The sequence below is a fragment of the Trachinotus anak genome, unplaced genomic scaffold (genome assembly GCF_046630095.1).
Source record: "Trachinotus anak isolate AG129_WGS33_773 ecotype Australia unplaced genomic scaffold, CSIRO_AGI_Tana_v1 ptg000049l, whole genome shotgun sequence".
In the NCBI taxonomy this organism is placed as follows: Eukaryota; Metazoa; Chordata; class Actinopteri; order Carangiformes; family Carangidae; genus Trachinotus; species Trachinotus anak.
In genome coordinates this window covers 515,855-647,589 of record NW_027273900.1, presented here as the reverse complement: position 1 = coordinate 647,589, position 131,735 = coordinate 515,855, and the positions used below count along the sequence as shown (strand labels likewise).

The 131,735-nt window shown below is 40.6% G+C and overlaps 9 protein-coding genes and 1 long non-coding RNA gene across 24 annotated transcripts in view; 3 read left to right on the top strand and 7 right to left on the bottom strand.

The window, feature by feature from the left end:
* Window positions 1-23,125: 23,125 nt before the first annotated feature.
* Window positions 23,126-24,883, bottom strand: LOC139615415 (retinal cone rhodopsin-sensitive cGMP 3',5'-cyclic phosphodiesterase subunit gamma-like). The gene is made up of 3 exons (XM_071473344.1): window positions 24,725-24,883; window positions 23,964-24,085; window positions 23,126-23,801 (listed from the first exon to the last, which is right to left on the bottom strand). The coding sequence occupies exons 2-3, from the start codon at window positions 24,071-24,073 to the stop codon at window positions 23,684-23,686; spliced, it is 228 nt and encodes a 75-aa protein (XP_071329445.1). The 5' UTR covers window positions 24,074-24,085; window positions 24,725-24,883; the 3' UTR covers window positions 23,126-23,683.
* A 1,504-nt stretch (window positions 24,884-26,387) lies between these two features.
* LOC139615414 (retinal cone rhodopsin-sensitive cGMP 3',5'-cyclic phosphodiesterase subunit gamma-like) lies at window positions 26,388-29,461 on the top strand. The gene is made up of 3 exons (XM_071473343.1): window positions 26,388-26,540; window positions 28,433-28,552; window positions 28,752-29,461. The coding sequence occupies exons 2-3, from the start codon at window positions 28,443-28,445 to the stop codon at window positions 28,867-28,869; spliced, it is 228 nt and encodes a 75-aa protein (XP_071329444.1). The 5' UTR covers window positions 26,388-26,540; window positions 28,433-28,442; the 3' UTR covers window positions 28,870-29,461.
* Window positions 29,462-29,894: 433 nt separating this feature from the next.
* LOC139615413 (RNA binding protein fox-1 homolog 2-like) lies at window positions 29,895-65,729 on the bottom strand. Of its 9 annotated transcripts, none has more exons than XM_071473337.1 (14): window positions 64,061-65,723; window positions 57,505-57,555; window positions 44,592-44,798; window positions 43,242-43,280; window positions 42,821-42,991; window positions 42,250-42,303; window positions 42,012-42,104; window positions 38,114-38,201; window positions 37,744-37,800; window positions 37,456-37,603; window positions 36,368-36,404; window positions 34,226-34,314; window positions 33,910-33,982; window positions 29,895-32,911 (listed from the first exon to the last, which is right to left on the bottom strand). In XM_071473337.1, the coding sequence occupies exons 1-14, from the start codon at window positions 64,310-64,312 to the stop codon at window positions 32,867-32,869; spliced, it is 1,404 nt and encodes a 467-aa protein (XP_071329438.1). In that variant the 5' UTR covers window positions 64,313-65,723; the 3' UTR covers window positions 29,895-32,866. The 9 variants fall into 9 exon arrangements, 8 of the variants coding, with proteins under 8 accessions (XP_071329438.1, XP_071329437.1, XP_071329435.1 ...); XM_071473336.1 differs by lacking the exon at window positions 36,368-36,404 and adding an exon at window positions 36,818-36,863 and having other exon boundaries at window positions 44,592-44,789; window positions 64,061-65,722; XM_071473334.1 differs by lacking the exon at window positions 36,368-36,404 and adding an exon at window positions 36,818-36,863 and having other exon boundaries at window positions 64,061-65,388.
* Window positions 65,730-67,195: 1,466 nt separating this feature from the next.
* LOC139615412 (uncharacterized) lies at window positions 67,196-77,472 on the bottom strand. 3 transcript variants are annotated; one of them, XR_011687368.1, is made up of 19 exons: window positions 76,975-77,472; window positions 76,662-76,820; window positions 76,130-76,248; window positions 75,863-76,046; window positions 74,813-74,925; window positions 73,435-74,734; window positions 72,537-72,661; window positions 71,630-71,873; window positions 71,290-71,417; window positions 71,093-71,189; window positions 70,851-70,973; window positions 70,392-70,564; window positions 69,874-69,971; window positions 69,456-69,583; window positions 69,033-69,213; window positions 68,465-68,609; window positions 67,610-67,686; window positions 67,338-67,398; window positions 67,196-67,244 (listed from the first exon to the last, which is right to left on the bottom strand). XR_011687368.1 is itself a non-coding variant. In XM_071473332.1 (19 exons), the coding sequence occupies exons 1-17, from the start codon at window positions 77,408-77,410 to the stop codon at window positions 67,612-67,614; spliced, it is 3,828 nt and encodes a 1,275-aa protein (XP_071329433.1). In that variant the 5' UTR covers window positions 77,411-77,472; the 3' UTR covers window positions 67,196-67,244; window positions 67,361-67,398; window positions 67,610-67,611. The 3 variants fall into 3 exon arrangements, 2 of the variants coding, with proteins under 2 accessions (XP_071329433.1, XP_071329434.1); XM_071473332.1 differs by having other exon boundaries at window positions 67,361-67,398; XM_071473333.1 differs by lacking the exon at window positions 67,338-67,398.
* Window positions 77,473-80,394: 2,922 nt separating this feature from the next.
* Window positions 80,395-81,687, bottom strand: LOC139615387 (uncharacterized). Its single transcript, XR_011687362.1, has 3 exons — window positions 81,553-81,687; window positions 81,354-81,463; window positions 80,395-80,515 (listed from the first exon to the last, which is right to left on the bottom strand). It is a non-coding gene; the product is annotated as an uncharacterized lncRNA (long non-coding RNA).
* Window positions 81,688-82,105: 418 nt separating this feature from the next.
* On the top strand, window positions 82,106-86,953 carry emp1 (epithelial membrane protein 1). Of its 2 annotated transcripts, none has more exons than XM_071473288.1 (5): window positions 82,106-82,230; window positions 83,085-83,168; window positions 83,712-83,811; window positions 84,142-84,282; window positions 85,224-86,953. In XM_071473288.1, exons 2-5 carry the CDS (start codon window positions 83,094-83,096, stop codon window positions 85,382-85,384), a joined length of 477 nt encoding a protein of 158 aa, XP_071329389.1. In that variant the 5' UTR covers window positions 82,106-82,230; window positions 83,085-83,093; the 3' UTR covers window positions 85,385-86,953. The 2 variants fall into 2 exon arrangements, with proteins under 2 accessions (XP_071329389.1, XP_071329390.1); XM_071473289.1 differs by having other exon boundaries at window positions 82,107-82,230; window positions 83,078-83,168.
* On the bottom strand, window positions 86,820-92,140 carry f8a (coagulation factor VIII associated). The gene is made up of 12 exons (XM_071473283.1): window positions 92,021-92,140; window positions 91,538-91,584; window positions 91,316-91,388; window positions 90,049-90,208; window positions 89,724-89,792; window positions 89,480-89,600; window positions 89,258-89,350; window positions 88,875-88,939; window positions 88,181-88,262; window positions 87,990-88,036; window positions 87,492-87,547; window positions 86,820-87,376 (listed from the first exon to the last, which is right to left on the bottom strand). The coding sequence occupies exons 1-12, from the start codon at window positions 92,077-92,079 to the stop codon at window positions 87,295-87,297; spliced, it is 954 nt and encodes a 317-aa protein (XP_071329384.1). The 5' UTR covers window positions 92,080-92,140; the 3' UTR covers window positions 86,820-87,294.
* Window positions 92,141-92,260: 120 nt separating this feature from the next.
* nfam1 (NFAT activating protein with ITAM motif 1) lies at window positions 92,261-96,380 on the bottom strand. Of its 4 annotated transcripts, none has more exons than XM_071473285.1 (6): window positions 96,140-96,314; window positions 95,403-95,672; window positions 94,173-94,285; window positions 93,045-93,173; window positions 92,814-92,924; window positions 92,261-92,717 (listed from the first exon to the last, which is right to left on the bottom strand). In XM_071473285.1, the coding sequence occupies exons 1-6, from the start codon at window positions 96,264-96,266 to the stop codon at window positions 92,655-92,657; spliced, it is 813 nt and encodes a 270-aa protein (XP_071329386.1). In that variant the 5' UTR covers window positions 96,267-96,314; the 3' UTR covers window positions 92,261-92,654. The 4 variants fall into 4 exon arrangements, with proteins under 4 accessions (XP_071329386.1, XP_071329387.1, XP_071329388.1 ...); XM_071473286.1 differs by having other exon boundaries at window positions 92,522-92,717; window positions 95,634-95,672; window positions 96,116-96,380; XM_071473287.1 differs by having other exon boundaries at window positions 92,522-92,717; window positions 95,634-95,672; window positions 96,140-96,379.
* A 2,431-nt stretch (window positions 96,381-98,811) lies between these two features.
* LOC139615410 (uncharacterized) lies at window positions 98,812-103,149 on the top strand. Its single transcript, XM_071473329.1, has 4 exons — window positions 98,812-99,114; window positions 100,474-100,609; window positions 100,887-101,016; window positions 102,659-103,149. Exons 2-4 carry the CDS (start codon window positions 100,495-100,497, stop codon window positions 102,966-102,968), a joined length of 555 nt encoding a protein of 184 aa, XP_071329430.1. The 5' UTR covers window positions 98,812-99,114; window positions 100,474-100,494; the 3' UTR covers window positions 102,969-103,149.
* Window positions 103,150-107,063: 3,914 nt separating this feature from the next.
* grin2bb (glutamate receptor, ionotropic, N-methyl D-aspartate 2B, genome duplicate b) overlaps window positions 107,064-131,735 on the bottom strand; it is a 95,313-nt gene continuing 70,641 nt past the window's right edge. Inside the window, exons 9-16 of the mRNA XM_071473265.1 lie at window positions 131,449-131,620; window positions 128,946-129,099; window positions 127,183-127,308; window positions 125,644-125,873; window positions 123,557-123,717; window positions 121,248-121,435; window positions 116,369-116,607; window positions 107,064-113,616 (exon numbers count right to left, since the gene is read on the bottom strand). Coding sequence (XP_071329366.1) covers window positions 111,220-113,616; window positions 116,369-116,607; window positions 121,248-121,435; window positions 123,557-123,717; window positions 125,644-125,873; window positions 127,183-127,308; window positions 128,946-129,099; window positions 131,449-131,620 — 3,667 coding nt within the window. The 3' untranslated portion in view covers window positions 107,064-111,219. The remainder of the gene's footprint in view (window positions 113,617-116,368; window positions 116,608-121,247; window positions 121,436-123,556; window positions 123,718-125,643; window positions 125,874-127,182; window positions 127,309-128,945; window positions 129,100-131,448; window positions 131,621-131,735) is intronic.

The following is a 131,735-nucleotide window of genomic DNA, read 5'->3' as shown; positions in this document are numbered from 1 at the left end:
CTTTAACTTTACTTTACCCCCCCTCTTCTTCTTCCCCTATACCCTACCTAACCCTAACCCTACCCTAACCCTAACCCTAACCCCTAACCCTAACCCTACACCCTAACCCTAACCCTAACCCTAACCCTAAACCCTAACCCTAACCCCAACCCTAACCCTAACCCTAACCCTAACCCTAACCCTAACCCTAACCCTAACCCTAACCCTAACCCTAACCCTAACCCTAACCCTAACCCTAACCCTAACCCTAACCCTAACCCTAACCCTAACCCTAACCCTAACCCTAACCCTAACCCTAACCCTAACCCTAACCCTAACCCTAACCCTAACCCTAACCCTAACCCTAACCCTAACCCTAACCCTAACCCTAACCCTAACCCTAACCCTAACCCTAACCCTAACCCTAACCCTAACCCTAACCCTAACCCTAACCCTAACCCTAACCCTAACCCTAACCCTAACCCTAACCCTAACCCTAACCCTAACCCTAACCCTAACCCTAACCCTAACCCTAACCCTAACCCTAACCCTAACCCTAACCCTAACCCTAACCCTAACCCTAACCCTAACCCTAACCCTAACCCTAACCCTAACCCTAACCCTAACCCTAACCCTAACCCTAACCCTAACCCTAACCCTAACCCTAACCCTAACCCTAACCCTAACCCTAACCCTAACCCTAACCCTAACCCTAACCCTAACCCTAACCCTAACCCTAACCCTAACCCTAACCCTAACCCTAACCCTAACCCTAACCCTAACCCTAACCCTAACCCTAACCCTAACCCTAACCCTAACCCTAACCCTAACCCTAACCCTAACCCTAACCCTAACCCTAACCCTAACCCTAACCCTAACCCTAACCCTAACCCTAACCCTAACCCTAACCCTAACCCTAACCCTAACCCTAACCCTAACCCTAACCCTAACCCTAACCCTAACCCTAACCCTAACCCTAACCCTAACCCTAACCCTAACCCTAACCCTAACCCTAACCCTAACCCTAACCCTAACCCTAACCCTAACCCTAACCCTAACCCTAACCCTAACCCTAACCCTAACCCTAACCCTAACCCTAACCCTAACCCTAACCCTAACCCTAACCCTAACCCTAACCCTAACCCTAACCCTAACCCTAACCCTAACCCTAACCCTAACCCTAACCCTAACCCTAACCCTAACCCTAACCCTAACCCTAACCCTAACCCTAACCCTAACCCTAACCCTAACCCTAACCCTAACCCTAACCCTAACCCTAACCCTAACCCTAACCCTAACCCTAACCCTAACCCTAACCCTAACCCTAACCCTAACCCTAACCCTAACCCTAACCCTAACCCTAACCCTAACCCTAACCCTAACCCTAACCCTAACCCTAACCCTAACCCTAACCCTAACCCTAACCCTAACCCTAACCCTAACCCTAACCCTAACCCTAACCCTAACCCTAACCCTAACCCTAACCCTAACCCTAACCCTAACCCTAACCCTAACCCTAACCCTAACCCTAACCCTAACCCTAACCCTAACCCTAACCCTAACCCTAACCCTAACCCTAACCCTAACCCTAACCCTAACCCTAACCCTAACCCTAACCCTAACCCTAACCCTAACCCTAACCCTAACCCTAACCCTAACCCTAACCCTAACCCTAACCCTAACCCTAACCCTAACCCTAACCCTAACCCTAACCCTAACCCTAACCCTAACCCTAACCCTAACCCTAACCCTAACCCTAACCCTAACCCTAACCCTAACCCTAACCCTAACCCTAAATGTGGTCACATTTCCCTGCATTCAGGACCCCATTCCTCCACACACCTCACTACACAACAGAAAGACTGCCATCCAGGAGCTAACCCTAACCTCAACCATGTGGAAACTATGCCTAAACCTAAACATTCGGAATACACGCCTAACCTCAACCATTCTCAGAAGACTCAAATTATGGACAATACTTACCTGTTATCAAGTGAACTGGACTTGAATTCCTGGCACACGCTTCCGGACGAAACCTAACTCGACCGATTCATCATACACCGACCCTAGATCAACTCCCAAACACTCGATTCATACATCCAACCCAAACACATGTGCTTCAGTCTCTCCCCCTCCTCGCTCCTCCCTTTTGGGGAACCGGGTTTGGAGGGTGAGAGATGAGGTCTTCCCTAGTCAGGCAGAATGCAGGTTGAAAATGTGGTCACATTTCCCTGCATTCATGACCTCATTCCTCCACACACGCCACCACACGATTGAAAGACTGCCATCCCAGATCTAACCCTAACCTCAACCATGTGGAAACCATGCCTAAACCCAAAACACTCGGAATACACGCCTAACCTCAACCATTCTCGGGAGACTCAAATTATGGACAACACTCACCTGGTATCAAGTGAACTGGACTTGAATTCCTGGAACACGCTTCCAGACGAAACCTAACTCGACCGATTAATCATACACCGACCCTAGATCAACTCTCAAACACTCAATTCATACATCCAACCCAAACACATGTGCTTTAGTCTCTCCCCCTCCTTGCTCCTCCCTGTTTGGGGGACCAGGTTTGGAGGGTGAGAGATGAGGTCTTGCCTAGTCAGGCAGAATGCGGGTTGAAAGTGTGGTCACATTTCCCTGCATTCATGACCTCATTCCTCCACACACGTCACTACACAATTGAAAGACTGCCACCCCAGATCTAACCCTAACCTCAACCATGTGGAAACCATGCCTAAACCTAAACACTCGAAATACACGCCTAACCTCAACCACTCTCAGGAGATGCAAATTATGGACTGGATCTAACCCTAACCTCAACCATGTGGAAACTATGCTTAAACCTAAAACACTCGGAATACACGCCTAACCTCAACCATTCTCAGGAGACTCAAATTAGGGACAATACTCACCTGTTATCAAGTGAACTGGACTTGAATTCCTGGAACACGCTCTCCGGACAAAACCTAACTCAACCGATTCATCATACACCGACCCTAGATCAGCTCCCAAACACTCAATTCATACATCCAACCCAAACACATGTGCTTCAGTCGCTCCCCCGCCTCGCTCCTCCCTTCTGGGAGCCAGGTGGGGAGGTTGAGAGACGAGGTCTGAATGCCTAGTCAGGCAAGAATACAGATTGAAAATGTGGTCACATTTCCCTGCATTCAGGACCCCATTCCTCCACACACCTCACTACACAACAGAAAGACTGCCATCCAGGATCTAACCCTAACCTCAACCATGTGGAAACTATGCCTAAACCTAAACACTCGGAATACACGCCTAACCTCAACCATTCTCAGAAGACTCAAATTATGGACAATACTTACCTGTTATCAAGTGAACTGGACTTGAATTCCTGGCACACGCTTCCGGACGAAACCTAACTCGACCGATTCATCATACACCGACCCTAGATCAACTCCCAAACACTCGATTCATACATCCAACCCAAACACATGTGCTTCAGTCTCTCCCCCTCCTCGCTCCTCCCTTTTGGGGAGCCGGGTTTGGAGGGTGAGAGATGGGGTCTTCCCTAGTCAGGCAGAATGCAGGTTGAAAATGTGGTCGCATTTCCCTGCATTCATGACCTCATTCCTCCACACACGCCACCACACGATTGAAAGACTGCCATCCCAGATCTAACCCTAACCTCAACCATGTGGAAACCATGCCTAAACCCAAAACACTCGGAATACACGCCTAACCTCAACCATTCTCAGGAGACTCAAATTAGGGACAATACTTACCTGTTATCAAGTGAACTGGACTTGAATTCCTGGAACACGCTCTCCGGACAAAACCTAACTCAACCGATTCATCATACACCGACCCTAGATCAACTCCCAAACACTCAATTCATACATCCAACCCAAACACATGTGCTTCAGTCTCTCCCCCGCCTCGCTCCTCCCTTCTGGGGGCCAGGTGGGGAGGTTGAGAGACGAGGTCTGAATGCCTAGTCAGGCAAGAATACAGATTGAAAATGTGGTCACATTTCCCTGCATTCAGGACCCCATTCCTCCACACACCTCACTACACAACAGAAAGACTGCCATCCAGGATCTAACCCTAACCTCAACCATGTGGAAACTATGCCTAAACCTAAACACTCGGAATACACGCCTAACCTCAACCATTCTCAGAAGACTCAAATTATGGACAATACTTACCTGTTATCAAGTGAACTGGACTTGAATTCCTGGAACACGCTTCCGGACGAAACCTAACTCGACCGATTCATCATACACCGACCCTAGATCAACTCCCAAACACTCGATTCATACATCCAACCCAAACACATGTGCTTCAGTCTCTCCCCCTCCTCGCTCCTCCCTTTTGGGGAGCCGGGTTTGGAGAGTGAGAGATGAGGTCTTCCCTAGTCAGGCAGAATACAGGTTGAAAATGTGGTCACATTTCCCTGCATTCAGGACCTCATTCCTCCACACACGTCACTACACAATTGAAAGACTGCCATCCCAGATCTAACCCTAACCTCAACCATGTGGAAACCATGCCTAAACCTAAACACTCGAAATACACGCCTAACCTCAACCACTCTCAGGAGATGCAAATTATGAACTGGATCTAACCCTAACCTCAACCATGGGGAAACTATGCCTAAACATAAAACACTCGGAATACACGCCTAACCTCAACCATTCTCAGGGGACTCAAATTATGGACAATACTTACCTGTTATCAAGTGAACTGGACTTGAATTCCTGGAACACGCTTCCGGACGAAACCTAACTCGACCGATTCATCATACACCGACCCTAGATCAACTCCCAAACACTCATTTCATACATCCAACCCAAACACATGTGCTTCAGTCTCTCCCCCTCCTCGCTCCTCCCTTCTGGGGGCCAGGTGGGGAGGTTGAGAGACGAGGTCTGAATGCCTAGTCAGGCAAGAATACAGATTTAAAATGTAGTCGCATTTCCCTGCATTCAGGACCCCATTCCTCCACACACCTCACTACACAACGGAAAGACTGCCATCCCAGATCTAACCCTAACCTCAACCATGTGGAAATCATTGCTTAACCTAAAACACTTGGAATACACGCCTAACCTCAACCACTCTTGGGAGACTCGAATTATGGACAATACTCACCTGGTATCAAGTGAACTGGACTTGAATTCCTGGAACACGCTTCCGGACGAAACCTAACTCGACCGAATAATCATACACCGACCCTAGATCAACTCCCAAACACTCAATACATACATCCAACCCAAACACATGTGTTTCAGTCTCTCCCCCTCCTCGCTCCTCCCTTTTTGGGGAGCCGGGTTTGGAGGGTGAGAGATGAGGTCTTGCCTAGTCAGGCAGAATGCAGGTTGAAAATGTAGTCACATTTCCCTGCATTCATGACCTCATTCCTCCACACACGTCACTACACAATTGAAAGACTGCCATCCCAGATCTAACCCTAACCTCAACCATGTGGAAACCATGCCTAAACCTAAAATACTGGAAGTACACGCCTAACCTCAACCACTTTCAGGAGATTCAAATTATGGACAATACTTACCTGTTGTCAGGTGAACTGGACTCAAACCCCTGGAACACACTCTACGGATCAAAAGATTACTCAATCAATTCATCACACACCGACCTTAGATCAACTACCTACTGTAGCCAGGATTACTGGCATATAATCATCTGCAAAGTGACAATGGGGATAATCACAGGCTCCACCCCCTACCAATTAGATTTCGATACAGACTGTCCAGGGTTGACGGTCCCCTCTGGAAGCCGACCACACCCGGGACATCCAGATGATTGATTTTTATTCCTTAAAAGGAGTTTAACTCACATAAGCCCCGCCCCCCCAACCAATAAGATCTCAATTTGGGTTCCCCTGGAGAACCATCATCACCCCCCAGAATCCCATTGGACCTTTAAAGGGCCTGCATAGACCAGGTTTTTACAGATACAACACAGATTATCCCCTAACCAATCAGATTTGGACAAGTCATATTAAGTATAACCAGGAGGATCAATCAGACTTAATCCTGTACAGTTTGAAAAAAACCCCCCCCAAAGAAGAAACACAACAAATGGTATTTTATTTCATCAAACAAATCTCAAAAAAAAGCCTCAATATAATTCCCTTTACAGGCTCCGCCTCTAGCCAATCAGAAGGGAATAGAGATCTTTGACTCTCGTGGATGAATGAAATCCAACCAATAAGCTGACCGGGGCGTGGAAACGAAATAATAAACAATTTTTCAATGGCTCCGCCCCCGGCCAATCAGGAGAGGTTGTGGTCCAAACAGACCCACCTCTGACTGATCAAAGACTTGGAGCCTCCCATAAGAGGACCAAACCCAAGTATATGGTTTCTTCACTACAAAAAAATAAAAAAATAAAAAAATATACACATTTCCTTAAACAGCTCCGCCCCCAACCAATCAGAAAGAGGCGGGATCCCATTGGGACCCTCCCTCGTCCAACCAGCCAGAGGCCTGGATTCTCTTTTGAGAATCAGATCCAATCAAGGACCAAGCAGGATTCATGAATTAAATCCAACAGCATATGCTGCTTGATATAGCTGTGTTTCAATGAAGGCATTATATCCCAGGGCCAGTCTCCTCACTCGCGGGACACAGATGAAAATATGAGTTTTTCATGAATTTTATTATCTAAAACTGGATCAAAAACCACATATGACACACCGTTGCGTTCATTGGATCCTCTAGTTTATAAATATCCACTTTGTTTACGACAAATCACATTCCTGGACATCTAAACAACAAAAATATACAAAATACCATGATGCATTGCAAACTGCTTTCTGTAAACAGACCATGATGCATTGCACACTGGTTTTTTGATCACAGAGACTATATTTCTCTATTATTCACTCAATTTTCATCGTACTGCCACAAATAATATATCAAAACGTTCGGTGCATCGCCACCTTCTCCAATATGTAATCCGATTTTGCATCGGACCACACTGGTGAATTTTATTACAGCATAAAGGGACTTTTCACCATTCTGAACCCGCGAGGGACATTTAAAGCGCCCGGTATATAATGTAGGGGCTGGGCCATAGGTTTTTATCTTGAGGACAGACAGTCTACACTTCTGTTTGAGGTAAGACTATGTCAGAATTCTTTCAGAATTCTTTTTAGCAGCATTTCCTGGGGTCGTGCGGTGTATGGGGCACAGGAAATTGCTTTCTTTTTGCCTTTCCTGGGGTCGTGCGGTGTATGGGGCACAGGAAAAGGCCTTTTTTTCAGCATGTCCTGGGGTTGTGCGGTGTATGGAACACAGGACCATGCCTTTTTTTAGACTAAACTTTTTTTTTTTTTTTTTTTTTTTTTTTTTTTTTTTTTTTTTTTTTTTTTTTTTTTTTTTTTTTTTTTTTTTTTTTTAAATTAGTTTATCTTAACTTAGGTTAACTTAGCATAGCAGCATTTCCTGGGGCCGTGCGGTGTATGGGGCACAGGAAATTGCTTTCTGGGTGAGCATGGGAGTCTTGGGGGTTCCAAGAGGCCATGTTCCCGTGGCTGGCTTGGTTCCTTCCTGCTCCTGGGGTGACTGGGAAGGCAACGCTCTGACGGGGCTGGTCCTGGTCATTCCCGGGGGGGACTCTCTTTAGTAGAGCCGGTCTTGGATACCTTAGGGGACTTGGGGAGGCAGCGCTATGTCGTGGCTGGCTCTGGGTCCTCTTTAACCCTTGGGTTGACTGGGAAGGCAACGCTCTGACGGGGCTGGTCCTGGTTCTCCCTGTGGGGGGTATTCTTGACTTAGTATGGGGGTCTTGGGGGTTCCAGACAGGCGGCGCCCCGGCGCAGGCTTACACTGGTTCCCTTTCTCCTCGGACGACCGGGGAGGCACCGCTCCGGCGGGGCTGGTGCTGGCCGTCCCTGGGGGGGACACCCGGGTTAGACTTGAATAGCTTAATAGGGTGGCTCCAGCTTACTCCGGGATGAGGAGAGAAGGGCACCTTTTTGCCCCCCTCTTCCTCTAGATCAGGGCTAGCGAGTGTAGAACCACGATACTGGGAAGATCCACAACTCTTCAGCCCTAATTGGCTGGACCAGGGTAACCTTGCGGTGTTAACAAATGGTCCATGCTGGTTAGGGGGTAAGTATGCGGCCCCCCTGGGTTCCGACTCTAGGAACAGCACGCAGGGTGTGGTGGTCTGGAGCGGCAGGACCTTAATCGTGGCTCAGTCTTCTATGAGGGTTAGCCTTGCTCATGCAACAGCACATACTGCACCACACACGTCTAATCTGGCTCCTAAAACTTTGAATTGGACTTTTTCTCTATTCTTACCCCTAAATTTCATCCCCTAGTCCAGTTTAGGTGACTAGGCCGTGGATGCACCGGGACCTAGGCCCTTTCTCTTCCCCATCCCCAATCCTTCATCCCCTAGCCCAGCTTAGGTGGCTAGGCCGTGGATGCACCGGGACCTAGGCTATACATCCCTTAGCCCAGTTTAGGCGGCTAGGCCGTGGATGCACCGGAACCTAGCCTAAATACAAAAACTTAAACCTTAAAACTTAACCTGAATTGAACTTAACAGCTACCTTTAGAACTTACCATTTAATAACAGATAATGAAATATTACTCACCTTAAATGCGTTCACATTAATTTAGTTAAGAGAATAGATAGGAGGCAAGGTAATGCTAAATACTTACCCAAACATTTACTTCAATAAATACAAACCTGTAAACGTGTTACTTACCTCAATAAATACAAACCTGTAAACGTGTTACTTACCTCAATAAATACAAACCTGTAAACGTGTTACTTACCTCAATAAATACAAACCTGTAAATGTGTTACTTACCCAATAAATACAAAACTTAAACCTTAAAACTTTACCTTAAGTGAACTCAATACTTGCCTGTAGAACTTACCGGTCATAAAGGATTACTTACCTTAAATGCATTCCCATTATTTTAGGTAAGAAAGTAGATAGGAGTTAGATGTTGCTAAATACTTACCCTAATACCTACCTTAAAGAATACAAACCTGCAAACGTGTTATCTACCTTAATAAATACAAAACTTAAACCGCTAAACTTAACCTTAATTGAACTTAATACTTACCGTTAGAACTTACCGTTTAATAACAGATCAGAAAGTATCACTTACCTTAGATATGTTTCCCATTTATTTTAATGCTAAATACTTACCCGAATACTTACCTGTATATAAGCGACGTACCTCAATAAATACAAACCTGTAAACGAGTTACTTACCTCAATATACTCACCTCCGCTTCCGATCCCCAACTCACGCCGTTCTCGACCTAAAACTTGACCAAAGACTTCGTGACGTTCCGCTCCTCAACCGACTTCAAATATGGATGACCCTAATTGGACGAGTGACACACAGCGGGACATGATCAATCCCGTCTGGACCTCCCTCGGGTGAGGGTGTCTGGTGGTAATGGTCGAAACACCCGTAGACCCCGAGGTCCACCACTGATGATGTGTCTCAAATTTAGTCTCTACACCACCTGACTAGGTTTTCAAGGGGCTACTTTAATTGATTGACTCAGAGGACTTCCAGACACCGAACTGACAATTAACTTAACACCATCCCAACCGACACCCAAAACCTAACAGTCAATTTAGAACTCTCCAATCCTAACTTGGTACTTCAATTTAAACCTAAAATACTCCGTTCGGTTCCGCATTGAGGCAACAAATAATCAATTTGACCCAAAGAGTAATGCATAGCGGGAGGAGGTCGTCCGAGTGACATGCGCCGGCCCGTGCCTTACCTTTAGTTCTCTACACCAAACCGTGAGTATCGTTGGATGCCACGGGGGGAACTATCGAGATAGATTATCTAAACCTAACCCTAACCCTAACCCTAACCCTAACCCTAACCCTAACCCTAACCCTAACCATGTGGAAACTATGCCTAAACCTAAAACACTCGGAAGACACGCCTAACCTCAACCATTCTCAGAGGACTCAAATTATGGACAATACTTACCGGTTATCGAGTGAATTGGACTTGAATTCCTGGAACACGCTCGCCGGATCAAACATAACTTGACCGATTCATCATACACCGACCCTAGATCAACTCCCAAACACTCAATTCATACATCCAACCCAAACACATGTGCTTCGGTCTCTCCCCCTCCTCGCTCCTCACTTCTGGGGGCCAGGTGGGGAGGTGGAGAGACGAGGTCTGAATGCCTAGTCAGGCAAGAATACAGATTGAAAATGTAGTCACATTTCCCTGCATTCAGGACCCCATTCCTCCACACACCTCACTACACAACGGAAAGACTGCCATATAAGCTTCTTTAAGACAACCAAAAGTATTGTAAAACCTAACTGTTGATCACACTTAATTTTATTTAATTTATTCATGAGATTGTCCACCCCTTTTTTTTATTCATTTTACTGAGGTTTTCCATTATTATATTTATTTTTGAACGAGTGCTTTTCACAATAAAAGCACCCGCTCACTTGTACAACATTTTAAGAAATTATAGCTGTGTCACTTTGCCGATTACTAGCAGCCATTTTGTAAAGCAGGGCCAATATTTTAGTGTTTTAACCTTCTGTTTTAACATTTTTATGTTGGCTCAGCTATTTTAAGTGACATTATTATTGTATTCACACGTATTCCTCAGTCGGACATCTATGTTTATTCATTTATTTATTTATTTATCTATTTATTTATTTACATGTTGATATAATTTTATAATCACAGTTTTTTACAGTCGCTTACAATTGCAAAAGTAATTTACCTTTTAAGAGTCCTTTTAAAGGAGTTTTTTATTTTTTCTTAACTCCACCAATGATTTAATCTTATTTTATACAAATTGTGTTTGTCTTTTCTATTTGTTTGTTAAAAAATACTTTAAAAATTAACAATATAATTTTTTAATTTGCATTTTTTCTAGATTTTTTTTCAACCACCCTTCTTTTTATTTTTCCCTTATATTCTTGATAGAGTGCTCTTTAATTTGAGCCTCTCCTGTAGACGGTGCTCTTTTCAGAATTTTTTTTTAGATTTTTTTTATTATTTATTTTGTATCCAAACACTTACCTGCAGCCATCCACTCCATCGGATAGATTGCACTCGGCAGAGCATTGCGGTTCCATTGCGCTCACCTTAACCAACCGCTTCAGTGTCTTAGCAGCACAGCCAGACTCGAGTGAATCTCCCTCTTGCAATTGGACTCCAAACCGATCCAGAAATAACAACACAATTAGTCAACAAAACATTATAAACAGACAGAATGCCACCAACCAACCCCACAATACAAAAAGATATTTTAAAATCTTGCAAGCTGTCCACCACGCAGAAATTATCAATGAAATGATCAGCAGAGATACACTCCCACAGGGCATGCTAAAACTAGCAAACAGAATCAGCTCCTCGATTAAACCATCCTCACCTAATACAGCTGTGATAGACAGAATGAGAGCCAACACCATTCAATGGATGCTGACAAATATGCACATCCTGAAGGAGCATTATGACGCTGTACTAGCCACGGAGTTAGACCAAATAGGACCCTGGGACCAAACCAGCTTCAACAAAATCTTGATTTGGGCGGAAAACAGATACAGGCGAAAACTGACACCATCATCAGTGGAAACCTGCAGAAATTTGATTAAAACATCAAACACATCACCTGTAACCGTTCCTCAGCCTGTTTTTAACACCACAGATTTCCCTCCTTTTCCTGCAGCAGCACAACCGGAAAACCTAGGACTCCCTGATCCACCTGAGCCAAACCAGGCCGAACCAGACACGAGAGGGAGCCCTACCACCACGGTCGACAAGCCGCACACCATACTAGCTCCTGTGCCCCCTCCTGTCCAGGAGCTGATGGTGACGCACCAGGCGCACAGGCAGACAACGGCCCAAGTGTACCCGTGCCACACTGATATACCGTTACTCGCTTCACAGTCTGTAATGGAGAGATCACCCCCACCAAACAAAACCACAGAACAATGTTCTAGTAATATGCACCAAAACAATATCCCCAAGGTAAATTTTGAGCTGGTTTGTGAGGAAGACACTGTAAATAACTTACCAATTGATCCCCAATATTCAAACGTGGCTGTCTCCGTGACCAAGGCGATCTCCCTGACCCCTGCAGCAGACAGCACACTGAATGACGTCACTCAAGGTGTGCTCGCTGAGTCTGAACCGGTGCAAGTGGCAAACACGGTGATGGCGGGGGCACAAGATGGAGAGAAAAATATGATGACAGAGGGCACAGCGGAAAGTCTCCATTTCAGTGCCTAAACCCCAACGTACCACCTCTTGCACATGAACCAGACTTGAGCGCACAGAGCCGACAGTCCACCAGCACACCACCTATATAAATCAGGACTGGCGACTGACGGTCAGGAAAACAATTTTAATAATTGGTGATTCCAATTTGGCCAGAATCCCAGTTTTCACTAATGAGCGGGTCCAAGTGGACAGCTATCCCAGTGCCACCTGTTCACACATAACACACCTGCTTAAAAAACTGAGTATTCAACCACAGGTTGAGCGTGTTATTCTGTCGGTCAGACTTAATAACTGTCTGAGGGAACAGACCACACCCACCTTGTGCAAACAACTGCAACTAACTGGTTGCCGTGACAACAACAGCTTTCCCGATTTCAATTCAATTTCAATTTTTTTTTATTTGTATAGCGCCAAATCATAATATACATTATCTCAAGGCACTTTACAGGGTAAGGTCAAGACCTTACTTTGTTACAGAGAAAAACCCAACAGTTCCCACAACGAGCAAGCGCTTGGCGACAGGGGGGAGGAAAAACTCCCTTTTAACAGGAAGAAACCTCCAACAGAACCGGGCTCAGGGTGGGCGGCCGTCTGCCTCGACCGGTTGGGTTTAGGAGAAGATAGAAAGAGGGGGAGGGGGAGGAGAGGGGAGAGAAGAGAGAGAGAGAGAGAGAGAGAGAGACCAGGAACAGCTGTGTAGGTAATGGTGTTATCAATAATAATGATGACAGGTAACAGTGGTTAATAGTAAAGATGAGTAGTGGTGGATCTGGATCCTGTTGCTCGCGAGGCAGAGATACCTGCAGAATGAGGACAGAGAGAGGGAGAGAGAGGAGAAGCACAAACTACGGGAGAGAAAAGGAAACAAAGTTAATGGCATGAGGTCATCGAGAGAGAGAGGGGGAGAGAGACAGAAATAGGGAGAGAGCGTCCAGTGAATCATGGGAATCCCCCAGCAGTCTAGCTCTATAGCAGCATAGCTAAGGGATGGGTCAGGACATACCCGAGCCAGCCCTAACTATAAGCTTTACTAAACAAGACAGTTTTAAGCCTGATCTTAAAAGTAGAGAGGGTGTCTGCCTCCCGAACCCACACTGGGAGCTGGTTCCACAGGAGAGGAGCCTGATAGCTGAAGGCTCTGCCCCCCATTCTACTCTTACAAACTCTGGGAACCACAAGTTGACCTGCATTTAGAGAGCGAAGTGTCCTATTGGGAAAATAGGGAACTATAAGCTCTCCAAGGTACGATGGTGCCTGACCATTAATGGCTTTGTAGGTGAGGAGGAGGATTTTAAATTCGATTCTGGAATTTACAGGGAGCCAATGCAGAGAGGCTAACACAGGAGAGATGTGATCTCGTTTCCTAGCTCCTGTCAGTACTCGTGCTGCCGCATGGCCGATGGCCATCATCCACGTCCCCATCATCCACTACTTGAACAAGATCCCAGAAAATCAACAGGTATTAATCTCTGAAACGAACAAAAGAATCAGGCTGAAATATAACTTTCTAATTCGTATTGATAGATGAGATTTTGTGGTTAACTCCAACAATCCAATCCAGTGGACAAAGGACACAGCAGACAAGATTCTTAAACACTGGCTGTTGAAGTTAAACATGTAAGAGGGGAAAATGCTGTGAACGCACTCCCCTCATCATCAAATATAGTTAACTGCCAGTCTTTCTCCTTGAACAGGGCAGAAGTTGAAATCCTTGAAAAAGGATTGACTTTCATACCCATGCCCAAACCACCAACTCTGCTAGAAATACGCAAAGACCTCCACCTGTATCACCGTTGTTTAAAATTATTAGACTACTTTGATTACAATAAACAACAGGAAGCCATACCTTTTATTACACCATCACATTGGGAACCGAAATTGGAAGCAGTATCCTCTCCAATTCAAACCCGGACATCATCATTAAAGGTGCGGACAAAGGAGGCCAAATCTGTATACAAGACAAAATTTATTATTTACAAGAAGCCAACAGGGAACTTAGTGACACCCATTATTATAAACCGTTACAATATTTACTCCAGCCTGAAACCCAAACCATCATCAGAGAGAGAGTAGAACAGTTGTATAAAGACAAATTCATGAACAACAAACAAAAAACTTACCTCACGGGCCTGGATAATCCTCGTCTGCTGCCTAAAATCCACAAATTTTCTGCGTCGTGGCCAGTTCTGCATGTCATCCCCAGTGGCAGACCCATTGTCAGCGACTGTGGGTCGGAGACATACAACATCGGGGAGTACATCAATTTCTTCTTGAATCCACTGTCACAGCAACATCCAAGTTATGTTAAAGATACGTATCATTTTGTAAATATCCTATAATCCTTGGGGAATTCTTATAACTCCAATTTAACAAAAAAAAAAGACAGGAAAAAATAACATTATTTAGGACAATTAGGGTTGGGCACTCCTGTGAGGTTGGATTTAGAAAAGAGGCTTTGTGAGTGTTTAGAACTAGAAAATGATTTTAAAAAAATTGGTTGTGGTTACGCACTTTCTCCTATGAGGTTAAGGTTAGGAGAGAAACCATGTATAGGTTAGAATAAAAAAATATATAAAAATAAAAAATAGGTTGAGGTTAGGCACTCTCACCTCAGTGATTATGATTAGGAAAGAGGTTCTTAAAAAATAAAAAGTAAATAAAAACAAAGGGTGGTTATGATTAGGTACTCTGTCCTCCTGGTTGGGATTAGGAATAAGCCCTAAATCAGCAAATGAATTGGATAAATTTGACTCCCAAGTTCTTTTATAGATTTTAATTTGTCTTAGATTCAACCATCTTTTACTATATAATTCATGCAAAACAAATAAGTAAAATAGTGAAAAATCTATATATCTGTATAAAAGAGTCAGTTAAACTTAGTAAAATCACTCATTTTTTTATTTCTTAGGATTTTTTTAAGCAATTGGTTGTAGTTTTTAAAAAAGGAAATCTCCAATTTTTTAAATAAAATGTAATAAAAACTTTAATTGTTTTTCATTGAGTCCTAGTGGATCAATCTTATGTAACCTAGCCCTAATCATCTTAAAATCTCCCAACTCTTGGATCTGGTTCTGTGCTTCCTGGAAATGAGCTTTCAATATGGAATTCAATTGTGACAATTTCGGTTAATAAGTGACTACAAAAGGGACAACAGGCATGTCATTCTTCCTACTAGTGTATTCCCCGGATGCTTCAAATAGTCTCTTCACCTGACTCTTAATGGCTCTGAGAAACCTGGCTGAATAGCCTCTAGGTCTCAGGGTCATGAATAGAGTGGTGGTGGCAGTTTCTACATCCTGTTTATGGGTGCAGATTCTGTGAAATCTGATGAGTTGTGATTTTAGGAGACCTTTATATGTATGACAGGGATGAAAACTAGTTTTGTGGAGCAAGTGTAGTGTAATATTATAAGATAAGTTCTGTCTATTTTCTAAATATACTGTGTCTACAATAATTATTGCTATGATTATTATACTCATCACAAACATGATTGAAGTGTGAAGAACAATGTCACAATATATGTAAACTGTATGTATTACTGATTATGTGCATGTGTTGACCTCAAGCAAATATATTATTTTTTAAAAATGCAGTATGAAAAAGTTAGAACATAATGGTGTGTTCCTGGATGGGAAAATGTTTTTTAAAAAATGTAAAAGAAGAGAATTAAAATATAATGGTGTCCACTGGAGGAGGCTTTGGATAAATGATGATAGATGTTGTGTGAACAATGCACAGGTTAGAGTTAGGGTTAGGGTTTGCCTATCTCAGGCTTCATCAGAGACTGGGTTAGGGTTAGGTAAAAACGTTTTATGTTAGGGTTAGTTAGTTAGGGATATTAGTTATTCTCGGTTGACAGCCTCACACCGGTAGAACACCATGAGTGTGGTTTTAGGATAAATAAATCAGCTATAGCAATGAACCTTGGGGTTGTGAACAAGTTTCACTCCTCCAAGTCTTCATCTATGGCACCTGCTGACTTCTCTCTGTGATTCCCTCTGAGGAAGCATATATGCTTCAAGATGTAAGAGAAACAAACTGAATTTAGCCCAACCTTGAGCCTCTTTTTTTAACCAAATTTAGTTTCCTTTTAGGCAGATTTTATTTATTCTGCTTTGGAATGAGTTTGGATTTTAAAATTGAATTGAATAAAGTTTTTCAGTTTGAGGCCTTGCACAGGCAGATCAACCACCTACCACCACCAACAGCCAAACAAAGAAGTGTGTTTTGCTGTAAAAAGACTATTTCTTTGTGCTTTTAAAGGACTAATACAGAAAGACACAGCAACCCACTAACTCTCTTCACACAAGTCTCCAGGATTCACCATACAGCTCCACACAGCACCAGGAGCCCCCCAGCAGCAGCTGCAGCAACAACAGCAAACTGTTGGGCCCACAGGTGAATGGGACTTCAACTGGCTAGGCCTGTAAACCAGGTTGAGGTAGGCCTCAACTCTGACTGGTTTTTTCCCCACAGGTTCAAGGAGGCCTAGTCCAGCCTAACAGCGGAGAGTGCAACAGATCCACCTTTCAGGAATCAGAACAGAAATGATAGCTCATCTATCATGATAACACCATTACCTATACAGCTGTTCCTGGTCTCTCTCTCTCTTTTCTCCTCTCTCCTCCCCCCACCCCACCTTTTTTTCTCCTCCTAAACCCAATCGGTCGAGGCAGACGGCCGCCCACCCTGAGCCCGATTCTGTTGGAGGTTTCTTCCTGTTAAGAGGGAGTTTTTCCTCCCCCCTGTTGCCAAGCACTTGCTTTTCGTGGGAACTGTTGGGTTTTTCTCTGTAACAGAATAAGGTCTTGACCTTACCCTGTAAAGTGCCATGAGATAATGTATATTGTGATTTGACGCTATACAAATAAAATTGAATAGAATTAAAAAACAAATTATCAGGTTTTACAGAATTGCATCTCAAACCAAGGACCTCCACAACTCCATCTCCATCCTATTTCGCAGCCTCACAAAGAGAGGCTATTCTAAGTTGTTCCTCCAATCAATTAAGACCAGCACTTTGCTAGCTCTCTCTTTGACTAACACAATTAAGGTTCCCTTAATTGGAACAGCCAAGCAGCAACAGCAGGGACATGACGAGGCAGGAGGCCCAGGGAGGCTCTTGCCCCTGGTCACCATCTATTCCATCTCTTATCTGCCTTTGCAGAGCCAAATTAAAAGCAATTTTGAGAGAATTCTGGCCAGCCACAAAAACTTTTGTGTTTATAGAGTCATATCAGCTTTCAAAAAGAATAAAAAATACAAAGATATGCTGGTTAGAGCCACATGTCAGACAACAACAGGTGGTGACACAGAGTGCTGGCCACTTGGCCTTCAAACAAAAGCAGTATCTGTTTAACCCACATGGGGGAGCTGGGGTCTTAATTATGGAGAAAGCGTGTGGATAGAAAGGCTGAGCACAAGAGTCTCTTTTGGTTTGAATCTTGCTTAATGGTCACTGTGTTTGTTTTTGTTTGTTTGTTTTTATTTTATTTTTTAATTTTAAAAAAAAATTTTTTTTTTTTTTTAAACAGAGCTGTGACCTGATGTGGATTCACAACAAGACTAAACATAACTAGATATCTATGAACAGAAATGTTTATTATGAATGACATTTTAGAGCAAAAGGCAACCTTAATCCTCTTGAAACCTTATGGTTTTTTAGGTTTCCCTCTCATTTTTCCCCCTTACTTTTGGGGTCTAAATTCTTTTGTAGACATTTTTTCCCTTTTCAGTACAATTCTCCCACAAAAAAAACAAAAACAAAAAAATTACCTGTAACAGACTCATCTGTTGCTGGTCTGGAAACCAGAGTTCTGCACAAACTCCACTCCTAAATCCACTCAGATGACCTCTTGCTCTGAACCTCATCCAGGATCCACCAGCACTTATAAATAAATTTTCATGTGAGAGAATAAGCACTGTTTCAGTTTTTGTCTCTCTTCTCCTACTATGCGTTGTCTGGTCCTATATTAATGTTTCATCTAGCATTTAAAATCAGGCCTCTTGTGGACTCTTGCCTCTCTTCACCTTTATTCTCCCTCTTTTCTCCCAATCATGCACTTCATCTACATCTCACTCACATTCAGGCTGCTGTCATACACGTAAAGCTCAAGGGTCCCTCCCTTTGTTCTCATTGTTGACGCCATTCACACTCTGTGGTGGGCCGCCATCTTGGCTCTAGCGAGTACGTCATGCTGCTGCCATCTTGGTCTCTCTCTCTCTCTCTCTCGTCTGTGATAACAGCTGGATTCAGGACAGTCAGTGCTCGAGTTTACCCTTCAGTTAACCTTCTAAGACTGTATTTTGAGCCATCAATTTGGTCATTGGTCCCTGGTGACAGGGTGGTGCCCCGAGGTTACTACTTGTGGTAAACACATCTATATATATATATATATATATATATACACACATTAGTGATTATCACTGATAATCATTAATATTATACACCAATAACCAAATTGCCCCTACCTGTGACCAACAAAACTTAAACTGATGAATCAAAAATTAAAAAAATATGTTAAAAAAACTGAATAAAAGTATACCAGCAGTTGAAGTTCAAAGAGCAGGAAGTTTGAGGATTCTCTCCTTTAATTTTAATAAAAAAGAAGATCCGATTGAACTGCAAATTTTGGCATTTAAATGGAGTTCCTATGACAAACATTGGGTTAGGGTTAGGGAGTGACTCAAACTTAGGTTATTTCATTTATGACACCAGTCAGAATAGTCAATATACTTGCGCAGCATATATGACAGAAAATAACGCCCCAAATGTAGTTAGTCATACATGTTTAACCTAACTATGTCATAGGATCTACAAAAAACTATTACTGTAAAACTTTTATACTGAAGAAATCATAAAAACCTGAATTAGCAGAATATAAACCTGAAAAAACTAAATGTAGAGGAGATTGTCACATTCTGTTGAGTTGAGGAACCAAATGCAAACAGTCAGAGAAGGTCTGGGGAATGCTAGGGCAAAACAGACGCAAGAGACACTGGAGCAGGATACTGGGAAACAGAACAGCCAAACAGACAAAGACAAAGGGGAAGATAGAGACTTAAATACACAAGGAAGGCAAGGCCAATTGTAAACAGGTATAACACATTAAGTTGGGGCAAACAATCAACAAGGAGGGAAAACAGGACAAAGACAGGAAGTAAAATGACATGAGACACACAAGTTAGTAACTTCAAAATAAAACAGGAAATAAACCAAAGCCTAAACCAAGAGTTCAGACATATGGTGTTCTTCAGGGCAAATCCTGACAGAGATAAAGAGAATTAGGACACAAAATAAGCACACTGCAGTTTAGTCAAGATGATTACTGTACATGTGCTGTCTGTGACTTTGCCAACTCTAATCCTACTGCCAGAGAATAAAAATAGACAGTAAAGGATCATTTCATTCCAGGTAACTGTAAACACACAGGAGCTGCTGAGCTTAAGAATAGAAAAAACTAAATGTTAAAAATAATCATTAAAATCACTTCTCATTGAAACATAATCTGGTGATGTGCTGTTGTTCTATATACCTAACCACATTTGCAGGAGTGACTATGATGACACCCAACATCTCACACCTATCCCAGTGAACTCACTCCTCTTTTTCTCTGAGTAACCAGCAAATGCAGCTGTTGCAGCTCTGCTGACAACTAACAACCATATTACAAGAGAACCACCTGCAACTGATTGCACTGTCTGGCTAACAACTTGGTGGGTACACTGACAAACTATAACACAATTAACACAGCAAAGAATTAATCTTCTTAAGCAGTTTACAAGTGTCTTGTGCATGGATGTCGTTTTGTTTCCTGTAAACTGTGTCAATAATTTATTAATTAAATATCCCAGACCTTTCATGTATGATTATTTTCTCCAGTGACTATGATTTTCAACCTGTGAAAAATCATTTTGCCCAAAGCTCTTCTCAGTAATCTTTTCAGACTTTCATTTTTTCATGTGACTAACTGGATGATTTACTTGAACAGGACTTTGCAAATTATTCACCAGCCAAAAAAGTTGGGAACCACTCTACAGAAAGTTGTTGTATAGCTTTATATGTTAAAGACTTGGTTCACCCAAATTACAAAAATGTACACATAACACATTTCCTTACTTATAGTGATTTATGCCATAAACTTATTTTCATCTGTGGAGGTCTTTTCTACAAGATTTGTAGCTAAAAATCACCTACAGGTATGAATTCATTCATTCACTCATTGTGGTGTTGCCTCTCTCTGCAAAGGGCAGATGATGGTGTGGGCACTGGAAACTTTTACAAAGATGTTGCAAAAAGCATTGTCAGCAGGCTGAAGTGCATGCTCAAAAAAGTGATATTTTATTAACAAAATACTATAAAACAGAAGACAAAATAAATCCCAGGCAATTCAAAAAGAAAAAGAATCTAAGCCATAACCAACAAATTCTAAAACTGCAGCCTCACAGCAAGCTGCCACCTGCTCTACATCTCTCTCCCTTTTGACCAATGAATGGCTTGAATTTAATCTTTACCTACGTGGAGCATACCATCATCTCAGGTAAGTATGGGGGTGAGCTAAAATGCTAGCCATCCCAAGCACCCCAACCCCACACTACCACTACCCACACTAAATTCTCCTAAAAGGACCTGATAGCACACACCTGTTTCCTCTCTCCCTGGCTGAGCAGCTAATCAACCCCACTCAGACAGACAAATGAAAATATGCAAAGTGGGCTGACCCTTCCAACAGAAACCACACAAAACATCTCCAAACATATATATAAAACAATCAAACCATGAAAAATTAATAGAAATATTTACTCAAAATACCAATACCCCAACAATGATAAATAACGACACAATGATAATATGGGGGATCAGGGCACAGTGAAAAGGGAATGGAGCAACCTTTTCACACTCATCTATCACTATTCACACTCATATCCTGCTAATGATGGGATAAATTTTGACCAGTCACACTTGAAGATGATTCTGGTGAAACATCTGATACTTTACTTTCTTTCTCCATTTCAAACACACATTTGTTATCATTTCCCCTCATTTCCTCCTCTGTGTTCATCCACTGCCACACTTATCCCCTTCACATGCCCATGAATGAAGTGACCAAAGGTTTTGGAAATGGTGTTTGTTATGTTTGTGCCACACTGCATGAGGCACTTTACCCTTTTGTCAGCTCACTGATTAAAAGCTTGTGCAGCTAATTGGTACAGTGACATGAATGCACATTGATATCTGGAGGCCACAGTTAAACAGGGACACTAGCAAACAACACCAACAAAAATGAGACCAGAGGAACTGCTAAATATTTCATTTTAGGATTGCTTTGAGTGCATTACATATGATCACTTTATCAATAATGGAGTGTATATAACTATTGGAGTCACTTGAGTACTATACTGAAGTTTGAAAATGGTCGAGTATATTAAAGCCAATTTATGCTACTTTACACTCAAGCAACTATTGTACCTTTTACTGAATTACTATTATTTCACAGTTAGATTTGTTGGATGTGGCTTTATTGTCACTGTAACAGTACAAGTACAATTGCCGCGAAATTACAACAATCACCCCGTCAACACAGAACATAACAGGATGACTGTAGCGAAAAGGGGGGGGGGGGGGGGAGAAACATGTGGACAGGAGAGGAGAAAAAAAAGAAATAAACCCAAACTATACTCCTGGGGGGGGGGGGGGGGGGGATTTGGTAAAAAACCCTCGGCAACATAAGCATATATAAGCACATTTTACAACATATTGACGCAAACAACTTGCTCCAGGGGAGGGGGGAAAGGGGGGAGGAGGTGGTTCCAGTGCAGACAGGCAGCCAGCCTTAGCCGCTGCCATTAAGGCGCCGCCATCGGACCCCGCCCGCCGCACTGGATGGGAGGAAGCGGCGAAGGCGTGGGATGGGGTTGGGGGTTGGGGTGAGTTGCATATGTACATGTGAGGAGTGCCGTGAATGTGTGTGTGTGCATAGGCCTGGAGAGTCGCTTCGTCTAGTTCACAATCAGTACCTCAGTTCGCAGGGTGTCATCGCGATAACACAGCAAGTTGCCATGGAGACATCCTTGATCGGGTCCTGGACGGAGTCAACAATCAACAGGTGTCCGTGGAGGAGGGGGGGGGGGTAGGATTAGAAGCGTCTCACTGCAGCGATCTCGTGAGGGAGTTGTTCCAGCACCAGCCTTGGTCAAGCCTTGGTCAAGGCTGGTGCTGCGGGGGCCGGAACGCAGATTAGATTATGATTGTTTGGGTTAGGGCGAGCAGTCGTATTTCAATAGACACGGCTTACTCTGTTTGTCCATTCTGGTCATCTTCATCCATTCTCCTTTGCAAAGCTGAAAGCTTCTCCAAGATGTTGCCCATATTGCGATTTATGACCACAGTCTGAGCGTTAACAGATTTACTAGTTACTGTGCAGGTTTACATACAAAACCAATGATGACCTAATGAAATGTGATGTCTTGTTGCTTATTCAAGTACTCCAAATATATTAGTTGAAATGAGATTTATGGTTGAAATTAAAATTGTCCATATTCTCTGTCAAAATCTCCTCTGTGGAGAAAAAAGTGAAGAAAAGCAGTTTTGGTTGGCATGGCAACAACAGCTTCAGTTATTGTTCCTGCATTCTGTTTTCCCTTGCCCTCTGTCCTTGAAGACAGATTTACTTTAACAGTTTTACTGAATAATATTACATTTTTATAATATGCAAGTGTGGCAACTAAAAGAATGGTACCCACACTTGTCAATAATAAGTGCATTATTATGCACATATTCATGTGAAGCCAGAAAACAGTGGAAGACATAACAACAAGTAGATGTTTTCTGGTTATTGTATTTTTCTGTGTTTCATAATAGAAAGGACACAAAGACATAATGTTCTAAGGACAATATAAATATTTATTATGTTCTTGGAATTGTTCATGTCTTTTGATAAAATAGAGAGGGTTGAGCTTGGTTACTGAAGAAAAAAAAATTGGATTTAGCTGACACACAAAATATAAATTTGTGCATGTTGAATCAGTGGCTTTGAGGAGAAGAGGTGGAAATATAAAAAGAGCAGCACAGCCCTGAGATATCAGGATAACAGATACCAAAACCTCTTTTATATTTACAAAATATATAATATATTCCATTCGATTTTTTTTCTCTCTCTGTGTGGAAAATACAAACTCATACCATTCATTATGAAAGGAAGAACTGGAAAAAAGAGATCTACAGAAAACGAGAAGGCAGGTATGAAAAAAAATAGCAAAGAACAATGGACAATTGGTGGAAAGGCAGGGGGAAATACAGTGCAATAGACAAGAAGTGATTTTTTTTTTTCCATGTCAATCCTCTTAATCATCTAGGGCTGCCTGGTCTCTACAGCATACAGGTAGCAGATATTAAACTGCTAATAGCAATAGGGGTGAAGGCAGAGGAAAGTGGGCTAAACAATTCCATATTTTGCTAGGTCACTGAGCTCCATGTCACCAAAGGCTTCCCATGGGCAAACCACTGTGATGTCTGTGCCAAGACCCTCCATGCCAGGTATGTCGTCTCCGAATCTGAATGGAAGAGACAAAAACAGATCTGATGAGTATAGACTGATACAAAGAAGAGATTTTGCTGCAACAACAGTGATGGGGTAGTCTTTTAATAGTGAAACTGACAGCAGGGAAGAAAACGTGTGTGTGTGTGTGTGTGTGTGTGAGAGATCTTCATCTCACCCCTTCTGGCCTGGTTTGGGTGCCTTGCTCTTGAAGGTGCGAGCGGCCCTCTGCTTGAATTTCGGAGGTGCCTTCTTGTCAGCAGGTGCTGCAACAGCCACATCTGCCATTTTGATTAGTTACTAAAAAAAGGAAAAAAAGAGAGGAACAATATCTATGAGTTCCTTGCAGATCTCAGATTTGTCTACTGCTATGTGTTAAATTCTTTTTATATTACCTAGGTTCATTTTCATCTCGTTCCAATGCCTTTTTATGTCTTATGCAAAGCATTTTGAAATTAGTTATTCAGATAAACTTCTTGTCTTTGCAGGGTAAAGGTTATTCCTCTGATATCATCAACCAAAAATCATGATAATAATTACTCTCTAAATTGTATTTATCATCTTCTTCAGCAAGCTGGTCAACAACCAGACCAGTCACCAAAGTACTCAAGCATTCAATGTTCCTGAGGGTACCTGAATCATCAGATAAAAAAGACCTGAGGTCATTCTAAAAAAATAGCAATTGGCCCTTGAACAGTAACAAGAAGAGGGCCAGCACAAAGAACTACTCACTGCAAATCAAAGATCTCATTTCAGCTCAATTTCAGCCATGGTATTCAGGAAAAAAACCTCTAAAAACATTCCCCTCCCTCTCTCTCTCTCTTCTGTAAGGAAATTGTTGCAAAAAGCAGAGAAGAATCCAAGGCGATACATGTTATCAAAGCACAAAGAGTATTAACTCCTCGTACCAGAGCTGAGAAAATTGATGTTTCATCTTACCTTTTGTTGGAGACCCAAACAGTTTTTCTGATGCTGTCTGATGAGAGTGTCAGTTCCTGACTTGTGGCATTCCTCTCTCTGCTGGACTGTCCCTTTTTAAAGTCCTCTGAGCTGCCACTAATCCCCTCAGATGTTCAGGCTGTCATTCTTTTACGTGCCAGCTCTGCTTGTTCCTCGTGCCAGTTTAGCCTCAAATAGGCGAGATAAAGGATAACGAGATATAAATACAAGGTCTATTTCAAGTTAGCTATGCCTGTCAATGTGCGAATTGAAGTTAATTTTAGAGGTGTCATATCTTGGCAATAGTGAATGACATCAATTAGCATGTCTATCAAGTTGAAGCCTAAAAAAATCTGCTGACAGATATTCATTGTGTGTCTGTCTGTCTGTCTATCTGTCTGTCTGTCACATTCCATCACATACATCAGTATGTTACCCACACATAAATGAAAACATCAACATCTTTATTGCAGTAAAAGTAGCTGTTCATTTAGACTTTTAGTCACAGGAATAATTGGTTTACTGTAGGCCTATACATACTATTAATCACAGATGTAAAACAAAGTCATGGTTAATTTGGTCTCTTTTGTTCTAACTATCAATCTACAAATATAAAGGAAAGGAAAAAGGTTTAACCCTAACCCTTCTAGGTAAAATTAGAAGAATTTTAAAGGTAAATATGTGAACAAACACAGGTTCTCAGTGGCATGAAGAAGCTTTTTATAACTGATAAGTGCAGGATAAATATTCTCAGTTTTCTTGTAGCCTGTATCATCCCTGTATTAGTACTTCCTTTAATAAGAGTCCAACATTCCCAGTCACAACATTACATGAAGCCTCACAGCAATTTTACTCATCATGATACAGTCCTTTTTTATGCGCACATCATTATTAGTAAGTTTACTTGGCTTCAATGTCCTGTGTATTCAAATATCAGGGAGGTTTGAGGACTGATGGAATGTGAGTAGCAGAAAGTGTAAGATGCTAAAGACTGTGATATACTGTTGCCTCATTTGTAAACAAACACGACCTGATGTAGTCTGCACGAGGATCTGGAGCATGTGATGTAAAAGCAGATGTTCCCTGAGCTGCATTTAGATGATCAGTCACTTAGTGACAAATAAAGAGCACTTAATCATTCAGTAGTTAATCCCTTGCCTCGTGGCCTGGACTGAGGTTAAAGAAAGACAATACTGAGACATGAACTGACAGTTTAACTCAGCAATTAGCAAGAGTTTAGGTGATCCAGCAGTGAGAATCAACACCACAATATTTTTTTACACCCAATATTGACCTGAAATTTCTGCTGTTTATATTTTGTGAAAGTTAATCTGTACTTTTTATCTTTTTCCAGAGCTTTCACATTATTGATTAGCTGATCAAGATTTGAGATGTGGGCAACAATTGTCAAAATACAAAGATTTTTTGTAAAATTATTGGTTTTGAGGTAAAGGATGAACGACCCAGTGTTTATCTTTTGAAACTATGAACTGAATTTTTTATTATTGCAAAATAATGTGAAAAACACACCCCTTCAGACAAGATCCAAATGGGTTTTTCTTAGACATGCTTCCTTATGTAAGGTTGCCAACGTCTTCACATGGCATGACACATTATGAGCCCCTTCCTTAATCTCATAGGGCAAAGAGGCCAATTAGAGCACAGGGTGTAAAAAAAGAGGACAGAAAATTATGGGTGAGCATGTCAGGCGGATTAGCAGGTGGTGTATATAAGAAGATAGAAGAACACAGACCAAGAAGACACAAACTCACCAGAGAGACAGCCAAAGAAGCAAACTGTGCTACTGCAAAAACAGGTAAGATAAAATTCTGACTTTCACTCAGCTGTGAGCTTAGGCGAACTTTCAATTCTGGATTAAGGCTAAGACCGCAGGAGAGTGCTGAGAAAGCATGACTTGTGTAACTTGTGAACTGTGGGGTACAGATAACATGGTAGATTTTTAAGAATATTTTGTAGACAAATGTATCTGCACCCGGATGTGCTATCGCTGCTCCTCATCTTTGGAACATACCTCAGAGGTCTTTAAGAGGCCTAAACAGTGCAACAGTTTGTTTGTTTGTTTGTTTTTTCTCCAATTATAAATTCATACTTTGTGGTTTTGCACTTTGCATCTTTGTTTTTTATATATTGTCTCATGTAACTCTTTTAGACCTTTGTAAAGACTGTTCAAAATTTTACATATTTCAATCATTTAGATTATTTAAATATTTACTTTGTGGAGGGTCTGAGATGCACAATGGTCACTTCTTTTTATTTCACATGTGTAAGACACAATAGAGAAAATTTACAGAAATCTGCATCATCATCAGCAACTTGAAAAATAATATTTGAAAGATCATGAAATATAATTACGTTTAATTTAATGCAAACTTTCAAGAGAAAACATGACTGTTAATTGCAGTTATTTTAAATACACTGTATGTTCATATTCACCTCACATGAATAAGCCAAAAGCAGTGATGTTTTTTTACAAATGTGTATTCATTTGTTTTAGAAGGAATTGATTATGCATGTGGTAAAGAGTAAAAGTGCATTTTCAGTTCAGTCTTTCTTGTTCTGCATGGGAAATTTGCTTGAAGTACAGAAAAGAGACTTATCAGACAGAATTCATTGTATATACATTCAATAGCAAGAAGGGTGTTAGTGCAAGTGATGAGTTAACTAATTAAAACTAAAAAATAGAAGAAGAAAAAAGACAAATTCATACCTTTTTTGCTGTCAAACAAGTATTTGGTACAACTCTTATTATTACTAGATTTTGAATTCTTATTTATATCATGCAAAAGCATTGTGTTGATTTATATTACCTTTTGACATTTTAGCTTTTATCTTTATCTATCTATCTCATTTTAGCTTTTATCTCTGTAAGCTGAATAAGTTTAGATTCATACAATCACAATTAATATATTCCCAAGATTCTCCTGAAAAAGAGATTTAGAGATCAAGAGAGCAACCTAGAAGATATAAAAAGGATCAAAATTACATAAGAAAGAAGTGTCTTTATATACTTGAATCAGTATGTGTTAAAAATAATAAAGACACTATAATTTTGGCAAACATTATATGTACTGTATAGCTGCACCCAGTGATGCTTATGTTATTAGCTGTGGCTAATCAAAAGCAGAAACAAATACTAACTTCTTTAGGGAGTATAGAAAAAAAATTGAAATTTAAGAACTAATTGCTTAATTAAGACTTTATAACAGATTTGACAAGTGATTGACTTGTTAGCTTATACAGAGTAACCATCAGTGTGGTCAAAGTACATTTCTGGTAAACTCCAGAGCACTGCTGAGTGTTCCTGTAACATAATACAGTCAGCAGAGGTTAGAAATGGTTTGGATTAAAGCAAATTGGATATAAGTTCAAAAGCAAATTCTCCTTACACTCAGAGTTTATTTTTTACTTTTTACAGAATGTGTGCTGACTTCAGACTAACTGAGGAATTAGGTGGACTTATTTCTATTCTTGTCTCAAGAAGTAAAGTCTGTGGCTTAGTCAAGAGTAAACTTTAAAGCCAAGGTGTAAAAATAGAGAAAGCTGTTTGTGTAACAGGGTCTTAAGATGGATGGCAGCTTTAAACCATAATTTGACTTAACCTGGGGGGTGTTATAGCATCCAAAGGTCTTACACAAGGGTCTTAAACATCAAGATTAACTAAGTGACTTTCAACTCTTTTGCTCTCAGTGCATAAACGATGGCAGACACAGCTGTTGCAGCTCCCGCCGATAAGAAGGCACCTCCCAAGTTCAAGCAGAGGGCTGCTCGCACCTTCAAGAGCAAGGCCCCTAAACCAGGCCAGAAGGGGTAAGCTGGACTTTTAAGTCACCATTGGTGGAAAGCAGCTAAACACATCTACTGAAGTAGTTTTCCATTGTTTAATTGGTGCCTTTAGTTAAGTAAGAGGTATGAGTACCTCCTCTACCATTGAAAATCACATATCAAATAAAGAAACTGAAGTGTGACACTCCTGGGACACTCAGACATGTTTTTGTTTCTTTCCCAGATTTGGAGACGACATCCCTGGCATGGAGGGTCTTGGCACAGACATCACAGTGGTTTGTCCATGGGAAGCCTTTGGCGACATGGAACTCAGCGACCTGGCAAAATATGGAATTGTCTAGACACCCTCCTGTGTCTTTCCCACAACTTTTACCTACCTTCACTGATTTTCCTTCACCCAGTCTACCTCCTGCTCCTGCTCGCCGTGTTTTCCTTCAGCTTCGAAAATACCTGACCTGAAGTCTGTTGTTGTGTTAGGCCCACATGGGTTTTGGAAAATATTGCGCAAAAATTGACACCCACAGCTGATCCAAGTGCATGGCAAAATTGGCTAAAACTAACTTTGAAATTACATATTAATTTTTGTATATAAACCTTACTGAGGTTGATGCTTCAAGCGATAACTCCAAACTTCCTCTCCTATAATTTGCACTTGGCTTGTGCATCTCTGAGAGACAACGGACTAAATCTGTTGTAAGTGGGTTTGATTGCTGTTGTAACAATGTTAGTGCACTGCTAAACCCTCGCTCCTCTCTCCTGCCTTTTCCACTCAATGACCCTACCCCTCTTTGGAGATATTCCTGCTTAATGTACATCTGTTAATGAAAGATATATATTTTTATTTTTATGAACTATGAATGTTAATTTTTGTGGGTCAGTAGAAATTGGGTAGAACAGTTGAATAGAACTGTAAATAAATATTTTCCCCTAAAATTAATGTTGTGTTATTGAAGCACACTATATATATTCATGGGAACTGATACCAGCATACAAGGTGTGGCTATTAAGTAATGAGACTAATGCTGGTTCAACTTACATAAGCACAGTCTTGTTATTTAACAGCAACACCTGACATCATTATCTGCATTATTAAAGCCATTATCAATATTTTTAGCAATGCCAGCAGCATGGCTCTAAGGATGACAATGGCAGTTGGTCATCTACCACTTTGGTCCAGACTGAAATAATCTCAACAGTTAGTTGATGGATTGCCATGAAATTTTGTACATACATTCATGGACCAAAGATCATGTATCCTAGTGAATTTGGAAAACCCTTGGGTTTTCTTCTAGCGCCAGCAAGAGGAATAATAAGCACTGGCATAATGGCATGGTCTCTGTGTGAAATAATGTGAGAAACTACAATATATGATCACCCATTTTACTAAATAAATACAATACCAAAATAAAACAACCTGAAAGCTTGATCACAACAAAACATTTTTATATAAAACATTTTATATGGACATTCAATAACAAAAAAAAACAAAAAAACAAACCATAATGGCAGTCAAGAGGGAAATAGACATGACAGAGGGATAGGACTGGTTGTTGAGAAACCATAGCAACTATGAAGAATGGCCACATAGTTTACTATAATACAGTGGCAAGAAAACCATGGCAGGAAAATTATCTTTGTGCGGCAGCCATTTTGTTTGTCAGCACTGTGCTCTTTGTTGTGGTAACTAGCTTCAAACTGCTAGCTGCCTGTCATTCTTCATGGAATTTAGTGGTAAAGAAGAGCACAATTGGGCTCGGCTGCTCAGGAGTCAAATATGAAAGACACAAGATTCATGCAAAACTTTTTTTTCTCTTTTTTAAACTTGACAAGACTTGCTCATGCTGGTTTGTCCATGCCTTAAGTGGCTCCAAAAGTCCATCTTTGTGTATTTTGTCTAGCACTTCTCAAGTTGGGAAACAGAACGTGCTAGGCGCTGTTAGTTAGCATCTTTGGCTAGGTTTTCTTTTTTTTTTTTTCTTTTCTTTTTTTCCCCATTTTGTCCATAGCACATTCTATATTAATATAGAGGTTTTGCAAAAGAAATGTTAAATGTCATGAGCAAATCCAACAGCAGCACATTTAATAGAAAAAAAAGCATCTTATGGACCTGTGTAATTTGAGAAGTGGAAAACACACCAGTAGCTTTGAAATTGCTTGATGGGTAAAAAAAAAAATATTTTAGCATATCCAACAATCACATTTTGTTTTTTACCATTTTGGAATATTAACCTGTGTATGTACGAGATATAACAATATCAGACATTTTACTGGATATCTTCAAATAAACATGGATTGACCACACTGGCCAAGTTGACAGATTTCACCACTGAAATGTAAGGAGTCTGCGTAAAACAAAAACTATTAAAATATATGAAAAACAGAAAAGAATGTAGTTGGTTATAATCAAAGTGCTACAGGACAATGTTCATTCTTTCCAAATGTCTCAGTCACTTGCAAAATATGGATATGAAAGAAAAGAAAATCCAGCCGTTCCTGCATATTTTGAAACACAATTACATGTCATGCCGGCACATCCTATAATCAACACAAAACAAAACAAAAACAAGTCATACACCAGCCTGGATTGACCAAATATTTAACTGAGAGGACAAAGGTTTGGTAGTGTTACATGCATACCTCTAGTTTGTCACTACTCGGGTATGCTCTGGGTTCAAGACCTTGCACCTTAGTAAAGAAGGAATAACAGATATTAAAAAAAACTTAAGATGAAAGAAGGTAAATAAAGACAGCAATAGGATTATCAAGGATTATGATAACAATAACAAAGATTATATATTTATACATATGGCAGAAAAAATTAGCTTTCTAGAAATCTTTGGAACAAAAACAAAAAGCCAAAAAAGCCACATTTTGGAAATACAACAGTATAGAAATATGCACAATAGTAAGGTATTTTGCATTTAAATATTTTCGTTGAACTCACCGACAGAATCTCTCTCTTGCTCAGTAATTGCTGCTGGCAGCATCGCAAACACAATTACCAACTAAAGTGTGTTTCAGGAAGACTCAGTCAATGTTGGACTTTGCTCTATAAAAGATGGCGCATGAGGGGAAAATCCAAATAATAAATCTCTACATTAAAGGACCAACAAATACTTGAACCCCAGGGTTGTGGAGGTTGAATCTAAGTCTATAAATCAAGTAAATGAGAAATGTTTTTCAGTGTAGTGTTACACTTTCTGTAGTGTTTAGTGGTGGCTGCACACAAAGTGTAGTGAAATCCTGTGCATGAAAAGGATGAAGTGAGACTATAAGCCTAGTTGTGTCATATAGGCAAAAAGTGGAATAATAGTTTAATAGATGCTCATTTTCTGATTTCACTGTTTAATCTACATGTCCCATTAACAGCAGTGGCTGCTGCATCGCTGAGTGAAACAAAAATAATGGTTTAATAAGAATCATAATGAGAATAATTACAATAACAATAATAATAATAATAATAATAATAATAATAATAATTTGGTAATTTTTTTCTCTAAACTAATTTCTTTGCATATCATAACAATTTTAGGTTTAAAGGTTCACCATTTCCACATACTAAGAAAACTTGAGGTAAGGAATAGCTCTAATAACCCTCCCTCCTTCAGGTTTCAGACGTGATTTTTGTAGCGCTACAAGCCGCAATGTTCATTCTCCCTCCACCAGAGCACAAGAAGAATGGAAATCCTCTCTCATTACAATCCACCCACGTTGAGGAGGAGTTACAAAAAACATCCATCTGGTGGGTGTTTTATCATTTTAGTGACTCGTCATTCTGGTTAAAAATCAAAATAGATGCTCTTTTTGATGTTCCTTCCCGTTTCCTACTGCTCCAATGTTTTGTGGACACCTTGATTTCTTGCTTCCCTCTTTTTTTTCCTTAAATGTTGAGTGTGTGCAGGCCACACAGCACTCAGCTCCTTCTCATACATGGTTGACAGCTGTTTAAATGTCAATTATCCACACACAGCCTTTGGAAGAACATCTGGATTCCATCCCGAGTCTTGTGCTGCTGAGTGCCAAGGGAATAAGAAGGGAGAGGGTAGGGGGGGACTATAATACAGCCGTGCAATGGGGAAGGTGGCCATTTTAAGTCTTTCTTTTTTTTCTTCTTTTTTAATGTAAAGGCCATCCGTCAGTCTTTAATACAGCATTCCTCTATTTCTGTAGTAGCATATATAAGAAAACGTGGGATTGCTCTGGGGTGGGATCAGAAATTTCCTTGCTGTGGTTGACATCACACCTTTAAACTGGGTGTAGTCCACCTCGATGACAAAAGAGGGAGCTCTTTTGGAGTAATTCAATGGAAGGGGTGAGCTCCTGGGAAATGTAGTGTCCTTAGTAAGGGGCAAATCTACTGTAGCCTCCCCTGTACAGCGTGGCCTGTGGAAAAAAAACCCCCAAACATTTAGTAAATTAAATATTTCATTAATACATTCAAAATGACATTATTCATTTAAGAATGATGCTGGTAATATTCTATAATTTCCTTATTGTTAATAAATCCCATAAAAAGACAAACCCCAAAAATGCACTGATCTCACAACTACTACTAAGTGTTGTTTGTGTAGCCAAAGTCTCACATACGCCTCTTTCTTTCATGCCCTAGACCTACATTGTTATGTTAATTCATTACTATGAACATGGACACAGGAGTTTATTTTGAGTCACTCTCTCTAACAAACTCTCCTGGTCAAAGCCACTTCAACCTGCTAAGGGCCCTGGGATAAAAATCCACCCCAAGTTCAGTAATTGTGCAAAATGTACTGTTTTTTTCTTTGTGGGAATAATACTGTGTGATAATTTAGGATTACATTAATTTTGTTTTATATCTAGATTTTCACCCAATGACACTTTGAGAACCACATACAGACCCCAGTCATGGCAGTTGATATTCTGTTTTTATAATACATATTCCCAAACCAAATCTCAGTCAAGTTAGAACAAATCATTTGACAAGTGCTGTCAAGAAATGTTCCAGAACAGTTGCTTGTAATCCAGCCATGGTCTTATTGGTGTCAACACAAAAAGCACTGAATGGGCTACATAATAATATATTCATATGATTTATATGAAAATAACATATTAGATATTTATAAGATATTTTCCAACAAATGCACTTTTTACTCCTTTTTGAGAAGGCATGCTCAAAACTACAGTACCCAGCTGTTTTAGCATAAACGTTTAACTATAATTAAACCCATTTTGTAAAGATTAGCATCTTTACTAGGGCTTGTGGCTCAGTGCCATAGACATGGTAGGGAAGCACTGGTTAGGGTTAGGGCTTGTCAGTTTTGGTATTTTTACGGAATTTGTTGTCAATAAGAAAATATAGAATGATGCCAGACTTTAATGTATAATTAGAAAATGTATGGGGTTACCATGGCTCCAACACCATAGGCAGCTGGGGCGAGTGCAGCATGGTAAGGGTCTGCCGTGTAAACTCGTCCATAGCTGTCAGAAAATAGCCAATATATCAAACATTATGAATCACATATCATTTCAAAGGAAAAATAAGCAATACATTTTTGTCTAAAGTACAAAATAACCAATTTACTAAAATCTCAGGAAGGATAAATGTCTTTTTTAAAACTCACTTTCTGGCCAATGATTTGTTAAAGGCACCAAAAAGTCTCAGGAGGTGCAGGTGTTGGCCTGTCAGATCAGGCTCTAAGATGCGCTGAACAGCCCACTCACCTGTCACTGTAAGCTGCTGCTGCAGCCGCTGCTGCTGCAGGGGTCGCTACCGCAGCCGGTTGGGCGTAACGATACGCTGCATAGCCACCCTGTGAGTGGCCATGACGAGGAGAGAGGTGGAGGACAGACAGAGGGAAGAGGGCATTGTGTGCAACAGAGGTGAAATACAATAAAGGGAGAGGTGGGACGTGACAGAAAGAAGAGTAAATTCTTGTTAAAAGTTTGCTGTATTTCCTCTGCAGACTAACAGACTAGTAGTGAATCTAAAGGGTTACGTTGTGAGAAAAACTGCTGAGAAAAGAGCGAAAGATTAACAAGCAGACAGTCAGCAAAACTGGCTAATCTGGTGCAGTACAGCATTCACAAGGATGTAGCTCAGGCTCTGTGTTCATCTCCCCATCCATGGCTAACGGGGAAAAAAATCTTTAACAGTACTTTATTTATTTTACTGTTTTTATCATCATTCAAGTGCATTATTTTTCCCACTGTACGTTGGACATGGAAGGGGAGAGATTTCATACCCATAACTGTGACCCACCCCACTTCCCCTACCAAAAACGCACCGTTAAAGAAAGGGGAAGGGGCAGCAGGATGATTGTGTCATTATTTATGTTTGGATGGACAGCTGATGAACAGACACAAAAAAACAAAAAAAACTACAGGTGTCAGAAGACAGTCAGCCAGTTGGATTAAAATAGAAAACACACACACACACACACACACACACACACACACACACACACACACACACACACACACTCACATGGCCAGCGACCAATCACTGACAGACACAGCATGCTTTTCCCAAACTCAGGACATACAGTGAATTAGGCCAAACATCCCTATTAAAAGAAATGCAAAAAACACACACCGCTGCATTCTACCCTAGAGAATCAGTCACGACCATGTCCCCGCATTCAGGACCACACAGTTGCTGCTATGGGAAGAAGACTGGACCGGGGACGAGGGGGAGAGGAAGGAAAGGAGGAAGGGGTTGCTGAGAGGAGAAAAAGATGATAGGATGACAAAGACAAAGGAGGAGATATAATGTGACACAGAACATAGGATAGAAGGAGGAGAAGTTACACAACAAAGCCAGAGGTGACTTAAAGACTACAGAAAAGGTTTCAGCTGTTGACTGAAGAGGGACAAAAGGCAGAATGAACAGAGTGAGAAGAGGTGAAAGAAAGAGTGACAGAAAGAGGGGAGTCTAGAGGAAGAGAAGTCAATGATGGGAGGACATAGGGAGGGCTAGGGGGAGGAGTCAGCCTTGTAAGTATGTCTGCATGCCAACACTGATTCAGTTAGCATGCCACAGGTGAAACAGATAGGGAGATTCCTGGAAGGGGTCTGAATTAACTGCTGATAGAATGAATTTTCTTGTCGTACATCCCTCTGACCACTGGATAGCCTCAGGTTTCAGTGTCATTATTCGTGTCTTATTTATTTCATGTACTATTTGTGTTTCAAGCATGACAAGCTTGCTAATACACTGTAATTTTCACTAGTTTGTATGACATGTAATGTTTGTGTATGTTATGCAAGATTTAGCATCTTAGGGGGAACTAATGAAAAAGTATAATAGTGTAACAAAATGACAACATGCCCTAGCATGAAAAATGGCATCATCTGTTTTTTATTTACCGCAGTTATCCCAGTTGTGGTTGGTTGTTTTTACATGTTTCGGAATAAAAATCAGCCAGGATAAGACTATAATGCCTTTGTCGTCACACTGAGAAGGAAAATAAAGTTGGTGTTTAAAATGTGCATACAGTAGCTAGCTGGATGTATTATTGTGGAATAGACTTGAACACTTTACCACCAGTGCAGAGTTTGGTTAAAGAAAGTGACCCACTGTCCAAGTACTGACCATCTCTGCATGTAATTTTCCCTAAAATGTAGATCCATTTCTCCCAGAGGAGAGTTTGTGAATGATAATTTTTATGTTGTATGCTCTGAATTCAGATTTAAAATTCTTTTCTCCCCCTTCCGCAACTCCACCCATGTCAGAATCCAGTGAGTTAGTATAAGAAGACAAAGAAGGCATTTCAATCTCAGATGGTCAATAATGTCTAGCAGCACGCAGTCATTGGAAACGAGGAGGATGCACACTGGCTCTCACACAGAGTGTGTAAACCCTACCTGGGGCAATCTGCCACTAATGTCCTGAAACACTAGTCTACAGAGAGAACAGAAACAGCTATTGTCAACCTGGTCTCTCTCTCTCACTCACACACAAACACACGCTCATAATCACATTGGTACACACTAACTCACAAATGCACTGAGACAAACCCTAGAGGAGTCTACTCATGAATGAACGCATGATTAAAGTGTGTGTGCCGGACTGTTCATGTTTCTAGATTTGTATGTATTGGATGGATGGAGCAAACTGTGTGAAAATAAACAAAAGTTGACAATTCAAAATTCGGTATAGAGAATTAAAAATGTCTCTCTTTGATGAATCAAAAACACTCAAAAGTACACGTCTCTATGGGTTTGGTCTGTGCCATTTCACACTTGAAAACCCACAGGCAAGAGGAGGGAAACGTAGGTGAAGAGTGAGGCAGTGGAGGAGAGAGGTATACTCACATAGAGATCGGCTGCACCGTAAAAACCATCCTGATAGGCCATCACGCTGAGAGAGACGAGAAAGGAAAGAAAGAAGAAGGAGGGAATACAGAGGAGCGGTGGTGGAATGTCGAAACACACAAACAAAAAAAATGATGTGATGCGCCACCATGTGGGCATTGCGAAAAACAACAAACAAGAGTGACGGTTGAGGGAGAGAGAGGTGAGAAAATGGTGCCAAACAGATTGTGAAAGAGAGAAGAGAAAGAGGGGTGAGATTATTACACACCGTGCAACATGCAAGACAAAATACCACCTCTTTGTATAGAAATGCACTGACTTCAGAGTGATACTACTGTTACTTCAGCCGCTGAGACAAAGGTCTATTAAAGGAAATACTATGCAATTTAATTTTAATGGGTCATATCATTACCAATTTTGAGTACAAGGAAATGGTATTTCAGCTCTGCAAGCAATCAATGTCATTATCTCAATAAAAACATATATTCAAACACACAGCATGCACAATCATGAAGTACTCATTTTAACTACATGAAGACATGCATTAAAGAAGGATATTACAGTACATCTACTTTTCACTATCAGTGGCTCTTTACTGGTGTAGTTAACAGTTTTTATTGATGTTTATGTATGTTTACCCCGGGTATGTAGGGATGGCAGGTTGTGGCACAGCTGCTCTGACTGCACTGTAGACAGGCCGTGCACGACCCCGGAGATGAGCACCCCGAAAGGTTGCAGCGGTGGAAGCAGCTGCTGCTGCTGCTGTTGGGTATGGAAACCCTGGTACTGAGTGAGAGAAAAATATTGTAGAAAGACCAGCTTCAACTATTAATAATATTATTATTATTATCATTCCCACCCTTGCAATTTGTACATCTCCTCTTGATCTGTTTTTTTAAGCATAATGTTAATAAGCGTTGTTCTACCTGTATAGAGCTCAGGACTGTACATCGCACCAACCATGGGACTCAATTTCCATCCAGCTGGAATCAAAAAAAGGCAATATCATATACTGACTGATTTTAAGTTAAATCTTCATGATTATGATACCATGTTACTGATATACAAAAGTCTAGTGTTCAAATTATTGTAACAAGGAAATTATAATGAAAAGTCAACAAAGTTAACAACTAACACAATCCATGAAACAATTCACAGCGCTAAGATAAACTGGAGTATTTCTGTGTAAATTGGCCATACTGCGATATTTAAAATTGAAAACATAACTGATATTGTGATAATGATTTCAGCCACATTGCTACCAGAACACAGCAAGAATTGCAAAAAATGCACTACCATATGGAAGAGCAGCAAGGCCCTCTCCGTTAGAGTACGGTGTAGTCATCTTCTTATTTGTCATCACTCTGGCTGTGGCATTATTGACCTGGACACCAGAATAAGTGGTCAGAGGCTCATTTAACCCACTGTATTAGATACAGAAGTATTGAGGAATGAATAAAAATGAGTCCAATTACATAAAATTTTGTGTTGTATGTCTAAAGCTGAACATATTCCCTGACACATAATGGATATATAATTGGAGTTTTCATATTCATTGTGTAATTGAAGTGTGAGGTGTCAGTACACTTTTTGAACTTATGACACAGATTAATTCTGTAGATGAGCAGCAATGGTATTTGACGCATGCGCTTCTTTTGAAGGAGAAATACATTGAAAACAAGGATCCTGGTGAGTAGTCAGGCAGTTTTGCACACAAACAATGCAACCATTGGCACACAGAACAAAGAAAACAAAAAAAATATTTCAGAACAAAGGCATTCAAAAAGAAATCCAAGACCATTATATTGCTACCTTTAAAATAAGAAGGGAAAAAGAAGGTGAATTAAGCGGCAGATTCATCAGTTGAACACAATGCAAAAAACATCAATCGAAGAGTTCATACAAAAATTACACACAGCCAATCAAGAGCGCATCACATCACCAGAGGTGAGCAAAACTAGCCAATCAGCAAGCATAAGATGCAGCAAAAGACCAATCAAAAAAAGGCTGGCAGCCCTCCCAATCAAATACACATCATACAGAAAGGGGAGGAGGAAGTGGAGGGAGAGAAAGTGACAGAAAAGAGACAGAAATATAGAGGGATGCAGGAGGAGGAGCCAGTCCACATGAAAAGACACAGAAAAAACATGTACATGATGTGGAGAAGAAAGAGACAGAGAGTGAATAATCCATCCAAATGTGCAATTCTTCTAACGAACAAACAGAAACAACAAGATGTGCTACACATATAAAATACATCTGACCGTTTGCCTACATTGGATCTAACTGTACATGAGCAACGATGGAGAAATGATAAATGGAGCAAGAACAAATACAGAGAACAGTCTAGATGAAAGGCAGAGAGGCTGGGGGATGCAGATATCATTCCTCAAAAACAAAACTAGGAAAAAAAAAAATCAAATCAAACCATGGTTGTGAAACACTGCCAGGCATTCCAGATGAGTGTCGCACACCAGAAAAACCTCGAAGCACACAACCACCAGCACACACCATCCAGAACCAAACTGATCAAAAAGTAAAACAAGGACACTTCTTACAGAGATCAGCAAGAAAAGCTGCTGTTACTTAATGGCTCAGTTTGCTTTGCTGGGGTCTACAGGTTATTTGATGTCAGCTTTTTTCCTTCTTGAAAGTCTCGAATGCTAAAAGCGTTCATATGACATATAAAGAGTAGATTAGATCTAAAGTGGAATATGCTTGCATCCTCTTCAGGGCACACAATATTCATCCACATATATTTCTTTCCTTTGAATGTTAAATCTTAACAGCAGTACATCTACAACTGTCTACAGTCTACCAAGTAGTACAGAAAGTACTACAGTACACCATGAGATACAGACAACTATTATCCTCTCTCCAGTAAAGCTAAGATAGCACTCATGCTTCAGCATGCTGTCCCACTAAGGTGCAAAAATGCAGCTACTGGCTGACACATGACACAGAGAGATGACATAGTACTATATGGCGTCATACAGATGACGAGAAAGAGAGTAAACCATGCAGGATACAGCTCTGGAATTAAATGCTGAATGCAGTTAGAGAGGTGATTGGAATGAATGCATAAGAAGTGGTAGTCATAGTTGTTGCACTTGCAGATAGATGCAGTACATTCAGTTATACAAGTGGCCTTTATAATGCCATGCGGTCAATGGCTAATCTCGTAATCATTTCATTCACCACCTCCCCAATCAATCACAGGATTAGCCAATCAGGTTCTATCAATCAATCAATCAATCAATCAGGGTCCCTCCAGTAAAGGAGTCTTTCATTTGGGTGTTGGGTGCATTTTATTTCATTTGGACGGATGGGGTGGGGGGGAGGGGTCATTCAAAGATGATGCCATGTGTACACAACTTACCGTTGCCAGGGAAACGGCGTGAGGACACGCGAGCAGTTACCGTGGAGACTGACAACAACAACAACATACAAAAATCATCAGGGAAATAGAGAAAATATATGTAAGAAAGAAATGATGAACCAAAAAAAAGAAAACATAAACAAAAACGAGGTAATGAAAAGCAACCCCCACCCTGTGGTAGAGAGGAAGTGATGTAACAGGTCACATGTCAACAGTCACCTACAAGTGTCAGCCATATGACAACAATCTATCCTCTACTGTTTAAAACCCGCTAAAACACAAATAAAGGTTTAGACAGGAGGAAACAAATGGAAACAGAAAGTCAGAAATTTTAATATAACTTGGGAGAAAAACTACCCGTTATTTTTGCCCAGATTATAATCAAATAACTGACAAAATAATCACTCAGGGAAAAAAAAAAAATCAAACGTAATCCCATTCTCCAATGTTTATGCTACCTGACTACATAACAGGACAGGGAAATGGACAGAGGTATGGAGGAAGGGATGGACAGCAGGAATGCAAGTGCATATGGGGACACACAGACTGGGAGAGGCAGACAGACAGACTGGCCTGGTGAAAAAGAGTGGAGAGAGATGGAGGAGAACCAATATATACAAAAAACAAAAGGAAAGGAGAGGGAACGACATCTATCTTTTGCATTCTCTTCACTTGTTCATTCTCTCTCCACCCTCCACATTTCTAATTCTGCACACCCACGCACAGAGACAGAGAAGAGTGCAGGACATTCAAGACCATGCAGAACAGCTTTAGTAGCAAGTATAGCGTGATTTAAAATCAAGAGCCAGAGCAAATGGCAAAAGCATGGTGTATTTGATCTCTGAGGCCATTTGCAACTGAAATCCGAGCTCATGCTGACAAATTAAAAAAGATGTCACAACAAAATGCACTTCCATGAGATCTGGTGTTCTTTTTCAGGAGCGGTGGATGCAAGTGTGTGTGTAAACAATACATTTTTTTTACCATCCATCTTGCACGTCTGAAAACAGCTTTTTTTAAGTATCAGAAATGACACCACACTTCTCACAGCAGTCTCATTCCCAAAAACTGCCCCCTGAAAATGCCCTCATCATGCATCAGTCCTCTTAACACATCAAACATTAAAAAAAAAACAACAAAAAAAAACACCCAGCAACCAAGAGGCACCTACTTAGTGAAAGAGTGAAAAACTCCTACAATGACATTTGACCTCATGATCTATCCATGCAACATACAGCCTCTCAAGGACACCAGCAAGCACTTTATTTTTTAAAGGAAAATAACTGAGAGGCCAGTGATAGCCCTTCCAGTCATAAATTCAACCATGAACCAAAAATGGCCACTCGTCATGATCATGGAAGACATGATGATGGTGATGGAAAAGGTGCAGGAAAACAAAAACAAATAAGATCCTACATGCTATGACATAAGTGGATATCGTCAGCAAACATATCATAGTGACGTCTCCCCGGCCATGCCTGATGTGTAGCCACTCCACCCAGCATGCTTTTGCAAACCACACAGTTTTTAAGATCAAGATGCAATGAACAGACCACGACATCAACAACAAGAACAAACAACAGCATAAACATCAACAGGAAGTGCCATCAAAAAGAGATGTCTGTGTGCACAGCACCACTGCACCATGCCATAGTGAAGCCAGAGGGGTTAGAATTGAACACATACAGCCATCTGGAAACCTTGTCTGGGGCAGAAATGACCAGAACAAACTCATTCTCATTGTCAGACATGGAAGGGAAAACAGAGGAGAAAATGGTCACTGTTTCCAAAAAAGGGGCGAGGGTGGTGAGTTACCTCGATTTTACGTCCTTCCACCAGTGTACCGTGAAGCTTCTCTCTGGCCCTCTCTGCATCTGCACTCGATTCGAACGTTACAAAACCGAAGCCCTGTGAGCAGAAGAGAACGCAATGATAGAAAAGGAAGGGGGGGGGGGGGGGGGGGGGTGAGGCAATGTTGGAAATTGTTGGCTTTTTCTTAACATTGTTTATGTTGGCAAACTTTAGAATTTAGGTGTTGCTCCAGTGCACCTACCTTGGATCCCCTCTCATTAAAAATGATCTCAACGTCAAGGATTTTGCCAAATTGCTGAAACAAAAAAGAAGAGGAGGAAAATGAAGGCACAAGCATTAAAGTCATGTACTGTATTTTGCCACAGGGTGTCAGCACTGTTCAACAATGATGAGCTGGCACTGAGCCAGCTCTAGTACTCCTTTATTTTATACATATCTTCCTTGCTTCTGCTCTTTTCTACGCACCACATTTTAGAGTCATTTGTCTTACAAAACAGCCAAGCACAAAGCCACAGTTTTACATCTGACTTTAAATAACCTGTCGCATTTATTGCTCCAAGTAATAGTTTTGGATAGTCTGTCAAATGTGACAAGATTTCTTTTAGCTGAAACAAACATGACAGAACCTTATATCTATTTTAATGGTCTCTCAAGGATGATAGGAAACAAACAGTAAAAGGTAATTTGAGGTGAGGAGTGGGTCCTTTGAGTCACTACTTTTAATACCTGCGTGTTTTTAATCCAAAGCTTTTCTGGGTTATTGTTATATGATGACACATTGTGAAAAGGGGAGAATATTCTGGTCTACATACCCCAAACATCTGCCGTAGGTCCGGGTCCCGGAAACGGAAGGGGATGTTGGACACGTGGAGGCGTTTGGGGGTCCCCTTGGCATCCGAGTCATCCCCAACACTCCCCCCACCACCTCCTCCTCCTGAGCCAACCCCTGACTGTCCGTCAATCTGGGAGGACCCATCAGACTGCTGGCATAGAAGGACATGAAAGAGACACAGCAGAAATCAGGATAAAAATAAAGCAGTGATGTCTAAATATGACAGCAGAGATGAAAAAAATGTTTTACTGTTTACGCTGTGGTAGCTGGAGGGATGCTACTAACGATGGTTTTAATAATCTGCCATTATTTTCTTGATTAACTGATTAATCTTTTTGTCATACAACATAATGGAACTGCCTGTTTTTGTTTACATATATTTTAAAACAGTAAATACTCACATTTAAGGTAGCCAGAACCTGAAAAAGTTTGTTTTTTCCCTTGAAAAGAAACGATTAATCAATTTTCAAAATAATTGCTGACTAATTTCATATCAACAGCATAGTCAATTAATCGACTACTTGATTCTCTATACTATCTCCAGTTGTATTTGTCGGTAATCAATAAATTGCAGTGATGAAGCATTTATTAGATTAAATTGTTATCTGATCAACACAACATTAATCACAAACAATCAGTTATTTATCAATAAATATTCCAAACAATCAGTGTCTCAAATGTGAGGATTTTATTTTCTGTTTTATTCCATTGTAAATGGCATATCTTGAGGTTTTAGCCTGTTGGCTGGACAAAACAAATAATCAAAAAGTGTTTCTCTATGGGTTTTCAGGATATTAGCATTTAAAATACTATGATATACAGTATATTGATATTGTGATAGACAGTAAGGCTTTTTCCATATCCTTCACCCTATGACTTACTTATGACTTACTCAGGACCTATGACTGTCATTTTGGCATCAGCACAAGTACTGACCTTATTGACGGAATAGTTCAATCTTGGGAAATATATGACTCACTTTCTTACAGAGAGTTAGTTGACAACAGCCCTCATTCATATCTGTCCAAGTTCTGTTCAAGTGTAAAAACAACAACTTGTGTAAAAACACACAGTGTCTTGTCAGGGCTCAGTAACGTCCTGGAGTCGTGTTATCAAAATCTCAAACCTAAAGGGGGCTGAGTATCCGCCAGACATCACCAGTCACAATAAATGCAGTTAGGTTCGTGTCATAATAAAATGTCACCATTGCTACAATAACATTCACAGTGAATTTAGTGTTATGTTTTTGGACTTTCACAAGCCTATAAAGAAGTTTGTATATGAAATTCTCTACATGTGATTAAAGAGCAACTCACTAATCCCTTTTTTTTTAGTTAGAAAATTAGAAAATTACATTTACAGTCAGTTTATTACATTATCAACTGATCCTGGTCCCATTCCAAAATTATTGTAGTCATTCATTGTAGTGTTCATTTCATGTTATTTTCCCTTTTCAAGAGAAAATCCAGTAATTCTGTACATTTGACTGACAAAAACAGCAATCAACCACCAGTGTTGACAGTGAGTGTAGAGCATGACCAGTGTTATAGTGTTTGGGGCAAATTTACAACCTGCCTGCCACTGACTCCCTCAGACGATAAGGGTATTAAATACTGGGGAAAGTTCGTCTGTGCACCCCTACTTTTAAAAAAAAATCTCTAACACATATTCCTACACAATCTTGCACTCTGTGCCCTCTCAAGGCAAATACCTGATGTGGGCTGCACACACAGGAAGAGGCTGGCACTCACTTGGACACTGAGGCTGTTGGCGGCGTTGGCAGCGCTGTTCGATGCTCCGCCAGCTTCCACAGGGCCCTGGACAGCCCCCGCTGCGTATAGGCTGCCCCCGTAATCCAAGGCCAGGCCGTTCTGGGGGGGTGGTGGTGGGGGTGGAGGGAATGCAGAAAAAGGTGGGGGTACAAGTCCCTCCTGACCGCCAGCACTATCCTGAGAGCCCTGTTGGAGGGAAGAGAGAGAAGGGGGTTAAAGCTTAAGTAGGTAGCTGGTGAAATTCCATAGTATCTTTTACTGAAAGCATCACCCGTACACACAGAGACCACTTTCCTAAGAGCCTCAGTCTAAAAGTCATACAAGCATGGATATTATATTTCCATTTCCTCCTGTGTTTGTGAGTGTGTGTATGTGTGCACGCATCTACACCAGCCCCCACTCATTAAATATTCACTGCAGCCACATCTATTATTGAGGGTCAGATGCCTCCATGCTCAGAGTGTTGTACAATGGTAAGTGTCTAACGCCTGCACACACTCACTAACGCCTCTGCACACAAACCACCTTTGACACACAAAAACCCACACACCTAAATGCTCACACAAAGACCAACTGTCAGTGAGGATGCCTGTCCAAGTATTTTATAGACATTATTAACCCCACCCCCCAGAAAATACTCGTATATATTACTGGCATTCAAGCATCTAGGAGAACAATACAGGCACAATACAAACACATGGTGGAGACACACACACACACACACACACACACACACACACACACACATTCCTTGCTGTTGGCAGTGGGGCATGGATACCCTAAATGGTAACAGTTTTAGAGAGCAGACGGAGACAGCAGGGATGGGGGAGAAAAGGGGGATGGATGATAAAAGGTGGTGACTGATAGAAGAGGCATGACCTGTCTCTGATCATAGCTTCACAAGATAAACCAACCATCACCGTCTTTCAGATCTTATAATAACTGCACTGAATAAGCAATCAATTAACAACTGTAACTCTTACTGAGAAAATGTATATTGACAATACTAATATATTTATAACAAGACTCAAAGTCTACAGCCAGCTAAGCGGTGCTTGCTAACATGCTCATAATGACATGCTGATATTTAGCAGGTATAATGTTAACTATGCTGTTGACTTAGTTTGATGTGTATGCATGACAAAATGTGCTGATTAGCATTGACAGCTGTGTGAGAGGAAAAGTCAGAAGATCAACCAGGGCAGTAGGATTCATCCACTGGCGACCATGAATTTTATAGCAGTTCATCCTATAGTTGTTGAAATATTTGAATCTGGACCAAAGTTGTGGACCTGCAACAATGCCATTGCAATCTCTAGCACCATGCTGCTTACATGGCTAATAAAAATACGACATATCAGGCTTTGTTGGAAAGCAAAGACAGAACAAAGTCCTGGACTTATTTTCATTGTTTCCCCTGGTGTTTAGACTGGCCTACAAACCTTTTATCGAGACAGAGACAGGTATTCAGTGTCTGACATAAAGATATATTAAAAGACAATAAAACCGGAACACACTCGTAAATCATATGAAATTCATATCATAGGGACAACAGTTGTAAAACACGTTTATGATGCAAATATCAATGAAGTAGAGGGTAGAATACTTAAAAACCCTACACTACTATTATTAATACTGTTTGGCAGCCATTGTTTAGCCTCTTATTCTTTTTCTTCGTCTTAATATTCTTGTTCATCTCATTCTACTTCTAATCATTATTATTATCATTTTCACTATTATTACAATTATTATTACAATAACAGGGTTAGGGTTAAAGTGTGCAGTAATAAGAATTAATTGACTAGTAAAAGTAATAATTGGTGCCTTTTTACCCACAACCAAAATTATGAAAAAAAGACTCTAAAAAAAAGACTCTAGGCTCTACTAGACATCTGCTCGGCTACATTGACTGTGTGTGTGTGTGTGTGTGTGTGTGTGTGTGTGTGTGTGTATGTGAGTGACTGACAGGCTGCAGTGATGCCCATCTGAGCTGCACAATAGATCTCTGTCCCTTTGGGAGTGTTAAAAGTATATGTGTGTGTGTGTGTGTGTATGTGTGCGTGTGTGTGTGTGTGTCTACGTGTGCATGCCATCTGTCTCCCAGCTTTTGACCTTTCTCAGCGTCACACCTGTGACATGGCACCCGGGCCCCTCGACTCAGTGACAAACCAGAGGATGCACGCAGTCGACACAGATCACATCGATAGTGTGACATGAGAGCAGCTACAGCCAAGCTGCACCGAGTAAACAGCGAGGAGAAACTAAGTGTTGCAACCGACACAGGTAAACAAAAGTAAACACAACTGAGCATCCTTTACAAGATTAAAACAAATCATTGCAGTGATAAGCTTTGAACAGGTAGAGAGGTCAGACATACTTTTACACTTTACACTTTTTTTACTGTCTTGTCATGTCAATGAGTAGATGTGCAATAAACAACAAATTAATTATTTCTTTGCTTCTAAAGTGCAACTATTTATCTTGAATTTAAACTTTTTCTTTAAATCAATTGTCGGGTGGAAATAATTTTCTAAAAAACTTTAAACCAGGACAGTTTTTGTTTTAATAACAAAATGTTTGAACAGTACATTTATTTTTTTCATGTTTGCTAAACTATGTTGCAATAAGTAAAATGTTGAGGAAACTAAAGACCTTATCTAAAATTTTGAATAAAATAATTAAAATAATTAATAGTAGGGGTGAAACCATCAGCATACAGCATAAATCAAGATTTTATTCAATATGAATAAAATCTTGATTTATGTACCTAAACAAGCTTCTTCACCTAGCTTCTTCACTTCCTATATAAATTCACTACTACAAATTACATTTCCTTTTTGAATAACAAACCATATATAAAAAGGTATTATATATCAGACACACATTTGATTGTAATTTTAGAAAGTTATTATATTATTATTAAGATAATTTTGTTCTCCCAGCAGTTCAACTGCAGTGCAAATCTGTGGCACATCAGCAACATCTTTAAGCATCATTCTTCACATGTATATTCAATTTAAAGAAAATTCCCTGTGTCAACAGAAACTACTTCAACTGGTGGCTATTCCTCTTTTTCTTGCTGATGTATAAGCAAAGGAAACAGAACCAGGTGTTTAATGCTTTGAACTCAGCCTTTTATTGCTTGCAGTGCTGGTCTGCCTATTGTGATTTCAGCAGGGTAATCACAAGCAGCAACCCCGTTATCTCACTCCCTCCCCTCCCCTCCCCGATAAAAGACAGTAAATATATATTTTATCATTAATCTCAACACTGTAAATCTGGTACCAAACTGTGCTGCCAAACTCATACCTAAATCCCTGATACTGCTCCTGCCGCTGTTCTCCTGCCAGGTGAAGAGTCACTACCTCTGCCAGAACAGAAACCATGTTCTCCATCTTCAGTGCCTGGCACTCGAACAATAAAGCCACCAGATTACTGACCACAGTGTCCAAGTTTAACTTCATTCAAATTTTCAGATAGCAGCTGTGTCCGCTCATCTAAACCCTGCAGCTGTATGAACCTCTTCCAATATCGTCCACAAGCATCCAAATTAAGATTTTGTTAAATTATAACATCTCTCACATCCTTGCCTTCCTCTGCTGCCTTAGTTTCATGTAGCAGCACAACCATCTTGCACCTAGGTTTGCTTATTATTTGCACAGATTGTTGCACAGCCATTATTATGAACTGTGAGGGTTTAACTTATGTAATACCAATATGTATGTAAATATACATCTAGGTCTGCAAAATCACAGTCACTCCTGAGTGTTTAGCATCAACTTTAATCTAATAGCGGAATAAAGTGTACTGGATAAATTCCTCAGCTGCATGTCTTTTAATACATTACTCCTCCCTCCTTTTAATTTGTTTTCTGTTAATAGTAGATATAATTTTACGCTCTAATTAATTAACAAAAGCTCAAAAATAGACCAGAAAAATGTTAATATGTGAATGTGTATCTCTTTGTTCCAAAAAAAAATCCAGTCTGTTACATCACTGATGGTAATAATGTGACTATGTGCTGCAATCCTCTGATGAGACATCTTGAAATCATTATATTTTCACAATTCAGACATACAGAAAAGGAGAGCAGAAGCTGAAAAATAAGTCAGTTTAGAACAGGTTTTTTTACTGCAGAGGTAAAAATTACAGTGGGTGGACAAGTCATTCTGTGTCACCAGGTAGCAGCTAAACTGGGTGACAAATAGAAATAGAGACATTAGACCCACTTCTAAGTCCTACTTGGAAGGGAGAGTTGATTGCGCATCCTTGGTCAAGTGGCGAAAAGGGAGAAGTAGAAGGAGATGACACATTGCCAACATTTTACGACAATGAGCAAAACCTTTCTGTGTACATGTAGGTGTAAGCCGCTTCAAAAAACAATACTTCTGGGAATAAAAAGTTTACGCCTTGCTGGCAGAGCGGCCCTATGAATGACATGACATGTCAATCTGTTTGTCGATGCACTCGCCAGTTTGTTGCAGATTGAAATGTCTCAAGAGCAATTAGATGGATCTCCATGATATTTAGCACACACATTCATGATGCCCGCATGGTGTTAGCATTTATCTTAAAGCACTGCTGTGCCATGTTTACTCTGAAAAAAGAAGTCGTTTGTATGATGTTTTGTCCACAAACCTGGTGCTAGTTGTGGGCTGGTGCTAGTGCTGGTTCAGAGTTGGTTCAGAACCTTCTTAGGAATGGTTTGCTTTTCCACAGGATGGAGAACCACAACGGAGACACATCATTATGCAAATGTCTCATATACTCAGCCCTAGTGCCAAGCACAACAATAACAATGGCGGACTGCATTGTCTGTTTACCAGTGTTTTGCTTCAATTTCACTACCATACTGAAGCTCTGGCTTTTCTTCTTCTTTGGACTAGGCAGGCCAGATGCTATGCTAGCTTTGTATTTTTTTTTTTTAATGACCCTGACATAAGCATTTCTTGGTTCTAAACCAGCAAAGTGTTGATGCTGCTTTCTAACGAGTTTTCCTGGCGGAAAGATGGTTCTTTGTCCATCAAAATTCAGCTCCAAACCAGCCCTTGTACTGTCTCAGTGGAAAAGGCAGAGACATGATATCATTTAAATTTGGAGATAAGGGTTCCAAAGCTGTTTGATCATCCAACCAGCATTTCTGACGTAGCAGCTTTAGTCTCGGGTCCGAATCACGCGTGTCACTCCCCCTCTCTCTGCCTCCCCATTTTTCCTGTCTCTCTCAACTGCCCTATCCAATAAAAGGCATGAAAAGGCCAAAAAAAAAAAATCACAAAAAAAAAAAAAAAAAAATCTGAAGCCATCTTGTGTATTTTGTGTAATGCGTGTTGTGAAATTAATTGCCTTCCATGAGACAATAAGCCTGGAACTGAAACAATGAGCAAAAATAAAAGGAAGTAAAACAGTAGAGGAAATCCTGGGAAACTTTTCTCAGGGATCCCCATGCCACAGTGGTTGGTGCAGAGAATACTGTTGACTGCAAGGCAGAGTAAGTGCAATGAAATTCTACCTTTTATCAAATTTGTTGGGAAAATGTTCAATGTGGCTCCACTGCTGTCATACTCAAGTCCCAACATTCATGACTCATGACACAACTCACTCGACTACAGATGAGTCAGCCTTGGACTTGACAAGTTGTGATGCAACTCAGACAGAAAGATGGTGACTTGGATTTTAATGCTACACACTCGGGAAATGTTTTGGTTTTTTTTAATGTTTCGTCTGCAATGCGATATATGTCATTTTCTCAATCTATACCACTGATCAAATCACATTTCTGTCAATCATAACCTCATTGTTGTTGTTCATACACAGAAACAGACTATAGCCTAGCAGGAGAATGGACAACGCCGGCTGTTGCTGCTCATTTTGCCAGACCAAAATAGAAGCAGCAAGACAAGCCAAAAACCACCTTGTATTTGTGTTCGACGATTGGCCTTTTCAGAGGAGATCCATTTTAGCCACATCTCACCAGCCCTCTCTCTACCTGATACACTATGTCAACAGCTCAGCATCTACAAAAATAGTGTGTGCTTGCGTGCTGCTTTTTTTCTGCTCTCTCAAACCATCAAGTTATGGGCCTTTTGCTGACTGCCAGTGGCCTTTGTGATTCGCATCAGGATAAAAGCATCTACTGAATAAATGCACATAGATAGCAGGATAAAAGGAGGTACACAAAGACAGAGAGGGAGGCCATTCTTGGACAATTTGAAGAGAAATGTTGCCCTGTAGACAAGCAAACTGTATGCTTTGCATTTGTGTCAGCACTCAGGTTTGTATACGTTTTGTTTGTGTACATGTCGTGTGCATGTCAGCGCGTGTGTGTTTTTGTTCATACGCTCCCCTGGCGTTAAGGCGTTAAGGGTTGTGTAAGTGTATGCGTTGGCCAGGCAGAGCCAGTGACTCAGAGCAGTAGCTGTAGCTGGCTTACTTTCAGGTCACTTAGCAGCAGCAAGTGTGTCTGAGGAGGCATGTTATAAAATGTGCTCGTCTGCAGCAGTCTCAGTACGCTACAGGAGGAGACGAGGCGAGGAGAGGAGAGAAGAGGAGAGGATGGCTAAGAGCTAACTAGGGCAGCACTGGGTCATTTCACATGAATAATGACATTTCAGGATCTTACTTTCTTGGGCCTCAAGCCATTAGTCTATAGCCTAATTCAACAAACTTGACGAGGGAAAATGTGATTCATACTGTTAGCAGCAGCTCACATTTTGGCTCAATAATCATTTAAATGGGGAAGTTGTGTTCAGTTCAGATCTTGGCTTTTGACTCTGTGTTGTTGTTACCCAAGCTGCAAACAGCTGGAGAAACGTTTACGACGTGTCTGTGGCATACCGATGAGCCAGGAGACACCCTCTTGTTAAATTATTCCATCCCACATCAACCCCTCCTTCCCCTCCATCACTTTTCCTCCTCCCCCTCTAGCTCTTCCTCTCCGCTCCGCTCCTCTTGCTGTTCTCCCTTTCCTCCCACTCTCTCTGCTGTGTGCTTCACTTCTTTACGCTTCATAAAATCCAGACGGGACCCTTGCATATGTCCCGCCCCCACGCATGTCAATCAAGACTCTTTGCCTCATAGCAACAGTTAATCAGTGGTGCTCAGGCTCCTCCTCCCACACTCTTCTCCATCTCCTTATAGGGTAACATGTCTGCTTGTCAAACAAACCCCTCCCAATACACCCCCATCCTTTTCCTTGTAGGGTGTCATGTATGATTCCCCTTCCTCACAAGCCATTTGTGGGAGACTCCCCATCAACATACATGTGTGCAGGAACACACACGCGATCACTGACTTACCTTGTCATCACCTCACTGGCTGTGTCAATGGTTTGTTCAAACCCACTGCAGCATTTTATGAAAAATAAACACTCCAAAACAAAAAGACGATGACATTGCTTGTCCACATTTACTCTTCATTAAAACCCACAGGCCACCCCAGACAAACATGTACAGGTGAGCACACAAACCCTCAGACAGGCATGTATTTACCCAACGTGGACACACCTCTTCCAATACATTAGATATGACCATGAAACGAGTTAGTCTTGTTTAGCACTCAGGTAATGCTTTGTAATAATACAACACTCATCTGAGTGTCCAGTGTATTTTAAAAATATGCACAAGCCAGCCATAGGACAGTGTTGTCACTGTCAACCGCACCACCAAAGAGTCAGTGGGGGCAATCCCTATCTATTTCAAAGGCAGGTTCTTTTGAAAGCTATGCAGATGCCTCATAGCGAGTGCTTTTAGAGCCATTAGAAATGCAAATAGCTGCTGAAGAGGCATAACGGATATGGCAGGTCGAGGTTTGAGCAATTTTATAACTGCCTTTTTTATTGTAATTTTTTTAAGCAAAGTGCAAAAAGTGTTTACCTCAAATGGCTCTCCCATCGATGTTTCCCTCACACCTCGAACCATCTAACAATCTGTACAAAATGAATGACTCATGTGAGTTGCCACGGCAACATGGCTCATTGGGATCATTTAACGGCCATTATTGTTAACCCTGCAAAGAATCAATAACAAGATTTGGGAGGTGGAGGAGGAGGTTGGGTGGGTGGGGTGTGTGTGTTTGTGTGGGTTTGTGGAGGGGGGTGAATCCTCACGACCCGTTTACAGTTTATGCAAGCGTGGCAGTGTGTGTATAGTTTTGCAGCAGGTAGGCGTCTCTCCCTTGCCTTAGGGCACAAGCTTAGGTGGGGCTTGAGAAAACATTTCAGTCTTTTGCACCAGATCTGTTACTCCAACTCTCTCCCTCTGCACAGACCAAAAATATTAGCGGGAAGTACCACTATGAGAGAGCTAATAAATTACCACTGTCATGAGGCAACTTAACACTTACACAGATGCACATAAATGCAAAGTCAGCTTTACAGTCTGAAATTGCGTCACTGAACAAGTTGACCTACAGTACTGTCACATCTCTGTGTTTCTCACCATCTCTTTCTCTGCGTGATTCAAGCTTCCTCATTTACAGGCTTCCCTGGTAACTGACTGAGGTGTCCCGTCACCTTAAAAATCAATTTTCTATTCTCCTGCTCCCATTCTTTCTTTCTCTTTCTCTCTCTTCCAACCCATCCCCCTCTCTTCCATAGACTCTTAAAGGAAAACATTGAGATAACAGCTGCCAGGGCCTCAGGGAGAGCAAGAGGAGGGAGAAAAGAGGTCAAACAGTAAAGAGAGCAGGAATCCAAGGTACAGCTGAAAGAGAAGCACGCACGCACGCACACACACACACACACGAGCGCAAGCAAAGACAGGAAAACACAGAGACAGAGACACACACACACACACACACACACACACACACACACACACACACACACACACACACACATCCTGACTCACACAAAATGAAATGTAATGATATGAACGAGACACTTCACACACCAACTTTGCAGCCCACTGTGTGCTTAAGCTCTTGTGTGTTTGTGAAATGTGTGACACAAATTACAGTGAGGAGGTGTTGTTAGCTGAATAGAGGAGATGCAGAAGTGAGAAGGGAGAAGAAAGAAAGAGAGAGTAAGCAGAAGGAAAAAAAGGGGACAGAAACAACTGTTCTGTGGACACCTGTCCCTTTCCCTCACAGGCCTCAGCGATGTACAGAGACAGCTGCAAGGGCAATAAAGAAGAAAGACCTTTTTTACTTACCTCTCCTCCTCCCTATTCCTTCACTGTTTGCCTCAGAAATATCTAAAGATTTTATCGCAGTGGCAACACACTATGCTGCTTCATCCAGCTGCACAGACTAACATGCTGCACTATATGTTCACTTAGACTCTTCAGAGCATACATAATACATGGCAGAGCACAGTTTCTGGCAGTAACAGCTCTTGATGTTCAGATTGCGTGTGCTTCTTGCTCTGGGCAGGAGAACAGATGCCACAACAACAGCACACAATAATACATCGCCACTTGTGCATTTCACCATCGCGAATCATGACTGTGGTGATACAATCTCCAGCCTGTATCTTTCTGTCATCTACGCCTACTACACTAGTTTCAGTGTTTATATACCACATAGCAACTGACCGCAAAGTCTTCACAGGAGTCTGAAATGCCTCCAGTAAAGGGGTCAAGTAGAGTCCTCATCTGTTAGTAGTTAATTAACATTTCATGCTCAATGACAGTGCTGCCCGCTCTGATGCCATTTCATGTACAGTGGAGCCCGAGCTATGGCGAAGAGATACAGCGGACGTGTACACAAGAGGAGGATATGAAAAGATATCAAGATAAACACTCACCGACAACACGGAAGGATAGTACAGTCCCATCATCGTATTCTGTGCAACAACTCAAACTGTTGTTGCTCCTCTCTCTCTCCTTTCCTCTTCTCACGCTGCCTCGCTTTCACTCCCTCTCCTAGTCTGTGTCACCTCACCAGCTCAGTCTTGTCTGTCTCGCAGATTCAAAATCTCCCTCTCTCTGCCCCCGCTCGCTCTGTCTGCCCTGCCAACCACCCCCCCAGCCCCCTCCCCACCTCTTCCGCCTCCTCCTCCGCTGGCCTCTGTCCCTGTCACTCTCCCTCGCTTGCTTGCTTGCCCGCCCCCCCCTTTCTGTCTCCCACTCACTCTTTTCTTTCCCTCTCCCACTCGTTCCTTGCTTTCCCTCTACCCCCAGCCTTCTGTTTTGCTGCTGTGCCCTTGCCTGCTCATCTCTTCTGTCTCTTCTCAAGTCCTCCTCCTCCTCCCTCACCCAGATAGCCCAACGCCCCCCCTGCTACCGTTCTGCCCGTCACACCTGCAAACTTTCCCCTCCCCTCTGCTTCCCTCTCATGTCTCTCTCTCTCTCTCTCTCTCTCTCTCTCTCTCTCTCTCTCTCTCTCTCTCTCTCTCTCTCTCTCTCTCTCTCTCTCTTTTCTGTTCTCTTTCTCCATGTAGGTGAGTTAACTGGGGCTGCTGGCACCACTGGGAGAGGAAGTGAAGATTTTCCTTCTTTCTCTCTCGCCCCTTTCAGACATGCACCTTGTTACGTAAATGTACCTCTTTGTCTCATGTTGGAATGGGCACGCAAGTCACTTTTTTGTAACAGTCACGACTGCAATCAGACAAGGTGGGACAGAGTTAAATTTTTATGACACTTCTAACACAGCTGAAGTCTGGATACTGCCAAATTAAAGTTATAAATGTTAAAGCTACACTTATCAATATTTTTGACAGTGATTAACAATGTTTCAATTTTGTCATGTAAAAGGGGTTGCTCACAGTGACAACCCTTCACAGTGACAACCCTTCAGAGAATCATCTGACTCTAAAGTTCCCCTTTGTGGCTCCAACTATTTTGGTTCAGTTTCACCACTTTTATCAACCTTATGTCCAGCCGCATTCGGCAAAACAAACCAAACTGCTAAACCCACTGTGCACTACACCAAACCTAGTTGGGGAATATAGCATAGCACTTGGCAGCTCAAGAGCCAGATATTTTTCTCAGACACATGAAATAGCATGTGTAATGGCCACTTGGGGCAGGGAAACATGCCTAGAGCAGCTACTCTAAATGCAATACAAGAAGAACGAGTTGTGTATCTCTTGACAGCAAAGCCAAACACACTGTGAGCTGAGACGATTTATCATGTCACATTATTTAAAAAAAAAAAGACCAAAGACAACAGTCAACAATGTCTTCCCACATGGTAATGCTGAACTTAAAGACCGGTTTTTGTCTTCAGCATATCTGATAGATACATGCAATAAAAACTATGACAACTGCAGGGATTAATTATCATTTCTGATGCACAGAAAAAAAATAAATCATTTTGATAAACCACAATATATGCCAATGTAAATTAAAGTTTTTGTGTCAGATGGGTATAAAAATATGTCATCATGTATTTTTTGATGAGGTGATGAAAAAAAGTTTTTTCAGTCAACTAAATAACAGCTGAAGCCCATTATCATTTTAACTTATGTTCAGGTGCTGTTGGGTATTAGAGAATAAAATGTAGATTTTTATATTCTATCTAATAAATGCAGAAATAGATAAAAAAGGATTTATTCAGGTGAAAAGCTGGGGGAGAAGTGGGGCCAAGGGTTAGGTTCCTTCTTGCTCATGATGGTCTTTATCTCGGCGTGAATGGTTAAACAAGTTTAAACGTCTATTTCTGATGACACCTGTGAGCCTGTCATCCTAATGATTATTTTCTCTGGCAACTCACTGCTGTTTCTCAGCAGCACCACCACTGCCTTGTGGCTCTTTTCTATACAGTGTCATGTTTCAATAAAGCCATCACTGAATGAATTACCTATATATAGAATGCCCCCCAAAAAAACATTACTTCAACAGACACATTTTTTTTTTTTGTATTGCACGTCTACAAACAGCTCAGCTCTCTCCTCACACATCAGGCTTCTGCTGCTCTCCAGGCTTTTCCTTTCAGGAGTCTTTGATCACATCATTCTCACACTGTTGTTGACAGTTTAGCACCTCAGTGTTGTGGGAGCCTCCGCTGCCCAGCATTGTTTTCTCCCTCTCTGGCTTTTATTCCTGTTCAGACATCAGCTCATACATCTGAGTCCCTGAAGTAGTCTTTGACTGACTTCTTTCCATCCCAACTCGAGAGCTGTTCACACAAGGTAACATTTTATGATGATTCTTTGAACATTATCATTTGGGAAGGAAGCGGTTCAAAGCTGTATGGACTTACAGTGAAATGAAAACTGGCTAATTGGCTTCCAGGCTTCCGTATCATCCTATAAGCAGCACAACAGCCAGCCAGGAAAAAAATCTCTCATACTGAAGCAAATAAGAGCATACAAAAGAGGGCTTACGACAGATAAAGTGCAGATAAGAAGCCAGAGGTTGTTGGACATCATGGGGAGGGAGGGATGAGGGGATTATGGGCAGAGCATGAGAGGATGAGTGGATGAACAGAGGATGATCTAAGGATTAACCACATAAACTGAACAGTCTAATAACACAATCAGCAGGCTAATAGAAACAAGAGTAAACAGATTGTAGCCTTACACACACACACACACAAACACAATACCAAACACACCATGTAATACAGTTGGTTCTTATTTGTGTTTGTTTTTTGGCAGAAAAGAAAGAACATTTTCAGGTTTATAGGCCCTAACAGAAAAAATAAGTTAGATTTACAAGCTGAGAGATGATTAATAATATTGCTGATTGTTTTTATTACCCACCAGATGAGAAAGAAAAGTAGTGGGAGGGTTTGACTGGAAGAATGAAGGGTGTGGAGGCATGTCTTCTTCTACACGACTGACAAATTATAATCTACACCCCCACCTTGTGGTTTACAGAGCTTCACTGAGCCATATGAAATGCTATATAAGCACTGTATTCAAATAGGAAAGAAACTTTAGAGGATTGGCTGGCGGGAGATTATAAAACATGGATTTTTACATGTGTTTGAAATGCAATTGTGTCCTTACCTGACTATGAGACGGGTAGCCATGGTAACCAAGGGTCAAAGGGTCGTTATTCTGAAAGAGAGAGAGATTTTTTTTTATATATGGTCAGTATCTTGTTTACTTAAAAAAAGGGTTAGGTTAGGGTTAGGGTTATCAAATATTATTTTCATTACTGCAGATCACAGGCTCCTTTATTCACTCAGTCTTTAATCCTTTTAAGTGTCTTTACACTTCTGTGGTGTTACCGACTCCCAATCAAATTAACTCCACCACCGACACACTCCTGCTCCTCCTCCGGAGTTTTCCACCCAGCGGATCTTTTGTCCGCTTGTAAAGATGCGATAACGGGGGCGAGTGAGATCATGCGAGCAGGAGATGAAAGACGGTTAGAAAGAACGAGTGTCACCACCGCTCTTAAATCATAAATAGGTCAGGAGTGTCATGGAGCATGAAGCCCATTGGTGTGAAATGGCATCATGAGCCCTGATGCAATCTCCCAAGACATTCCTCTAAATGTTCTTGCTGTGTAAAGCAGAGATGGATACACCAAACATCTGTTGGGTAATTACAGTTAAACAAGACGCAGAAAAAAATAACTCATTTTGTTCTGTGCCAAATATTAAACAGAAATCATGTCCCTAGTCCCTAAAATAGTTTGTAACTCACTATTCGTACTCATTATGCTGTGTTCCGGCTTTTATGCTAATGTATTCCATTAAAAAGGAGCTTTTCACAGCAATTACAGCACACTTTGAAGGGGAAAACAGATTTGCTTGTCTCTGGCTTGATATCACTAGATTAGAAAACAACTCAGCTCCTCCCTCCTCTCTCTGTCCTTCCACCCGATCTTCCTTTCATCTGGAACCAATGTCCCTTGCTTGCTCTGTCCCTAGGGGGAACACTTTGCTCTGTGCGCTTCACAGCTTGAGTTCGCCTGATTAATACTGTTGCCATCTAACTCTAGACCCCATGGGACCATTTCACTAAAACTAAGCACAACGTTTCCAAATACAAGAGGCCTGGTCGGAGGGTGGATGGGGGTGAGGTGGGGGTTGAGGGGGTGTCTTCGTGATTGAAAAATGCATTTTTTGTGAGTCTAACTCAGAGCAAAAAATTTACTTAGTGAACTGGCTTTGGGAGGTAGAAGCTCTAAATAATGAATCACCTCTTAGAGGTTTGAATAACATGAATAAAGTATAAACATTATTTTACAGTTGGGCCAAACTCTAGACGCAACACACTGTAGGTGTGGAGCAGACAGGGAATCAAAACAAAACCAAAAAGAAGAGGCAACTAATAGAGATTTATTAGGGCAACACACTGTGTCAAAGTGAAGGGGGATGTGTTGTTAAAACACTTGCACACAACCACTAACATCTGGAATTCATATGACTGAAAAACGGAGGGAGGAACCAGAGCTGGAAATACAACGGGAAATGGACAGCAATGAAAAAAAAAAAAAAAAAAAAAAAACCACAAAATGAGATAGAGGGAGCAAAGACAATGACTCATACATGAGTGAAGTCATGTGCTTAATTTCCTTAAGGAACTGGGAGGAATGAGAGAGGGAGGGAGGGCTGCATGGAGGCTGCTCAAGATGAGTGTGCATCAGTCTCACTCTCTGCACCACAGTCACTCACACAGACCATGAAAAACAAAGACATTTCTTTCATATTTATTGAAGTTATAGTTTAGCATGTTTCAACCTTTTTTGGTTGGTGACATATGAAGCAGCTGATTCCTGTTTGGGGGGGGGGGGCTAAAACAAGAGAAGGAACTGCTGCAGAAGACCCGGTGAGCAATCAGAAGAAAGTAAAAAATTGACTTGAAGTCAACAGATGGTGAGGAGGGGAGGAGGGGGAGGACACATCAGCTCAGTGGGTGGGAATGGGACAAGGTGGGGATGGGATGGGGTGTGGAGGGGGGTGTGGGGGGGGCCTCTAGTAATAAAATCTGAAGAGAAGCAAAGGATGAGAGGCTCAGTCGCCTCTGGGAATGATCCCTTGTACACATTAACCACATTATCCCTGTTACTCCTCTCCAATAACTACAGGTAGGTAGACAGGTGTGTGTGCATGTGTGTGTGTGCGTGTGCGTGTGTGTGTGTGTGTGTGTGTGATGTCCAATTTGGTCACAAGACTTGTGTCTATTCCTATCATGCCTTGGGACTGCTGCTCTTCTGAGGAGGGGGAGAAGAGGAACATTTCACTGCTCTGAGAGTCATCCTACCTAAATGGCAAAGCAGGGCACTCCATACACTCAAGAGGATGTGAATCCATTTCATCCACAGAGCACTTATGTGCTAAGCCTCAAAACATGTGGCAAGACGATCTGAAGTTTATTTTCCCCTCAATATACCTCACATCCTTTCAACTTTCCACAGTAAACCTGCACGTGTGTTTTTAGGGGGGTGTTGGCTGGTGTCAAAGTTAATTTTGAAAGCCTGCTTGACAGTTATGGAGTAATATAATCATGCAGCACTATCAGCTGGCAAATCACATGCAACATAATCAAACTGATGTCCACTACACTTATCTGCATAAGATAAAGCTGTCATTTTGCTTGCTTAATATTTGCTTGTAATTATTTACCACACAGCATAATTGCCCATCATGATTACTCCAAATCATTGTTTCATTGCACCATCATTCCACTGAAACTAGAGCTTAACATTGGACTTTTGGAACCAGTGTTTTGGGACCAGTGTTGATGCCCGTATTTGGGGGAAAAAATTGGTTGCTATTCATTTTTGACATTTTAGCAGGGATTTATTAAATGATACAGTTGAACCATAAACCTACAGAGTACAGGGCACCAAAACAACCGAGTGGTGAAAAAAACAATATAATAATGATCAGAGTTCAAGATTATATTTAGTGCATTTATGTATAGGGCTGAAATTAATTATAATTATATTTATCTATTAATATGCAGATTACAATCTTTATTGCTTGTTTGGTCTAAGAAATTTCAGAAAATAGCAACAAATGTCCATTACAAGTTCCCAACCAACAGCTCAAAACCAAGACATTTAGTTTTCTCAGAATATAATGTAATCATGAAAGACAAAGAAAGCAAATCTTTGATTTTTAGCATTTTTGCTTACAGTTGCCGTTTAATTTTCTGCTGACTAGCTAACTGCCTTATAATTTTAGCTGTAATTATGTCCTGTAATTATTTTTAATTACAATTATTATTTATCAGCACACCAGGCAACATATATATGCAATATACTGAAGCAGTGTGCTGATATATTGATTATACAGTATTGATAGACATATTCAGAACTGATACACAAACAAATGCTGTCCAGTTGCTTAACTGCAGTTGATGTGTGAGGATGACTACACTTAAAGCACATCAAATCTGCCCCAAAGCAGAGCACCAAAACATACACTCCTCTGTCTGTTGGTCTCCCAAACACATTTCAGTCAACAGACCTCTGCTAGCGATTTATCAAAGGAAAACAGGGGCCAAAAAACTAAATAAATATTCTGAACTCACAGCAAGAGTACATTTTTCTTGCTGACGTTTTCATTCTATTTCAGTGCCGGGCCTGAGATGAAAGTACAGAGGGGTGATCCACCTACATTAATGTCCTAGTCAAGTCATTTGTCCTCAGTGCTGTCACCCCAGGCAAGACCTTATTAGGTTAGAGAGAGCCCCGGTTCCTGCGCAGAGTGACAACAAAACATGGGCTGCTCAGCGGCACGCCGGATGGATACTGAAGCCGACAAGCTCCTCTCAACATTTGCCAAAATCTGACTCAAGCTGGAGACGCAGGGTGCTGTTATGAATCTCCTGTCGTCCTGAAAAATGCAGGACTTTACCAGTGCAGTAGCAGAATGCAAAATAGACTTATGTGTGTGTGTTTTTTTTAATTATTATTGGGAACACTCCAGTTGGTGGCCTGTTCAGCTTCTTATTCATCTAGAATCTACACTATTGGATGAGCACAGTATCAGCGCCAGCAGGTCAGCATCTCATTTCTATGAGCAGTGGTGGACATTTGAACTCATTCTGTTGAATGCACCCAGCTTTTTTTCTTCCACTAGTTTTTCTTGCCCACTTTAGCTGAGCATTCAGTCATGTACTGCATGCTGCACTGACTTATACATGCATTGCTGCTCTGCCAAAATTTTACATATCTGATTTGACAGTGCAGTCCACCCCCGCACTGTGATGACATCATACCCTACCAGCTAATGAGAAAACAGCAGGGTCAATGGCCAAATGGGAAAGATCCCATTATTAGGCTGCAGTGGTTCAAATGGATCGCTCTTTACCACAACCACACCTCATTGTGTTGGCTTCAATTACAGGTCAGAGTTCAACTCTTGCCGTGATGTCGGCAATAATTTTTATTATTTTTATTTTTTTAATCAGGAAAGGAAAGGGAGGAGGTAGGGAGACACAGTGCTTTAAGAAAGCCAGGGAAGGGTGTGATGTAATACTTTCCATCCTTATACCCTCTTCTGAAGATTAGCTTTACACAAGGGCTTGTGTGCATTTTTATAGACATTTCATGGAAAGCAAAATGCTTTAAAAAGCACGAATATTAAACATCACTCATCCTAATTTGTTTCTAGAATATTAATGGTGTCACCAGGTTAGGGGGGGTAAAAATACGTCACAGTGTTTTATATACACGCACGCGGGGATTGGAGGAGGACAGTTACGTCTTGTGAGGTACAAACCACAGTAAAAAAAACAAAAAACAAATTGTCTACATGCTGGAACGAAGGTGAACCCCAACCATTGACACCCAGTATTGATTTTAGAGTAGTAAAACACAAATTTATGCCTGCAACTAACGATTACTTTCATTGTCAATTAATGTGCCAATTTTTTTTCTCGATAAATCATTTTGTTTCAACAGTAACGTCTTCAAATGTCTTAATTTGTTCAACTAACAGTTCAAAACCTAAAAAAAATTACAATGATATGAAGAAAATAAGCAGGAAATCAACATATCAATAATCAATACATTTGAGAGACTGATTATTTTGGCAAAAATTACTTAAACTATCATTTTCCTGTCCATCAAATGATTGATTGACTAAAAGCTGTTCTACACACATTACTACATTAATATTCATACCGGTGTATGTGTATGTATGTGCATGCATGCTGTATCAATCCTCTGTCTTAGATAAGGCTCTCAGAGATCAGTGTGGTTATAATGCCCCCTCCAGTATGAGATGTGATCCCATTAGCTAGAAACAAAGCCTCTTTACAGCCAGTGATAGGGCAAATCTGTTTCTGCACCAACTGGGAGAGAGGGAGGGAGGGAGGGGGGCATCTCGCTCTCATTTCCGGACTGTCCAGCCAGCTCATGTTCAATACATTTTAGGTGCTGAAGTATTGATCTGTGCCTCTCTCTCCCACACAAACACACACTCTTCCACTCACATCTGTGTTTAAGTGCATTACGTTCCTAAGCCTGTCTGTCAGCACTCACAGACAGCATGACGATGTAAAGCCAGCCATTTAGTTTTCCAAACAGGAGCAAACAGGCCACTTCACCTCCATTACTAGTGCTTTCATGGCAGAGAAAGAGCTTTCTATCCTGGAAAGGAGTGCTTAACCCTCCATAATATACTATGATGATGTCCTGAGCATCCTTCTGTCCTCCTGTCAAGAAATATTTGACCGTCTTTAGATCACCAGGGGGGACAAAAACAGCAAACTGAGAAATAGGTTAAGAGAGGTTAAATACAGAATGAGAGGTTATTCCAAACACTGTAGTATAAAGGTTGATAAAAGCAGGGGCCTGAGAATCAAGGTAGTAAGATTGATTAGGCTTGTGCTAATTGCACCCCAATAAAACTGGATGTATTTGTTTTATACCCCACACCCCAAAACAAAAGATCACACAAGCAAACACTGACATCAATTTCCATTCTAAACCAAATGTTGTCCACACCATTATGACACATGGCAGAGGTTATTGTTTGCATAATAAAAGGTTAGGTTTGTTTACATTCTTCACCCTAAGCTGGGACTCTGCCTGGGCTTTACTGATATTCATAAAACAAATGATGCTCACTGAAGAACTAACAGGATATCTGAGCTGCGATGCAATAAGCCAGTAAACACTGTGGATTGACTTTAAACAACAAATAACTGTTGCAATTGCTTCCTTTTGGTACCTTTAGTAAATGTCTGAGGTGCAATATGGCAGCTACAGTGTAAGGCTCAATGAACACTATGGATTGCATTCAGTGCGGACATTTGCAATGCTTGTTAAAACTGAATTAACAGCATGTACAGTCAGCTCCAGCTGTGAAATGTGATGGTATTTCCTGCAGTGTTGGAGATGGACTAGGCCCATTGGTGGCCGCTCTGCTGCAGATATAGCTGCAACCATCTGCATACAACTAACTGCAACCACCACTTACACGAGTAAACACGTTACATATACAAACACACTGTAATAACTACAAGAGGATTTTCTTTTTGCGTGTTTATGAGATAAAACGACATCACTATCATGCATTAAGATGTCCTTGCACCACGCGTATGCTTTTGCCGGATACGTCGTGTCTGCATTACTGGATAAGAGTCTCCTACTCACCTGACCAACCTCGCCGATTCCTCCTGAGCCGTCGATCCGGGGACGCTTGCACTCCGCCCCGGCCGAATCCACCAGAGCCGACGCTGTCTGTCCATCAGGCTCGGGGTCTCCTCGCTTCATGCCCCGGACGGCTGCAGGAGCGCCGCCCGGGTTGGGATGCACCCCGGCCATAGTGTCCAGCTCTCTATCCCGGTCCATGAGACCCCGGGACACAGGCAGCATAATTGATGCAACGTCGGTCGACATTAACATTTAAAAATCTTCTTTTGACCCCTCTCCTGAGCTAAACTGACGCTAAAATAGACTAATCTTATGCACCTTTGTGCTTAAATCCTGCCTCTGTGTTATGCACTTAAAATAGGCTTTTAATGCTGCCAAGTAGCCTTCACTGTATTCTACTGGGCCTTTGTATGACCCCCTTAAGAGTTGATGTTTTGGCTCTGGTTGAGCAACACCGCGTTTGGTTTCAAAAACACATAGCTCCAACACCACCTTTAACTTACTGCAAAACACAACGGTTCAATTAAAAAATGTCCCCTACAATATGAACAGGCTTGTCGGGTTAATTTCCTGCGATGTAGCCCCTGTTTGCTGACCGTGTATTTATTTACTGCGGGGCTGCCTGAGAGGCCTTCGCTATTTCAGATCATAACAAACCAATTAAATAAACACTGATCAAAACAATGGCTCCTGAACATAGCCTACCGCCCAATTTCTATGTGCCCTCTTCTTTTCCTTTACGAGCGCTGTCTGTTTTTAAGAACACAACATCAACATCCTACCGCAACCTCAAGACGAAAAACCCCTCAACATGTCTTCCCTGTCGCCTTTTCCTCTGTCTTAATAGCCTCAGACTTGTGCCACTGAGCAGAGGTTCACTGAAAGTCAATCCTCTTCAGGAGCTCTCTCTTCCCCCCATATTAGTCCGCAAGTCTGCGTTAAAAGAAAAGACGATTTCTCTTCCCCCCCCTCCCCCCCAAAAAAACAACAGAAAAAACGGACGGATGGACAGACGGACGGAGGGGTTGCGGTGTTTCCTTCTCTCTCTCTTTCTCGCCTATTATTTCTTTCCTCGCTCCGTTTTCCCGGTGTGTTCTTGTAGCGTGTGTTACAAAAAGGAAATTGTCCTCCCTCCCTCCTCCTACTCTCTCGGTGTAGTCATTCCCCTCCTCCTATCTTCCGCTCTCCCTTTGAACGCTGAGCCAGACAGCCATGCAGCCTGCGAGTACACGCAGTGTGCCGCAGTGCTTCCATACATTTCACTTAGGGGAGGTGTGTGTGTGTGTGTGTTTGAGGGGGTCTTATGGCCGAGAGAGTCTAACATGCTCATACTGCTCATGCCTAAATCTCTAAATCAAGTGTTTCCCCTGTTCTTAACATTTCTAGTGGTGCACAGTTCTTGAGTTTCCCCATGTCTGCTGTTTAACATGGCAGAGTATTCAAAGGGGTGGTCTTATCAAGTTTAGCTGTGGAAGATTTCATTCCCAACACATTACACAACCAATACACAGGCCAAGGTCTTCACACAAGCCCAGCTGTGAGTCATGCAGCATGGAGTGCCTTATGTTCCTCTGGCATTTTTATTGCTTGGATGACACCCAGTGGTCAAAGGCTACCAGGAGAGGCATATACTTCAAAGGCAATGTGGTGTAGCAAATTACAATACAAGCAAATGCTGATCTGAAAATCCTAATCCTGATTTGCAGTTTTACATACTGTTCCTAAATTAGATTTTTTTTAAATCAGTTGTGTTATCCCAAAATATCAATTTTCTGCTTTGATAACCAGTTACCTAGTTCACTGTGAGAAATGTATTTCAATTAAGAAAATCAATAACATTTTTAAATGTTAAATACAAATACAGCCAAGACACAGTTAGCTTACCTTAGCATAAAGACTGGAAACAGTGGCAAACAACATCTTAAAGGCAACAAAATCTTCCCACCAGCATCTCTTCAGCTCTTGAACAGCAGCATATCCCCTTTGTTTAAATTGTACAAATAACACACATTTGATGAATGGTTTGGCATCTCAGAAGGATTACGTGACATTATTTTTTTTTGTGCCTTGAAGCGGCAACTTCCTAAAGTCTACACTGAATTGCCCACCACAGTCACAAGACACCAAAACGTCATTGCACGCAGCCAAGGAGTAGTCCCACACATAAATCACAACTTGTTTTTCAGTGAGCTTGAGAGGTTCTGGTAGGTGGTACAAGCATTACACTACCTTCAGAAAGAACAGTTTGCCGTTTCACCCAGTTTTCAGTCTTTACACTAAACTAAGATAAGATAACTTGACCATCTCCTGGCTGTAGCTTCATATGTAACAGATAACCTACCACTCTTATCAATCTTCTCATTTAAATCTCAGTTCCCTCACTTATGTTGTATTACTTTTCATTTGTTTTAACCATTTTTGACCTCAGTCTTGTTGTATTGACATTTTTACCTGTGTTTACATACATGCAAGCTCCTGTAATTGTATGTGCGTATGATGTTTATTTTTAATCTGTAAAGTCTGTGAGGCTCTTTGCTTGATGTGCACCATAAATAAAATTTAAGTTGTTGTTTAACACAAGCCCTGCTGTGCATAGCAAGTGGTCTGTTAATTGCAATGCTGTGTAAAATCATGATATGCATCATGAAAATATTAGCTGATGTAATACAAGCCATTAAATGGTATTGTGGTAACATGGCACAGAATTTTAATTTTTTTAATCCAATTATAACAATAAACGATGGCTATGCAAAGGAGTACAGTACACATTGCACAGCAGGGGGTTGATTGGGTTAATTTTTGCCTAAGTGCCACCAAGCAAGTTAATCTGGCCACGTTTGTGCAATGAAGCTTTCGTGGAAATACTCTCGATTTCCCTTTCAGATGCAGTCCCTATACTGATGTGTTCTATCTTGATTCCCTTCCTCAATCATCTGCTTCTACTGCTGTCAAAATGCTATATGTTCCACACAAAGAGCAACAAAGAAGGCCAGTCTGAGTCTCAGTCAGACTCAGTACACAAGGGCCAAGTGTTTATGTAAACAAAGCTGCCTCCCTTTTTCGATGGAGTGCCACTTCCTGCTGTAAAACCAAGTGGCTAAGAGTTTAGGAACAAAAACATACACACACCCTCAGTGTCCTTTAAGAGCTTTTATTGGCAGTTTAAATGAGTGATGTCTGAGGTCTGAAAGAGGAGAACAGTCAAGATATGGTCAGAATGGAAATGTAACACTGGTGTATTTTAACAGGAGCTCAACACAATTCTAGCACTGCTTACATGATCATCATCATAATCATCACCTTGCCTCATCCAACTTAAAGCCTTATCCGTGTCGTAACTGAAAAACAGGAAATGGATCAGTCTTGATAAATAATTCAAAACTCTCATTACTAAATCATTGTCCTGTTGTCATATGAACTGCAGCCACTGCTGGCTCTCAGGCTGTTTCCAGTGTAATGGAGCTCATTCATGAGTGTTTTCATGTGATCTTCCAGAGTTCATGGGGGGTGTGGTGGGTGATTTGAGGATAGAGAGCTAATTTTCCTCACCGTCATTGGCCAAAGCATCCCTCAACACAAGGTCCGTCACGTGGCGAGCAGATTTCAGTTGAGCACATGAAGTAGATCTGAGAAGCAAAAGCAGAGGAGGATTAGATGTAGCGTCCAGTCGTCAGTGTGCACAATGTACTGTGACAAACAGCTGCTGGCAATTGAGATTTGGCCAGAGTATGCAGTTTACAAAATGGCCTCTCAACATCTCCTTGTAATGAATGCTGACTTGAGATTCAGAGATACAGTTGTAAATGGTTTCATTTTCCACTACATGCTTTTGCTGAGTAAACTGAATTTAAACTAAAACAGCCACATGCGTTCACAAATTTACATTTACTTTTGGCTAAAATAAACATGGCGTCTTACTGCCAGCTGCCACCACCTAAGATAAGACTTTATTAATCATCACAGAAGCAAATTCATAAACACTCTGGGCAGACAGCTGCATGTTTTATTGTTTTGTTTTTCCCCTTGCTGCAAAACATAACTAGAATTACTGCCTCACGGTCATACTCCTCCGCCACTCAAACTAGTTTTAGAATACATCCCTGTTTATCCAGAGTCATAAAAAAAAAAAATAACCATTTCTGTGAAATTCTGTCATACTTGCTGTGTGAAGTCTTGAGTAATTATGTGCATTTCTTAAAATGGCCAACATTCTTTTAAATATTGTCAAATAATGGTTTTTACATGTCATGTCCCAGTGAAACACTTCAACCAGGTTTCTAGGTCAGAGACTGCACAATACGAGAGAAATTAACACTTCTGTAACATGGCTCGAAAAATGATGAAAAGAACATAATAAATGCAGTTAGATGTCCAGAATATCCCCAGGTCTCTGCTCATCCTTACCTCTTCATCTGGGTCCTTGAACTCACCATCAGGAAGGAACTGGAAGGTGCTAATGGTGAAGCGGCGAGTCTGACCCTGAGGAGAGGGTGGTCGAGGATCAGAGAGCACAGCCTGCTGTGGGGCTGGGTCCAAGGGGTTGGGACATCTGGGGAGTAACATTGGATTAGTAAGACAATTAGATAACAGGACAATAGTTTCAAAAAAAAAAAAAAAAAAAAAAAAAAATTATATTTATTTTTTTATATATATATATATATATATATATATATATATATATATATATATATATATATATATATATATATATATATATATATATATATATATATATATATATATATATATATATATATATATATATATATATATATATACACACACACACACTTCCGTTCACTTTCCCTGTCATCTACTTTCAGTGAAAACTCAAAATGTGATATTTGTGTGCAATTAATCAATTCACTTTCGCTCCTTTTGCTGCATCTGTAGTACCCCCACCCCCCCTCTCTACTGAACTCGATATTTTTTTTGTTGATGTTCTCTTCACACAGGAGATGTTTCAACATACCCATTGTAAAGCAGCACCCACACAGATTTTCCAGAGCGGGGGTACGCCACACAGAAGTGCACCAGCAGCACCAAACTGGGATCTGGGGCGTTAAGCAGTCGCACTTCCAGGTAGAGGGGTTTCCCCAGCAGCATCTGCAGGGGCTGGTGATATTGCGGGTAGTAGCTGCTATACTGAGCATCTGGGACAAAAGGAGGTGTAATGGAATAACTGGAGATCATAATAGCAACTTTCACCCACTCAAAACTAGGTAGACGATCTCCTACAGCTGATCAGGATAGGTTTGACGCACTCATATGCGCTTAAATTTGAGATTTGTTATTCAGTCATCCGTTTCCAACTGGAGTGACCTTGTGTTCTGAGATGGTACAAATTTATATTTAAGTTAAAGCAGTTGTCAGTGCTAAAATGAAGACCATTTACCTTTGGCAATCCTGAGCTGGACTCCAAACATCCCATGGGTATGAACCTCAGGGCCAAGGGTGGGCGTTTTAACCAAGTAACTCACAGTCAGGACAGTGCCTGGCTGAAACCGGCACTCAACCAACAACCTGAGAATGAAACAGTAAACATGGCAATGGAAATCTATGCACAAATGTTGGCTTAATATAAAAACTGACAGGAAATGCACTGCAAATGCAATACTACAAAAAAATAAAATACATTTAAAAATAAGTTTAAATCACGAATTGCATGTTTATCTCTCCAACTGTCTTCAAACATAGTTAAAAGGAGTGTTTCTGACATTAACTGGTTTTAATGTTTTGTCAGAATGAAAATACTGCATCCTCTCAGCACTTCAGGTACGTTACTGTGATAATCAAAAGCAACACAGTCTGACCTGACTGGAGAATCTCTTGTGATGGTGCCATAGTTGAGGCTGATTGCCTGAACCTTGTTAATGACCTCCACCATGTAGATCACCATTTTCCCCACCATCTGTCAGGGCAGAATCAGACACCCTGCCTTTTACTTAACCCCAAGCCCATTGGTTCCTACTAAAGACAAATCTTTAAAAACAGGTCACTGAACCAATATACAGTAGCTGTGTTCACAGTAATAAAGGACTGTGTCACCCAGTGCAGCATTGTGACTCAGACTAGTGTTTTAATGGTTTTTAGACAATCATGTGGTGTCTATGGCACAGAGGAATACACTAAGGATCAATTTATTGTTTATTCTGTCATCTTCATGGGATTTATTCACAATAAGAAAAATATAGAATATAACCAGACCTGTCCTTTAGCTCAACACTACATTAAGTGAAACAAACAGCCCAAACACACAGGCATTATTCAGGCAGATGTCTTCCACAACTTGTCACTATGCTGGGAAAGGTGCTCATTCATTTAAGCTCACCACTCTGCGTGCCCCGCAGTCATCCATTGGTATCTTGAACAAAGCGTAGTCAGAAGTCACTCTCTGAGGTTTGCAGGTGGAGTTACTTGCAGTGACAAGCAGGGCAGGGGAAAGAGGGGGCTCGGTGAGGGAGGCAGGCACAGAGAAGACAAAGTGGCGGTCAATAGTGCACTCTGTAGGGCGACACACACTTATATATAGATACACATGCAGTTATGTAAAGGTCAGATGAACAAAAGGTCAGAAATCTCAGGAGGCAATTGATAATGAGACCCAAGGTATCTTATACCCTTTTCACATTCTGTGTCAGTGCCAGCTTGAATCATGCTGTGCTGGCCCTGAATATGCCTCTTCACACATCTAGCAGCTGTAGCACTTACATTTCCGTACCCAAAACAGCTCAACTGTACTCAGCTAAGTGGCGTGAAAACGCCAGTGGGGACACAAACTGTAGCTCACCATCCATGGGGTAGTAGCAGGCATGGGGGTGCTTGCTGAAGCAGCAGCCCATGGAGAGGCATTGTGGCTGGGATACAAACGTGGGTCCACAGGGGAGACGCTGTTCACTGGGAAGGTTGCACTCTGTGGGGTAGTGCAACAAATGTCAGTGGCACAGTTAAAATAACTCTGAATGGCCTGGGGATAACACCCTTTGGCAAATTGAATAGACTTTCAAAGGTGTAAACATAAAATCTATCTACCTTTTCCGGACGCTGGGATGACAACTGGACAAGAAAACTGAGCCTCCCTTCTCCCATTTACTGTCATGTAGACAACAGTGACGAGGTAAATTTTACCCTTTGAGACAAAAATGTTTATACGAGAGTTAATAGGTAAAGCAAATGGTCAATTATACAAAAGATCTTGTGCTCAATGTGAAATCTGAGTCACTACTTGCCTGCATGCTCATGTGGCAGCGTGAGTGTAACTGGAGACTCAAATGGATTTTTCCATTTTTCCCTTTGCTTGCAGAATACCCACAGTGCTTTGGGGCATCCTGGAGGTTCATCCAGTTCCCTTTTATGTCTGAAAAAGTACATGTGGAAACATACAATCTTTGTGTGGACCTTAAATGGCACAATTACAACTCTCACCATGATGAGGACAAGAGTTTAAGTGCTGCCCAGTCAAAACAAAAACCCAACAATTTCCCCTGCCCCCATTCAACTGTACTCCCTGAAGTCAGTTAAAACTCAACTCATGTAGTACTGATGGCAACCATTTGCGCACACACACACCTTTAAGAAGAATTCCAGAGATGGGACCAGAAGGGAGCTCCACAGTCATCTGATGGGAAGAGCAGACGATTCTAGGCTTCAGCACAAGAGAGAGGGTGGTACTGGGTGGGGTAGGGGAGATGGGCAAGGTAACTGGTGCAGGCGTTTCAGGGGTATTTTCATAAGGGCATTGCAGTTCCAGAGTTCTATACCGTGTCACGGACATGTCCAAATACCTGAGGGGTAAGGAAATGGTTGTAGGAGTCTAGATAGATAAGTAAGTAGATAGATACACACACACAGAGAGAGAGAGAGAGAGAGAGATCAATAAAGTCAGTATGGACAATCATGCGTGGTTTCCAACCCCTGTATTTAAAAATTATATTTGTAAGTTGAGCTCTATTTGCAAAAAAAGTGTTCTTACCAGTTGGGTAACACAGTACATAAAAAACCTCCACCCTGTATAGATGCATGCAGAGCAAATACATGTCCATATGGGATTAATTGTAAATATGAACTGCTGACTGGGAAAACAACTCATCTGTGTTTGTATTGTCAGAGATTTGATTTGTAATGTGTATATTTTTTATATGAACCCGAGGACACAGTGCAATATCTACTAGAAATAAAAAACCTATCTAATAATGTGTTTACAATTGCATAACATACTATATGTTTATTTAACATACTACCTTGAGTATGTGAGCATGTCAAATACAACTTGTTATTATACTAAAAAGGCTCTCACAATGCCTTTCCATGAGAACTTTGGGTGTAAAGATAAAAATAATTTCAATGATTTTTCCAGCAAGTTCATCCTGACACCACTAAACCTCGTTTCTTTGAAAACACGGACATGGGTGAAAGTCAAGCAGTTATAAGGATGATGCATTCAGAGGCAGTGATGAAGCATTATGGAGGATCTTACCCGTGACTGGCTGTGGCAGGCAGGCAGAGGAGAGTGAAGGATTACCCCAGAGCCCTCAGCCATCTGTAGCATGTACCCACAGAGTGGGGACACACTGGAGAGGAACAGCCATGCCTTCATGTTGTCTAATGTAAGAAGCAATGATTGTTAACAATGTTGTTAATATACTTTACTTTCAGAGGCTGATCTAAGAACACTGAGTGTTAAAGAGCAAGCTACCAAATTCATACATGTGGGTGCTTATCTTTGGCCAACACCAATATATTGTATGGATATATATTATGCACTTTAAGGTGCTTGGTCAATATAGTCATCACAATAGCTTTAAGGGTTATGTAGTTTTTGGCAGCATCTCTACAAACATGCATTTCAGTATTTGAGATAGAATATGGGGGTAGATGTTTGCCAAAAAATATATAATAGTCAATTATTGTTTGAGTCATTTTCTGGTGAAAATGATAAATATTCACTTGTAATAGCTTCTCAAAATGTCAGGATTTCCTGCTTTACTTTGTCATAAATGAAAGTACATGCATTTAGGTTTTGAACACACTGTCATATAATATAATAATTCAAGACACCACCTTGAGCTCTGGGAAATTATAATGGGCATTTTGTTGACAGAAACAATGGATAAACTAATCTGCAGACAAATCTTGAGATTAGTCATTCATGTATTGAATAAAACGCAAACGTATCAAGTATGTGTATGGATGCTGCATTTATTCTTGCTGTGTTTGTTCCTACATAGCATCTAAGCGATTGTTGTTAGAGTAAAAACAATATAAATGGGACCTTGAAGAGATTTTTTTGTTGAAGATGAATCATGGGCAACAACAGATAAAATTTCCTATGTCTGGCTCCTTTTAAAAGCTCTTGTATTTACACAAACACTGACCTCCGACCTGGATGGAGTCTGGGTGAGCAAAAGGCAGGAAGACAACCATCCTCCCCATCAGACATTTGAGATGGGGCATCTGTGGAGTGGACTGAGTTGAGGTGGACATTGTCGAACTTGTGGTGGTGGGAGTGGGAGTAGAAGTGGTGGTGGTGGTAGTAAAAGGCTTTTTTGTGGCCATTGGTAGTTGAATTTCTGGATACTGGGGCACAGGCGGGTAAGGTGGGTGGTAGTGTGGTGGGTAGAAAGGATGATAATACGGATAATAGGGGTAAGAGTAGTAGCTGCAAATGGTGTGAGTGTAAGGGGGGCACCTGGCTTGTGGAGCAGCTGGTTTCTGAGGTTCCTGATGAATGGTTCTTGATTTCTCTTCACCAGGTGGTGGAGGTGTGGGCAGGTGGAAGTAAATGGGTGTTTGGGGGTAAAAATGGGCAGAGGGATAGTTGGGCTGTTCAGGAACCATCGTCCTGGTAGTAGTTGTGGTGGTAGGAGATGAAGCAGCACTAGCGGGTGCAGCAGAAGGTGGTTGTACCTCAAAACCAGGTTTTGGGTAGGAAATTGGTCCATAAGGATAGTAAGAGCTGTAAAACCCAGGTGGGTAAAATGGGCCAACTTTGTACTGTGGACCCTCAGGTTGTTTTGGTGGAGAAAAAGGCGGGCTGGGAGGAAGAGGAGCAGGTGCTTGGGTCATTGGTGCTGCAGTGGGTGCAGGATAGTACTGAAGGTAATAAGGATTTGCTGGAGGTCTGGGTGGGTCAGTGGCTAGAGGAATAGTAGAAGTAGTAGTTTTAGCTGCAGGGGTCGAAGGTGGTGTCACTGCAGGGTAGTAAAATGGCACATGGGGGTAAAACAGACCAAACTGATATTGAAAAAGGCTGAGAGGGTTAAGATTTGGGGCAGATGTAGCTTCTACCACCACATGAGACTGGTTAGGAGCAGAAGGGTATTTTGGGTGATTTCCAGGAGAGTAGGGCAACTTGCCAAGTCCCATGGGGTAGAGGGACTGCTGCTGCTGGGGCTGGGGCCCAGGAGGCCTGCCTTCAGTGGGCTGTGGGGGATGGACAGGTTGTGTGCCAGGGGGGTAGACCTGAGGAAGCTGGAGTAACTGTAGCCCAGGGTATCGGTAGTATGGAAGTTGAGCAATCTGCTCCTTTGTTGGAGGCTGAGGAGGTGGAGGTGGACTTGGAGGGGAGGTAGATGCAGGGCTAACCGGATCTGGGAGGAAGGGAAACTGAGGATTGACTGGACAGGAAAGGATGTATTCCTGATCATCTAATATAAGCTGGAGATATGGTCCCTCCTGAGAGAAAAAATGTTGAATATTATTGGTACAATCCAGCAACCTGCCATAATCACACATCAAAAATAGACAACTTACTCCACTAGTGATACAAGCAGCATTGTAGGAGATGAAGAAGGTAAGCTCGTCAGGTTGGGAATGGACACGATAGGAACACTCCTCAGATACAAATGGACCCCAGCCTCCATTCACTATAAAGCAGATCTCATATTTTTGGTGTCAGTCTCATTCAGTTGATAAAAGTTCAGATTCTGAGGTTATATTGTTTTAATAACATTAGAGGAATTTTTACACTGTATTATGCAAAGAGCTGTATAGTAGCAGTAATAACAAGGAAGCTCAAGGAGTTCAGTTAAATCTTTCTGTAAAACTTCAGAAGAATTTCTTTGAAAGAACTTCTACATCTCAATAAAACTAGCAGATAATACACCTACTAAGCAAATAAATTAAATACAGAAATTTAAATATTTCTAAAGTTCTTTGAATAAGTTTAATTGAACTGAAAATGTGTGTGCATCCTGAAATTCCTCTGGAAATCTACAACAAATTATAATCTCAAGACTACCAGTTAATCTTTAGCTGAAAGAACCATCTCAGAGCTTTGCCTTTGTTTTACCTAAACTGAGTATCCAATTACATACTGTATTTCTTCACAGGAAATGTCCTAAAATGTATTAGAAAAAGCATGAACCCATCAAATGTGATTGATTTGCCAAAAACAAAGGTCAAAATATTGTTCCAAAGCTCTCTCCATGCCAACAATAAAATACAGAAGTATAACCTTAGAATGCAAAATTGTCAAAACAGACCAAAAAAAAAACTAAACAAAACAAAAAAAAAAAAAACAAAACCCTCTGTGTCCTCTAAGTAATAGAGCTATAAGCATGATCAAATTTAAATCTAGACTTGAAATAGGCCCTGAAATATATACTTTGTTGTTAAAACTAATCCCAATATTCACATTGTAATCTGTGTGGATTGTCTTATTTTAGGCTTTATAGTACTGTGAATGAAGTCAAAAGCATTAGAATTAAAAAATGATTTAAAAGCACTAAAATTGTTAGGATCAAAAACAGTCATTAATTTATCAAACTGCTCAGAATTAAACCCCCATAAACGCCAACTTACCTATGACTCCCAGCAAAGGTATATCCTGCTCCTGCCCACGCATCTGCACTGCCATGCCATAGGGAGAGCAGAAGACTGAAGGAGCAGAGAGGGAGGAAGAAGGGGCAGGAGTGGGCATCTGCACTGGGCAGGAGAGCTTCAGAGGGCTGCCCCACCACAACATAGGCAACACATAACTGTCATTCTGACACAGAAAACAAAGGAGATGATGAACACAGGACACTGGAACAGCCAATGGTGGAAATGTAATGCAGGTGCTGCTGGTACCTCCTGTGTAATGTAACATGCGTCATAAGGCACCATCATTTCAAGGTCACTCCATGACGTCCTCACCGAGTACCCACAGTATGGAGGCAGCTGGAACAGAGAGATGGGAGACGCTCCCTCTGTAAAGACAAAATGTTAAACAACTGATTTTAGTGCACAAACGAATGGATGATAAATCGATCTACAGAAAACAAACATTTTTAATAATTAATTGTTTAAGATTTTTTTTATCAAGCTTAAATCCCAAATATTTTCTGGTTCTTGGTTCTTTGCTTTATCAGTTTACTGTGTTTGAATATCTTTAAGTTTTAAACAGTTGGTTATATAAAATAAGCAACAATGATTTTATCTTATGCTGAGGAAATGTGATGAATTCTCACCATTTTCTGACATTTCACAGTATAAACGATTAGTCAAACATAACAAAGCTTTAACATTTTTTTAAGTAGATCAATGATTCACTATAGAGATGAGGACTTGATGTAAGTTTTTAAAATTACTTAATAAGTAATATTGTCTTATATAATCTTACCTCTGTCCACTAACAGGTGTGTCAGTCCTTGTCCTGAGGCAGTGAAGGTCATGACATTCTCATCACATTGTACCAAAGGCCTCAATGCCAGCCACTCAGAGAAATGTGGACTGGAGTCAAATGTCGGAGCTAAAACCTTCCCCTTGACTCCATGGAAACCTAAAGGATAGAAACAAAGAAGGTGGTAAGATTAAGTTGTTTTACCCTCTTCTCCATGTCACAGCCATCCAACATCTCTGAAAACAGCGCTCCAACACCTGTAAACTAACTTTAGTGTTAAGACAGGAGGAGTTCCCCTTTCAGTAGCTTTAACCTGTAAAATCTGCTTGATATCCGTCCTCTGAGTCCGGAGCTGAGGCCCTTTGCTCCGTGCTGATTTTACCAACAGTCCAAGACGAGCTGTTGGCCGCGAAGTTTCTGCCAGCTTCATTAAGTTTCGGCACAATGAGATGCGGGAGCGGCTCCTCCGGAAAGGCAGCAGATTCAGGCCGAAGCTCCTGGAGAGCCGGCGGGGTGGTTTCGCGCAGATTTGCATCCTGGACAACTTTTTCAACCAAGGGCCAGTTTCCCTGCCGGACGCCGTTGTTTTGTCTAATCTCGTCCGGCCTGGTGGCTGTTGACTCAGGAGCTTGGTAGGGACTAAAACCACCTCCCCACTGTCCCAAACTCACCGAGTGACAAACTCGAAACGTGGAAAGATAAACCGCGATTAAAAACAATGTAAATTCTCTCTTCTGTTCGCGAGGCATCTCCGGATTGTCGATGCTTTGTGCTCACGTGCGCACAGAGGCGTCACCTGCACGCGAGTGCGATCAATTAAGAGTCATCAAGCAGGAACCAATCAAAACGCTGCAAGTGCACAGACGGTGAGACTGAACAGTAGAAGTTCAGCACTTCAGTAAATGCTCTGGTGAATCTCCTGATTATCATAGTGACACTCAATTCACTTTCAATGAGTAATTATTTCACATCAGATTCAACTATTTTGATAATAGAAAGATCGATTAATTAAATGCTCCCAGAAATCTCAGTTTAATGTATTTGTAAATTGAATATCTTTGGGTCTCAGACTAACTGATTAATGGAAAAAAATAATTGACAGATTATAAAATTAGACGATAGTTGCAGCACTAGCTGCAGGTCAAGGTCATGGTGAGGCATTGTAAGATCCTACTAATTTATAAAATGACTATATCATGACTTGACATGAGATTTGGGAAGCTTCACAATGTTTAAAGCTGTTAAGCCCACCTACATTTGTTTATATTTTTACACCCAAAGTTAATTGAATGCATATGAAACTCTAACTCAAGGTCATATTGTTTTGGTTTTTGAAAGACAACATGTTTACTGCCTTACAGATTTGACAGTTGTATGAAGTTAAGTCAGCCAGTTTTTAACAAAAACATCACACAGTTGTTTGTTTCACAAGCTACTAAGTCTTGTGGGACCTGTGCCAGTTGACAACCATAAATCTCAAGAAACAAACATACAAACAGCACTGTGTTATACTGAAATTCAGCCAATGTCATAGACAATCTCCTGATCCTTGACATCTTGTGGGGTGAGTGGTTTTGTGCAAGGAGGAGGTGGATGCTTTGATAAACAGTTTAGTCCTAGATGAGTGGTTCCTTGTCACCAGTTGTAGATTTCTACCAATTGTGACATAATTTTTAGGGTGCTGAAGAAGTAAAAGTATTGTCACCTCAGATATCTTATGACCCTCTGTGTGGCTCCTGAACTGCAGGATGGGTACCACCGCTGAAGAAGAAATTGGCTAAAAGTGGCTGTTGCAGACTAACATTGCATATATGAGGTGGAGAAATGAAAGGTGAGGGGACCGTCTTGCAGGTCTGGGGCACAATATAATGGAGAGGAGTCTGTGTGACTTTGGTGGAGATGCTTGGTTATTGTGTCGCTGCAGAGACTGGAGTAAGCCTGATAGTTAATCTGAAAAGATGTTTAGGGTCTATGTGACAACTTCAGCAGTGTTGGTGCTTATGGCCTCTGTAGTGTTTGTGGGGGGAACTTTAAAGAGAAAGAGATGAATATCAGCCTCTTTAAGAAATTTGTCTGAGATTGCTTGTGTTTGTTGGTTTGGTTTATAGCCTGTTAAGATTTTATCTATGTAGGTAAAGAACTTCCCAAGGCAGAATATACATTTAAAAATATATCATCCACAACAGTCAAAGTTAGAAACAAGATTATTGTCGATTATTGTCAGCATATAGTCCTGAAAGATTTCACTGTCCTAAATGAGGTCCTTTCAGCAGCAGCCACTTCTGTGTAACATCTTTCCACTGGACTGCACAGTGGATGTTAGATTGTTCTTTCTGCAGAGGCCCACATGTTGTGACAGGAATAGAAAACTCCACTGACTCAGAAGTGGCGTACAAGGGAAACTAGCACTGCTCAGCGCCCACTCACTGTTCACTGTGAGGATATGACAAACCGTCAGGGGTCAGATATAATGGTCTCAATCTTGACTTCTATTCAGAAGCCTGGAGAAAATACTTCCCCTCGTCTAATCCCTCACCCTCTGACAATAATGTAACTCTTGAATGATTTTCATCTCAGTGGCACTATAATAAAAACAGAGACTTACACCAATGGCCCGTTCAGCATTGCACAATGTTCTGTAACACAGAACTTGTGAGAAATGTATTCACTTTAAAGGAAATATTTGATCCACAGTGTGCCACTGTTAACCAGTACATTTACTCAAGTACCTTACTGCTACTACTACTACTACTATTTCATAAGTAGTACTGCATTTTACACCATTACTTAATTTATTTCACAGATATAGTTACTAGTTACTTTACAAAGTTAGATTTTACACACAAATATATAAGAATTTATACAATTTGATGCATTCATGAACTGCAGTATGTACAGTAAGAGCCGATTAAACTTAGTCAACTGACAGAAGATTAATGAACTATTTTGTTAATCACTAACATCTAACAGCTCTACTTGTTAAAGATGAGGATTATTTTTTTATTGATTTTTTTTCTTTATTGTACAGCTGTTGGTAGGACAAAGTAATCAATGAGAAGGTGTCACTTTGGGCTTTCGATAGTTGTGAAGGCATTTCTTAGTATAATGAATAATATAATTGAGAAAAAAATAATTAAAGCAAATGAATTAATGATAAGAACTGATTAAAATGCTGCTTCCTTACCCAATTTGTATTATGAAGTTTCATTCCAGTATTATATATTTTCAAACAGAATGACCTGTTAATATTGTGCTTCATTTTACAAAAAGACCAAAGGTGCCTGGATTAGGAAATGCAGTCAAAACTTAATGATATGCTGCATAATTCTTTGAGAATTATGGAAAAGTAGTCAGAAAAGTTCAGAAAAGTAGTGAGCGTTTTTAAACAACCTTCAGGATCTTTCAAGGAAGGACTTGAGTCTGCTAACACCTTAATTTCTATAGATTGTTGGATCCGCTGATGATTCTCAACAAACAACTGTAGGATAGGAGAGCCCTAAACACAGATCCATGCAGAACCACAGTAAAATATATTCCTCTTCCTGTTTCACTGAAATCACAGGAGCTGTACAAACTGTACCTTCCATGCTTTTGGTAGGGGTATCTGACTCTTGCCTCATATTAGGCTACTGTACCACACACTGATGACCTAAGTGGGAATGGTATTGGTATTTCCAGGTTAGGCTGCTCACACTGAATCTGCACTATCAACAAATGAGGGAGTGGTCAGTGAGAGAGCCAAGGAAGCAATTATGGTATCTGTCTTCATCCCACCTCAGGAGTATAAGGCAGTCATTGTAGTACTTGGATCAAGACTTCCTCAGTCCATGTGGTCTTCACTGAGAGACTGCAGCCTGAAGGCAGATAAGACAGAGGCAGAGATGAGCTGAGACCTGCCAGAAAAAAAGACTTTATAAATATAAGAGTGCTCTTCTAATGTCCCTCTATAAAGCTCCTTTGAAGAAATGAGAAGACCCATAATCACTTAAGCTTACTCTCATCCGAGGCAGGTGATAAAAGGCTTTACAATATATGCACTGTCTGCCAAGTAATCCCCTAATAGCACGGTAGTATTTGACTACAGCAAACAATAACACCTATCTATTTCAGATATGACAGTTTGACTAGTATGTTAATAAACTCCACCCTGCTTCTGTTGGCCGCCACCAGTGACATAGGTTTTTACTTTTCTGTTCATTCCTACCATTTTGTGTTCCCATTTAAGAGAGGCTGACAGACAGAGGAAAAAAGCTAAATGTCTTATTCTCAACTTATTAGTTTGTAAATGTCAGAAAAAGTTTCTGCAATGTATTATATGAATTACATTTCCAGTGGAACCTCAGGCTGATGTTTGTGTGATTAAACCTATTTTCACATCTCTACAGTCACATTTCAGTCACATGGTGCCCTGAAGAGATTTTAAAGATCATTGTGGATTTGGATGATAGAGAGCTCACATAAAGGCTCAAATCTGGGTTTGTCTTTGTCCTCACTCAGGTAAAACATGAACCCTGGGGGGAGATTTAGCTTCATCTATAAAAATGGGTTTGAAATAAAGAATAAACAGGCCTGGACACTGTGTTTGAGGTTTCTTATGGAGACACAGTAGATCAATACCATGTGCGTCTATCTTGTGAATCCCAGATTTGCGTTTTCCCACATCTTGATGCAAAAATTTGATGATCATGGTACCTGACAGTGGGAGTTTCACAGAGGATCCCATCATGATCACACACAAGTCCTTCTGCACATTCAGCTGGTTACACGTCTGTTGTTCCCATGATGGCAAAACTTCATGCTGTCTAATATGAGGAGATTGACTGACTTAACAATCTATTGAAAACTTTTGAAACTTCATCTACATGAGCCAGTATTTGATTTCACTTTCCACCTGCTTGAAAACATGCCACCATCAGAGTGGAACTGCTGCTGCAGAGATGAAGACGTCCCCAGTGTCTGCTGCTCAGATCACACCATATGGCTCTCTACATCACCCCTTGATATCCCACCTTTGGAGAAGTCATTTTACGTGCATAATGAACTGGCAAGTGTGTGAAAATGGCCTGAAAGCACAAGTGAGATGTTACACTTTCACTGCTCCACAAGACATATTTATGCATGATCAAAATTATAGTCCATTTTCATATGAAAAAGCTGAACAGCTATAGCAGCTGTGGCCAATTTATTACGAAGATGAGACAGAAAAAGAAACCAGTTTGAAACAGTCTGCAGGGAAAGTATTTTGGGGTTGGGGTTAGGGTGAAAAGAGAGTTGAAACAGTTATTCATGTGAAGCATCTTAAGGTGTTAATCCATGAGACAATGAATGATTTTAAAGACTTAACTCCTCTTTACGCAGGGTCCAGAGTTGCAGGGGGAACCGTTTGGTACGTCCGGACGTTTCACTGAGAAAAAAAAAGACACTTTATGGGTGGGGCTTTGTGAGGGAAAAGAGAGGGAATGGAGAGGGAAAACAGGGTGATGTGTGTGCTGTGAATTTAAAACTGGGTGGGTCTTCAGTGTTTCACATTCCCAAATAACTCCTGGGCCGTGCGTTGAAGCGCTTTCAGGTAACGTTATTCACATTGTTTACATTTTATACAGTTACGTATTGTGGATCGTACTCAGTTAGACGCGATTAGGCATGAATGATGTTTATGATTTGTCAGTTTGTTCTGTAGAGTCCAGAAAAGTTAACTTATGCGTAGTTTAGATTGTCAGCAGCGCTTTGAAGAATTGTGCGGATATGACTGAGCGCAAAGAAGAATTTAAAGGACGCATGACTCCAAACTGTACGTTCACATAGAGGCGAACAGCCACTAGTATATATTATATCGCTATATAAAGGAGAGGTGTGTTTACTCGGATTTTCTGTCGTCGTATTCTGGCGCTCTTTTCAAAGCTGTTGACTGTGGAACAGGCCTGTGTGTGACGGAGCGGCACCCACTAGGGAATGCCCTAACACCGTCTAAACAAACGCGCCTTTCTTGTCGACGGAATCAGTCTAAAGCCGTGAAAATCCAGTCGTTAAGCAAAGGGTGAAGGGTTTCTGGGCGCTGCTGATGGATGACGATTCATTGGAGATGCATGATTACAGAAAATAAGTTTTAAAGAGAAAACGTTTAAGGGTCTGAGCAGGAATTTGTTTGACATCGTATGTGTGTTATTCTAAAATGCGTCTGCGAGATTTCTGGGGCGAGTTTGGACTTGAATCCAACAGCTTTCCTCTCAGTTTTTTTCCTACTGTTTGAGACAATATTTATTTGGGACATATGTGTGTGTTTCTGTGTGTCTGTGTGTGTGTGTGTGTGTGTGTGTGTGAATTGATGCTTCCTCATGTATAAGCCTTTGTTACATAAGTCTTTGCATGGGAAATAAATAATAATATGCATCCTACCGCCTTTCCCCTGTTATCAGTGTTCAGAGGGCTACAATGTTGATGCTGGCTGGCATCGTTGTTCTGCACATTACCACCATCATCCTGCTTCTGGTGGCCACCATCGATAATGTAAGCACATGTTACTTTCTCTTTGCCTGGGCTGAGAGAAATCATCTCATATGAGCTTATAAATACCGACTCTAAGTTACCACACTTTTCAGAGTAAGAGCGAACACCTCAAGCAATATATACAAGCACTATATACAAGCACTTTATATACTTGTGTATGGAAGCTCGGCCCAGCATGTGTCATTACATCACTTACCCAGGAGTCAAATGTCAGAATATAATTTGGAGGGGTTAGGGATGGGGTATATTGCCCCCCACAGTGCTGAAAATGTATATATCTCTACACCCACATGTCCACCAACAGGTAACAGTTCACAGTGTACACACTGTTAAAAACGGTGCCATTGTAGGGGCAACTGAATAGGTCTGTCAACATCCATACATGTGGGGGTGACAACAAGTTTAAACATTTGTTGACACAGTAAATTTGTAAAACCTTTACTTAATAACTTAATATTTTTTTAGTAAATGTGATTCCAACGTTGTATGTGGATCAATGGACTAGATATCTGTGTTTATTCTTGTCTTCCTCTGTGTCTTCAGGCCTGGTGGATCACCGACTCAGTGTCAACTGACTTGTGGGGCAGGTGGGAGTTGACAAGCTCAGTCTGGCATTACACCAACCTGATAAACTACCCAGAGGGTAAACACTTACTTTTGTCACAGTAGAGTTCATATGTTCACTTGATCTGAGACAAGGGTCCAGATGTCAGATGTAGAAACTAAAAGGATACTCATTAGGGGTGTGACTGAAACTGTAACTGGTCAGAAATGACCAGAAATCAGATCATATTCAAATGAAAGTGTAAGCACAGTTCTACAATATGTTCACAAGTTATAATAAATATTGTTTTAATGTTAAAAGTATTGATACAGCGGTTAAAATGTAGATATAAAATTTCTTCAGGGTCATATTTCTGTGTTAATGTTCATCCTTTATTGACTCACTGTGTTTTTTTTTTTGCTGCTGCAGAATATCTCCAGACGGTGCAGGCCACCTCAGTCCTGGCCTGTATTTTTGCCATCCTGGCCTTGTTTGTGTTTGTGGCCCAGCTGTTCACCCTGCCCAAAGGCCAGAGGTTCACCTTCACTGGAGTTTTACAGCTAATTGCCTGTAAGTAACCTGGAGTCAAATGTCTGACCTGCAGCTTGAAGGGATATTGATTTATTTGCTTGTTTCTCAGATCTTAGAATTTTACATTTCTATGGAGGATGAGGGCCATTTCTTTTGCAGACACACTCAGTGTCTGTGACCCACACATTCTGAAACAGAGAGAACAGGATCCATTTACAAATTTTACCTTCATATTTCAAGAGTCTGCAAGTTTTCAGTTAAACAAAAAACTGGTTAAACTAGTTAGGTCAGATCTCATGCTTCGATGGTGCATGATTGAATTTTTTTTTTTTGTAAATAATGCAATAATGATTACTGTCATAGACAGCTAAAAAAAGACAGCAAATATTCACATTTTGGAGCTGGAACGAGGCCTCAAAAATGTCATTTTTAAATCACATTATAATAACTTTCGGCTCTATTACTAATTTGTGATGAGCAACATGGGCAGAATATTGTGATGATTATCAAAGCCTGTCATCGTCATTAATTTACAATATTCAGTAGAATATTGAAAAATCAGATGGTGAAGTTATATCACATTCATACCACTGAAGTGTTTCATTAGTACATCATCTTATATAAAAAAATGTTATTAAGTGTTTGAGATTTGCTGCCACAGCTTTTGGTAAAAGTGAATAATATCTTCATGTGAGACTTTTGTCGCATAACAAATAAAGTGGATTAATTACAGTTTGTCAGTGGCACTGCTACTGGTACATAAGAAATGTACACACAGCAGAAGTGTATTGTCATGAGTTTATATAATCAGAAAATTAGTCAGGTGAAACGATCACATTTCTCATTTCATTGTGATCATAGTGGAACAGTTTGCTACACCATCCTTGTTCATGAGCCTTATCTCGTAAAAGGAAAAGTAATTATTTCTTAATTGCCTTGTCTGGGCACATATGACAATATTCCCCTCTTCTCTCTTGCAGGCCTGTGTATAATGATAGCAGCCTCGATTTACACGGCTGAGCTTCACACCAACGACACAGAGGGAGGGTACGGACATTCCTATGTCCTGGCCTGGATCTCTTTTGTCCTCACCTTCCTCTTAGCAGTTACCTACCTCGTCCTGCGCAAGAAGAGCGAGTGAGAGGACAAGAGGATTGAGGGCAGGGCTGGAATCATATTTCATTGACTACAGGAAATTAAAGAATGGGATTTGCCTCAAAATTTGTAAAAGACGGTCGATCAACATCTTTGGCTAGGAAAATGGGGAGTTGCATTCAATCACTAACGAGCCATTTGTTTCTATATTTTGAATGTTACAAATGGAACTCATGCTAACATTACATGAAGGGCTGAACTTTATGTGAACAATATTTAGTCATAAATTTCTGTTTGATTAAAGTGAGAAGAGGGCAGGGCAATACTTTGAAGAGTGGGGCAGTATGGGGTACAAAAAGATGGTTGTGATTAGGCAGATGCAACCCCCTAAAACTTATCTTGTATCTTTATGATGATAAAATAGTTAATAAATCCACAATTTCCATTGTCTTTTAAAGGTAGTTTCATTTAAGTTTGGAGAACTCAGTCCACACTTAATAGTTTGACATTTTGAGAAAATATACATACTCGCTTTCTTGGAAAGAAGAACGGGAGGATTAATCCCACACTGAACACACAATCTGTCTGTTAAGTATTAAGTTACAGCCAGCAGGTTGGCTTAGCTTAGCACAAAGAAGTTTTTATTAAAAACATTCTATCTTATTTGTTTTAAGTGAGCAGATGGTGGTTTTTACAGGGTTGTTATGACCTGGACTGTTTATGCAGTTTTTGTACTGGTCCTAATGGGTAGTTTAGTTGGCTTTGAACAGAGCCAGGCTAGCTGTTACTCCCTTTTCATTGTCTGTGCTAAGCTAAAGTAGCCTGCTGTCTGTTGCTTCATATTTACCATAAAGACATGAGAGTGGTATTGATTTTCTCATCTAATGCTAAACAAGCAAAAAGCACATAAAAAAGCATATATATCCCAAAATGTCACACTACGGCTTTTGGAATCTTAACGAAGTTACTGGTGTGAGAAGGGTAATATGTCCTCATTAAAAGACCTTTTGAGATGTAGTAGTTGAATATATTTTGTAAGATTAAAGTACTTATCATCCTGTATAATCACGTCAAGAGGCTGACAGCTACTACTGCAGTTTTCCAGAGCTGAGAAGTGAAAAAAATACTGTATCTGAGAAGGTACGGCACGTTGGCAAAACTACAACATTCCTGTTGTGGAACTTGAACAATCAAGCCTTAATTTACAGTACAAGTAGTTTTAATCATGTATCATTATTTTACAACTGAAGTATAGTGTATCCTTTTTTAATCTATGTACATTGTAACCATTATATTTTTGTAACATTTTGTATGGAGTGTTTTTTTTTGTTTGATTTTGTGACTGTAGTTGGCTGCTATCCTAAGAATAGTACATGCAATTTGTACAAGTGAACATATAGTGAACCAGGGATGGAGGACAATGGTGTTTCATGTCACCACATTACAGAGCTATACAATAAAAGGTTTGGTTTGTAATTACATTGGAATAAAAGCCATATCATTTATTAATAAAAAAAATTATAACACACAACATTTGTGTTTCATCTGCTAAACTGCTGTAACTACAACAAGATCCATAACAGTCACTATTGCATAATAAATATGTATGAATTCGTCCAGTTTTGTAGCTTTCACTTGAGTAAGAGGACACGATTTTGTTTACAATCATTTAAAATTACGCTTAAAGTAGCATCCTGATAGAAATCTTCACCTCAGGCTAATAAAGGACAACACACAGAACTAGACAATGCTATTAGATTTGGACTGATTTCTAAATCTGCATGACTGCTTAATAATGCCAAAGTTTTGTATTTTGTTTATTTGACTGAGTGCAAGTTACAACATCAAAGTTTTGAAAACACTTCTTCAGGCCTTACAACAGACCCAGTCAGAAACAGGAATGTTCCATTATATAAAGTATCGTTCCCAGAGGAAGTCAGTAAAAACTGGACTGTACTAAATGCCTTGGCCAGACGGCGTGATGCGCTCCTGAACCACCAGGTGGAGAAGGTGATTCTGCTCAGCTGTCAGAAGCGGCCTGAGGAGGAACAAACCCGCAAACACATGATAAATATGGCAAATTAAGACAAAAGCAATGAAAACGCTGCTGAAGTCTCATCACATGATGGAAATTAACATTTTCAAATGCTCACCACAGCTCAGTCTGAAGAGACTTGAGGGACTCTGTGTCTTTCTCCTGACACGCCATCTGCGAAACAGATTTGCTGTTAAAACACTGCACAAATAAAACCATAACCTTGACAAGATCTCAGATTCTTGTCAATATTTATGTTCTTTTATAACTACTCCAATAACATGGATAGAGCCTGCTCATCCACAACAACTTGTTTTATAGAATCTTTTTTTATTAAGGGGATTAAATCATGAATAAACATCAGTCAGTGGCTATTAATATCAACTGCCTCACACTGAAGAAACGGGCAAAAGTCTCATAACACACACACACACACACACACACACACACACACACAGGCTACAAATAGAAAAAAATAAAATAATTCCACTGGCAAATGATGGAAAACTCCAGCACATTTATCACCATCATGTGAAGACCATGATTTTTCCTGTGTGAGTCAGGAAGGATCAGGAAATCCTGTGAACTATACAAGTATGTGGATGAGGAAACTCACCACTACTGACTGCAGGAGCAGGAACACATTCTCAGGCAGGAAGGTCACTGAAGGAGAGGACAAGAACCATATTAACATTACTTCAAACAAATGTCACTCTCAAGGTTTATAATACAGGTTTGTGAATGTATTGCCAGTCAAAAAAATATATGTAACAAATAAAAAGTAGTTAAGTATTGAGGTGCATTTACCTTGGCTGTGAGGGTCAAAGGACTCCCATGCATATCTCTCCAGGGTCTGTGCATGTTCTGGTAACAACTTCTGGGGTGGAGGCTGCACAGGAAAACAGCAAGATCATTTAAGTCTTGCTGCACAAACAATTCAACATTTTTTCCAAGACATATGGTAAATAATGTACAGATGGGGGATAAATAATCAAAATAGTCAAACAACATTAATACTCTTGGCATAAGTAATGCAATATTTTATGTGTTGCTGATATGGAGGTGTTCATGCTCAAAAAAAAACTGTTCTCCATTCTGGGAGTTTGCCTTTTAACCAGCTAATGGATGTTTGCCCTGAAATTTTGGCAAGCATTCACAGGGTTCACAATGGTTCATCACAACTGCCTATAAAGCCCCGTCACAAAATTGTATTTAGTTATTCTTTAGCTTGTCTCGCCCCCTAGAGATTGACAGAGCAAACCCTAGACTTTTTGCTTTTTCACAATAAGTGTATTAGTAGTGTAGTATTTTTGGACCCAATCTATGTCTGTGCTTGTTGTTGTTTGTTTATGATTGTTTGATCCAAAATTCATAAAAAATAATAAAGTTTAAACCCTAACCCTGTTTTAGGGTTTATTTTCCTCCTCAGTTACACAGGTACTGTGATGTAGATGGTTTCCTTGCAATATCTTATCTTTTTAAGTAAAATTAGAATTCTTACCTCAAGCAGCATCAGCAGCAGTACTCTGGAGATCTCACATTTTGCCACAATGTCCAGAAATGCACCTTGGAGAATTTTAGGTAATTGAAGACACAAAGATGAATGAAGAGAGTACACTATTCAGCGGTTTTCCCATCAGTGTAATCCAAGAAAATTCAGCAATGACAATAAAGGAGAGAGTGCAATATTGATCCAGGAATCTTTGTCTTACGTTTGTTTAAACATCAAGTACAAAAATGTTCTTATGCAAATTTTACTTTTTGTTTGTGTTTTTGAGATATTGCATGCAACCCCCATTTGTACAATTGTGCCACTGAGGATCCATTTAACATATTGCCCACACATTAGAGGATTTTGAACAGGTTATAATTGCACAGCCTCACCAACAGGGGTGCCGGTGCCTGGCAGCTGCAGTCCTCTTTCCTGACACATCAGCTGCATCTCTGTAAACACCGACAAAGCACCGTCATAGTCACCTGCAGAAACAGAAGAGACAAGCTTAAACTACAGAAAATTAAGTCTAATCAGCTCTAAATGCATATACAAGTTAAGAAAACACTTAAACCACATACATGATCAGATGTGAATGGACAGACTGAACTCACGGGTGAGAATTTTACACATGGCTATTTCTCCCATTGAGAGCAGTGCTTCAATCGGTGTCTGCGTCTGCAACTCTGCAGCCCTCTGATAATGAACAATAGCCTCTCCTGGTCTGTTCATCTCCTTTTGAAGACATAGGAGGAGCTGAGATTAATATGTTATATGAAATATATACACTTAAAGCAAAAATCAAGATAATTTATCATATAGGACTTGAAAGCTTATAGCTCTGACTTAGAGTTTTACCTTGAGTGCGTTGCCAAGTTCTAGACACAGGCTGGCTGCCATCACAGGCTGATTCATCTCAATGTACACCTGTATGCCATTTGTACATCAGCATTTAAGTACTGTCTCTATAGCAATGTGATCACAATACAGTAATGTACACCAAAATCTATTCTGCACACCCTTAATCACTTTATTTATTCCACAAAAAAAAAACACCTACAGGATACAAATACTACAGAATTCCCATTAATGTACGATTACTTTATATTTCCAGATATTTTCAGGGCACAACTGGTCTGTTACACACTAAAAATGTCATCAAAAACTAGGAATCATAATGTACCTTGATTGCAAAGCTGTAGCAGTTGAGTGCAGCCTGAAGGTGCTCATCAAAGCCTGGGGCCTGCAGGGCTCTGTTCTCCTTCTCAGATGAGAGAAAGAGGCGGGCAGCATCAGTTAATGCCAAAGCCTCTCCAGGAGCGTTAAAGAGAGTCTGCTCACACCTGCAGTCAAGACATTCAGGATGTGTAACAACAACAGATGCACCAGTGAACATGTCAACAGTAAACATGTCTTCACTATGAATGATACAGGCTTCATCTGGACCAACTAGCAACACCTCTGTCAACTTGTGGTTGTTTATGGTGAGAGACAAGAATTACTAGAGAGGACTAATCACTCACTGGGCTGGACCTTTATGAGATGATCTAAATGAATGGTTATTAAATCTTTAACATGACAATGTAACAGTTTGCTGAGACCAACCCTTGTTTGACCTTGTGCTCAGCATGAGGTCAACTTTCTTTTTTCATTATTGAGTTCATGATGAGTTTGTTTTGAAACACTCTCAACTCCTAAACTGTGGTTTACATTTATGCAAATTCCATTTACATGATTTTCTTTTCTTTTTTTTTTTGTTTTAATAAAAAAAGGAATTTGAGGTGAAGGTAGGACTTTAAGCACACTTCATGGCCAAATGCATGTGGAAACCTCAACAATAAACCAACATGTAGTGTGCTGAACATCTTAAACAAAAACCAGTGGCATCAATACGTTGTTGTAACAGCCTCCTTTTCTTGGAAATTTTTCCATAAGATGCAGGTATTTGCTCCCATTCAGCCACAAGAACATTGGTGAGGTTGGCCACAGATTTCGTTGCCACAAAGTTGAAAGCAGGCTATTGTATAAAATATCACTGTATGCAGTAGCAGAAACACAATCTTAAAAGTATGTCAGAACTGCAAGGACGAGTGTATGAAAAGTCGTCATTCAAGAACAGAAAGACTACTAGCTGCTACAAACAGTGTTTGCAAACTGTGATACCTGCTGAGGGGAGTGGGATTTACCATAGTGACTTACATTTGCACATGCCACGATTAAGCCTACTGCCTTTAATTTTCATATCTATTTTTGAAGTTCAATAAATAAAAACAGTACACTGACATTATAATTTTTCATGCCCGTTTGCTGCTGAGTTGTTATTTTTTATCTTTTAACTTCTTTTAACTTAAAAAACAACAAAATATGTAATTTTCCCAGGTGTGGCCAAACTTCTACATGCGGTACGTGAGTTTAGCGTTTGTATGAAGTGGGATAAGTCCTCTTTTTACCGAGCCATGGCCAGGTTACAGAAGGCAGCATACTGCAGACAGTCCTGCTGCTTTAGCTCCTTGGCTAACTGACCTGAAAGGACAGAACGTTTAGGTACATAAGAGAAAGCTGACAAGAAACAGCTTAATGAAGCATATGTCCCATTAACACGATGGAGAAATAGGAAAAACGCTGGTCAAGCACTGTGATTTAGACGCTTTACAGCAGGTTATGACACTTACCAAACTGCTCACTCGCCTCCGCTACATTGGGCTTCCGAAGAAAACGTCTGCGAAAAAGATATGCAACTGTCGGTTTTTAAATAGTCTACAAATAACCAATTAGCACCTTAACATAAATCAAGATTAGATAAATGTTATCGAGCTGAAGAGAACGAAGCATCGTTGGGCTATATGCTTACATACTAGCACTGAGCATGTTTAGCTACATTCCCACCGTAAACTGTCAAATAACGTCCTGACATCTTTAGCTCCGTCTCATGAGACTTGCCTAAACAATAAAAACTTATCATGATATTTGCGTTAAAAATTACACTAAATGCATTACCGTTAAATACCCGACGTAGACATCAATGATAGGCTAACAGTTAGCTTAGCTTATTAGCGCTGGCTGTTTAACTCATCTTGTAACATTAATGACGAGTAACGTTAGGCTAATCCCTGACATCCTCTTTCAAAACGAATGACTGTGATTAAAAGCCTTACTTTTTCAGTTTATTTGACACAGCACGGTATCTCGCCAGAAAATCACCCTCTGCAGCCATTGTCAATGTAGCAAAACAAACCAGGAAGTCCAACTGACAGCAGTGTTGGCATTGGCTCGTAGAATCCAGACCTCGCAATTTCATTGGTCATCGTCATCGCAAAAAAATGATCTTATTCCTGAGCGAAACGTCCACATAAGGAGTGACGGGAAATGAAGAAACAATGTCTTCTACTCAGAAATCAATCAGGTGACGAGGAGAGATTTATTTTTTAGTGGCAGTACAAACTTAGTAAGTACATTAACTCAAGTGCTGCACATACAATTCATGCAGTAAATTAAAGCTCCCAACAGTAATTACAATATGATAAGCTCTACCGCAACTAGCTGCAACATTATAATGCTACTTATATGATAATGGATTCGTGACAATAATCCAACGCTTTTGTATCTTTACTTCAAAAATACATGCAACACAGTATTTTTACATTGTGATTTTTACTTATACTTTAAAAAAATCTAAATACTTTTTCTATACCACTATCAATCACTGACAATGACACAGCAAAGCAAATGGAGATGAGCTCAGCTACAGATATAAATATCACAGTCTGGATAAGTAAGTTTACTTAAGATTTAAAAGTTCTCATAGACTGACTCAAACACACCTTCTTCTTGGTGTTGTGCAGTTTGCTCTGTCTGTGGAGGAAATAGGAGGCAGGTTATGAACTGCATGTGTTATTGTTTCCCACTGATAACAGAAAATGTGACAAAGTCTCAAAATTTCACACTGACTGTTTTTTGGGGCTCATTCTTCTTGGCTTTAGTTTTCCCTTGGTCTGACTCTCTCTTGGCAGCTGAGTGGTCCAGCACATCATAAATGGACCTGGGCCGAGTCTCTAGACTCTGAGAAAATATAAAAATGGACAGATGAACGCAGGGATGATGGAGGACAAAAATTACATGGTGCAATTTAATTCAAGTGAAATGTGCCTGTGTGTATACACTGGGTGGAAAGGTGCTTACAGCATAGAGAGACGTAGACGGAGCTGTTGTTACATCTATGTTGTCATCTTTCATCTCTCTGGCCTTCCTTTTTTCTCTGTTCTGCTTTCGTTTTCCACCCATTTCGCCACATTGAGTAATCTGCTCTTTCTAAAAGCAATTTAATACATCAAGAAGACAGAACAGTGTCATAAACTGGATGCATTTACCTCACAGTATAGCTCCCTCTTTAGTTTTGTGTCTTGTGAATTTTTTATTGAATGCATGAATTTCTTTATTTCTACCAAATAATCTGGCTGGATAACAGTGCAGGTCAACCTTTAAGCCATGAAAACCACACAAAATGAGAGGATGAGGTGAGTGTGTCAGGGTTCTAGTCCTGGAGATAGGACTCTGTTTAAGAGTCCAGCCCAGTTTTCCAGTCTATCTAGTAGTAGTGAGGGTCAATGGTGTCAAAGGCAGTGCTATGAGACACATGAGGGTGAGGGCTGAACTTTGTCCTGAATCAGTGTGTAGATGAATACCATCAGGACCTCAAAGAAAGCAGTCACAGAACTGCTGTGAGGCTTCAGTCTTCAGTTACTGAGTTTCACAACTTCTTCAGTTACTTTTTTTTACAAAGGGAAGGTTTGATTCTGGTTTGAGGTTTGCTAATCACAAATGTTTCTAGGTTAATCTTTTTGGACAAGGCTTGATAACAGGAAAACTACCTGATATGAGAGAGCTCTGAGGCAATCTAGTGCAAGACCCAGACATGATTTTTGACTTCAACTAATAATTATTTTCATGATTGATTATTCTACTAAATTTTTTTAGTTGATTAATTTTTTATGTAGTGTCAGAAAATGGGGGAAAATGCCCATGATCACCCATTTTCATCTTGTTTTGTCCAACTGGATATTAAAATTTCTCTAAAACAAGAAAATGCAGTAAATCATCAGAAGCTGGAACTATTGTTTGACACCTTTGCTGCCAAAATGACCTAAATGATTAACCAGTTACCAAATAGTTGCTAATTAATTTTGTGTGAACTGATAGATTGACAAATCATTTGAACTGTGAGCTTCAGAAAGTCATGTCCCTCATAACACAACAGTCTGAGTCTGTAACAAAACAATATTCTAAGTAATGTACGACGACACATCTTACCTGATGTCCTCTGAAGACATACACTGACCCAACCACGCTGAAAACCAGCAGCACACCAGTGAAGACGGACATTATGATGAATGTGTAATCTATGGGCCTCGTGTAGCCATCTCCTGGAAAACACACACTGTTCAGTGTCTATGCCAGAGAGATCTCTCATCTGTGAGCAACTAATCCACAGGCTAAAGTTATTTAAGCTCAATCAAATTTTTGCATGTGTTTCCATCAACTGGATATTTTGTCAGCATTAGTATTAGTATTATTCAGTATTATTTCCCAACATGGGGGTTGGAACACTCAATTGAGGCCCAAGATAAATTTACATGGTCACAAAATGATTAAAGAGATTAGAAAGAAAAGCAGGTTGTCTTGGAAGATATTGGCTACTTTGGCTCAGGACTCATGCCCATACTAACATGGCAGACCCACTGGAGATTAACAAATTGCACAGTCTGCCCTCTGGGGGCCTGCTGACGCTCACAAAATAACCAATAGCTTGCTCACTAGCAAACACTGTGTAAATAATCAGCTTTACAACTTTATCCAACAAATTAAGTTAGCAGCACTTGTTTTTTGTTTGTGTCTATATTTCTGTTTATATACTAATTTGCAACAGCAAATGCACTTTGTATAAAACACAATTGTGACCAAATGTTGTTTTTTTATTAATGCCATTCAAAAATGTTATTAATTTAGCAAGTCACAAATATGTTGATATTGAACGTATCAGTAAAATGTTCAGAGACAACATATTTGTTTTCTGACCTTTGGCCTTCAAGTGTTGCTATAACACAGCTATAAATTCTTTTGCCTTCACACGTGGTCAGACGGTTTGTTTTGAGTGTACTGACGCCTAAATCTGCCTGTCCCAGCTCATCTCTTTTTCTTCAAATATTTGGCATATACCAACAAATTAGACTGTTTGTGTAAAGTTTAACCGTAGTGAGTTTTCACCATAATCTGAGGTCACAAAGGGTCATTACGTAACAAAAGGCTGGGAACTACTCCTCTGAACACTAATGTCAAGACTCTGCTTATTAAAGCTTTATAATTACACAATCATTAGTGATGCCATAGCCAATGTATTTTAAAATACATGAGATAAAAATTTGAAAATCTAAAACAACAACAGAGATGAAGTGCAATGAATCTGTTTAACATATATCACATCTTTTATGTTATAATACTGTTATTTCACTGCCCTAAAAATCATCTTCTTTTCTTACTCACGTCTCACTCGAAGAAACCAGTACACCTTGACTGTTTGATACTGGCAGGAGTATTCTCCTGAGTCATTCAGCTGTTGCAGATGCAATTTCAGTGAAATATTTTTAGTCTGGTCCTTTGTTTCCGTGATGTTACAGTTATATATCTCCTTGTGGAGAGGATCGGAGCAGGTCATGTTGTCTACACCTAGGTTTGCTGGTTTCCTCACGTCACATTTAATTGTGAGATCTTCACCTGCAAGGGCCACAAAGACTGTGCTTTCCAGGGTTAAGTCTGTGAGGGAAATAACATACAGGTCAGTATCAGAACTGATACGATTAGTTGATTTATCAATTTGTCAATCAACATAAGATGGATCTACAACAATTTTAATAATCAAAAAATAAAGCAAAAACACAAATGTGTGGGTTTGCTGTATTTGTCTCATTGTTCATTGTCATAAACTTAATATCTGTGGATTTTAGAACAAGCAATCTAAACTGTTTACCTTGGATTTCAGGAAACTGCTATGTTTTTCACTGTTTTACACATTATTAGACACAACACAAAACCATAAATAGGTTACTTGAAAATAAACATACATTGTGGTTAATATGAGGCTAAAGAAACACATATTTGGACATTTCTGGCTGCAAACAATTCAAGAATTACACTTTGTAACAGTTAACAAGTACTTGTACAATTTAATACATGTCAGTCAAACATACAGTATCTACCTGAAGATAGTTTGGATGGCTTACTTGGTGCATCCATTCCTGAGCAAATGGTAGGTAGGAAAGCCAGCATGAAGAAAAGTCGGCATAATCGTCGCGATTCCATGTTGTGATTTGGGGGTCTAAGGGTCTGAGGGGTGTTCATCGTCTTCATCTACAAGTTTGTTCCGTGTTATCAACTCAGTGTTTCTCAGTTTGTCCTGGTACATAAACTGCAGTTGTTGGGTTTCCTGTTTCTTGCCAAAGCCACTTCCTCAAAATGTAAGTTGGCTGTTTTTCTGGACCTTCACATGTTATGGACACTAAAAAGGACAGAGCACAAATAAAAAGAGCATTAACAATTATTTAAGTCATGAAATTTAAAATGAAAACCTGAAAAAGTTGCCAGAAGTAGCAAAAAGAAATGTACAAAGACAGTTCCTAACTTGCTCTTTGGGTGTGTGTTAAAAGGGACTATTTCTGGTTGCATCATTTTGTGACATCAGGTTCAAGATGTGAAGTAAAGTGCAATGTTGGTTTTCCTCCACAGAGAGACAGTGTTGGAGAAATAAAAGTGTGAGCTACAAGCATACATTTCGTCATGTGGTTTTTTTTAAACACAGAGGAAGGGAAAGACTCAAGCAGGAGGGGAGAACATATTGTGCGTGTGTGTATGTGAGTGTGTGTGTGCACAGCCAGAATTCAGCTGAAGGTGACAAATTGCCTGTTGTTAATGTGAAGCAGCTGTGGCTGGTGGTGTGACTTCTTCACCGCAGTAACTCTGCCAGGAGAGGCACGCAGATGTTGAAGTGCAGCAGTTATCAATATTTAACCCCATTTGTCTGTCTGTTTTTCTTTCTGCCTTTATGCCTCCTCCCTCCTCTCTGCCTCCTCACTTGACTTTTTCACCATTTTCTTTCTGGCCATATTGATGGCCAACTCTGACCTCACCTCAGCCACAGCATGAAAACAGACAGAGAGAGAGAGCTGGAATAACATCTGGATGCCAGTCACCAAGGAATAATTCATTCCATTTTTTAACCCATCTCCCACACTCCTCATCTCCACTCTTTCCTGGGGAGTAAAGTATCCAAATCTTTACTTACTATAAAAACAGATAGAGTAACACTCAGGTTGAAAGTAGCACAACACAACACCACAAATTTTACCATTTTAAATGGTTTTGAAAAGGGCAGAAATCATCACAGTGTTTTCTTTCAGCTGTAACTGGAGTAAAATAGAAATCAGGCTGTTTTCTACAAAATAAAAGTCTCAAGTGTTGAACTGTAGTGGAAGGCAAGTAAATTTTCTACATTAGTGTACCGCAATTTTGATGAACTTCGCTTAATAATCTCCATTTTATGCTACATTATAATTCTACGCCCCATATAACTCATATGGGAAATATTGTACCTTTTAATAAATATTAACCTTTGAATATTGTACCAACTACATTTATTTTACAACTATAGTCATATTTTATAAACAGCACTGTTACACATAGTAGTGGAAGAACAACTTTTACTGAAATGAAAGTAATGTAGAATGGTCCATTACAGAATAATATATATTATATCACTGGGTTAAAATGATACATTCATGTACATGTGACTTTAATGTTGCAGCTGGTGAATGTGGGGCTGATTGTTACCACCTTACCTTAATCTATAATAATACATCATAATTTATTTGTTTATTCTATTTCTTTATTAATAATCTGAACCTGAAAAATAACTAAAGCATTAAAGAGAAATAAGTACAATATTTCTCTCTGGAAATGCAGAACGGTATAAAGTAGCATAAATGAAAATGGAAAGTAAGGACAATTATCTCAAAATTGTACTTAAGTACAATACTTGAGTAAATGTGCTTTTCCACCACTGCCCCAAAGTATATAAAGTAATTAAAAGTAGCTTCACCACTACCTACTACAACAGTAAAGTCCATCTTAAATTAATTAATAATAATACATTTTTTCCCCCAGTATTTCTCTGATTTTACAAATGTAAAAATGTCAATCCAGGACTTTTAGTTGCTATTGAGTATTGTTACAGACATTATTACAAGTTATTACAAGTATTAACAAGTATTAACAGTAAAAGTACTCAAAATGTTGATTAAACTGTATTTCAAAGTGTATGTACTACATGTTTTTATTGATATGACTGACAGTATTCAATTTAACTGGTGGAGGAGCCAACTAGGGTTTTTTGTAATTCTGTAGTAAAACAACTTGTACATGTCAAACATTCACCAAGAAATCAAACAAAGTAGATTGTTGCATGTAATTCCTGATCAGCAGTGTAACTACAGTGTTCAAATAAATGTAGTGAAGTATAATATTACAATATACTACCTTTGCAATGCTGAAGTAAGTAACATTATTGAAAAGATGAATAATTGCTCTATCTTACTTGCAGAATAAAAAAAAAAAGTCTTGTTGTGGAAGGTGTGATGAGGCTCTGAGCTGCAATGCTTTAGTGAGGGTAAAGGACAGATGGTGTGAAGCAGACAAGATGAAAAAGGTCCATAACTCAAGTTTTGAGGAGAGGAAAGTACATTACTTCAGAAACTTGATCCTGCAGAAACCCCTAACATACATGTACCTGTCTGTTCCATAGAGGTGGAGACAAAAATTACATCATTTACATGATATAAGAGGATGTGCCACACATCTGGCAGCAGCTGGATGTCATAGTACGTATGCATGAAAGAGAGAGACAGAGTGGGAGCTAGGTGTGTGTTGGGAGCGTAGGGTATGACATCATCTCTCAACAAATGAGGAGTTTTTAAAGCCTTTCTGCTCTGGACCTGCTACACTTGCCTCGTAATTAGATTACATCTGTGAGCCGAGGGTGGAGAGAGCATCAGAAAAAATAAGAGCAAGAGGGGAGGAAATAAGAGGAAAAGACCAGGGCAGTGACAGAGTGCAGAGGCGAGAGAAGCGGAGGAATCTGCTATTCAAACTACCTCAGCAAAGGATTTCCTGCTGAGACTTTGAAGCATCATCACCATTTAAACTTGTGAGTATTGACTCATTTGTTCATTTTCCAGCCTGTGATGCTTGTATCAGTGCAGTGTTGATCTGCAAACTTAAAAGTGTAGTTGCTGCAACACAAACACCACCATAATCATCACAGCAAAGGGACTCTGGTTTGTCGTTTGATTTTTCACTGTTGTTGATGTGTTTTGCCAGATGTGAGACAAGCTGTTTCAGATTAGTGTTCAGCTAATTTTCACTGTGCCTTTGATCAGCCTCCAAAATCTTAGCCCTTGAAAACATGTATAATACCTCAACAATGAGTCATAAGCTTATTATTGTCCAGTATGATTCACAGACTTTGTCATATGGATACAATCCCGCTTTTTTTTCTACAGTTATCCTCTTTTCTTGGCCTCCTCTCTTCACCTCCTCTCTTTTATTTATTTATTTTGCCTTCTTTTTCCATTAAACCTGGAGTCATGGGATTTGCGTTAAAAAACAAAAAAAGATTGGACTGTAGTCATTCTCTTCTCATAGCAGACATAAAAAGGCTGTTTTCTTCAGCTCTTCTGAAGAGTCTTTAAAAGTTAAGCAAGTCACAAGACTTTTTATCCGACAACCAAGCCCTTGATCAAGTGTAGCTGTAATCAAAGTGTTTATTTATTGATCTACGGATGGCTTTAAAGTCTTCTTTAAAAGAAACAATCACACAGTGGTGAAAGAAGTGTTCAATACTTTACTCAACCAAAAGTATAAATACCACAACGTAAAATATCCCATTTAAAGTAAAAGCTGTCATTGAGACACTGATGCTGTTCAGTGGAATTCAGATGGACATATTGTTGTTTATTCATTATCTTCATTTACTTTTAAAGAATAACTTTGATAACCTCCTTATTTCAGCGTTGACTTCTATATAAGGTCATGAGAAGTAATAGTTTTATATACAGTATAAACATGGTATATATTTATGTTTATCTGTTTTTATTTATTTATTTTATTTTATGCCTGTTCAGTCCTTTCTGACTGTCCTGCACAGTCTTTTGTTTACTTTTAATTCACATATATGTGAGTATATGTAGATATAAGTGTAAATTGTAACCAGTAGAAGTATAAAGTAGCAGAAAATACTCAAGGAGTTTCTACTTACTCAAGTCCTTGAGTAAATGCACTTTCCACCACTGGATACAGATGTGTCTTAAACTCTAATGGAAGGTGCAGTGTTTCTGGTCTGTGCACATGAAGCCTGTGTTTCATCACTTCTTTTATTTCCAGCTCACATTCTTTCTGATTTTTATTCATCTCTTCTCCATTAATTAATTCAAGTTAATCTGTAAAGTTTCAACAGAGGCACAAGAAAATTTGTTGTTCTTCTTTTCTTCTTTTTTTTTTTTGGAAGGGGGGTGTGTGTCTGCTCGTCATGGCCCCTCCCTTTCTGTTAGTGTTGCTGATGATGGTTGCCATGGTATCTGGGGCCCATGCAGGCAGCCAGGAGAATGAACTGAATTATGGGTACTGGAACTACAGAGAGGGAGGTAAATCATGACTCTCTGTTTGATCCCTGATGTGTTAGAGATAAGGAGCCAGGAAATTGCTGAGTGACAAAATGTCAAAGTTGTGAATTATAAGAATAAATTCCTTGGTGAACTGAATAAATGCAGCAATTTAAGAAAGAGAGATGTTGAGATTAGATGTATTTGAACTTATAATTACAACACATGTGCCTCTGATTTTCATGATTAATTCAGGCTGTTTTTCCTCCTCTGTAAATCAAAGCCTGATGTGTTACTGTGCTGTATGTTTTGGTTTCAGCTGACAGTGTGAATGTGGCCTCAGTGCGCAGTGTGACCAGAGTTTTAGATGCCTGGGGAAAACGCATCTTCAATGAGATCAAGACTTTGCTGCACTCACAGCCCAGCACACTGCTGCCCGACTACTCCAGGTAACTTAAAACACCTTTACCTTTCTCTCCCATGCTGTCTGGGCAGCCTTCGTTTGATTCACTTCTTCAAATACACGTTCTTGTCTTTACATTATTCAATAATCCCTATTCATACTTTTATCATCACTACTTCTACTTTGGCAATTAAGTATCCCAGATCTTTTTACACCCTTATGACCTATTTTGAACTTTTTCAAACTCTTCATTGATACTGAACCAACCCGTCAGAGCAACTTGTCATTTCCTCTACTTTTGTCTCTTTTTTCCTTTTTATTCATCCTACTACATACTTTTACTTCTACTTCTTCTATCTTGGACTTTTTTTTTTACTTTGAAATACTTTACAGGCACAGACTTACCCAGCAGCCTTATAGCAGTCATATTTTAGCAATGTTATTGCAAGTCAGGAAAGTAAGTGGTGTGATGTACTGTATACTTTCATCCAGGGCTGTATCTACCATTGAAGATACAGCTCTTATCTCCTCAATGTTGTTTGCAGATGTTGAGGGATTTTAATTAGAGATGCACCAATTCAGCTTTTTTCTTTGATACCAGTGAGTATCTGCAGAAACCAAGTACTGATCCAAAACCAGTGCCAGTTCATTGGAATCATTTCCGTGTGAGGTAACATGAGGCCACGTATGCTGTGCTGTGATAAAAACTGAGCCTTCAACCAGCTTTGACTGCACAGATGTAACTGATAGCAGACAAAGAAACTGTGTTTGCACTGCAATTTACAGTTACACACAAATTGCACATGCTGGGTTATTTAAGGCAGAGCCTGAAAAAAGTAAAGCTCACAGAAAAGCAGAGGTTCATTCTTGAGACAATAATCTCACCACAAGGACCATTTATTCTTGCAGCTTTTTGATCATATCACACATCATGATCTTCATCACCAGTTGTCATGGAATTGCAGATGCACAAATTTAAAGCAGTAGTTCAACATTTTTGGAGATACACTTATTTACTTTCTTGCTGAGACTTAGAAGATTGATACCACTGTTATTTCTGTCCATTAAATATGAAATGAGAGCAGGCAGAAGGTTAAGCTAATTTAACACAAAGACTGCAAACAGGGTGAAACAGCTAGCCTGGCTCTTTTCCAAATGTAAAAATAATTAGACCTTCCAGCATCCCCAAAACTCACAAATTAACTAATTCTTTCTCCTATAAGTAATGTATAATGTTTCTTGTTGTAATCAAATGACCACAAAGAGATGCAACAAGCAAGAAGAGACACAAAGTGACCACAAAGATACACAAAACAGATACAAAGAGATACAAAAGTGACCACAAAGAGACAATGAATGACCACAAAGAGACAATGAATAACTACTGAGAGGCACAAAGTGACCACAAAGAGAGAAAAAGGCAACAAAGAGAAAAAAATGACCACAAGAAGACACAAAACGGCAACAAATTGAACCATTGTGTTTTTTGTGTGTGTCTGAGTGTGACTTCTGGTAAGTCTGTGTGTGTTGTTCCTATGTAGGAGGGGGTTTGGGGCCCTTTAGCTACATGTCTGTGCCCAGGGGCCCAGTGGCTCATCATCGCCCATGCCCATGCATCAGAATGATCATTGTGTTCTGAAAAATGTGAGTTGGTCTCTGAGCTTGAGCTTTCTGTGTTTGTCCTGCAGGGTGCGCCCTCTGTCCGAGTCTCTTAATGACCTGTTCAGGGAAGTCTCCCTGCTACGCCGGCGCATCACTGAGCTCTCTCATCGCCTAGCAACACTGGAACCATTCCTCCGCCACCACGGCTACCAGAGGGAGGGGGAAGAGGCAGCTCTGGCACCTCAGAGCCTGAAAGGAGAGGTGGCTAGCCTGGCCCACTACACCCCAAGGACCATGGTGAGGGCTAGCCCACCAAGGGGGAGCCAGGTGGTGAGGAGGAGACGGGTGAGAGTCCTGAAGAAGGGCGGAGTGAAGCTGGTACAGAGTGACAGATAGAGATCAACAGAGTGTGTGTGGAGGGGGGTGGGGGGTATTATATTGTATGATATCCATCTATGAACTGTATAGATTTCATTTTTTTGAAATAACATGATGTAGACACGACTTGTCCCATGACAATAAGTTTGTTTTAGTCAAAGAGATAACTCATATCTTCTTTAATAAACTCTTATGATTATCAGTGTTTCCTTGAACTGTTGATGTCAGAATGAGTTTTAAGTCACATACACCTCCCTCTTCATTCCTTACCACATGAATCTTCTTTAACCTATTATTTTATTTTTTGAATCCAGTGCCCTTTCCAACATTCACTTCTAGGGACCAACACCCTAAAATGTTTTTTTTTTTTTTTTTAGCATATTGTTTCATTCTTGGCCTTGAACATGACCTGACAAAAACAACCTAACTTGTTTCTGAAGCTTTTAACCACATCTTATGGCCCTCTTCAGCAGATGGAGTTACTTAGCCCACTTCTCATTTGCTCTTGTCTGAACTGAATGACTGGGCTCTGCTCCTCCCTGTTTGTTGTGATTGACGGTGAATGGTGCCACATTTGTAAGGAACATGCATTTGTGGGATGAGCAGCAGAGCTGAGTATGTGGGTTGCGCCCATGAAAGATTTGCCAAAACTTCCCTGCCAATGCCAAACAGCTTTTTTTTGCTGTTGATTCTTGTTTGGTGTTGTTTGGTGGATTGGATGATTAAAGTCTGAAGAAACAAGACATATTGGCAATTTAACAATTTATTCATTTAACAAACAGGAGCCTCGGTAGCATGTGAAAGAACCATACACAACAACAGCCTGGCACCTCCTCCTCATGCTGGTCACCAGCCTGGTCACACACTGCTGTGGGATGGCATCCCATTCTTCAACCAGCATTTGTCGCAAGTCAGTCAATGTGGTTGTGTTGGTCACTCTGGCAACAGCACACCCAAGATGATCCCACAAGTGTTCAATGGGGTTGAGGTCAGGACTGCTGGCAGGCCATTCTATCCTCTCCACTCCCAAATTCTGGAGGTAGTCTCTGATAAACCCCGCTCTGTGGGGGCAAGCGTTGTCATCTTGGAGGATAGAGTTTGATCCTAGACTGTGGAGATATGGGATTGCCACTGGTTGCAGAATTTCATCTCGATATCTCTCTGCTTTGAGATTATCTCCAATGATGACAAGCCTTGTTTTTCCAGTGAGGGAGATGCTGCCCCACACCATCACATCGCCTCCACCAAAAAATATTACTTTATTTGTACAAGACTCACCAAAGCATTCTCTGCGTCTTCTCCACACTTTGACCCTACAATCCAAGTGCCGTAGGCAGAATCTGGACTCATCACTGAACATAACGTTTCTTCACATGTTCAGGTGCAGTCTGTTCCAGATTGTCTGGGCAGAGAGCCATCGGGCATATTGTCCTGCAAACCTTGACTGCAAATCTGTAGAAGACTGCCTACAGTTCCTAAGTGCTGACAAGATGAGAAAATGGTCTTCTTGGGGTGTTGTCTTCTTGGGACACCCACTTTGTGGCCTGTCTCTGACATCCCCCATTATATAGAACTTGGCCTTCAGTTTGCAGTTTGTACTAAGGCTCACTCCAAATAATGCTGCAACTTGGTTTTGCAGAACACCAGCTTGAAGTTTCCCTGTCGCACAGGTCCTATCCAGATCAGTCAAACGTGACATTCCAATTCTTGGAGCAGACGCCAACTGACCACTGTAGCAGGGCCCATGCTCACAGGTGCTGACAATCAGGTGCCTGATTGGCACCTGATTGTCAGCACCTGGGGGGTACCAGAAGCTCAAAACAAGAGTCAATAGCAACAGCAAAAAAAAGCTGTTTGGCATTGGCAGAGAAGATTCGGCAAATCTTTCATGGGTGCAACCTACATACTCATCCCACAAATGCTTGTTCTTTACAAATGTGGCACTACATTTAAAAGGGAAATAAACAGGCTTTCTAACGGTATAAGATTTATTGCCAAGAAGCATTGTTACAACAAAGAAATAATCTACCAAACACAAATGTCCTTACTTTTTGTGCTTAGTTTATATATATATATACATATATGTATGTATATATATATATATATATATATATATATATATATATATATATATGAACTGACATAAAAAAATGTTGTTGTGAGAACAGATCTTTCTGTTCAAACTGGCCATAAGAGACTCCAAACTAAAGGGATTTCATTGGATGTGAAGGGGACTAAATCCATCATTCTTTAGAAAAATAAGAAAACAGTTTGGTTCTACTCACAGGTGAAAAATAGTGATCAGTTTTTACATCTCCAGTCATTTCTAAATGCTATAAAACTTTTTAGGGAATAGCAGGTGAGCTATACATGCGGAATGTGTCTACAAACAAACTTACAGTTCAGCATTAATTAAGAACAAAGTTTCTTTAGGAACAAAAGAACAAATATTCACTGAGGTTTAAGCAGCGTGATTCATCTGGAGGTCAATAATAAAAGGCCATACTCCATCTACCTGGCCACTATGTTCTAAGCTACACCCAGTGACCACAGGACGCCATGTTTTTGCCACAGGGTGTCAGTGCTCACCTGCTGCCTCAGCAGATGTTACATTACATTGATTCATGGAGGTCTGATCTTTTGTTCTCTGCTCAGCTGAAGTCATGCATAGTCGTCGTGGGCCCAGCAGGGGGTGCCTATTATCTGCTAACATAATTATACTGTTTGTTTGCATATCGTGATCGTGTGTGTGTGCATGTTGTGGGCACAGGCATCAAACTTTATGGCTTCATTAAAACTTTGCCAAGTGTTTCTACAGCAACCAGCTTCTCTCCTCTTGTACGACTCTGCTTGTCATCCACACTACAGAATGCAGTGAACCATGTTCTTCTTGGTTTCTCCACTTTCACTGATTTTTAACCTGCATCTGCACATTCACCACTTGACAATTCCCCTTTTGTTTCTCTGTGATTCTCCTGCATGGGTTTCACCCCCCCCCCCTTTTTTTTTCATACTGTAATCTGTACATCAACCACCACCACCCCTCCTCCAACTCCTCTATTTCTCTCCCTTCTTCTCTTTTTCTCTCCTCTCTACACTGCTATGTGTGGGCGTTAAGCTCAGGCTGTACTTTCCATTTTGGTATTGTATTGTCAATGCATTGTTGCATCCAATCCAGTTAAGATGCTGTGGGAATACTGTATAAATCTCTCTCTCTCCATTTCTATTTCCACCTCCCCCCAGCCCCCCACCCCCACCCCTCCCCCACCCCCACCCCCAAACCTCCCTCACCCTCCTCACCCCTCCTCCCTCCCCATCTCTAGAAAAAGGGCCAGTTGCTAGGTAACAGTTAATTGTCAAGAAGTAGTTGCATGTGTTGCAATGCATCCGGAGGTTGTTGGGTTGGTGTAGGGAGAGAACGAGTAAGCAGAATAGATGGCTAAAAGAGAGATAGAAAAGATCTGGGAGTGGATTTTAGATGGGAGATAAAACTGATTAAAAGATTATTTCTACAGCCTCACCTTGCTGTGTGTCAGCATCCAGGAATATAGATGTTAAAATTCTCCCACCAAATCCATACATGAGACATCAGTACATCTTCAATCCTGATGGTTTCTTTAAATAACTCCTGTTGCTGGACAAGTCATTCAGAGTAAAGAGAGTCTGAGGAGTGAGTTTTTTTCCTTTTTTTGTACTGCTGCTCAGTACAATTTGCATCACTTCTCCTTTCCCTCAATATATTATTGAGATTTTTTTCCTCTTCTCCCTCTCACTCCACCTCTTTATTCTCATGTCTCTTTGGTCTACAAAAACACTTGTCCAACATGGTGAGTAACAACAATCTCATTATATGATGTTTGTGAAAAGACAGAGAGGAACAAAAGGAGATAATGAAAGAGCAGAAGATGATACTCAGCTGGAGACATTATCTATGATCCACTGATGACCTGTGGGACATAACAATATGATCTGTTACAACATGAACCCGGAGCATGTGAACACCAAATAGAAACAGGATGCACATGAAGAAGTCCTGTTGCTGACTGCCAACCTGTGGACACAATAAATGATTAAAAATATGTTGGAGGGAAAGAAAAGAACAAGACAAACAAGTTTGTGAGTTCTTATTTTTTATTAATACTCAACACTTTTATTCCAAAGAGACAGAAGAATAATATTTCTCAGCACTTATTTTCACATTGACTGTGTTTACTCTCATTTTCAATATTACTAAATATTCAATCAAATTTGAAATACTCTCTTCACACAAGTAATTTCTCTCCATACAAAAAATGTAAGGGTGAACTAGGTTTTTGTCATATGTACATTTTTCACAATCTGTACAGCTCAGGGATGGAGTTGTTTGGCCTTCTGTGGCAAAACACAAGAACAGAAGTTGTAGCCAAAGAGGAAAAAAGAGACTATCTGTGTAAATATGCAATAGATAATCCATTGTGCTTTCTGTGTACCAATTGATGATGATGCTTTTTTCCTTTGAGAAAAACAACTGTCTAAGATGGTCTTTGACCAAATCAAAAAGGAAATAAAAACACATTAACAAACCTTCACTGTGCACACCATGTCAGTAATAATAAATGATTGCACATATCCTGGCTTGAAGTCATTACAAAAGCAATTTTGCAAGGGGAACTACGAATCAAAGATTGATCCCAAATAGATCTATTCTCTGCCATTTTGTACAGTTTTTATCAAAAGTCCATGAGTGTGAGGTAAAGTATTTACATATAGTTTTTATAATACATGTACAATAAACAGTTATCTCTCACACACACTCTGTCTCTCTTCCATATGAGCACACACAGAGGTAATCAAGCGTATGTATTCAGGCACATACAATAACAGAAATAATGAAATATACTGAGAGATATTTAAAGGAAAATATAAGAAAAGTAGTTGAAATGAAACAAAAAAGACTTCTTCAGTGACAATGAATGTATCAAGACCTCAACCTTGTTAAAAAGCATTTACACAAACTATCAAGAAAATCGACCTTTGTATAATATTAACAGTAAAAAATGCTTTCTATCCTAGTGAAATTATTTTTTATCAATTTAGCCATATTTATTTGAGTATAGTCAAAATTTAGACCTTTAGATTTATGTCTTCTCTTGCACAAACAAGCACACAGGCACACACACTTACAGTACTACATGGATCATCAGTACTAATGAAATTGATAAAACTCCAAATAATTGCTCAAAAACACCCATTTTCTTGGGCTAAAAGTTAAGAGTTAAAAAACAGAAAGAAGGAAAGAAACTCAGTGTATACATGCAAGTCCTAACAAACACCTTGATATCATACATACTGACTTGTCAACCAAGAGAAGGAAAGTCTTCTGAAGTTTTGACTGGGATGTACAACAAACTGAATGTTAGATCCATTCAGTCGGATTGTGCTTAGATATTAGAATTTGGTTTTGCAAGATGATTTTAAGTCAAGTTTAAGTGACAACAAATAACTGAAAATAGAGAGTAGTTGTCTTAAATAGTAACTTATAATATTTTTAATGGTGAGGGCTGTAAATTAAACAAAACATAGCTTATTCTTGTCTTTATATTGTGTTAAAGAAGACATGTGTCTGATGTTGTTGACTTGGGAGATGCCTATTAATGAAAAAAACTACAAGTCCATTGTTAACGAAGGCTTTTTTTTACAAAATGTACTACCTGTTTTTTAGGTTGCTGTTTACTTTCTCCTGTCTTCCTCTTTATTCTTATTCTCCACAAACAGTTTGCTTTTAACACAGTCCACTCAGGACCTTGGACCTGAGGGCAAATTCTTCCCTTCACCAAAATTTCAGCATGTGAAAGAGATTATGGTGGAGTGGAGGGAGAAATCAAGGTTACAGAACATACTGAGACTGGTTTTGTGTTCTGGGAGGTGAAAATGTGAGTTTGAGAATCATGATGGGAAAATGATGACTGAGTGCACAGATGGATATGGTGATATTAAACTAGTTCTCCTGTCAGGACTGCCAGACAAACCCTTTAAGGAATAGTTTGGCTTTTCTACAATTCATTTTCTTTCTGAGAGTTAGATGAGATGATTGACACCACTTTCATATCTCTCCATTGACTATGAAGCTACAGCCAACAGCCGGTTAGCTTAGCTTAGCACAAAGACTAGAAACAGAGGGAAACAGCTAGCTTGCCTCTGGCTACAGGCAACAAAAACTGCCTTCCAACAGATTGTGTAAAAATGTGGAGTTTGGGGTTGTGATGACTATTTCTAATTGGTCGAAAATGTGTGCTGCCTGACCCCCCCATTTTTACACTATACAAGACAGAGCATGTTAATTAGTTGAGCTCTAGGTGGATTTTATTTAATATTGGACACAGCCATGCAGGATGTTTCCCTGTTTCCTGTTTTTATGTTAAGCTAAGCTAGACAGCTACTCGTGGTGGCTTCACACTGAACAGATATTAGACTGTTATTGATCTTCTCCTCTAACTCCCTGCAACAAAGCTAATAAGCTTGTTTCCCAAAATGTTGAATTATTCTTTTACTTGGCAGAGGGACACTGAGCTGTAGCTGTATATAGTGAGTACAAATGTCTCCCTTTTTAAGCTATTAACCCTATTTAAAAGCTAGAAACACTAAATAAAGAAATTACATGACATTCTGTAAGGGTGAGGAAAGTAAATTATTGAAGTACATGTTGTGGTCCAGGGTTAGGGTCAAACACTTATCACCATCTAATACAGCAGTCAGGACTTATAGCCGCAATCATGAAATGATTAACATGTCTCATGCTAAGAGTCCATTGTCCGTGTCCTCATCCTGAGCAGCAAAACTGTCACGGCCAATCAAGTCAGACTGGATGAAACGCCACGAGCAGCAAACAGACATTAAACATGATTTACTTGTATTTAATGGATAGTTGGATCCTGGGTCATCTGTTAAGAGGAGGTGAGGAGATAAAGCTTGTTGAGCTTTTTCAAAATGATTTAAAGGAAATTGACTTGCAGTTAGATTAACTGTAGACTTAAAAGAACAAGAAGATATATTTTATTTCTTCACATACAGCAGCATGGCTCCGGCATACCTGACTTTTGGGGGGAACAGGAATGTTTATTTATCATGGCACTGTGGTTTTAACCCTCATAATCCTGCTGTTGGTTTCTTTTATTGTTGGGGGGGGGGGTGTTAATGTAGGAATTTAAGCTTCCTCAACTTCAGTTTTTGTTTTATATCACAACATCCGTTAGATAAGCCTGGCATGCTCATGAAACTCTACTCCCATATCAGACTTTTTCAGGTGTGTTTTCACTCAATCAGTTGACTAATTGTTTGCAGGTGAATCTGTCTACCAACAGAAAAGATCATATGTGTAGAAAATCAGTATTAATCATTTAAGGCACATCCAGCTCAAAATGTGAGACCCATTTGGTGCTGCCAAGCAGAAAAATGAGAGGAAATGGCAAATCAGTATGATGATGTTGCTTCTGCAGCTGAAAGAAAACCTTTGCAAATTTATAAGTACATAGAATGTACTCAGCAAGTCATGCCTTTCACATACACTTCACAGCACTCTAAAATAAGAAAAGTAAAAAAATCAAACATGAATAATTAATAGCAAAGAAGAGTCCAAATTACAGGAACTTCAAAAAGATCCAAACTGACAACTGGTGTACCAGCCTCCTGTAATATTGGTAGCTAAGAATTAACATCATACAAATATGTAACATGAACTATTGAAATAAATAAATAAAATTTAAAAACAATCAAAACTGATCATCATTAAACACTAGAATAATATTCAATAATATTAACATTATCAATACAATTATTATTAGTTTACCCTGTTACTTCAACAGAAGTGTGATTTCTCATTCATGATTGTGTTTCTGTTGCTAAACAAAATGTTTGTTTTGGTGTTAAGGAACTGCAGGAGGGAGGGAAAGACAATGAGCACATGAAGAGAGCGGAGACTGGAGATTTTATTCAACTTTTTTCCCTCCATCCCTCCCTCCCTCCCTATCTTCCTCTGAGCATCAGAGCAGCACCAGAATCCTCTTTTCTCATTAAAAACTTGTCTCCTGACTTCACTACAGCTTAGCCTGCAGTGACCTCTGTGCATCGTCGAAAATCATTCCATTAAGTGGAGTAAGAACAACACATACAGTATTGTGTCTCCTCATTCACTACACACAGACAGGGTCATCAGCCTTTTCTCTCCATCCCCCTCCTTTTCTTCACCCACTTCATCTTCCCTCTCTCTCTCTTTCTTCCTCAGTCTTCACCCTCAGACGTCTGACTCAATGCTGGAGAGCTTTTCATAAACATGTCCATTGCTGGCACCGTTAAAGGGTCTCTGTCCCTGCCCCAAACCTAACGTGTCCCTGCCCCCAGGCAGTAGCTTGTTGGCCCCGTGGTGGTTCCCCATGGGCCCTCCCACCCCACCCAGACATATCTCTTTGGGGAACCTGGGGGCCACATTGGAGATCACCCCAGCTGTGGCAGACGCAGGCAAATAGGAAGTTGCTCCCATGGAGCCACGGAAGTCCCCTCCTCCTCGGCTGTTGTTGAGAAGTTGCTGCTGCTGCTGTTGCTGCGTCTGTGGCTTTTTGACGTAGTACGGTTTGGCACCGTGTAATAGACACTGGTCGTCGCCGAAGGTTGGGATGAAGGGGTTCTGGTTCACCTTATCTGGGTAGAGAGATTTAGACAAGGAGTAAGTCCCAGCCCCTCTGCTACCACCACCACCACCACCACCACAGCCCCCACCTCCCATCATAGCTCTATCTCTGTCCCTCAGGTCTCTCTCCCCCACCGACCGTCGATGCAACCCACCTTCGCCTCCACGGAACAAACTGAAGGAGGAGCCTCCTTTCGCCCTGTCCCCACCTATTCCCCCAAACATGGGAGACTCCCTTTCACCTGCATACCTCTCAAACATGTGAGCATAAGGGCTGGGGCCCTCCATGAAGCGGTCTTTGTCTTTCAAGCTCACACTTCGGGGTTGAGGAAACTGCCCCCCAGTGCCCCCGGCAACCCCTCCCATGCGGCTGGCCCCCTCCCTCTGCAGGTCCACAAATGTGTCATATGAGTGTTGCCTCCTTAACACCCTCCCACCCGGCCCTAGCTTCCTGCGCTGTGCCTGAGTCTGTGTTTGGCTGGGTCCTACGTTACTCTTGCCTCCAGGGAACACCATGTTGTTATCTTCACTGATGTTGTAAAGGTTGCTTGGCTGCATCTTACAGGAGTCGCACCGTTTGCAGGTAGCGGAGCTGGGGCGACTGCTGCTCCCCCCAACTCCGCTAGCTGGGCATGTGCCCCCTCCTCCTCCACCGTGATGACACACACTGTGGCAGTTACGACACTCCCAGTCACCCCCTGCTATGCCCCCCCCTCCTAGCCCAGAAACCCCCTTCTCCCAGCAGGTGTGGGCTTGCTGTCCTGCTGACACTGAGCCCATCCCACCTTTACACTCTGGCTTCTTGCCTTTACCTTTGAGGAAGTCTTCCACAGGCACTAAGCTTTTACAGATACCACCACCGCTACCACCGCCCACACCGCTTCCTCCACTTCCACCCTCTTGCTCCCACTTGGCCTTGCCCTCCTTGGAGCGGAACTGGTCCGCATAGAAATCCCTCAGATTCTCTTTGTCTTTGCGGAATAAGTAAGGTGAAGAATTACCCCCTCCTCCTCCCCTCTTCCGCTCCAGGGGAGGTGAGACCGTGCGGTGTGCCAGGGGCCCGTGGGGGAAGTGGTGGTGGACAGTGTGGTGGTGGGGTCTCCTCCTGAAGCCGCTCAGCTCTATCTCGTCCTGCTCCCGTCTGCACTTGGCCGAGGCTGGCCTCTTTTTCAGGCTGTCCCTGTACTGCTTACGCCGCTTGGCGTTGCCCTCCAGGTTGCCGTAGGTGACAGTGTGGGTGGAGATATCCGACACATCAGAGCGAATGTTCCCATCGTCACCCCCTGAGCCTCCCCCACCCCCACCACAGTACCTGTCATGACCCCCGATGAGCCCTGTGCTGGATGCACCTCCTTTGAAAGAAAACCTGCCGTACACATTGTTTCCCTTGAACCCACCCTGGTTGGAATCCGCAGGGGTGTGGCCAGCGATCAGGTCAAATTTATTGGTATTCCTGTGAGTCATGGAGGGGCGGGGCTGGGTGGTAAAGATGGGCGCTACCCCTCCCCCTAAACTGTCACAATCGAACATGCCCCCTTCCAACGAGCTAGCGCTGCCTAAACTACGCGGCCTATTAGGCGGGGGGCCGGACATACCCAGAGCCGAGGCCGGGTGGTGGTGCCGGTAATGGTCCTGGTACAGGTTGCTGTCTTTCAGGGGCAAGTTGCCAAAAGTTCTCTCCACCTCGCTGATGTAATCACTGAACATGTTGTCCTCTGGCAGGTATGGAGGAGCTGACTTGCAGTCTACAGGGTGACCTACCAGGCTGCGCCGGTGCTCCTGGATATCATAGATAGCTGACTCACGACCGCTGTGGCTGTACTCCAAGGCAGCGTGCGGAGAGCCATTAATCCCTGGGACAGCAGTCATGTCCTTCGCAGTGCGGAGCAACCGCAGGATGTTGGAGTGGGTGTTGTTCATGTTCTTCTTCATGGTGGCCGAAGGTGAGTCTATGGTTGACTTGTTTTCTTCGATTTGTACCCCATGGATGCAGCTGTAGATACCCTGGAGTGTGAAAATTAGAGGAAAAGGGAGGTAGAGAGAGAAAGAGAGGGTGAGACAGGCCATGGGAGGAAGACAGAAGAAGAGTGAGAGTGGGAGAGTATAAAGCTCAAGTGAGAGGAAAATAACAGTAAAACTTGTGGCAGTAGTCAACAACCGGAGGGGATTTAATGATAGAGAGACAGAGCACCAGAGAGAGAGAGGGAGAGAGAGAGAGAGAGAGAGAAAGAGAGAGGAAGGAAGAGAAAGAGACAACCAGAGAAAGACAGAGGCAGAGAGAGATAGAGAGGCAAACAGGGACAGACAGAGATTGAGAGAGAAGGAGGGAGAGAGAGAGGTAGAGGAAGGGGCAGACAGAGAGAGAGAGAGGCAAACAGACAGAGGCAGAGAGAGAGAGAGAGAGAGAGCGAGAGAGGCAAAGAGAAGCAGAGAGATAGAGAGAGAGGAAAACAGAGACAGACAGAGGCAGAGAGAGAGAGAGAGAGAGAGAGAGGCAAACAGAGACGGACAGAGGCAGAGAGAGGTTAATGCATTGCCATGTTCCCTCTGACCACCCTCTTGTTTACACACTATTTAACAGTAATGGGGGCTGAGTTCATAAATGACTTTTCTCAGGGGAACAGCATGGACCCTCACAGCTGCTGCTCAGCACTCAGACACAGACCTGAGTGAGAGGGGAATGAGCATATCAAAGCCTTGACTGATAACACAAGGGAGGCAGTAAACTCATGATTCTGACCACCAATCAATATGTTTAATCAATGTCATTTAAATTCAGCTGACGCTGGTGCCACTGGCTTCCTACATCACAAGTGTTTTCCTTTCATAAAAAACACTGTCGAGGGAATGGATCACTTAGTAAAAGTTTGTTGGACTTTTCTGAGACAGAAATTAACAATCTGTTTAAAATGTCATTATCCACCAGTATTTGTGTATTTGTTTGGTTGGTTGGCAAAGGCAGTTGCCAGTAAAGTCAAACAAGCGTGTTTAGACGAGGGCTGAGGGAATCTGTGGTTGAGGCGACAGCCAAATCTGAAAGGTCGAGGACACACTACCCACCAGGCAGTGTGCAGGCCAACGTTCCTCAAAGGCGTCAACTTGTCAGAAACGGTTTCTGTCTCTCTTAGTCACTTTCCTGTCGCCAAGCTACATTCATGAATCTGAATCATCAACCCTCTTTTCTTTTATGCCTCCATTCTCTCTTTGTGTCTATCTTATCTTGGTTTCCGGGCGCTCAGGTGAGTGGCAGCTGCTCCAAAGGTATTATCTATATCTCTCTACATCTATAGCTACTGTGGCTACAGTGAAAGGTAATATAACAGAGGTTACTGGCACACCGCTGTGTCTATTCTCTTCTACTCTGCCTTTGTCCTGCAACCAGTTTTATTCTATATCATTACTATTGCTAACTGATCTCTTTTTCTTCCTCTGTATCTTATTAGCCCTTTGGAGTCTCATTGCTTGTCCATCCTTACACTTTCTATATACTGTATATGAACTACGATTTTCTTGAATGCTTCACTATCTTTTATTGATTGTTTAACAAGGCATGGAAGTGTATAAAAGATATCTCTTGAGGGGCCACTCTTGAGTAATAAAACCACTCTTGAAAATCTGTCTGCACTCAAAATGGAGGGTGTAATTCAAGTAAAATCAAGCAAAATACAGCAAACCTTGAAGCTACCCTGCAGAAAAGCTGAGCTTTTGTTTTTGCATAAAAAGTATAATAGTTTCAGAAGCTACAAAGACAGAGGGGAACTGTCCCCAATTCAACAAACATGAAAATTCAGTGGGTTTCTGAAGTGCAGATCTGTCTTTCAAGTCCTGTCAGGTTAGTCTGAGCAGGTGTAAACCAAATTCCATTACAATTAGAAACACCTTCAGCCTTAACACACAAACACGTGTCCTTTTCTCGGGCAAATAATAACTAAGACAATTTGCATGCAACAACCCCCCCCCCCCCCCCAAAAGGTAACATTATGCAAATGAATTACGCCTCCAGCGATTATTTACAGAAACTCAAACAGCCTGCATCAATAACACTGAGACATCTTGTAAAGTGACCCATCTGAGTTGAGGTGTAACTACACTGAAATGAGCTCATTAACATCCACCAACACACCTTCAGATCAGCAGCTGAGAATGTGCAGGACAGTAAGCAGCTTTTATTTCAGTAGCATTGACTTGATAAACAGTGGATTTTCTTAAAGACAGTGGCCTTTTTTAACCCTGTTAGAGACATATCAACCAGCTGGTCTACTTATCTGTCGGTCAACATATTGATAATCTGGGTGCTTACAAGCAAAATGAGCTATGATGGTTTGTTGTGTCCTTTTCCTTGTATGATGTTATGGGATGTTGGAGGGTCAAACAGTGTGTGAAACCTCTTTACCCCACTGCTGTGATCATTAGTTGTTACAACTTTCCAAAATGGACAATTCACTAATACTTGAACAGTGCCTGTGCTAAAATTGACTTTAAGTATATTATAAAAATTGTAAATGTCATATTGCTATACTATTAAGACATTGTTGTGAGGATCTTTTACATGACATATGATGCTCATGACTTGTGTTTTCTTGTTTAACAACAGCCTGGGCTAAAAAAAACACAGGTAAGTCAGGTGAGTCATCGTATGCCCCTGACTGACTCGATACAACTCAACCACAGCCAGTGGTTTTAAAACAAACACTCTTGTGATCTTTCTGTCAGGAGGACAAAGGTCAGACCTAAAATAAAACACAAACACACTCACTCTGCTAATGGAGAAGGTGAACCCAGGCTTTCCGGAGCACACGCCCATGAAGCAGAAGCGCAGTTGCCAGTAGAACAAATGTTCACAGATGAAGGTGATGAATGACAGAACCATGGCAGCCCCAAGCATGTAGAAGACCCCCGCCATGTTGTCCACGTCCAGCTGGCTGCTCATCACCTCGTTCTTCTCATTGTGGCAGATGCCTGTCAGCCACAGGGCCTCCAACTCCTCCATCTCACCTGGAGGAAGGAGAGACACGTGTGCTCAGGTTACTGTATCAATGTTTGTTGATGTTAATGTTTGTGTCCTGCACACTCGGATGGGTTTGCCTGTAGGTGTCTAAGCATGTAAGTGTGAGTACAAAAAAAGAGGAAACATTTTTTGGATGCGGAGTTGATGCCAAAAACAGCTCAGGTCTAATCTATGTGCAACAAATATCATGTTGCATTATTAAGACTTAATTCCCCTCTGAGGATCATCCTCATTAAGGATTGCTTATGCAAGGGTAACCCTTTTTTGTTGTGGGAAGTAAAACAACAGCCTGCTGGGACGTGACATTCCTCAGGGAGGAAGTGTACGTGATCATGTGACAAATGTTTCCGCCCTAACGTGTGTCCCCCTCAGTTCCACATCCCTGAGAGGGGTTGCTTAGGGGGGAGGACACGTTCAGAGAGATTTGTTTGATCTTCACCAATGGTCTGTTTTTTGTGTGTGTGTCTATGTGAGATCAAGGGGGTATATATTTTCCTAATCCTTACATAACACTATTCTGGGTATGGATGGTTGTGCAGATGACTGTGTGTGTTTGACTCAAAGGCTGTTCAGACCTGGTATTAACATCCGTCTCAGGTGATCCGATCACAAGTGGAAAGCTCTAAGTACAGGTGAGGACACATTTGAGCTCTGAACACTAACAGCGTGAACTTGAATCTCTGCTGGGCCACATGAGGGGCCGCTCAACTGATGTCCTTGACCATAGCCTAATTAGTCTCACCACAGTTAATTATTCATTTTTTTCTATTATTAATCATTATTTAATCTATTTTTTTACACAAATAAAGTTTTTTATTATTATTATTATTATTATTTCATTATGAACCCAAACTATTTTACTATTTAAAAACCTGATTGGTAATGATTTGAATAAGATTGATATCAGTCTCATATCTTTGCAGTAACTACAGAGCTAGAGCCAGGAAGTGTTTAGCTTAGCCCAGTTTTAAGATTGAAAGCAGAGGGCAGCAGCTAGTCTGGCTCTGTCCAAAGTTAAAAAAAAAAAAAAAAAAAAAAATCACTTCCTCATTCCAACCTTACACTAAAAGAAAAGTACAGCCAACAAGTTTTGGTTTTATGAGGAGTTCGGTGTTGAAACTATTTCTTGACAAACATCAATCCAATCAACATTTCTGTTAGCATCTCTGGCTATAGCATGGGTTTTCAGGACAGGCTCGGGGGCACCACACCTCACAACATCCCTGTGACGGAGAATCCAGGAGCCACTTTTTACTGTGAAATGGTTACAGCATGTAAAATCATAACTTTTACACTTCTGTGTATGAATGACACTAATGAAGTATAATGTGTTCCATGGAGCCAGGCTAACTGTTTCCCCTGTTTCCAGTCTTTATGCTTGGCTAAGCTAACTGCCTCTAGTCACTAGGTCCAGCCTTAATGCAAAGACATGAGAGAGTGACAGAATATGTTGAACTATTCCTTTAAAATGAACTGTCAAGTTTTACCTATAGCTGCATTTCAAAGGACAGAAATGAAAGGACCTGTCTCATGGAGTCATTGTTAATGTAATTAGTAACACCTGTGCTTTTGCATACTATAACAAGTCAAAATGTTTGATGTGAAAAAAGCTTCTTTGATTTGTTATGGCTTCTAATGAAGCAGCATTTCAAATATTTGTGCATTTTGCATGATCAAAGTGGTATAAGGCAACTCCAGCTATATATGCAAGTTTAGAAAAAAAAAATCACAGAAAAGATGGATGTCCCTGTTTTTATATGAGCTCCAGGCAGCCCCAGTATCCCACTCAACATCTTCAAAACCAACAATGGGACCAGCAGATTGGTTCCCATTTAAAACTGGTTTTAATGCGTCCAGTTCCCAACTCTTCCTACATCAGATTTTTCTCATCAGTCCACAGATTTAAATGACAGTGACATAAGGCAAAGACACACACTCTCCTGAATGCACACTTCCTATTAAATTTGTATGTCCTTACTTTTGAACCAATGATGTGAACCCCCCCCCCATCAAAGGCCAGTGTGTATGTGTGTGTATATTTGTCAACAAGCTTCACAATATATGACATGACATGTAGTGAGCAACATTGTGCCTCTTGATTCATATCAGGGACAATCAGTTATTTTACACATAGCAGACAAAAAGTGTTGCTAAAACCACAGCTGGTGATACGTTTCAACATTACTCCACTTCCATGTTTCCCATAAATCCAAGTTCCCTCTGAAGAAGCAGGCAGACTTCCTCTGTTGTAGATGAACTAAAAGATATACTGTTATATTATAGGTATAAGTGATGCTAGAGTGTACTGATACGAACATGAACTTTCACAGGTCAGCTAACAACATGCAGCACAGTGTGTGTATTTTGTAGTCTTTTGCAGGGACACTTTAGCTTCCCCTCGAATGGGTCAAGCTCCTCTTAACGACTTGAACTTTACCCCTGTCAATTTTTCCATTAAAATTTTTACCTAAAAGTGAATCTAACTGGGCTAATTTATATATAAAAACATTAAGAACTGTAGTATTCATGACTTTTATACAGGCATTCCAAACTGACAGTGTTTTCATTGGTTGCTGAAAGACGTGAAAGAGGGAACGTTTGGCTGCACTAGTTAAAGGGGAACTATTTTACACATTAAATAAATTTACAGGTGTTGTGGAGAAAGTAATAAAGAAGTAGAATAAAATCTTTTGTGGCTCCAGAAGATGTCGCGTGAAGTCTGATAAACTGCCTCATGATGCCACTTGCTGCCGTGCTGGCTGATGCCGCTGAAGATGGAGGTGTGAAGTTGGAAAGAGGTGAGCTTACCAGACCTCTGTCCCCCGCTCCTCATCTCTGCTTGAGACTAGCAGCTAGCTAGCTAGCATAACATGTCCGAAATTTCAATTGACTTCTAAATGCCGGCAGTAGAGTTGCATTGTGGATAATGTAGGTGCAAACATTTGATTAGGAAGAAAAATGTGCAAAATAAAAAGAAAGATATCTTTTTTTAAACTGTCCACCATGAGTCCAACAGTGTTATTGGGATGCAAAACAACAGTATATTAGTGGAATAAAACATTTCATCACTTACCTGAGGTTTGGCTGCCTTGTATCTAAATGGATGGAATTGTTTAAAACAATAAAAAATGGAAAAACTTAAGGATGGACACTGAGACGTCGTGATCCACTGTGCAGTTGACGTTAATAACAGAAACATCACGTATGTTTTCTTTTTGGTCACTTGTAATAACAACAACAACAACAATAATAATAATAATAATAATAATCCATTCTGGTGGTTAGTCAGTGCAGTTTGACCAGGTCTTATAGTGACAAGTAGTCTAACACAGTCCAGAGTAGACATCTGTATATTATGGTGCATACAATATCCCTTGTTACAGACAGTGTCATTAGTGTGCTGGACAATGATTGGATACAGATACAGAATCCAACCTTTCTCTTATATGAATATTTATATTAAATGGTCCTGGTGTAGTCAGAGATATACTGTCACCACACTGCTGAATTGATAAGCTTGTGTCACAATACTAAAGTAATCATTTTTACACAGACAAATGTGCTGGTCGTGACCACGCTGGTGGAAGTGGAAAAAGGGTTAAAATATTTATGTACCTAAATCACAGACTGAACTTTGCAGCTTTTATGTCTGCTTCTTCTGAGGTGGCTTACTGGCTGAACGTCCTACAACACTACACTTATCTAAACCTGGAAGGGGTTTTACTTTTAATATGTCAGAGTAATTTTATGAACATGAGTAAAAACAAATTGACCTAGACTGTAAATGTTAGCTTGTGTTTCATACCAGAAAGTTCACAAACACTCAAATTGTCATTGATAAATTTGAAAGACCTGTCTTGATGAGATGCCAGAGTATAGACCTAGCACGAACAGATGAAAACATATTCAAGGTTTTCCTGTTGAATTGATTAGTCCACTAGCCAAGTCTGTCAGTCCAAAGGTCCTGCTCCTGAAATCGTGTGACAGAAATATGTCCATCACACTAGTCTAACAATATGCAGAGGCTTCAACACTTCAGCACTGATGTCGTCCACAGAGCTCATTCTACTTATCTTCAGTTAAGGTCAGGATTTCCCTGTCACTGCCCAAACAGCCTTCACAATGTGATGCCACAACCTCCTGAGCTGATAAACTAACAGATTCCTTCCACACTCACTTTCACTTCCAAAAATACAGCAGCTGCATATTTTTGTGCCTGCTGGTGCCTTGCTGTTCATTAAGAACTGTAGTCTGCCACCCTGGTTCAGGAGACTGCGCTGGCTGCTGGGATCCACCAGTGGATGGTGGGTTATCACCATAACAAGCAGTGACCACTTCCTGCGTCACAGCTCCTTTAAAGCCACTTCGATGACTCCAACCTTTCTATCTGATAAGAGTAACTTAATGTTATGATTATCAACCCGAACGATCATTTTGCTTTGTTTTCTTGACAGTGATTTGACACTGAAGGGAAGTTATGTTTTCTTTATACTGAGTCAACTTTATATTTATCTGCTTGGTTGTCCTGTAATATGGTTGTTACAACATTATACCTCCTTGGTGGTGTAATAATGTTTAGACCCAATCTATGGGATATTACAACATTTAACAACATTATTTAATTTACCATCTCCAAACAGCATGAGGATGGCAAGATCTACAGCTCGTTTCCAGCCTGAGTCCTTCTGGATGGCAATGCCATAGCCGGTGGAGGCGAACACTTTTCCACTCCCGATAGTGACCAGCTTACAGCCCTCGTCTCTGCCTGCCATGTAGTTCAGCACTGCAGCGTCGTAGATGAAAGCATCCAGTTTGCTGCAGGGCACAATGGAAGGAAAATGTTTTACACAGTGTGATGGAGTCACCAATTATACAGTGACTGTGAATCAATGTGCTCACAATCACTTTGATCATTTATAATTTCATTTCATTGGTAATAAATTTATAATGAATTGAGATTTTAGAATACTTATAAATCACACAAGTGTAGAGTTGATTTTATTTCTTGGAAAGTTTCCTTGAACAAACGATAAACAATGTGATTTGATACTAATTTCTAATGATCATTCAAAGTCTACACAAAGCATTCAGTTATATTAGTTATATCAGTCACCAGTATCAGTCATATTAGTTATATCAGTCATCAGCATCAGTTATATTAGTTATATCAGTCATCAGTATCAGTTATATTAGTTATTTATATCAGTCATCAGCATCAGTCATATTAGTTAGTTATATCAGTCATCAGTATCAGTCATATTATTTATATCAGTCACCAGTATCAGTCATATTAGTTATATCAGTCATCAGCATCAGTTATATTAGTTATATCAGTCATCAGTATCAGTCATATTAGTTAGTTATATCAGTCATCAGCATCAGTCATATTAGTTATATCAGTCATCAGCATCAGTTATATTAGTTAGTTATATCAGTCATCAGCATCAGTCATATTAGTTATATCAGTCATCAGCATCAGTTATATTAGTTAGTTATATCAGTCATCAGCATCAGTCATATTAGTTATATCAGTCATCAGTATCAGTCATATTATTTATATCAGTCACCAGTATCAGTCATATTAGTTATATCAGTCATCAGCATCAGTTATATTAGTTATATCAGTCATCAGTATCAGTCATATTAGTTAGTTATATCAGTCATCAGCATCAGTCATATTACTTATATCAGTCATCAGCATCAGTTATATTAGTTAGTTATATCAGTCATCAGCATCAGTCATATTAGTTATATCAGTCATCAGCATCAGTTATATTAGTTAGTTATATCAGTCATCAGCATCAGTCATATTAGTTATATCAGTCATCAGTATCAGTTATATTAGTTATATCAGTCATCAGTATCAGTTATATTAGTTAGTTATATCAGTCATCAGCATCAGTCATATTAGTTATATCAGTCATCAGTATCAGTTATATTAGTTAGTTATATCAGTCATCAGCATCAGTTATATTAGTTCGTATAAATAATTATTTTCTATGAAATAAAACATTAATCTTCAAGGGAAAACAGCAGCAGTACTATTTTTAAACAGAGAAAATGTCATACTTTTAATGAGAATGACTTTCACAAACAATTCTCTATTTAAAAAAACAAAAAAAATTATCTTGTTATTTCCTCAGCTTTCAACAACATCTCATGGTCCTCCTTGGCAGATTTAGTTGCTCCGTTGCAATGGAGATGATTTTGTTGTTGGAATGTCAGTAATGAGGTAAAACCTAAACCATCTCCATCACAACTGAGCAACTCCATCCACTGAGGAAGACCACAGATGTGGTCAAAAACTTCCGAAACAGTGAGTAAGTTGGACCTTGTGTTGAATTTGTTTGTGTAAAGATCTGGGTGGCTTCCCAGATGAGCTAAACCTGAGAAGGACACCCAGTGCTCCAGTCTTTCCTATCCATATCAGTCCTGAGCGAGACAATAGACAAATTAACATGATGGTCTCCAGGTTGGTGCCTCTCCAGGCCTCTGTGGTCATTCAGCTCAAACTCTCATAAAACACCAGAGGTACATCACTGTTTTGTTTTCTGAATTTGCTATAGGTTGAAGAAAACAGGAGACAGGTGAGTGAAAGAGTAAAGAGGAAGGTAAGATATTAGACAGCTCTATCAGCCACAGAGACTAAATATTAGCTAGCTTTCACACAACCAAAGGCTATGCTGCTATTCTGAGCACCAGAGGCAGGCAGATACACAGTTCCACCGACTGCCCACCCACATTGCCCAGAATGCTCCCTCTTCCTCTGTCTCCCTCTCTATAATCCTTCATCATCTTTTCTCTGTATTGCATCAGTACAGGACCTCACAGCTCCATAACATAGTCTCATTTCTCCCTGCTGAGATCCTTTCAACTCCCTCCTTCCTTACAGCCCCCATCTGTCTCTCCATCTTCCCCTCTATCTCTCTTCCTCACCCGGTCTTCAGACTGTACAGTGCTTCATCTACATTCTTCTGGTGGAAACTGGTCATGTAGGCATGCATGTCCCGGTAGTTGTTGCGGATGTTGCGCTCTGTACTCCCATTGGGCACCGTGCCGAACCGGAATGGTGGCGAGAATTCGTTCGGCTTCTGGAACTGTGGTGAGTTTTCCGGAAAAGAAACCACACAGAGAAAATGACAGAGTGCTCATTAGCATGGAAAAGACACTGAGCCACATCAGATATCCTGTAATGCAGTGTTAAGCAGGAGCAGCTCAATAAACAGACAAAGACAAGTGAATCTCAAACATACATTTAAACAAACTTGTACTATACACCAGATCAAGTTCAAAACAAGGATCCACCATGTAGTCTAGGGCTGCAATTAGTGATCATTTTCATTACTGATTAATCAATATAATTTCTCAATTGACTGATCAATTGTTGTTGGTCTGTACCATGTGAGAACTGTCCAGACTCATGTATTATAAAACATATAGTGAAGACTCAGCACAGAAGATCTATGATTACCACAGTTTTAAGGTGGGAAGCCAAGATTAATGTCACCAAACAAATGTGACATATAGCCATGATCTCCCCTCCCTCCCTTTCTTGTTCCCGTTGAACATTGTGATGTCACAGTGAATTTGACCGTTGACCTTTGGGATAAAAAATGTCATCACTTTCACATCACATTTTATCTTATTTTACATTTGTGTTAACTTTGTTATAATTAATGAATGACTTTTTGAGTTATGGCGGAAACATCTTTTGTGAGGTCACAGTGAACTTTGACCTTTATCCACCAAATTTGCATCAGTTCATCTTTGACTCCAATTGAAAATTTGTGCTAAATTTGAAGAAATTCTTTCACAGTGTTTGTGAGATATCAAGTTCATGAGAATCAGACCGATAGATGACCTGAAAAAACCCATCACAGTTTGTGTTATCTGTAACACAAAACCTCAAAACATTCAGTTCATGAACATCAGACATAGAAAAGTAACCGGTTTGAGATGTTTCCGGTAGTATTTGGTATTTTGCATTTGTGCTTGAAAAAATGTCTTTAGTCTATCAATGAATTATCAAAATAGCAGCTTCTTTTGTTGTCAAAGAGCTCAGCCAATCCACAACAATGTTGATGATTATTTAGCAAAATAAAAATTTTCTGGTTCCAGCTTCTCAAATGTGGTAACAGGGGTAGTTACCTGTTTATTGTGACAATGAATATACTAAAGATTAGTAATCCTATATGTGTGTTTGTTTTCCTCCTAAACACAAATATGTGGACATATTTTTAAAGCTGGAATGCAGCACTTTTAAATATAAATGAATGTCCATTACATTCAAGCCATTCAGCACCAGGTTAATCTCTCTCGGACGTTTATTATGTGTTCGACTTGCAACACAGAACAACATGCTGAAGGTTTCGAAATGAAATACATTGGTAGGAACCTTCAGCATGTTGTAATGCATTGCTTGGTGGACACATTAAAAGTCCAACGTGTGGCTGTATGAAGGTGTCAGGAGGAAAAACCGTAGGAGTATGGTGGAGACTATGGTGGAAAAACCTTGGATGCATCCAAGAAAAGTTTCTAATGCTCTAGATTTAAAAAAAACTCTGCATTCAGAGGAAGGATTACAGTCCAAAAAAGAAAGCAATCAACAGCGAGGACAAACACAGATTACCACTGGTTAGGGTTTTCTTCATGTGAGAACACAGACAGAACTACTTAGGGAAGACATACATGCTGCCTTAATGCTCTTGGACATGTTGGCATTTGTAAAATATTTGGAGCACATTTACTCTGCCTAAACATGAATTATTACCTTGGAACTGTGGAAATGTATCTGTAATCAACAGTGTTTGTTTAATTACTCTCAGGTATGTCAGGAAAACCACTGAACTAAACAGTTAACAAGGTGTTTAACAAGGTGTTGTTGTAAAAGAATATCTCACCTGTATAAATAAAGGTTAAATAAATTAAAATAAATAATCAGACATGAAAATGGTCATTAGTTGCAGCGCTAAAGCACACACCTGCTCCTCCACCCCACAACTCAAACTGCACTGAATTCACACCTTTTTGTCTGACAGGCCCGACACCTGGTCGACATACTCCTCCTGGATCATGAAGGCAGCCAGGTTGGCAGTGTAGGAGGCCAGGAAGATAACAGCGAAGAAGGCCCACACCGACACCATGATCTTACTGGTGGTACCTTTGGGATTCTGCACGGGAACAGAGTTGTTGAAAACCAGACCCCAAAGCAGCCAGACGGCCTTACCGATGGTGAAGGAGGGACCTCCAGGCTCTGGGACACAGAGTGACAGAAAGGGAGGAAGAGGGTGAAAGGGGGGGTTGGAGGGGTGGTGGTGGTGAGAAAGATGACAGAAGGAAGAAGATGCAAGAAATCGGTTTCAGAGATGATAGAAACTACTTCACTCGATATGCATTTACTCATCACTGCTGTTGATAGATGGCAGATTTGTACCCATCCTTTAGTTTGTCAGTGATCACAGGCTGTGCTGTACAGTCCACATCCACTCCTCCAGCCGCTGCCGTGACAACCCACTGTTACAGACTAACTCTGTTCCACCTACTTCTATGGCAGTATGACAAGCTACCGACTGTAGCTGTGTGGCATCAGAGATAAGATAGGACGGGGGGGTGGGGGGAGGGTGGTGGGGGGGGCGTGGGGGGGGCAGGCCACAATTATGCTACAGCTGGAGCGGCAGTATAGGACAACAGCCTTACATAACACAGAGATTAAACCACACACACTGCTGCTGTGACAGAAGACATTCAGAAAACAGTGCTCTGGGAAAAATAACTCCAAACCAAGCACCACTACTCTCATCTCCTCAACAATACATAAACAATTTAACAATATAACCTATATAAACAAGATAACACTTTTCTGATTTTATCTTGGGTGGCTTTCATTGTTTCAATGCAATCCTGAGAGTTCAACAGAACTGGGTGTATAAAACCTAAAGAAAAAAAAATATTGATTTTGATGGGCAAATTGATATGAACAGCCTGATGGAACCGTATTTGATTCAACTGGGTAGTTTTGATCCATACTGTCAGAGGCTGTTAAACCTTGCACATATTTTCAGTGGATGGTAATAGATTTACTTAAGTTTACTCATCAGTTTTACAACCTAGATTTGGTGGTGTAACATCGGTGTAATATTTGAGGAAGGCACAATAATGAAAAAGACATAGTAATGCAAGAACAGAGGAGTCTTTGTTCACATGGTGTTCACATGTATCTGGTTCTTGTCAATGATCCTTTTCATTAGTAAAAGAGCTTAAGTGACTGTATATCCAGATAAGTACTCCAAGAGCTCAAGTACACCGACCCTGTTGCCAGTCACACTCATTCAGAAGGGATTATCAAGTTTATTATCAAGTAATGAAGCACATGGAGGTCTCTGTTTGAATGGTGCATTCAAGGTAACAAAACATGCCGACTAAGTCTTCATTTAGCACACAACATTGCCTGAAAATGTACCTCATTGGCATCTTATTGCAGCATGGATTGACTGGATCTGGGCTTGTGTGTGTGCATGTGTGTTTGTAGATAAGGGTGTGTGTAGATGTGTGTGTCCTCTCACCTCTTCCGTCTGCCAGACAGCGATTGTAACCCACCGGGCTGAAGTACTCAAACACAAACACGGCCACGGCCGACACGATCAGCAACATCACAAACATCATCACCCAGACATCAGCACTGAAGGGCTCTGAAAACAGGGAGAGGGTGGGAGAGGAGGGGTGGTAGGTGGGAGGAGAGGGTGCAGCGAGGAGCAGAGGAAGTGGAAAGGGGAGGGAGGGTTGTGGGGATACAGAAAGAGGAAGTTCATTAAACTAAATTAAACATAATTATAAAATCACCCCCTAGTATCAACATGATTATTTGTGTTCAGACACCATGTCCTGTGTGCTCTTTGTTACACGTTCATGGATTTTATCTGAGTTTGTGTGAAGCTTAATGAGCAGCTCTCAAGAGAGAAACTAGAGGAGGGAGGGAGGAGTAAATGGACAGATGTACTCATTGAAATGGGCACTTTTTCCTCCACTTGCTCTGTATTCTGATTTGCAATTTTCTCACACAGTATATTCACAGTGACAAACAGTCTGCCATGCCCAGCATCATCCAGCATTAGTATTTTTGATTTTATTACACTGATGGCCTCTGTTTGCTGTTCACTCTGCTAGCTGCAACTGCCGATGCAAACCCAAAATGTCCTGCTGTTCACATCAAAAGCTGAAGCCAAAGCAGGAAACACAGAGTTACTGAGGTTCATACTGACAGCATTTACAAAACATTTAAAAAAAATTTCAGGAGGTAATTCAACAAGTGGGAACAATTACAGGCATCATCTTAAGGATTATAACTTACTGGACTTTATGCATGTAGCTATATGTACGTTTTTCACTACATGGCCAATGTTGGCATTAACAGCTGTTTACTTCCCAGTCTAGAAGTTCAGTATCAAACTTTGGTTCTTTACTCGCCACAAGCTGCCTCCAGCTGTGGAAAACAATTCATTCTTGTTTTGATTCTATGTCTATGTCCTCCTTACTTCTACTGAAGATTGCATGCTGATCAGCTAACTCCATCTCATTATACTACTCTATGATACCGAGTCACTGTAGTGTCCAGTCTGCCCTGAAGAAGATTGTTCTTGGGGCTGAAACTAATGATTATTTTCATTGTTGTGTAATCTGAACATTATTTTCTTGATTAATTGTTTGTTCTATAAAGTAAGAAAATTATTTAAAATTATTTCAGGGTCCTTGGTGATGTCATCAAATTTCTTGATTTGTCCGACCAACCCAATTCGAAACCGAAACAAAGATTTTACCAAGATTTAAAAGAGAAAGAAGCAGCAAGTGCTCATATTAGAGAATCTGGGACCAGAGTGTGTTTGGTATTTTAACTTTAAAAAATGACTTTAATATTTAATATTTCATCAAAATTGTCGCTCGTTACTTTTCTGTCATGAATTAATTAATTTACCAACTAATCATCTCAAATGTCTCTAAATGTTTCCGAGGTTAGGAAGCATTTTATTGTGCAATGCTTTATAGTACGGTGACAATACAGCTAAGCCTTTCAACTTAAATCTCAACCATATCACAGTGACAAGATAATACTGACATACAAATATGTCGATTTTGAGTGATTCTATGATACTAAGCTTTTTCAGCAATTTTATTTCTGTGTGACCACACTTTGTGAGCAGTTTTGTAAAAACCTACTTGAATCTCTGTGATTGTGCATTTGCTACATGATGTGAGCGTGTTCTTATGCATGTAAGTGTTCTTGATTGTGTGCTGTACATCTGCCAGAACCACCAGGTGCACATCTCCTCACCAAGAAAGGCAGAGGGGGAGACGGTGCCATTGCTACGGGAGACCATGACACTAATCCCCGTTTCAATGAACGGCACAGAGAAGTCGATGACCTCTGACCTCTCCTCGTTGATGGTGAGCGAACCCACTGCCATGTGGGCATTCTTCAACACCACCTGTGGGTCAGCCGCAGACAGACAGAGGAAACATAGGCGGGTCAGTGGGTGTGCAGCGCTGCATGAGCCTAGGACAGTGTTAAGAACCAAGTGAGTCAAAGGGACGTTTCGGGAAAAAATAATTCTGTGGTGCTGTTTTTTATCAAGCCACCATCTCTGCTGTATTTAACAGACTATTTTGTTGGAACAGAGAGAGGATGAGAAGGGGATCATTACTATGACTGGGGCAGTATTTGACTCCCTACCACCCTGGCCTCCCTCTTAAGGAGGGTGTTCAGGTATATTCAGCCCCATGTTTCTGGAGCCTCGGGCCATGAAAAAAAATGGAGCACAAAAGACTGTGTAAATAAAGGATATGTATGCCACAGTGAGCAGGAATCCTGCGCATCCTTCCTGTTTGTCACACTTGCTCTCTTTTTTCTCTCTCTCTCATTCTGCTTTCTGTGTCTGTTGTCCTGTTTTCCCCCATTCACATTAAATCATTAGCTACTTGCTTAGGCATTTAAGGACGTGGATTAATGCATCAATGCATGCACTGCACATTTGCATAGTCTTGTCTTAATAATGATGTACAGTATATCTCTGGAATTTTTTTTAACACAATCTACAGTAGGGGGACTTCAAATACTGTCATTTTATAATACACTGCACATCTTCACTCATCTGTGTTCTTAATAACAAAGTCACTCGTTGCATGTCATTATCATTTAAGTTGAACATCACATTGATCTGTAAAGGCTGCTGGATGTCTAATGTCTAATGTGTGCAGGAGAGAAGTGGGTCTTTCTCTGAGGCTGCTTTCTCTCTCTCTCTCTCTCTCTCTCTTTGTCTCTCTCTCTCTCACTCCCCCTTCTAAAGAGAAGCAAATTATAAACTGCTTAACAGTAAAACTATGGGGAGAATAAGAGCAGCAAAAGTGATGAGCAAAGGAAAAGATAATGAAGAAACAACAAACATATATATGCTGAATAAATACAATTGAGAAATATGATTGTATATTTGTTGTAATCTCTGGCCAGCTGTTGACTCCAAATTGAATCAATGGTGGGATGTTCTCATAGGAGTATTTGATTTTAATTACCACACTTAATTGCCACACTGCCACACTAACCTTATATTCCAGTAGCCTTATCTGCTGTGCCCTGATATTGCCTGTAACTGGCCAGCATTAAGTGATTAGTTGAAGTTGTTGCTGTCTCAGAGGAGAAAATTTAAAATTGCCGCAATTTCTCCTAGAAGTTTTGCCAAATATCAGTTTTTTCAAATGGCTTCCATCAGATCACATTAAACAAAAGCAGCTTATAAAGTGAATTCTCAGCCATAGCGAGATTACAACTTTTCTCACTCCACAAATTAACAGGTGTTAAATATGATCCCTACCACTAAAGCAGCTTTTTATTTTCGCTGTGTCATTTTAAATAGAGTTGCACACTGAATGTACTAAGCTCTTAAGAAATTAGCTAAATGGTGGCAGGGATACTGTGTGCCACACACCACCTACATCGATGAGATATTGGATGCAGTAATAATGATATATTGGTGTACTATACTGGTCTTGATGTCATGGTCTGCCCTAACGGGACTTGTTCTTTTTTTGATTTTCATTGACTTCCTGTTTTATTTTGAAATTATTTACCTTGTGTGTCTCCTGGTTGCTTTACTTGTCTTAGTCCTGCCCCAATGTGTTACACCTGTGTCTTCTTACCTGCTCCCCTTCTGTGTGTTTAGTCTCTGTGCTCCCTGTTGTCCTTGTCAGTTCATCTGTTTTGCTTGTGTGGAGTTTCCTTTGTGTCTCGTGCTCCTGTTCTGTTTCCCGGAGCCACCAGTGTTTAAATTTCCTGTTTTAGCTGAGTATTCTTGGTGTCTCCTTGTTTTTTGGTTTCCTGACCTTGATTCGTTTCTGCATCCTTTGTTAAATAAATCCCAGCCTAGTTTTTGTTTTTGTGTCTGCACTTGGGTCCAGAAACTACAATCCCTGACACTTGATTCATGTCAGAGAAACACAGTGAATATGAATATTTTATTTTAAGTCTACTGCCTTGTTTAGTCACTTTAATGGTTCAGTTGTATGATGAGGTCTCCTGTGATTTGTCAGAGCAGGTTTGTATGAAATTAACCAAACGTCATTGTGTGAGTATTTTGAAGCCGTTTATGGCTGGTGCAAAGCTTCTGTTTTTTCCTACGTTGTCCACATTTCTTCTTCTTTACATCTTCTGTCTTCTTCTACACATTACATGAATCTCAAAAAAGCATCGGCCAATATCAAACAAGCCAATATCAGAGCCAGTTTATCTGAAAAAGGTGCAATAAATGGAGTGATTGTATTAAAGAAAGAGATTTTTTCTTCACCTCTCCAACCATGCCATTCCATGTCCCATTAACCTTCTTGCCATGTTTTCCGTTGGTGACCAGGTAGAGGTCATACGTAAACTTCACTGTCTTGGCGATCTTCTTCAGGATGTCAATACAGAAACCCTTGCAGCAGCGCTTGATGTAAATCCCTGAATCACCTGTCTGGTTGCTGGTAGGTGGTAAGAGGAAGGAGGGGGGGAGTAAAGATGAGCTTCAGTAATCTGAGATTATTTGGGTTCAGATAAACTAGCAGATTCAAAGCAGAGAGAGCAGCAGCAGGGATG

Coding starts and splice junctions, on each gene's coding strand:
- nfam1 (XM_071473284.1), bottom strand. CDS start 96,266: ATGAAGACGATGAACACCCCTCAGACCCTTAGACCCCCAAATCACAAC. Junction 94,286..95,402: donor CTGGTTTCTTCGAGTGAGAC/GTGAGTAAGAAA, acceptor TGTGTTTTCCAG/GAGATGGCTACACGAGGCCC. Junction 92,718..92,813: donor AGAATGAGCCCCAAAAAACA/GTCAGTGTGAAA, acceptor TTTCCTCCACAG/ACAGAGCAAACTGCACAACA.
- LOC139615415 (XM_071473344.1), bottom strand. CDS start 24,073: ATGGCAGATGTGGCTGTTGCAGCACCTGCTGACAAGAAGGCACCTCCG. Junction 23,802..23,963: donor CCCAAACCAGGCCAGAAGGG/GTGAGATGAAGA, acceptor TCTTCCATTCAG/ATTCGGAGACGACATACCTG.
- LOC139615410 (XM_071473329.1), top strand. CDS start 100,495: ATGGCCCCTCCCTTTCTGTTAGTGTTGCTGATGATGGTTGCCATGGTA. Junction 100,610..100,886: donor CTGGAACTACAGAGAGGGAG/GTAAATCATGAC, acceptor TTTTGGTTTCAG/CTGACAGTGTGAATGTGGCC. Junction 101,017..102,658: donor CTGCTGCCCGACTACTCCAG/GTAACTTAAAAC, acceptor TTTGTCCTGCAG/GGTGCGCCCTCTGTCCGAGT.
- LOC139615413 (XM_071473334.1), bottom strand. CDS start 64,312: ATGTTAATGTCGACCGACGTTGCATCAATTATGCTGCCTGTGTCCCGG. Junction 33,983..34,225: donor GCAGCAGCTTACAGTGACAG/GTGAGTGGGCTG, acceptor ATTTTCTGACAG/CTATGGACGAGTTTACACGG. Junction 32,912..33,909: donor CCTATGGTGTTGGAGCCATG/GTAACCCCATAC, acceptor TTTTTTCCACAG/GCCACGCTGTACAGGGGAGG.
- LOC139615412 (XM_071473332.1), bottom strand. CDS start 77,410: ATGCCTCGCGAACAGAAGAGAGAATTTACATTGTTTTTAATCGCGGTT. Junction 76,047..76,129: donor CATGTTACATTACACAGGAG/GTACCAGCAGCA, acceptor TTTCTGTGTCAG/AATGACAGTTATGTGTTGCC. Junction 71,418..71,629: donor CTCTGGAATTCTTCTTAAAG/GTGTGTGTGTGC, acceptor GTACTTTTTCAG/ACATAAAAGGGAACTGGATG.
- LOC139615414 (XM_071473343.1), top strand. CDS start 28,443: ATGGCAGACACAGCTGTTGCAGCTCCCGCCGATAAGAAGGCACCTCCC. Junction 28,553..28,751: donor CCTAAACCAGGCCAGAAGGG/GTAAGCTGGACT, acceptor TTTCTTTCCCAG/ATTTGGAGACGACATCCCTG.
- f8a (XM_071473283.1), bottom strand. CDS start 92,079: ATGGCTGCAGAGGGTGATTTTCTGGCGAGATACCGTGCTGTGTCAAAT. Junction 89,601..89,723: donor AACTTGGCAACGCACTCAAG/GTAAAACTCTAA, acceptor TGTCTTCAAAAG/GAGATGAACAGACCAGGAGA. Junction 87,377..87,491: donor TCTCTTCAGACTGAGCTGTG/GTGAGCATTTGA, acceptor GTTCCTCCTCAG/GCCGCTTCTGACAGCTGAGC.
- emp1 (XM_071473288.1), top strand. CDS start 83,094: ATGTTGATGCTGGCTGGCATCGTTGTTCTGCACATTACCACCATCATC. Junction 83,169..83,711: donor TGGTGGCCACCATCGATAAT/GTAAGCACATGT, acceptor CTGTGTCTTCAG/GCCTGGTGGATCACCGACTC. Junction 84,283..85,223: donor AGTTTTACAGCTAATTGCCT/GTAAGTAACCTG, acceptor TCTCTCTTGCAG/GCCTGTGTATAATGATAGCA.